Raw genomic sequence first — 144,179 nt, forward strand, 5'->3', positions numbered from 1 at the left:
CCCAAGTAAATTGCCTCCCCGTGAGATCAATCTCTCGCAAGTCTAGGCTTTCAATGATCGCATTAAACATGAAAGACCATCGGCCATCAAAATTGCCATTATTTTTCTCTTCTCGTCTTCTAATAATGTTAAAGTCACCACCAACGAGAATAGGTAAACTATCATCCCCACAAATCCTAACTAAATCTGCGAGGAAGTCCGGATTTAGCTCTGGCTGCGCTGCCCCATACACAGCTACTAAAGCCCACCTGAACCCGTCCGCTTTTGACCGCACATGGAACTTAACTGTAAACTCTCCCCAGAATACATCTAATACTTCCAGGGACTCGCAGTTGTCGCCGAGGAGTATCCCACCAGATCTTCCCCGAGGTGGCAGACAATGCCAATCAAAGTCAAGACCACCTGAGATCGTTCCAAGAAATTGCGAAGTGAAATTATCCCTACCAGTCTCAAGCAACGCAATAAAATCAAGTTTGTACTCCCGAGAAGCATCCACCAAAAACCTACGCTTAGCCAAGTCCCTAAGACCTCTGCTATTCCAAAAAATGCCTCTCATGAACCGTCATGAAATTTCTTCTTAAACTTAAGCCTAGCACTCCGACGCACCGCAGAAAGGCCATATACCTTTTTTTGCCGTTTACGCTTTGGTGCCTCAGGGAGGATCATACAGTCCGCAAGACTAGTATCCTCGCCGAGATCTATAGGTGAAGATAGAGTGGCCGCATGCCCCTCCTCTTCCAAAGTTTCCTCATGTAGAAGGTTCACAGGAACCAGATCCTCACATAAACCCTCCAACTCACACATACCCAACTCATTAATCTCTCTTTCTTGCATTGGTTTTACGGCAGCTAAATTTTTAAGCATATTCATTGCTCTATCTGTCTCTAAATCAAGAAGTTCATTGATAGAAGTAACTACTTTGCGATTGTTATTACCTAAAGAAATACCCATATTATCTGCCTTATGCATAATATCATTCTCAAAAAAGTGTAAAATAGAACAACTGGTATTTAAAGACGGACCTGTAGAAGACTCCGTGTCGCGGATCTTGGCCAACCGCATGGCACGCCCAAGCTGAAACTCATCCGCATCCGGCTGCCCCTGAATACGCCGGCTGGACCGCCTCCCACCCGACGCCGGATCAGGGATACCCCCAAAGGCCACCACCTATGGGATAGAATGTCCATCCCCTGACCGAAACGTGCCACTGGATCAGCCACCCCCTGCCTCGGTTCTTGAGTTGCTCGCACAGAAGGCGCCTCCACAGTCGTCACCTTCTGCGACAACTATGGATAAGTTGTGTCTCCCCGTGGATCCAGAGAGGAAGAAGGCCCAAACCCCGACACCACAACATTCCCCTCCTGCTGTCGTTGCGGTGAAGGAGTATCACGCCGATGCGAGTTGTCCGGAGCAGCCGCCGCAACGTTGGATAACTCCGCGAACTCCACCGACGAGGGAGGGATTGAGGCCGCCTGCCTGGAGTCGCTCCCCCTAGGTGACCTCGGCGCCGCCAAATCATCACCACCCTCAGAAAAAGAGAACCGAGCTGGAGATAGCGGAGGTAATTCCTGCTCAACAGGGTCATCTCTGTCCACCCGATCCCCCCACAGGCGCCCAGGTGCCGAGATCGCACCAAAGGACCCGAACCGAAGTCCTGCCGTATGCACCGACATGGGGGCGCGAGTCGTGCTCCCCAGAGTCGTAGGGGTAAGGTCCTCATCCTCCAGATCAACTCTGAGAGTCCCAGATGGTGTCACAGTCACGTCAAGCGCGTCATGACGAAGCCCCGCCATGGGCGCCGCAGAGGAGGTCTTGCCCACTGGGGCCTCAGACACCTGACCCTGCCCTCTGGAAGTAGCAGACTGGTTAACATGCTGATCATGGTCCCAAACATGTGAAAAATTGAGACCTGTTTACGGAGGTGTGTACATGCTTGGGGGCTACAGCAAGATTTATTTTTACCCGATACGGATGACAGCATGATCTTCGGATTGACCCTTCCTAGGCATGATTACTTGTATTCCACCTTTTTCAATATTTTGGAACTCAAATTTGGTTATGGCTGTGTGCATGTCAGTTATACAGAGATTGTGTAATGCTTAAACCTTTTACTCCCTCCATTCCACAATGTAGTGCTTCCTCTAACGTCGTGCTTCAACTTTGACCGTAAATTTAACTACCAAGACCGATTGCGGCGGGAGCAAAAATTATATCAGTGGATTCGTATTCGAAAGAAGTTTTCAATTATATAATTTTTTCTCCCGCCGCAGTTGGTCTCGTTGGTTAAATCTATGGTCAAAGTTGGACCTCGGGAAGCGCGGGCGCACTATATTTTGAAATGGAGGGAGTACATAACTAGCAAAAGAGTCCGTGCGTTGCAACGGGGGAGAAAACATAACACACGCTCTTAACTCAATAACCATCACTCAAGACCACAAATAGGTCCATCTTCTTTATTTTTGCGAGGCATCATATTTGTGTTGCCGCTTATCCTCCTTCTCACCCTCGCCGGCGATGGCCTCGGTGTTCACACAAAACAACAAAAAACGTGTGCTGAATATGGTTAATCCTAAGGCTTCTCTCTCTCCCTCTCTCCTCCCTCTCCCTCTCCCTCCCTCCCTCCCTCCCTCCCTCTCTCTCTCTCTCTCGCTCGCTCGCTCGCTCGCTCGCTTTCTCCCACTCTCGCGATGAGAGATCTGTTGTTTTCCCCTGTGACATTTTTCAGAGGTATGCATGTGTAGTTATCGATGTTTTCTTTTCCCTATATGGTTATAGTGGGGTGTTTATTTGCAATCTGGGTCGCCGCCGGTATGAAAAAAAGGGATCTTGCGCTATAAATTATAAGTTTGCTTCCATAACAATATTTAAAAATATTTAACAGGTAAAATTAACATCATCTTTAGATTCCACATATTTTTCTAATAAAATTTCATATATAATATGTTAAAATCGAAGTTACGGTTTAAAAGATAGATATAATTTAGAAAATCATTTTGTTTGACTCAAATATATTTCAAAATAATATTTAAAAATACTTAACAGATAAAAATTATCTCATATTCATATTCTACATATTTTTCTAATCAAATTTCATATATAACATGTTCAAATCTGAGTTACGGTTTAAAAGATATGGATGATTTAAAAAATATATTTGTTTGACTTAAATATGATCCGTGGATGAATTACCTAAAACATCAGGGGGGTTTCAAAAAATGTAAAACAACGGTTCGGGTGTGACTTAAATCCGGACGGCGGGTTGATTTCAAGAAAAGACAGGAACTTTTGTGTAAAATACAAAAATAACGATTTGTTTAACTTAAAACAGGATTGTGGGTTGAATTCTCTGAAATAGAAGAACTTTTCTGAAAAATGTCATGACAGACGAAAAAAAAAATCCAATTTACATTCTTTATTAAAAAAAGAAAGAAAAAAAAGTCAACACATGCCATCCCTGCATAGCCCAGATTGGAAAAACGGCAGCTCCGCTCGACGGGAGTTCCCATTGGACGCTCTTTACGTCCAAAAGCACGCAGACGCACAGAGGACAAGCGACTGGGCCGGCCCACTAGCAGCGAATGAAAGGAAAGCGCGACGTAAAAATGGTAGAAAAAAGCAAGACGATGCCAGGAATCGAACATGAGACTTACCGATCATGAACCAATGCCACTCCTGCCGTTGACTCCTTCTGCTTTACTAGAAACGTTAACTCTTTTAGTTCAACAAACTAAGCGCTACATTTAAAATAATCTTTACACGTTATCGAATCTTTTGGGAACGAAAATATTTAAATGCCAAATATTGTTTCGGGAACGAAAATATATTTTGGACTTTCAAACCGTTTTTATTCTGAATTTTTTTTGAAAACTGAATAAATTTCGAAATACTTAACATTTTTTTAATATGTGAATTTTTTGAAAATAGAACGTTTTTGAAATTCCAAACGAAATTTGGAAACACAAACATTTTTTGAAATCCGCAAAGAATTTTTTATATGCAAGCATATTTTGAATTTGTGAACATTTCTTTAAAAATGTTTTTTTTGCAAAGATGAACAATCTTTGAAATATTGGAACACATTCTGAAGTTCTAAACAATTTTTGAGACAATGAGAACAAAAATTAACATTCCGAACAATTTTTGAACCCCAGACTTTTGAAAACACGAACAACATGAATTTTTTTAAATGATAATATAAATTAACATTCTGAACAAAATTTCAGAACAAAAAGTTAGATTCTGAACAATTTTTGAAAACATGAACAAATTTTGGAAATTAGAACATATTTGAAATTTCTGTTTTTTCTAATTTTGTTTTTTTTTGAAAATGAGAACAAAATTTGAAATTTTAATATTTTTTGTATTTTGTACATTTTTGACAAAATTTGGAAACAAGAATATTTTCATACATTTTGAACAAAATTTTGAAATTTCTGGACACTTTTTGAAAAAGGGAAATAAACTTGAAAAAAAGAAAGAGAAAAAGGAAAAAATGGAAAAGAAAAATGAAAAAAGTAAAAGAAAGTCGGAAAACCCAAAAAATAAACAAAACAGGAAAAACCCCGGTTCAGGGAACCTTCTAGAAGGTTCCCAAATTTGTTTGAACGGCCTGTGTAAATCTGGAAGTGGACCGGCCCATGTTTGTAGCTCGCTCGGCTGCTCTGTGCGATTACCCGACACTTTGCCGCAGCGAGTGGCGAATAGGGTTTTCCCCTCTGGACTGCCTACCACGCTCACCACCTTCTCCTCCCGGCACCAACCACCGTCTCCCCCGCATGTCTTCTCCTGCAACAATGGCCCCGGTCGAGGTCGCCTTCCATGGTTGCAGCTCGCCTCGTGTGGTGGTTGCAGCAAAACAATGACCTGGTTTTAGCAAAAAAAAGGCATAATTCCAGCAAAACACAAAAACATGGTTCCGCAAAACAACGACAATCGTGAAGAAAAACACAGCTATAACAACACATATGTATGGTTTCACCAAAAAAAAACTCGTCAGTTTGAGCAAAACCAATGACCCATCGTCGCTGGATTGTAGAAAAAAATGGCTCACCGGGTATGATCATCTCCAAGATTTGTGCCTCTGCCATCGACCTCGGCCTGACGACTGCTCGGACATAGCTTGGTCTTGTTTTGTTGTTCCTTGGGGCGGCATGCGCGCTTGTTTACCCGACTCTTGTGGTCTGTACTTGGCCTGAGTGGCGGTTTACTTATTTGCTTTTAAAAAAGGAGGATCTACCCAGTGCTTTGCATCTACTATGCATGAAGCTATTTTATTAATTATTCATAAAGCACTTACAAGATACTGCATTAGTAAGCCTGAAGTCATCATTTTAACAACACCTGTCACTATTCTTATTCCCATGATAAAGGGGTGCCGAATGTCTGAACCCAATATCAAATAGACATCACACCAGCACGTAACATCTAGTGCTGGATGCCCCATTCAAGCCACAATGCCTGGACTGGGTTACACACCGGTCCGCCGCATTTTCAGTGGGCACCACATGCACACATTGCAAGGGTCGTCACCTCCTTCATCCACCGATCCATCCTCAGATCAGATACTGACACATCGACCTTGACAGGCCTCTCTACGATCGACGCCACCACGATGCCGGGCAGCGTCGTCCTCATGCACAAGTCCATCGTCATCCATCGGACGCCGAGTCTCCACTGCGCCACGCCGTCGAGATTCGCCGCCATCGATGTGTAGGATGAAGCATCGTTCCACCACCTACCGACGCCGAACCACCAAGCCGTCCACATGTCCGTCCAGCCGACGAATGTCTCTAAAGATGATGCCCCCACGGGGGTGATGACGAAGACGTCGCCATCATCCGATCTAGGAGGCCCCTCAACGCCTCCAACTAGCCTCCTCCAGATATGAGGTTTCCCCCAGGAACAATGGAGTGAGGGACGCCCCCACCATCGCCTCCAACGAGAAAAACAACACCACGGGCGCCATCAACGATGGTGGCATCCTCACCCACTTCAGCAGTTAGGCCACCAGCTCCTCCTTCACTTGACTCGTCGTCGGGAAGCCACCATGAGGCAACACCCACCAACCAGATCCCTTTGGATCAACGATGAAGACAGACAAAAATAGGGGAGGTCACATCGCTGCGTGACAGGCGCCATGGCCACACACACCGTCACAGCCACGCCTCCAAGCCGCGACGGAGGAACGCCCCGCCGCCGCCATCATCCCCCCGCATGGGCTTTGCCCAGCCGGGATCCGGCGGTGTCTGGAAGGGAGGCAGAGGGGAGGGGAGGCGGAGAAGAGGCGGAGGCGGACGAAAGGTTTACTTATTTGCTACTGCACATTGTTTGGTGGATGACTCACCGGTTGACTTTATTTATAAAGTCAGGCCCCTACCTTTCCTCTAAAATTCCAAGTGTCGAAACGAAAGCCTATGACCTCACAAGTGACTAGTTGTTTATGTTGATGTCAAAAGAAAGAATAGTATGTTGAACAAGTATTAAGATATAAACACTCAAATTTATTACACAATTTTTTTAAAATGATTTGAAAATTGCTCACCGCGCCTGCTGCATGGTACTACTTATTACACACACTAAAAGTTGTCAAAAAAATTATTACATGCTAAAAACCACTTCCAAACTATTACGGAAAAATAGAAGTAGCAGGGGAAAAATGTATATTTCGGAACGGGCATCAACCCATGTAGTTTTTCCTTAGTCCATCTGGGACTTGAGAGGCGTGAGCACGAACATCCTGGCCGCGTGCGGCGTCACGTTGAAGCTCATCTTGTCCGTGAACTTGGCGTCGAGCGTCTTGTGCTGCGGCAACAACAACAAAAAACCACGAAACGGTCAAGATGATTCATCCATGCCGTCTGTTTCTGTTTGCTTGCTGACGAGGAAAGGTAGAGACGTACCAGCCAGAGGTCCCTGGCGTCGACGGCCGTGCCGGCGGGGAGGCCGATGTCGTCCCAGTGCGCCGTGATCTGGGCCTCGTCCTTGGCGTGCCGGTTCAGCAGCAGCACCGCCGTCCTGTACCCCGTCAGCGGCGCAGCCCAGATCTGTTGCGTACCACATCACGGTTCAGTCACAGTTCTTGGTTTACGATGTGGGAAGTTCGGATTATCGGAGAGTGCAGTGCGGTGCAGCGTCTGTTACCTCGCTGCTCCCCTCCATCCTCACTTTCTTCCCCTGTACGCCGAGAGGATCTAAACCAAGAAACGCCACGGTCGATCAGTTCACCCTGCTGGCAATGCAAACGCGAGAGCGGGAGCCCGAACTGACAAGCGCAAGGGGATCTGAAGACCACCTTGGTTGACGGCGATCACCTCCTTGTTGGCGAGGATGTCGTAGGTGTCCTGCGACATGTGCCTCACGTCGCAGCCGATGATCAGAGGCGCCTACGCACATCCAGCAGAGACGGTTCGGGTACATTCAGAGAAGAAAAGAACGAGATAAAATACAGAGTATGTAGCCATGGGTGAGTCAGTGACTGACCTTTGAGATGGCCCAGATGCTGAAGTGCACGATGTACTCGTCGTTGGTCATCCCTCCGTTGCCCACCTCCAGCATGTCCGGGTCTGCATGCCACGCCACGTACCAGAGCGTCAAAACCAACCAAAAACAAGCCAAGATAAGACGAGTCCATCCATGAACTCGTAAGATGAGGAGTTTGTTCCAGGGACTGACTACTGACCGTTCCAGCCGCCGGGGCGCGCGTACTCGGCCCACACCTCGTTCTGGTCCGCCATCGACGTCATGCTGAAACACCAAACCATTCTCCTCTGAACAATCTGAATGACAGAGTTGCAGCAAGGGGAAACGGGCCAAGATATCAACCTGTTCCAGGTGTCCTCAATGTCGTTGGTGGTTCTCCAGCTGTTGCCGTAGGCCGCGCCCCACCGCGCCGGGTGCATGTCGCCCCTGCTCACCATCGCCGTCGCCGGCAAGGACAAGAGGACGAGAATGAGGAACTCGTCAAGAATACACAACTCGAATCAGCTACGCACTGTGCATATACACAACACGGTGGTGTTACCATTCGCAGAGGTTGAAGAAGATGGGTCGGCCGGCCTGCATCAGAGCCTTGCTCATGTCAGGGTACCTCTGCAGCGGCTTCGTGTCGCCGTTGTTGCAGTTGTCGTACTTGAGGTAGTCGACTCCCTGAAACCAGCAAGCAAATCCCATGGATGGAGTGAACAAAAACACATCAGAGATATGCACAAGTCTTGGAATCAATCGCTCACCCAGGAGGCAAAGGTCTTGGCGTCCTGCTCCTCGTGGCCGAGGGACCCAGGCTGAGCCTTGGCGCATGTCTTGTATCTTCACACAAAATTAAGATCAGAGAAGGGTAAATTACCGTCACAGCTTACTACGACGACAGTCACGGTAAATTACCCAGCATCGGAGTAGATGCCGAGCTTGAGCCCCTTGCTGTGGACGTAGTCTGCGAGTGCCTTTATCCCGTGCGGGAACGTCTTCTTGTTCGCCGCAAGATTGCCCTGCAGCAGCATAAACATGTGTGACAGATGATCATGTGCAGTCCAGAAGAGTGTTCAGACACTGGACACCGGGAGGGCAGATTTTGTACAAACCTTCGCATCACGTTCGGGTTCTGCCCAGCAATCATCTGCAGAGAAAAAAAAATCACACACACGAAGTTGGCTCAATCCACTTTGTCCACTTGTAATTAATCAATCGATTTCATCACGTAAAAATATTTCGTCCAACACAAACAGGGAAGCACACACAGACAAAAAAAAAAAAACGAGGGCGTATGAGAGAGTGGCAGCAACGCACCAAGATTGACGTATTTGTAGCCGGCAGCGGCGAGCCCGGTGGACACAAGCGCATCGGCTGCTCAAGTAGACATACATAGTACAAGAGAATAAAATAGTAAAAGAGTTTTTACCCCATGGGACAGTTCAACAGTATACTACTACTACTTTGTAAATAAGAAGCAAAGGGACTACGAGGTCAGCTGGTACCGGTCTCCCTGATGACAACCTCGCCGTTGCCGTCGCAGGCGAAGTGATTCCAGCTATTCCACCTGCCGAAGAGAGATAGAAAAAGGGATTCGATTTGATCAAGGATTATGCTAAGTTGCACTGCAGTTAAGCAGCGGCGAGCTTACCCCATGGGCGGCGTCGCGCCGAGGCCATTGGCCAGCATGCTCCGCCGGTGCGCCTCTCCCACGTGCACCACCCTGCACTCGCCCACGGCGGCGGCGGCGGCGCAGGCCAGCAGCAGCGCCGGTAGCCTGGTCCATGGCCGGCCACGATAACCTTCCATTGATCTCTCGCCGAGTCTCCCCCCGCCTGTTGACCTGGACGTAGCCGCCGATATACGTGTCTGGCCAGGAACAACGGGGCGGGAGGAATATTGTAGACCATTCTGGTGGAGCTCGTGTTTATATAACCACACTCCGGGTCAGTTATGAAGTCTATCTTAGATCAAAATTAGGGCGCTGTCCGGTTCACAAACCACATGATTCCAATTCCAATGAATGAGCCGGGCACGCATTTCAAAATTATATTTTGGACCAAAAGTTAGATTGACCATATGTGAATTATATATAACAATGTACTGCTCGTTGAATCCATATTTTAAAAGAAAATCAATGATATAATTTATAAATCACAGAAACACATTATTAGTACATTTGTGGTTTGATTTTAAATTGCATGCGTGTTTTCCTCCGTTCACGAATAAGTGTATTTCTAAATTTTGTCCCAAGTCAAACTTTTATAAATTTCACCTTTATAGAAAAAAATAGCAGCATTTATGGCACTAAATTTATATCAATATATCCGTTTTGAAATGTACTTTCATACTATAGCAATTTGATGTCATATATGTTACTAGTTTTTTCTATAAAGTTGGCCAAAATTTTAAAACTTTAACTTGAGACAAAACCTAGAAGTACACTTATTCACGGACGGAGGGAGTGTAAAGTTCTAGCAAAGAGTTAACGGCGTCTACACCCGGCACCTCAAATCCTCCTCGAACGCCGGTCACGAATTTTCGATTCAGTCGGGCGCCTCAAACGCCCGTACTGACCCCCCCCCTTATATCCAATTCAAATATGGGACAGATATGGGGCGCCCTTCCGCGCCTGTCACGTCGGATCCGATCCACGTTGGTCCAGCTGACTCCACATATATTTCTTTCCATCCGCTCCTCGGACCAAACTCTCGCCACTTCACTTCACTCCCCTACCCTACCCAAGCTCGTCTCCGGTGGATTCCGGCTGTCTCTGGCATGGCAGGCAGTGGATCCGAGTCCTTCACATCCAGACCCGTCGACCCTGAGCTCATCCTACGCGTCCCCGAGGAGAAGATGGGCGTCTGGCTTGCACTCTGCCGCTCCCGGGAGGAGGCCCGTGCACGACAGCGCTCGGACTCTTTCCGTCGGGTATCCATTGCGTCCGCCCAAATGGCGCATGGATCCGGCGCTAGGGCAGCCATCGCCGCTCCACCGGAGGCGGTGCAGTTCGTCTGGCGTCCAAACGCGATGGCGGACGCGCAACCCCGCCGTTGGCGCGCCGAGGCCATGGACGCACCATGGGCGTCATCCGACGCAATCATGGCGTGGTATGGCCGCCGTGCGTGGTAACGGGTGCGGGACGCGGCGGCAGCGCTCGCGGTAGTGGATGTCGGTGAGGCAGAGTCGCATTATTTGATACCCCGTACGGTGCACCACTCTGGGCGCCGCAACCGTGTCGTGGTGGATGTTGTCGGCTCGTCCCAGGACGGACCCATCATCGATCTGACGTCCACCGGCACCCAACGGGTTTCAGGCTCGTGTCCCATGCCTTACTCTACCTTGCCGGTGACCGGACCAACACTCTGGGGAGCGCAGCCTGCCGTTGTACATGGCTACGGCGACCGGGCGAGCTCCATTTAAAGATTGCGACGTTGCATGTAATAATATGGATTTTTGAGGTTTCTAATTTGAGGTATCCTGATGTGGATTGCATTACTTGAGACGTGACAAGTCAGTGTCCGCGGACGTGCCCTGGCATTTGAGGGGCCAGATTTGCTCATCGCGACTGTAGATGCTCTAAGAGTCATAGGCATATACGAATATGACAATACTATTACTTTAGACTCTGGTTCTACGTGACAAAAGACTAAGGGCATCTTCAACATGGACCCTTAAACTGCCCCAAACCTACTGGATCGTGCCGGTCGTGTTTTGCCAACCAACGCGGGCCTGCATCGGTCCGTCGATCGGTCCGGGCGCACTTTTTCCTACAAGCTTGAGACAAACTCAGGAGCGGGGGACTTTGTGGGCGTCCTAATTGCTGCCACACCCGCGTCTCACTAACCTGGCCTACCAAAAAACCTACCAGCCTCTCCCGCGCTTTTTATCAAATGCCCGCGTAGGTTGCCGCGCCGAATTCATGCCGGCCCAAAGCATGCAACGACCTGCTTTGATGCCGCACATCATGACCAGACATGAGGGCGGCGCTGACGGACGCGACCTCTCAGGCGTTGCCACTTCAATGCAGACGTCACGTCTCGAGAAACCAACTCCGGCTGCTGCTCCGCATTGGGGCGGGCTGACTATCACTTCGCTGGGCCTTGCTGCAGTTATTTAAGCCGTGCGCCAGTGATGCTTATCCGCACTTATTCGTCCTCTCGAAGCCTCTCCAACTCCATCGGCGAGGCTGAAGTCGTGGTTCTCCGTGCCGACAAGTGGGGGCGGTGGCGGTGGTAGTTCTGCGTCAGGTGGATCTTCTTGTTCTTGGAGGTAAATAGCAAGTTCTTTTTCATAGTTTGCCCTGCCATGAGCCCAAAGAAGAAATCACAGGTTGAACTCATTTATGGAAATGTTTCCACCATGATGCGGAGCATCCTACGGACATCACCATGGAAAAAGTCCGTTTGTTAAGTGACACGTGCGACATCAACTTCGTACTTAAGGTGAATCATCTCATTTCCACATGTTCACTTAATGCCTTTGAGGATGTTATCAAAGCTTCACGAATGACGAGGATGTTATCCTCATCATTCGTGAAGCTTTGATAACACCTACTTGACACTCCTCTTATGTGCGCACGTAGGTGTTATCAAAGCTTCATGAATGACGAGGATGAGTGCAAGCGCAAAGAAACGACTACGCCATCCGCGAAGGAAGCTTGGAAGCAGAGACAGAGCTGTGGAGCTACAACCACCAGACATCTGGTCCACTACCGAACGTCCGGTATCTAGTGTAGAGGAGCCAACCAGAAGGACAACAGCTGACGGACGCTACAATGGCCGGACGACCAACGAACCAACGTACGTCCAACAAGTTCCAATGGTCGGACGTCCGGTCTCCACCGGGAATCTGGCACCACATGTCCAGAGGCAAACTAACGGAAGTCCGACACGCATCGGACATCCGAACCCTCCCGAGGCACCGGACGTCCGGCATCTACCAAATCCGTTACCACGGCCCCGAGAAGAATGGACGGACATCCGGTCCTCGACAAACCACCAGACATTCGGTACCTGCCTATGCGCATGAGAGGGCCACGGGCCTTGTAAACCTTCTCCACTTACCCCTTCGAGGCTAGCACTATATTTACTCTTCCCCACCTCATTTCTAGGGCTAGTTAATAATATATTTCATATCATAGAGCTTAGCTCATGTATCTCCTCTTGTGTGATTCCTTTTAGGAGTAGATCCATGAGTGGATTCAAGGCCTCCTAGTGAGAAGAACCATCTATGCTTGCCAAGGCCCCTATGTGGGAAGATTCCTCCGTGAAATCCAAGACCCATCACTCCTAGAGATTTGGATGAACTGCCCATGTATTTTTCTTTCCCTTGTGGTTCTTGGATCTTGATGCACCTCTTCTATTGCTTCAACATGGTTTTTTCTCCCACCACACCTTTTCTTGTCAAACCGGTTCCCCCTTCCATCATGTCTCTTCATCGTTTTTTCCCTTCAATAGGTTTGTCCTACCACACCATATTTAACCGCACCTTCTCGTACGCCCTTCTATCACATTAATTTACTTACCTTAGGCATCAATTTCATAATTTAAGTACCATGCATGACACATCCTACATTCTTTATATTTTGGTAAGTTTAGATATTTTTTCCACACCTTTGATTGTGTATCGGTCACATGCATGATGGGATTAAGAGATCATGACCGGATCAATTAGAACGCCTGTGTTTTGAAAAGTTTGGATTTCCTAAAAACACGATTAGTATATCACATTCCTCTCTTTGACTTAGTCGAAGAAGCCAAGCTGCATATGCCCACAATGCGAGGGCAGTCGCGGCGGGCTCAACGTTGTATTTTTCATCTACTGTAATTATACTGAAAATTATTTGACACCATAGCAAACACACGGACAATTATCTCGTAATAATAGAAAAATACTCGCGGATGCAAGCAAGCAGTCACGAATCACCCAGATATGGCATTTTTTTCCATCTTTCGTATCTTGCAGCATCAACCACGCGGCTCCACTGTTTTCTCTTCCATGTATCCGGACGTGTTCGAGTTAGACTTGCATTGCAGTTGCATCCTCATACACAACACGTACTATATAGTCCACTCCACCCTCCCCTCCACGAAACTCGCAGAATTTAGAATTAGCTAGTCCATGGCTACGCCGGCGCCGATGCTCGGGGAGTCGCTGGCGCACGTAACCCGCACTGAAAGGTGGGTGATGGCCGTCTTCGCCTAGCTTTTTTGCCCTGTGGGGATGACCTCGTCACTGATATACGGCTGCATACACGAAATCTCTCCTTCCTTCTTCAGCAGCGTCCCATGGCGGCTGCCGCTGGTGCTCTCGTACGGCGCCTACATGTCGGTGCTATTCCTCATGGAGTCCTATGCGGAGTTGTTCCTGCCGCGCACGCCGGTGACCGTCATCGAGAAGCTCCGCCTCGTAGGAGGGTGGGGCGTGGGCATAGGGGTTCTCGGCCTGATGTTGTCCGCCGTCCTGGGTGCGGCGGTCGAGGACAGCCGTGTCTTGGCCGCATGCACCTGCCTCGTCGCTGTCTCCATCGCCGGGCTCGTGGTGTTCTGGGTGTTGCTTGCTCACATGTACGGATCATTGGAGTCTTCTACGGTACCAGCTGCAACAGCGCAACTTCCATGGGTGCCTATCTAAAAAAATTCTATGCTAGCAGGTGGTTCCTGTGATAGTCGTTGGATGGATGGATGGTAACTCACCCTCAGCCCATCAGGAATCAAATGTTGAATCTGACACTTTGGTGTCTCATAATATGGATTATCCTTTTGTTGGGAGGCGAAGTGTCCCAGTGCGCGTATGTGATGATCTCAGTGTGTGTTAACATTGTATTGAAACAAGGAAAAAGGTTTATCATTTTATTGATTAAGAAGAGGAGTTTGAATTGCAGACACCACCACAACGGCAAAATCTATCGAATTACTCCCGCGACATTGCATGACTAAGTGTTTGGCACCCGCAAAAACCCAAAGCGTTCTTCCTTAATAGCCCGAACAATCGGTGTTGCCCTGTTCCTAAAGACACGCGCATTTCTTTTTTGGGGATTTCCCATCCAACAAGGTGGATCAGGAAGAAAAGAGCCTTCCTCTGTTGTGCATGGTTGATGATCCCTTCCCACTAGGCCGTGAGGGCACGAAGTTATGCCAAGTTGTTGTGTCAGCCTGAATAGCCAAGAGAGCACTTCCTTCCAAATTCGTATTGCGAACACTTGCTTGCATAGAGGGAATAGATCACAGTTGGGCCACCCTCTACGTTGGAGTCTATCTGCCGTCCAAACACTATTTTGATAAATCAACCAACCTCTGTTTTGATAAATCAACCAAGCGAAAAATTTACACTTGGGCGGCGACCATTCCAGACCGTGTCTTGTAAATTCGAGCTGACAAGCCTAGCGAATTGGGATACGTAGGCTAACAATGCGGTGTAGCACTGTAGCTACCTCCATTAGAGAGCTTCCAAATGATAGAACCTTTGACTACGAGCTACTCCGGGCTGAATGCTGACATTAGCTATCATTTCGCAAAGCTTGGCGAATTGCTCGATGTGAACAAGTGTCAACCCTTGTTGCGTCTAAGATGGTTATGGCTTGAATGGGATAACCCCCAAAGAGCTTGGTATGGGTTGGGGACGCCTTGCAACAATTGGTGACGGTACGATGGCAAAATTTTAGGAATCATCATGGCTGCAGGGATGCAACAAAAAGACATTGCATCAATTTTCTTTTAGATTTCCCGCAGAAAAGGTTCCACGGTGGCCAAGGCCTTGAGGGATAGTTCTTGGCTGGTCTACATTGTAATCAGTATTTCTAAAAAAGATCAAATTACTCTATTATTCCGAAGCCAATAAAAAGTAAGTAGAACCTACAAAAATGGGGTTTTCTATTGATGCCTTGAATAACATATAGCTTACCTATAGACAAAAAATAAAAAATAATAAAAAAAGTAATTATGTTTCGGAACCAGGAAAAACCAGATTGCCGTGCCTTAGGAAGGATAGATATACTAATTCGGTATACTCAAAATACACCTTTGGTACAAAGTTGACAATCTCACAAAGATGAAATATCAGTAATTTTCTATTTACTGGTCGATCCCATCTTTCACGGAATCAATTCCTTTTTTGAATATACAAAAAATTTGGGAGTTCAGCATGTCTCGAAGCACGGGAGAACGTTATTTTGCTGATATTAGTATTCAATACTAGGTTATTCATAGCATTACTATACCTTCCCTATTCATTGCGGGTTAGTTATTTGTCAGTACGGGTTTAGCTTATGACGTGTTTGGAAGTCCTAGGCCAAACGAGTATTTCACGGAAAGCCGACAAGGAATTCCGTTAATAACCGACCGTTTTGATTCTTTAGAACAACTCGATGAATTTAGTAGATCATTTTAGGAGGCCCTCAATGACCATAGATCGAACCTATCCTATTTTTACAGTGTGATGACTGGCTATTCACGGACTAGCTGTACCTACTGTTTTTTTCTTGGGATCAATATCAACAATGCAGTTCATCCAATGATAAACCAAATTCCAACTATAGAACTATGGCACAATCAAACCTGAATGAACAAAATGTTGAATTGAATCGTACTAGTCTATACTGGGGTTTATTACTCATTTTTGTACTTGCTATTTTATTTTCCAATTACTTCTTCAATTGAGAGAAATAAAGAGACTAATAAGAATTCTCTTTTTTTCGAAAAGGGGGACTCCCTGGCCTCTGCATCGGAACGATGCATACGGCCACATTTATAGATAAATAAAGAGGTTCAACAAGGTCTTATAGTCTGAAAACAGAAAAACGACAAGCTCACAAAGAACCACAACGCCAAAAACAAATGGCCCAAAAGCCACAACCGGCTGGCAAAACAAAGATAGGTAAACTAATCGCCTATCCTATTACATGATCGCCATCCAAACCGGTTGAAGATATCCCATGCTACCATCTCTGAGGGATTCCTGGATTAGGGGGTCTCCGGACAGCTGGACTATATCTTTTGGCCGGACTGTTGGACTATGAAAATACAAGATTGAAGACTTCGTCCCGTGTCCGGATGGGACTCTCCTTGGCGTGGAAGGCAAGCTTGGCAATACAGATATGTAGATCTTCTTCCTTGTAACCGACTCTGTGTAACCCTAGCCACCTCCAGTGTCTATATAAACCGAAGGGTTTAGTCCGTAGGAGGACAACAATCATACCATAGGCTAGCTTCTAGGGTTTAGCCTCTATGATCTCATGGTAGATCAATTCTTGTAATAATCATATCATCAAGATCAATCAAGCAGGAAGTAGGGTATTACCTCCATCAAGAGGGCCCGAACCTGGGTAAACATCGTGTCCCCCGCCTCCTGTTACCATCCGCCTTAGACGCACAGTTCGGGACCCCCTACCCGAGATCCGCCGGTTTTGACACCAACAATCTCCCACCGGACAGATCCAGTAACCAAACGCTCTCTGGCCTCCGTCGGAGTGAATAATGACCACATACGGATCAACGTAGTAGCTTGGAATAAAACCTGCAAAAAAATGAATAGTTGTTGTTCTGTTAAAAGCCAAATCATTTCTGCAGTTCCAAATTGCCCATAACAACGCACATACTCCTACGCGAATGTGTCTAGCTGTTTCGGACTCTATCCCAACAAGCCACGTTCCAAATAACGTGCTGACCGAATTCAGAGGAGTAATGTTAAAGGCAATTTGCACCGTGCGCCACAAAACTCTCGCCAACGGGCAATCAAAGAAGAGGTGCTTGATAGTTTCGTCCCGGTCACAAAAACTACACCTAGTAGATCCTGTCCAGTTGTGCTTAATCAAATTATCCTTTGTTAAAATGACTAGTTTATGTACAAACCACATAAACACTTTAATTTTCAAAGGAACTTTGACTTTTCAAACATGTTTGGAAATAGGAATAGCACTAGAGTTAATGATGTCGATATACATCGACTTGACTGTGAACTCTCCAGACCTAGTAAGCTTCCAACACAATTGATCGGGCTGATGAGCTAGCTGAACCTCCATCAGTCTACTCACCAAATGAAGCCATGCTTCCCACCGGTCGCCAACAAGCACCCTCCTAAACTGAATTTTCAGGGGAATTGACTGCATAATCGTTGCAACAAGAGCATCACGTCGTTGAACAATACAATACAAGGACAGATACTGAAGCGCCAACGGCGTTTCACCAAGCCAAGTATCCTCCCAGAAGCGAGTGGTGTTTCCATTACCAACAATAAACTTTATTCTATTAAAGAAGGCAGCTTTGACTCTCACAAGCCCCTTCCAAAATGGCGAGTCAGTCGGTCTCACTATCACCTGGGACAAAGTCTTGGACTGCAGATATTTACTACGGAGAATCTGCGCCCACGTTGCCTCAGTCTCAACTGATAACTTATACAGCCACTTACTGAGAAGACATCTGTTCTTGACTTCAAGATTCTCAATACCAAGCCCCCCCTGGTCCTTTGGTCGACAGATGATATCCCATTTAGTGAGTTGGTATTTTCTCTTTAGTTCATCACTCTACCAGAAGAATCGGGATCAATAGAAGTCCAACCTTTTCCTAACCCCAACTGGTACTTCGAAGAAAGATAAGAGAAACATAGGCATACTCGTGAGCACCGAATTAATAAGAATCAATCGGCCTCCATATGACATGAGTTTGCCCTTCCAGCAACTCAGTTTCTTCTCAAACCGATCCTCGATGCACTTCCATTCTCGGTTTGTCAGCTTACGATGGTGAATGGGTATACCTAAGTAGGTGAAAGGTAGTGCCCCCAATTCGCATCCAAACAATTGCCTATAAGACTCTTGTTCCTCATTGGCTCTACCAAAATAGAACAACTCGGTTTTATGAAAGTTAATCTTCAATCCAGTCAATTGTTCATAAGCATAGCACTAGCTTCATATTTCTCGCTTTTGCCAAGTCATGCTCCATAAAGATGATTGTATCATCAGCATACTGCAGGATGGACACACCACGATCAACTAGATGAGGCACCAGGCCACCCACCTGACCGGCCTCCTTTGCCCTACCTATCAGGATTGCCAACATATCAACCACAATGTTGAACAGAATAGGAGACATTGGATCACCTTGTCGCAGGCCCTTATGTGTCTGGAAATAATGACCTATGTCATCATTCACTTCAATTCCAACACTCCCTTTTTGCGTGAAAGATTCTACCTGGCGTCGCCAAGCTTCATCAAAACCCTTCATGCGTAAGGCCTGTTGAAGGAAAGGCCATTTGACTTTATCGTACGCTTTCTCGAAATCAACCTTGAAAACAACACCATCAAGTTTTTTCGTGTGAATCTCATGGAGCGTTTCATGAAGAACCACAACCCCTTCTAGGATGTTCATGTCCGGCATGAAAGGAGTTTGAGTAGGCTACACCACAACATGTGCAATTTGTGTGAGCCTAATAGTCCCGACCTTGGTAAAATTTTTGAAACTAACATTAAGAAGACAGATGGGCCTGAATTGCTCGATTCGCACAGCCTCTGTTTTCTTAGGAAGCAGGGTTATCGTTCCAAACTTCAGTTGAAACAGTTGAAGCTGTCCAGAGAATAAATCATGGAACATCGGCAACAGATCCCCTTTAATGATATGCCAGCACTTCTTATAAAACTCAGCCGGAAATCCATCCGGGCCGGGAGCCTTATTATTTTTCATCTGCGATATGGCCTCAAACACCTCTTTCTCAGAAAAAGGAGCAACTAAAATATCAACAACAGTAAGTTGAGGCACATCCTCAATCCTAGACTCGTCCAGAGACACACAGTTATCCTCTGGAGGCCCAAACAACTGCTTGTAATACTCAGTAATGTATAATTTTAGGTTCTCCTGACCAAGAATCGTTCCTTCATCTTGTTCAAGCTAAAAGATCCTCTTCTTCCTGTGTTTGCCATTGGCGATCATGTGAAAGAATTGAGTGTTCGCGTCCCCCTGCACTACTCTTCGGACCTTGGCCCGCAATGCCCACTTTAATTCTTCTTCACGAAGAAGCTCTTTCAGCCTCATCTCTGCGTCAAGCTTGGCATGAAGCTCTGGGGCTGGCAGAACCGTGGTTTCTGCTTTTACATCTAGGGACTGAATAAGGGTAAGGAGCCGTTCCTTTTCGACCTTATAGATCCCGCTGAGATGCTTAGCCCACCCACGTAGAAAATTTCTCAAGTGCATAATCTTATTCTGCCAACGCTCAAGCGAAGTCCTACCTCCTACATCCTTAGCCCACTCTCTGGCTACGAGATCAAGGAAGCCTTCTCTTTCAAAACAAGCAAGTTTGAATGAAAATAAATTTTTGTTACCCAAGTGTGTGGCCTCACCAGAGTCAACAAATAAAGGCGTGTGGTCAGAAATACCACGAGAAAGTGCCTGAACTCTCACAAAGGGAAATTTCTATTCCCATTCGACACTAGCTAGTACACGATCCAACTTTTCAAACGTCGGATTTGGCATCGCGTTAGCCCAGGTGAACTTTCTTCCCGAAAGCTCTATCTCTCTCAGATCCAAGCTTTCGATGATAGTATTAAGCATGAACGACCATCTACCGTCAAAGTTATCATTGTTCTTCTCATCACGCCTTCTAATGATGTTAAAATCACCCCCACCAGGATTGGAAGCTGCTCAGAGCCGCAAATCCGAACTAGATCAGCCAAGAAATCAGGTTTGAGTTCGGGCTGTGCGGCACCATATACCGCCACAAGAGCCCAATTAAATCCATCAGCCTTTGACCGCACCCTAAACTTAACAGCAAAATCTCCCATGACCACACTTCGGACTTCGAGTGAATTGCATCTAACTCCGAGTAAGATCCTACCCGATCTTCCTCGCGGTGGCAGACAATGCCAGTCAAAATCAATACCGCCCGATAAAGTATTGAGAAATTATGGCGAAATTATCTCTACCGGTTTCCGACAATGCGATAAAGTCCAACCTATGCTCGATAGATGTCTCTGCAAGAAACCTTCTTTTAGCCAAGTCTTTGAGACCTCTGCTATTCCAAAAGATTCCTTTCATATCTCGTCATGGAATTTTTTTAGCCGTGCGGATCCTAGCACTCCTACGCACTGCGGACGTCGGGTAGATCTTCCGCTTCCATTTGTGTTTAGGAATGATCTTACTCTCCAGTCGGTCCTCACAACCAGGCTCGGGAGGTCTTACTACAACATTCTCAAAACTCTCATCCTCCTCCTCAGGCTCAGGGAGGGTAGGAGCAAGATCTGCACAAAAATTATCAAGCACCCTGACCCCCAAAGCATCAATATCAGAATCATTCATGGGTTTAACCGCTGCTAAGTTATGAATCATCTCTAAAGCACGCTCTACCTCTAAATCCAGGATATCATTAACGGAATTTGAAATTTCACTATCATTATTACCTAGTGAAATTCCTAAATGGTTTGCATTATTAACAATCTCATCAATAGAAAAACGCAAGATGGAATTTGAGGTATTAACCGACATACCAGTAGTGACCTCAATGTCACGAAGCTTGGCCGCCCTCATGGCGCACCGCTATTGTATGTCGTCAACCTCCGGATGGTCCTGGAGACGGCAGCTTAACCGTCGCCCCTCAGCAACCGGGTCTGGAATCCCGCCGAACGCAATCACCTCCTCCCGAGTGATCCTACCCGGGGTGGGGCCTCCATCTTCACCCCGAACACGCAGCCGGTCAGCCTCCAGCGACGGGCCAGCTGGACCGTCGGAAAATGGTGGGGGGCTCAACGGCACCGCCGACATCTGTCGCGCTCCATGGCAGAGAGACGACACCAAGCCGGTGGATGGGGGAGCATGGGCCACCTGCCCGATCTCCCCTCCCACCCCGGCCTGCCGGCTATAAGGACTCACCGGCGCCAGAGGAGGGCGGTCACCCTAGGTGCCGCAGGCGAAGAGGGCCCTGAGGCCACCTGCCCCGAGCCCCCTCCAGAAAGCAGAACTGCCGCCTGCAGCTCTGGCCTCGCGATAGGAGAAGAGGGTGCCGAGGCCACCTGCCCCGGACCCCCTCCCGAAGATAAAGCCTCCATCCCCAAATCCTCATCCACCGCGATAGGAGAAGAGGGCGCCGATGCCACCTGCCCCGAGCCCCCTTCATAAAACAGGACCACCACCTGTAGCTCCGTCATCGCGATCGGAGAAGCGGGAACCGAGACCACCATCCCCGGACCCCCTCCCGAGGGAAAGGCCTCCACCGCCAGACCCTTAATCCGAGGAGAATCAACAATGTGGGAAGGAGCCTCCTCCTCCTCTCCCCTGACCAAGATCGGCGAATCCCCAAGGACGGGACTCACAACATCCTCAAAATCCAAAGCAGGTAACGTGTGCTCAAAAACCTCGTCAGACTCCACCCGCTCACTCCAAAGTCTCGGAGGCGCAGAAGCATGCTCGAAAGACCCAAATCTCAGAGAAGTCGAAGGCACCAAAGAGGGTGGAACCGTCCCATCCCCGGTCGTCTGAGAAACGGACCCCGGTCCCTTGGACAACTCTCGTCCAGGATCATCGACTGGTGTCTCCTTAGCTCCCGCGCTGTCATCTCCCTCGTGCATATCAACATCAGTCCCTTTAGCCACCTCGGCGAACAGGCTATCATCCTCAAACTCAATCACTAGGCTGTAAATCTGGCCTCGATATGACCACTTGACCACATCAGGCACGAACTCAATGTCCAAAATACTAACCAGTAGACGAGCTACCCCGTGAGCTCTGGTAAAAGCCATATCCACTCGCTCAGGTTTCCCCACCATAATGCCCAAGCTAGCCACAACCCTAGCATCCTGCATAGGCTTCGAGGGAGCCCCGGAAAAACGCAACCAAGCCTGAGTAAGAGGCTTACCATGAGGCTCAACCTGCTTCTAGTCATGGAACTCGAGGATACCATCTGTACCCGGCACTTTGCACATCCCAAAACTCAACAGTCTCTGCAAATCCTCCACCGAAGGGAACTCAACCCTAAACACCTTTGCCTCGAGACTGACAAGCTCCCAATGGAAGCTCCCAACGTGAGTTCAGCACAGTACACTACATACATCATAAGAGACAGTGCCTGATCCCGCAAAAGCGGACATTCCCCCGAGTCATGTGCCGATTTGCCACAAGTATCACATAATTCCGCCACGCACTCAGCAATAAAATGGCCCTTCTCGCCACAATGATAGCATAACATTCTTTCCTTCTTGCGCGCCCACTTGGACGCCCTATCAGAATCAGCCCTGTCTGACGCCTCCACAGACACAGACCCCATGGTCTCATTCCCAGGTACCTCAACATTAGAGAGAGCCGTCACCACCTCCATAGCCTGACCGGACAACCCCGGCTCCTCGGCAGCCCCGCCAACGGCCGTCTGCTCAACAACAGCAGTCGGGGGAAGCTGTCGTGGACGATAGCGGCCACCTCGACCGCCTCGACCACCATGATGAGCACGGAAACCACCCCGGTGTCGATGTCCCGGGCCAGACGCCCCTTCAACAAAACCACCCGTAGGACCCATAGAAGGTCTCTCTACCGAACCATCGCTCTGCCAAGCATATCCCCGACCACCACCCGTGGATGAGGAGCCCCGGTGTTGACCATCTCCATATGCATTATAACCTTCATCGCCCCAATGACCCCGGGGCACACCCGTAGCATCTCCAACAACCATTGTTTGCGGCGATGCTGCCTACGTCAGCACCGGCGCCACCTGATTCTGCGATGGCCGGGCGACAAAGTGAGGCGGCCTCGCCCCGTACTAAGGCATCGTCGGTCGAGGCTGCAGGCCGGTTGCCGGGGGCGGCGGCCTTGGTCCATGGGCCATGCCACCTCTACCCACAGCAGCAATCGAGGCTGAGTTCGGCCCCGACGGACGAGGAGCGACGTTCACCCCACCCCGACCAGCCACCGGCTGCGGCACTGCAACCGGCACCGGAGGCCGAGCACCCGGGGTACCACCACCGCGCCCAACCGCGCCATGCGGCCTAGGGCCGGTTAACTCCGGGGCAGCCCGGCCGACGCCAGCACCCGACAGCGGGGCAGTCCCACCGCGGCCAGTTCCAGGCGGCGGACGGTTCCCACCGCGGCTAGCTCCCGGCAGCGGAGCGATCCCACAGCGGCCAGCACCACCCACCGCGAGACTTTTGCTAGATGGCGCAACAGACTGATACGTCTCCAACGTATCTATAATTTTTGATTGTTCCATGCTATTATATTATGTGTTTTGGATGTTTATGGGCTTTATTAAACACTTTTATATTATTTTTAGGACTAACCAATTGACCCAGAGCCCAGTGCCAGTTCCTGTTTTTCCCCTTGTTTCAGTATTTCGAAGAAAAGGAATATCAAACGGAGTCAAAACGGAATGAAACCTTTCGGAGAAGTTATTTTCGGAAGGAAAGCAACCCGGGAGACTTGGAGTCCACGTCAAGGAAGCTTCAAGGAAGCCACGAGGTAGGGGGCGGGCCCACCCCCCTTGGGCGCACTCTCCAGCCTCGTGGGGCCCTCGTGGCTCCCCTGACGCACTTCTTCCTCCTATATATCTCCATATACCCTAAAATGATCGGGGAGCACAATAGATTGGGAGTTTCGCCGCCAGAAGCGTCTGTAGCCACCGAAAACCAATCTAGACCCGTTCCGGCACCCTGCTGGAGGGGGCAATCCCTCTCCGGTGGCCATCTTCATCATCCCGGTGCTCTCCATGACGAGGAAGGAGTAGTTCTCCCTCGGGGCTGAGGGTATGTACCAGTAGCTATGTGTTTGATCTCTCTCTCTCTCTCGTGTTCTTGAGGTGGTACGATCTTGATGTATCGCGAGCTTTGCTATTATAGTTTGATCTTATGATGTTTCTCCCCCTCTACTCTCTTGTAATGGATTGAGTTTTCCCTTTGAAGTTATCTTATCGGATTGAGTCTTTAAGGATTTCAGAACACTTGATGTATGTCTTGCGTGGGATAACCGTGGTGACAATCGGTTATTCTATTGATCCACTTGATGTATGTTTTGGTGATCAACTTGCGGGTTCCGCCCATGAACCTATGCATAGGGGTTGTCACACGTTTTCGTCTTGACTCTCCGGTAGAAACTTTGGGGCACTCTTTGAAGTATTTTTTGTTGGTTTGAATAGATGAATCTGAGATTGTGTGATGCATATCGTATAATCATACCCGCGGATACTTGAGGTGACATTGGAGTATCTAGGTGACATTAGGGTTTTGATTGATTTGTGTCTTAAGGTGTTATTCTAGTATGAACTCTAGGACAGATTGAACGGAAAGAAAAGCTTCATGTTATTTTACTACGGACTCTTGAATAGATCGATCAGAAAGAATAACTTTGAGGTGGTTTCGTCCCCTACCATAATCTCTTCGTTTGTTCTCCGCTATTAGTGACTTTGGAGTGACTCTTTGTTGCATGTTGAGGGATAGTTATATGATCCAATTATGTTATTATTGTTGAGAGAACTTGCACTAGTGAAAGTATGAACCCTAGGACTTGTTTCAACTCATTGCAATACCGTTTGTGCTCACTTTTATCATTAGTTACCTTGCTGTTTTTATATTTTCAGATTACAAAAACTTTTATCTACTATCCATATACCACTTGTATCACAATCTCTTCGCCGAACTAGTGCACCTACACAATCTACCATTGTATTGGGTGTGTTGAGGACACAAGAGACTCTTTGTTATTTGGTTGCAGGGTTGCTTGAGAGAGACCATCTTCATCCTACGCCTCCTACGGATTGATAAACCTTAGGTGATTCACTTGAGGGAAATTTGCTACTGTCCTACAAACCTCTGCACTTGGAGGCCCAACAACGTCTACAAGAAGAAGGTAGTGTAGTAGACATCAAGCTCTTTTTTGGCGCCGTTGCCGGGGAGGTTAGCGCTTGAAGGTATATCTTTAGATCTTGCAATCGAATCTTTTTGTTTCTTGTTTTAGCACTAGTTTAGTTTATAAAAGAAAACTACAAAAAAATAAAAAATATGGTATTGAGTTTGCCTCATACGCTTCATCTTTTTAATATCTTCCGTGAGTATGATGGAAAGGAAAATTGTGCCAAAGTGTTAGAAGAAGAATGCATTAGAATGTTTGGAACTAAATATTTGAATGATGAGCATGATTGCAATGTTGTTAGTATGAATTCCTTGAATATCTACGATGCTAATGATATGCAAAGCCACAAGCTTGGGGAAGCTATGTTTGATGAAGATGATATTTTTTGTCCCCCAAGTTTTGATGAGCAAATTTATTATGATGAAAGCATGCCTCCTATCTATGATGATTAATGTGATGAAACGTATGCTTTAAAGAACAATGATAACCATGAAACTTGTCATCTTGATCTTAATTTTCAATCACATGATAGTTATTTTGTTGAGTTTGCTCCCACTATTATTCATGAGAAGAAATTTGCTTATGTGGAGAGTAGTAAATTTTCTATGCTTGTAGATCATGAAAAGAATGCTTTAGATGATGGTTATATTGTTTAATTCATTCATGATGCTACTTAAAATTATTATGATGGAGGAACATATGCTTGTAGGAATTGTAATAATATCAAGTTTCCTCTCTATGTGCTTAAAGTTTTGAAGTTATGCTTGTTTTGCCTTCCTATGCTAGTTGATTATTGTTCCCATAAGTTGTTTGCTCAAAAAAACCCTATGCATAGGAAGAGGGTTAGACTTAAATGTTCTAGTCATATTCTTCATGATGCTCTTTTTATGTTACAATTCTTATCTACTATATGAGCATCATTGAAATCATCATGCCTAGCTAGGGGCGTTAAACGATAGCGCTTGTTGGGAGGCAACCCAACTTTATTTTTGTTCCTTGCTTTTTGCTCCTGTTTAGTAATAAATAATTCATCTAGCCTCTGTTTAGATGTGGTTTTATGTTTTAATTAGTGTTTGTGCCAAGTAGAACCTTTGGGAAGACTTGGGTGAAGTCTTTATGATCATGCTGTAAAAAACAGAAACTTTAGCGCTCACGAGAATTGCTGCCATTTTTATTTGGAGAGTGTTATTTAGTTAATTCTTTTTGAATATGATTAATATACAAATTACTCAGGTCCAAAAAATTATTTTAGAATTTTATGAGTTCCATAAGTATACGTTTGATACAGATTACTACAGACTGTTCTGTTTTTGACAGATTCTGTTTTCTATGTGTTGTTTGCTTATTTTGATGAATCTATGAGTAGTATCGGAGGGTACGAACCATAGAGAAGTTGGAATACAGTAGATGTTACACCAATATGAATTTATAATGAGTTCATTACAGTACCTTATGATGGTGATTTACTTTCTTATACTAACGGAGCTTACGAGTTTTCTGTTAAGTTTTGTGTTGTGAAGTTTTCAAGTTTTCGGTAAAGATACGATGGACTATGGAATAAGGAGTGGAAAGAGCCTAAGATTGGGTATGCCCAAGGCACCCCAAGTTAATATTCAAGGACAACCAAAATCCTAAGCTTGGGGATGCCCCGGACGGCATCCCCTCCTTCGTCTTCGTTCATCGGTAACTTTACGTGGAGGTATATTTTTATTCACCACATGATATGTGTTTTGCTTGGAGCGTCATTTTATTTTCTTTTGTTTTGCTTGATGTTTAAATAAAGTACCAAGATCTGAAATTCTTAAATGTTATAGAGTCTTCACATAGTTGCATAATTATTCGACTACTCATTGATCTTCACTTATATCTTTCGGAGTAGTTTGTCATTTGCTCTAGTGCTTCAGTTATATCTTTTTAGAGCACGGTGGTGGTTTTATTTTGAAGAAATAATTTATCTCTCATGCTTCACTTATATTATTTTTAGAGTCTTTATAACAACATGGTAGTTTTCTTTGGTTATGAAACTAGTCCTAATATGATGGGCATCCAAGAGGGATATAATAAAAACTTTCATACAAGTGTATTGAATACTAAGAGAAGTTTGATACTTGATGATTGTTTTGAGATATGGAGATAGAGATATCAAAGTTTTGCTAGTTGGGTAGTTGTGAATTTGAGTAATACTTGTGTTGAAGTTTGCAAGTCCCGTAGCATGCACGTATGGTAAACGTTGTGTAACAAATTTGAAACATGAGGTGTTATTTGATTGTCTTCCTTATGAGTGGCGGTCGGGGACGAGCGATGGTCTTTTCCTACCAATCAACCCCCTAGGATCATGCGTGTAATGCTTGGTTTTTGATGACTTGTAGATTTTTGCAATAAGTATGTGAGTTCTTTATGACTAATGTTGAGTCCATGGATTATACCCACTCTTACCCTTCCATCATCGCTAGCCTCTTCGGTACCGTGCATTGCCCATTCTCACCTTGAGAGTTGGTGCAAACTTTGCTGGTGCATCCAAACCACGTGATATGATACGCTCTTTCACACATAAACCTCCATATCTACCTATTATGGCATTTCCATAGCCATTCTGAGATATATTGCCATGCAACTTTCCACCATTCCGTTTATCATGACATGTTCTTCATTTTCATATTGCATTGCATGATCATGTAGTTGACATCATATTTGTGGCAAAGCCACCGTTCATAATTCTTCCATACATGTCACTCTTGATTCATTGCACATCCCGGTACACTGCCGGAGGCATTCATATAGAGTCATACTTTGTTCTAGTATTGAGTTGTAATCTTTGAGTTGTAAATAAATAGAAGTGTGATGATCATCATTAATAGATCATTGTCCCAAAAAAGAAAAAAAAGGCCCAAAAAAGGTCAAAAAAGGAAAATAAAAGGGGCAATGCTACTATCCTTTTACCACATGAAAGTGCAACTATCCCTAGGTGGTTTGGGTAATTCATAACAACATATAGCTCATTGATCTAATGCTATTCCAAGATGATTATTTCAGTAAAGCTCAATGATTGGCATGGCATGGATGTGAAAGTGGAACCCTCGAAATGCTAAGGACAAAGGATTGGCTCAAGCTCAAAAGCTCAAGACTCTTCATTTTATATTTTAGTGATCCAAGATCACGTTGAGTCTTTAGGAAAAGCCAATACTATTAAGGAGGGATGAGGTGTTGCTTAATGAGCCTCTTGCTTCATGTGCTTAGTGATATGCTCCAAAACCCTCAACTACTTTCCCATATCCACATATGACCTAAACCCTAAGCCAAACTCGGTCCTACCGATTCTTCCTATCCGGCGCCACCGAGTTTCACTTGTCATTAGCCACTGCCAAACCCTAGCAATTCGGTTCTACCGATAAGGATCTCGGTCTCACCGAGATGGGGTTGAAAACTCTCTGTTTCCCTTTCGTAACTTTTCGGTCTTACCGAAAGAGCGAATCGGTCCCACCGAGATTGCAATGTAAACTCAGTGTTTCCCCTTTGTAACTTTTCGGTCTCACCGAGTTCCACTCGGTCTCACCGAAAGAGCAAATCGGTCCCACCGAGTTTGCCTGACCAACTCTCTGGTTAGCTAATTACCAAATTCGGTCTCACCGAGTTTGTGTAATCGGTCTCACCGAGATTACGTTATGCCCAAACCCTAACCATATCGGTCCTACCGAGTTGCATGTCAGTCCCACCGAAAATCACTAACGGTCACTAGGTTTACATTTTCGGTCCGACCGAGCTTATTGATTCGGTCCCACCGAGATTGGAAAACTGTGTAACGGTTGGATTTTGTGTGGAGGCTATATATACCCCTCCACCTCCTTCTCATTCAGTGAGAGAGCCATCAGAACACACACACCATTCCAACTCATATGTTTTGAGAGAGAACCACCTACTCATGTGTTGAGACCAAGACATTCCATTCCTACCATATGAATCTTGATCTCTAGCCTTCCCAAGTTTCTTTCCACTCAAATCCTCTTTCAACCAAATCCAAATCCTATGAGAGAGAGTTGAGTGTTGGGGAGACTATCATTTGAAGCACAAGAGCAAGGAGTTCATTACCTACACACCATTTGTTACTTCTTGGAGAGTGGTGTCTCCTAGATTGGCTAGGTGTCACTTGGGAGCCTTCGACAAGATTGTGGAGTTGAACCAAGGAGTTTGTAAGGGCAAGGAGATCGCCTACTTCGTGAAGATCTACCGCTAGTGAGGCAAGTCCTGTGTGGGCGATGGCCATGGTGGGATAGACAAGGTTGCTTCTTCGTGGACCCTTTGTGGGTGGTTGCTTCTTCGTGGACCCTTCGTGGGTGGAGCCCTGTGTGGACTCGCGCAACCGTTACCCTTGGGTGGAGCCCTATGTGGACTCGCGCAACCGTTACCCTTCGTGGGTTGAAGTCTCCATCAACGTGGATGTAGGATAGCACCACCTATCCGAACCACGGGAAAAACATCCGTGTCTCCAATTGCGTTTGAATCCTCCAAACCCTTCCCTTTACATTCTTGCAAGTTGCATGCTTTACTTTCCGCTGCCAATATACTCTTTGCATGCTTGCTTGAATCATGTGATGATTGCTTGACTTGTTCTAAATTAGCTAAAATCTGCCAAGAACTAAAATTGGGAAAAGGCTAAGTTTTTATTTGGTCAAGTAGTCTAATCACCCCCCCTCTAGACATACTTTCGATCCTACAAGTGGTATCAGAGCTTTGGTCTCCATTTGCTTTGATCTCCATAGCTTTTGGTGGTCATAGCCTTGGTTTCACAACCTAGGAGAGTATGGCGTCTAGCGAGGGAAATTACCACCGTAGAGGTCCCTACTTTGATGGTACTAATTTTGCTAGTTGGAAGCATAAAATGAAAATGCATATTCTTGGACATAACCCCGCCGTTTGGGCTATTGTGTGTGTTGGTTTGCAAGGTGACTTCTTTGATGGGAGAGAACCAAACCGTGAAGCTACCGCGGATGAGTTGAAGATGTTGCAATACAATGCTCAAGCTTGTGATATTCTCTTCAACGGATTGTGCCCCGAAGAATTCAACAAAATCAGCCGTCTTGAGAATGCGAAGGAAATTTGGGACACTTTGATTGATATGCACGAAGGTACCGACTCCGTCAAGGAATCCAAGTTGGATGTGCTTCAAAGCCAACTTGACAAGTTCAAGATGAAGGATGGTGAAGGTGTCGCTGAAATGTACTCTAGGCTTGCTCTCATCACAAATGAGATTGCCGGCTTAGGAAGTGAAGAGATGACCGATAAATTCATCATCAAGAAGATTCTAAGAGCCTTGGATGGAAAATATGATACCGTGTGCACATTGATCCAAATGATGCCCAATTACAAAGATCTCAAGCCAACGGAGGTGATTGGAAGAATTGTTGCTCATGAGATGTCACTTAAGGATAAAGAGGAACTTCACAACAAATCAAGTGGTGCCTATAAAGCCTCATGTGAAGCCCCTACATCATCAAGTGAGAAACAAGACTTCAATGAAGAATTGAGCTTAATGGTGAAGAACTTCAACAAGTTCTACAAGAGTAGAAGCAAAGATAGAAGCTCCAAGTCAAGGTCCTACAATGACAAAAGATCTTCTAGTCGAGAGCGAAACTGCTACAATTTTGGAAGACCCGGACACTATTCCAATGAGTGTACGGCTCCCTACAAGAGAAGAGAAGATTCTCCAAAAAGAAGAAGCAAAGGATCACCACCAAGAGAGAGAAGGAGTAGAGATGATCGTTATGAACGAAGATACTCACGGAGAAGCAAGGATTCGGAAAGGAAGGAAAAATCATCAAGGAGCTACACAAGACGAAGACATCAAGCTCATGTTGGTGAATGGGTATCCGGCTCCGACTCCGACAGCCACTCCGAGAGAAGTTATCACTCCGACTCCGAAGATACTCAAGATGAAGGTGTTGCCGGTCTAGCACTTGTGTCAACCAACTCCTACGACATATTTGACTCACCAAATGAAGGAATTGGAAGATGCTTCATGGCCAAAGGTCCTAAGGTAACACACCCCGAGTATGTTGATTTCAATAGTGATGAAGATGACTTGTTAGGTGATGATTTGCTTGTTGACAACTCTAGTGATGAATACTATGATGAAATGTCAATTAAACATGCTAATCAAGATAAAACGAATGACAATGATAAGGAGAAGATTGAGGCCCTAACTAAAGAACTAAACACTCTTAAGTTAGCTCATGAAACCATCTTCGAAGATCATCGAGAACTTTTAAGAGCTCATGAGAAATTACGCTTTGAAAAGCTCAATCTTGAGCAAGAGCATGAGTTCTTAAAAGCAATCAATGATGATCTCCGTAAGAAAAGTTCTTCTTACATTGCCAAGCGTTTACTCTTATCCACTTACATGCCTCAAGTCAAGTCTAACAAGAAAGATTCTTCCTCTAGTAGTAACAATGATCATGCTAAATCCAATGTTGTTACTTCTAGTAGCTCTCTTGATTCCACTAATGATTCTCTTAGCCAAGTTACACTTGAGCAAGAAAATAGCTTATTGAAGGGAATTATAGAGAAAGGAGTGTACAAAAGCCTTGCCGGGAGTAAGCAATTCGAGGAAATTGTGCGCAAGCAAGGAATGCACCGGAAGAATCAAGGTGTTGGTTTTGAACGAAAGTTCAATGCCAATGGAGTTGAGTGGGAAGAAGATAAATACCCCAAGACAAAGTTTGTCCCTCAACAAGAGAAGTATGCTTCTTTCAAGGGGACACAAGATCAAGATGATCTTCCACCACAAGACTACGAGCAAAAAGGGAAGGACAAGCTTCAAGAGGAAATTGATGCATTTGAAGAAGCTCCTAAGACCTTAGTCAAGTGGATTCCCAAGACTACTTCAAGTTCCACTTCATCAAGTACGACTACAACTCCAAGGATTCCCATCAAGATGATGTGGATCCAAAAGAAGAAGAACTAGAGAGTTCTTGAGGGTGACTCCGCCAACATACTTCACTCTTATCATTTTGGCAAGAACAAGTGCAATCAACTTCCACATCTTGCACTAGTTCAAGGAGTTACAAACCCTCTTGTTGGTAAGACAAGGGACAAGGTAACCTAAAAGTTTTCATGGACATCATCTTTTGTGTGCATCACTCTATGTCTATGGATATCCTTGCTTGTTGCTTGTGGGAGTAACCCATGTAGGTATTGAAAGTGCAATTCACTCAAATGGATAGCTCCAAGAGATCTACATCAACATTGAGCATCCACATCTTCAATATCTACATGAAGTCATCATCGACAAAACCCAAGGTTAGTTCATCCCTCTTAGGGGGGATATCACATCTAGGGGGAGCTTTACTCTAAGACTTGAGCTAAAGCAACTCTAAAGATGTGAACACAACAATGCTTTATGTAAAAGTGGTAACCCCACTCGAGCTTAAACGATGAGTATGACCTATGATCAAGTGTTCTCAGTTGACTCCCAAGTCAATATACTCATATATAGATGACCTAGTCATCGCAAATTGCTTGATAGATGCTAGAATTGGTTGTGCATGCCTTGTCACATATTTCATTTGCCATCTTATTGTGTGAGCATGCTGGTTGCATATTTTACTCATTCGAGGACATCCACTTGTTGTTTTGATTGTTTGGTTTTATCTTCTTTTGCCAAGTGGATGGACAAGAATGCCTAAGAACCTCCTCTAGCTATCTATGCTTTTCTCGTCTCAAACTCTATTCATGCTGCATCACAAAATTTGATCAAGTCAGATTCGAACCACTCTATGTGAGGAGCGCTCGGAGTCCCCGATTCGTCATAGACTTAAACTTCCAAAACCTCTTTATGATTCTCGGTCTGACCGATACTCCACTTTTGGTCCTACCGAGATCATTAAGTTGATCTAGGTTTTCGATCTCGGTGCAACCTATTTGAACCTTTCGGTCACACCGAGTTTCAGTAACTGCTTGCAGTTATGAATCTCGGTGCCACCGAGTTGTTCCACTCGGTCACACCGACAGGGTCGGGCTATATATAGTCACGGGCAAAATTTTGGAAATTTCTCCGAACCCCTTCGCCCGCGCGATAGCCTGCTCTGCCCTCGTGGTCTCCGGATCGTCTTCTCGCCGCCAGCCGCCTCCAGTCGCCGGTCTCTGTCGCCGTCAACGGGAATTCTGCCCCGCCGTTGCCGCCGTAGCAAGTCCCCGCCGAACTAGGGTATGGACTTGATCTTTGTGCTATTCCTCAATCTGATTCCTAGCACATTGTGATCATATTGATTCTAGCCACGTTTGATAAACTTCTATCCAGTCAAAACGCCCGTAGATTAGGTTTGATTCGAAAATTCTAGGTTTAGGTTTCCGCCGAAACCATCTCGGACCCACCGAGTTGAAAAACTCGGTCCCACCGATTTGGCTCTTGCCATTGCACAAGTGAGACTCGGTCTGACCGAGAATTACTTATCGGTGTGACCGATTTTTGAACTCAGTGAAACCCTAGCAGTCTCGGTGCCACCGAACTGTGACTCGGTCCTACCGAGTTCACTAGTTTAGGTTCCAAAACTTCTTCGGTATCACCGAGTTTGAAAATCGGTAGATCCGAGATGATTTCAGTGGGAAACTAAAACTAAGTTTTTGGATCATTATTTTTGCAAAAATCTCTGCATTTTGTGATGCTCATCTTTTCTATCTCATCTATAATCTATTCACAGGGTCAGCAGTCAGTTTGCAGCATGTCTGATCAAAGTGATAGCCAAAATATGTCAGAGCAGCAAGTGGTGATGAGTGAGGGCACTAGTCCCTCCAGTTCATCTGATGAAGGCAGCAGGAGCACTCCTAGAAATTTGCCAAGGGTGCCACGAGACAAAGGAAGAAGAGGACTTCAGATTCCGAAGATGAGGACTATGTGGCAGAGGAAGAGGCCACTTCCAAGAGAGTTGAGCTAGCTCAAGGCACTAAGCCAGGTCTGAAAATCAAGAGGCCAGCAGGCAGGCAGCCCATGTCAAAGGCAAGAGCCTCAACTGAGAAGCCCACTCCCCAAGAGCCAGTTGCAGCTGAGGGCAAGAAAAGAAAGGAAAGGGTGAAGAAGATTGTGGCTAGAGTGCTTGGCAAAGCTTCAATCATGGAAGAAGAAGAGGAAGAAGAGGTAGCTGCACCAACACCCAAGGCACCCAAGCTGATGGGTGATGCCATAAGGTCAGGGGCTACTGCATCTAAGCCCAAAGCTGCCTCCAAGCCAAAACCAAAGAGGAATACAAGGAGCATTCCTGCAGCTGAGAAGAACAAGGCCCCAGTGCCTGAGACTGTTGTTGAAGAAGAGGAAGAGAATGTCCTGAGAAAGCTAAAGCCCAAGATCCCAGACCACAACGATGCTCATCCTGTGGCTGAGGATATGAAGCTCAGAAGAGATTCAGGGCTGAGAAAGTGGAGAGAAGCAGACCCATATGCTTCAAGGAGAAGGACAGCAGTGGACTACAGGTTTCACACCAAGGAGCAACATGATTTCTATGAGACTGTTTTGCTAGATAAGAAGCCAATTGTCTGTGACATGAGATGGGTTGATTGGACATACATCAAGGAGAAGGAGGAACACTACCCAGGAGTATATGACATCTTTAATGCTTGTGGAGTAGCTGACTTTGTTGGGCAGAAGCTCACAAAGTGGAACGAGGAGCTTATCATGCATTTCTACTCCACGTCACACTTTTATCCAGATGGGAGGATCACATGGATGTCTGAGGGTACAAGGTACCAATCCACAGTTGCTGAGTGGGCACAGATCATAAATACCCCAGAGGAGCAAGATGATGACTTGGATATCTATGCCAAGAAGAAGATGGACCATAACTCCATGTCCAATATGTACAAGGAAATTCCCAATGAAGCTCTTGACACCTTCAAATTTGGGTCTGTGCATTACCTTCTGTCAGGACTGCCTACGATCAATTGGATACTAAGGCACACCTTAATGCCCAAGTCCGGAGATCACAAGATGATCAGAGGCCATGCTATCAACTTGCTACATGTGTTTGATGTGCCTCAGAAGTTCAAGGTGATGAGCCTCATAGTGGAAACAATCAAGAGGACTGTAGCAGATCAGAAGAGGAGCTGCGGATATGCCCCTCAGATTCAGGAGCTCATCAACTCCAAGATGGGCATGGGCATATATCTATTGGACAAGGAACACCTGCCCATCCATCCAGATTTTGAGAATAATGAAGTTGTGATGACTGAGAACGAGCCATCATCTGCCCAAGCATACGCAAAGAAGGAGAAGGTGAGGAAGGAGAAAGCTGCCAAGATGCCAACTCAAGAGGAGGCATCTGAGTATTTCTTGAAGACTAAACAAGAGCAGCTTGGTTACTTGATTGCATCCACGCTGAGGATTGAGCAAAGTCTGGCCACCCTCACTCAGAATCAGCAGAGCCTGGAGAGAATCATGGAACAGAAGTTCTATGACTTGGATGTCAAGGTAACGGAAGTTCAGTCTGTAGTGGAGCAGCTCCAGGAGGACATGCAGGAGAGGAGATGTAGGACTACCACTCATACCTTTGCCAGAGTGCCACGAGGCCCGAGGTCATCTGCCGTGCCAGTTGCTGACACAAGAGCCACCACCTCAGCACCATCCACAGCCTCAGTTCCACCAGCTCCAGCATCTACTTCAACTCCAACTCCAACGACTACTTCAGGATCTACCGAAGCCTTCGTCCTTGGAGTGATCCGGACTCCACCACCACCTGAAGATCAAGCCTGAGCGTCGATCTAGTGCTATGCATTTTCTAGGAACTTTTTGGTAACTTGTTGCCAAAGGGGGAGAAGATGTATAGATCATAGGCTTCGAGAGAGAGAGTGTTGCTTTTCTCTCTTGCTTTATTTGGTGGTTTTTCGAACTTGTTTGCTTTTGAGTGCTTGAGATACTACGTCATTATTTGTGAGACATTGATGATCATGTGTTTGATCATAAGCTACACTTAATGCTTGCTTAATGCTATTCATTATCTATCTTATGTGATCATTCATTATTCTTGGTGATGAGTGCATGTATTTCATTCTTATCATTTTAAGCACTCCACCAAGATGTATGTGACATGAAAGAGTAACCCATGACTCTAACTCTTTGTGCATTTGCATTCCAAAGCAAATTTTAAATATGCACAAATTTAGGGGGAGCTCTTACTTATCACATACTTCTCAAAGCGACGATATATTTCATGCTTATTATCATTTGTCGAAGCTTTGATCTATATGTTGTCATCAATTACCAAAAAGGGGGAGATTGAAAGTGCAACTATCCCTAGGTGGTTTTGGTAATTCATAACAACATATAGCTCATTGAGCTAATGCTATTCCAAGATGATTATTTCAGGAAAGCTCAATGATTGGCATGGCATGGATGTGAAAGTGGAACCCTCGAAATGCTAAGGACAAAGGATTGGCTCAAGCTCAAAAGCTCAAGACTCTTCATTTTATATTTTAGTGATCCAAGATCACATTGAGTCTTTAGGAAAAGCCAATACTATTAAGGAGGGATGAGGTGTTGCTTAATGAGCCTCTTGCTTCATGTGCTTAGTGATATGCTCCAAAACCCTCAACTACTTTCCCATATCCACATATGACCTAAACCCTAAGCCAAACTCGGTCCTACCGATTCTTCCTATCCGGCGCCACCGAGTTTCACTTGTCATTAGCCACTGCCAAACCCTAGCAATTCGGTTCTACCGATAAGGGTCTCGGTCTCACCGAGATGGGGTTGCAAACTCTCTGTTTCCCTTTTGTAACTTTTTGGTCTTACCGAAAGAGCGAATCGGTCCCACCGAGATTGCAATGTAAACTCAGTGTTTCCCCTTTGTAACTTTTCGGTCTCACCGAGTTCCACTCGGTCTCACCGAAAGAGCAAATCGGTCCCACCGAGTTTGCCTGACCAACTCTCTGGTTAGCTAATTACCAAATTCGGTCTCACCGAGTTTGTGTAATCGGTCTCACCGAGATTACGTTATGCCCAAACCCTAACCATATCGGTCCTACCGAGTTGCATGTCAGTCCCACCGAAAATCACTAATGGTCACTAGGTTTACATTTTCAGTCTGACCGAGCTTATTGATTCGGTCCCACCGAGATTGGAAAACTGTGTAACGGTTGGATTTTGTGTGGAGGCTATATATACCCCTCCACCTCCTTCTCATTCAATGAGAGAGCCATCAGAACACACACACCATTCCAACTCATATGTTCTGAGAGAGAACCACCTACTCATGTGTTGAGACCAATACATTCCATTCCTACCATATGAATCTTGATCTCTAGCCTTCCCAAGTTGCTTTCCACTCAAATCCTCTTTCAACCAAATCCAAATCCTATGAGAGAGAGTTGAGTGTTGGGGAGACTATCATTTGAAGCACAAGAGCAAGGAGTTCATCACCTACACACCATTTGTTACTTCTTGGAGAGTGGTGTCTCCTAGATTGGCTAGGTGTCACTTGGGAGCCTCCGACAAGATTGTGGAGTTGAACCAAGGAGTTTGTAAGGGCAAGGAGATCGCCTACTTCGTGAAGATCTACCGCTAGTGAGGCAAGTCCTGTGTGGGCGATGGCCATGGTGGGATAGACAAGGTTGCTTCTTCGTGGACCCTTTGTGGGTGGTTGCTTCTTCGTGGACCCTTCGTGGGTGAGCCCTGTGTGGACTCGCGCAACCGTTACCCTTGGGTGGAGCCATGTGTGGACTCGCGCAACCGTTACCCTTCGTGGGTTGAAGTCTCCATCAACGTGGATGTAGGATAGCACCACCTATCCGAACCACGGGAAAAACATCCGTGTCTCCAATTGCGTTTGAATCCTCCAAACCCTTCCCTTTACATTCTTGCAAGTTGCATGCTTTACTTTCCGCTGCCAGTATACTCTTTGCATGCTTGCTTGAATCATGTGATGATTGCTTGACTTGTTCTAAATTAGCTAAAATCTGCCAAGAACTAAAATTGGGAAAAGGCTAAGTTTTTATTTGGTCAAGTAGTCTAATCACCCCCCTCTAGACATACTTTCGATCCTACACCACACTTGTGCTTCAAAGTAGCACCATGATCTTCATGATAGTGAGTCTCTTATGTTGTCACTTTCATATACTAGTGGGAATTTTTCATTATAGAACTTGGATTGTATATTCCAACAATGGGCCTCCTCAAGTGCCCTAGGTCTTCGTGAGCAAGCAAGTTGGATGCACACCCACTTAGTTTCTTTTGTTGAGCTTTCATACATTTATAGCTCTAGTGCATCTGTTGCATGGCAATCCCTACTCCTTGCATTGACATCAATTGATGGGCATCTCCCTAGCCCATTGATTAGCCGCGTCGATGTGAGACTTTCTCCTTTTTGTCTTCTCCACATAACCCCCTCATTATATTCTATTCCACCCATAGTGCTATATCCATGGCTCACGCTCATGTATTGCGTGAAAGTTGAAAAAAAGTTTGAGATTACTAAAGTATGAAACAATTGATTGGCTTGTCATCGGTGTTGTGCATGATGAGATCATTCTTGTGTGACGAAAATGGAGCATGACCAAACTATATGATTTTGTAGGGATGAACTTTCTTTGGCCATGTTATTTTGAGAAGACATGATTTCTTAGTTAGTATGCTTGAAGTATTATTATTTTTATGTCAATATTAAAATTTTGTCTTGAATCTTATGGATCTGAACATTCATGTCAGAATGAAGAGAATTACTTAGAGAAATATGTTAGGTAGCATTCCACATAAAAAATTATGTTTTTATCATTTACCTACTCGAGGACGAGCAGGAATTAAGCTTGGGGATGCTGATATGTCTCCAACGTATCTATATTTTTTGATTGTTACATGCTATTATATTATGTGTTTTGGATGTTTATGGGCTTTATTAAACACTTTTATATTATTTTTGGGACTAACCTATTGACCCAGAGCCCAGTGCTAGTTCCTGTTTTCCCTTGTTTCGGTGTTTCGAAGAAAATGAATATCAAACGGAGTCAAAACGGAATGAAACCTTCTGGAGGAGTTATTTTTGGAAGGAAAGCAACCCAGGAGACTTGGAATCCACGTCAAGGAAGCTTCGAGGAAGCCACGAGGTAGGGGGCGCGCCCTCCACCCTCGTGGGCCCCTTGTGGCTCCCCTGACGCACTTCTTCCTCATATATATCTCCATATACCCTAAAACAATCGGGGAGCACAATAGATCGGGAGTTCTGCCGCCAGAAGCCTCCGTAGCCACCGAAAACCAATCTAGACCCGTTCCGGCACCCTACCGGAGGGGGCAATCCCTCTCCGGTGGCCATCTTCATCCTCCCGGTGCTCTCCATGACAAGGAGGGAGTAGTTCTCCCTCGGGGTTGAGGGTATGTACCAATAGCTATGTGTTTGATCTCTCTCTCTCTCTCTCTCTCGTGTTCTTGAGGTGGTACGATCTTGATGTATCGCGAGCTTTGCTATTATAGTTGGATCTTATGATGTTTCTCCCCCTCTACTCTCTTGTAATGGATTGAGTTTTCCCTTTAAAGTTCTCTTATCAGATTGAGTCTTTAAGGATTTGAGAACACTTGATGTATGTCTTACGTGGGATAACGGTGGTGACAATGGGTTATTCTATTGATTCACTTGATGTATGTTTTGGTGATCAACTTGCGGGTTCCGCCCATGAACCTATGCATAGGGGTTGGCACACGTTTTCGTCTTGACTCTCCAGTAGAAACTTTGGGCACTCTTTGAAGTACTTTGTGTTGGTTTGAATAGATGAATCTGAGATTGTGTGATGCATATCGTATAATCATACTCGCGGATACTTGAGGTGACATTGGAGTATCTAGGTGACATTAGGGTTTTGATTGATTTGTGTCTTAAGGTGTTATCACTACAAAAAAAGACACACCCGTGACATTTTGGGCCGAAGGAAAATTTTTTCTGTCATACATATGACACTTCTATGACGATAATTGTGACAAAACCCGGTATCATCATAGATGTGGTGGGCTCCTACTTCTATGACAAAAAATCATGATAGAAAATGGGCTTTTTGTCCTGGGCGGGCCGGAGAAGCAGCTGCATGACATTCTTTGGGCCATCCATGACGGAAAAAACCATGGTAGAAGCGAGGGGGAGGAAAATTTCGGGGAGTTCCCGGTTACGGTGGGAGGTCGAGGGCCGAGCAATGCGCGTTTCTCTCGTACACGTACACGCGTGTGTGTGAGGCATTGGCTCTAACTGAACCCGAGCGAGGCGTTGGGCTCTAACTGAACCCGAGCGATTGCACTGCAGGCTACGCGTTACTGACCCCGAGCGATCGATCGATGGCTGTTAACTGAACCCGATTGAGCGATTCCTTCGCTACTGCTGCTAACTAAAGCCGATCGATGCTGCCTCTGGATGAACAGTGAGCGTTGTGGGGGGGGGTGGATGAACAGTTCCCGGTGGGGGTGGATGAACAGGACCCCGTGGTGTTGCCTCTGGATGAACAGGACCCCGATCGACCGAGCCGGTTGGGGCTAGATGAACATGACCCCGTGGAGGGCTGGATGAACAGGACCACCCCGTGGAGGGCTGGATGAACAGGACCACCCCGTGGAGGGCTGGATGAACAGTAGACGGTGGAGGTCAGGATGAACAGTAGCCCGTGGAGGGGTGGTTGAACAGGAGCCTGTGGAGAGGGCTGGTTGAACAGTAGCCGGTGGAGTAGCGCGCGGTGGAGGCTGGATGAACAGGAGCCCGTGGATGAACAGTCGCAGGTGGAGGTTGGAGGAGGTCGACGGTGGATGAACAGTAGCTCGTGGCGGCTGGAGGGGGTCGACGGTGGAGATGAACAGTATCCCGTGGAGTCCCGTTTTGCGGTACGCCACACCCCTCCCGATGAACAGGACCCCCGTTTCGACCGTAGCGCTCCAACACAAGTCTGTTTCCTCCGTTTTGCGGTACGCCACACCCCCCGATCAACAGGACCCCCGTTTCGACTGTAGGAGGTCCGTTTCCTCCATTTTGCGGTACGCCAGACCCCTCCCGATCAACAGGACCCCGTTCCGAACGTAGGAGGTTCGTTTCCTCCGTTGTGCGGTACGCCAGGCCTCGTTTCCATCGCCTGTTCCGTCCAAGCCATCCCGATGAACACGACCACGCATTCCATTCCAACGCAGCCGGTTGGCTCCGACACGTTCCATTGCCTCCCGGTGAACACGACGCATTCCGTTGCCTCCCGATGAACATGACGCATTCCGTTGCCTCCCCATGAACACGAAGCATTCCGTTGCCTCCCCATGAACACGACGATGACGCTGTTTCTCCGTTCTGACCCAGCCATGTACACGAGCCCTCGTCGTACGTATGCGCGAGTAGGCGTTCGAGACCCCGCCCGTATGTACACATACATGGCCGTATTTTCTTTCTTGCACCCTGGCCGCTGTACGTACGTGTACATACTACGTGCGCGCCTCTACTACGACACGTGCGTGCCTCTACATCGACTAGTATGTACGTACACGTTCGCGACCACAATGACAACGCTACGTACGCTTCGACCAGGTGGGTCCCGACTGTCAGGCACTTCCTTGCCTGCGAAGATGTAGCTGGTGGGTCCTAGCAGTCAGGGGGCGAATCGTTTTTTTTGCCCGGACGCACTTCCTTGCGTGCGAAGATGTAGCTGGTGGGTCCCAGTAGTCAGGAGGAAACGTTTTTTCCGCGAAATACAGTGGCCCGTTCGGTGGGTTCCAGCTGTCAGGTGGAGGAATCGTTATTTTCCGCGTAATAAGGAGGCACTTCCTTGCTGCGGTCGTGGATCCAGCTGTTAGCCTCTCCACGTACAGTCCACGTCCGATGGAAGTCGTTCCTTGACAACGTTGACCACGCCACGCCGAGAGCACCAGGGCGGTGGACGACGTTGAGGCCTAGAAAGGGGACGACACGGAGGCAGGGAAGACTCGACAGTTGTTTCCCACGCGGAGGGGAGTACGACTGTATGAGGGTTTACTGGTTCGTCTGCCATCGTTGGAGAATAACAGCAGGTGTGGTTGAGTAGAGGGATGGCTAGGCCAGCGATGGGAGTACGGTCGGGCGGTGAGGCCCGCGCGGCAGCACAACTGGCCGCGAGGAGGAGGGAGCAGGCAGTCCCGCCGACGCTTGTTTGAGCGGCTAGAGCAGGAAGAATAGAGATTGAAGAAGCACGACGACCATTGGATGGACATCCAATAGTCAGTGCTTGTGCGTCAACCTTCTTTTTAGGAAAGCCTCAAATCTGTGGAAAACAGCATACAACCCATCTGCCATTATTTCTAATAATTTACAGCCCATTTGCTAATTCTTAAGGTTTTTTTTGGAGCCCATATTTTTTTGTTAGCATTACAACCCATATTGTGACAACGGTTAAAAAATTACACGAAATTTTGCATATTCCGGTGCGGTCCGAACTGTTTTTAATCCCGAAATTTTGACTCACATTCAAACTGATTTTAAAAATAAATGTATATCAATATAAAATCCAACAAATTATCCACGCATAAAAATTAATGTAATTTAAAATCTTGAAATGAAAAAAAGATATTTGAAACTAATTGCCGCTTTGATGTGTTTTAAAAATGTACAACCCATTTCTCATTACTGATGGGCCATTTTCTCGTCCAGCCGAATGAAAGCTCTCCTCGTCTTGAAAGATTTGCAGCCCAACAGGTCTGACAAAGCGACTTACTTGGCAAATCACAAAAAAACTGGGTTGTGGCCGTGGACCTAGCTGTCAGCCTCTCCACGTACAGTACTCTTCCGATGGAAGTCGTTCCTTGACCACGTTGACCACGCCGTGCGGAGAGCACCATGGCGGTGGACGACGGCGAGGCCTAGGAAGGGGACGACGCGGCAGTGGAAGCCCGCGTGGAGAGGACTACGAGGGTTCACTGGTTCGGCTGCGGTGTGAGGCTGCCGTCGCCGCAGGGCCTGGCCAGCGGTGGGAATAGTAGGGGGCGGTGAGGCCTCTGCGGCAGCACAACCGGCCACGGGAGGCAGGAGCATGCAGCACGACCGGTGCTGCTTTGGGCGGCTGGAGCAAGAAGACCAGAGGTTGAAGAAGCACTACGGCTGTTGGATGGACATCGTACGGTCACTGGAGCTAGAATCGTTCATATTGACTAAGTTGACAAAGCCCTTCGTCCCCGTCAACTTAGTAGGCCCACAAGTCAGCCTCCCAGCAAGGTGGGTCCCAGCTAGCCGGGGGAGTATTCATTTTTTGTGCGTAATAAGGAGGCACTTCCGGTGGGTCCGAGCTGACAGCGGGGGGGGGGACGTTTTTTTTGCGAAATACGGTGGCCCGTCCGATGGGTCCCAGCAGTCAGGGGGAAAAGATCTTTTTTTGCAAAATACTGGTGGCCCGTCCGGTGGATCCCCGCTGTCAGGTGGAGGGATAATTATTTTGCACGTAATAAGGAGGCACTTCCTTGCTGCGGCCATGGACCTAGCTGTCAGCCTCTACACGTACAGTCCATGTCCGATGGAAGCCGTTCCTTGACCATGTTGACCACGCCGCGCCGAGAGCACCAGGGCAGTGGACGACGGCGAGGCCTAGGAAGGGGACGACGCGGAGCCAGGGAAGACGCGGCAGTGGATGCCCACGCGTAGAGGAGTACGAGGGTTCACTGGTTCGCTGCGGTGTGAGGCTGCCATCGCCGCAGAATAACAGGGGGTGTGGGTGAGTAGAGGGATGGCCTGGCCAGCGGTGGGAGTAGTAGGGGGTGGTGAGGCCTCCGCCGCATCGCAGCCACCCACGGGAGGCAGGAGCACGAGGCACGACCGGCGCTGGTTTGGGCGGCTGGAGCAAGAAAACCAGAGGTTGAAGAAGCACTACGGCCGTTGGATGGACATCGTACGGTCACTTGAGCTAGAATCGTGCATATTGACTAAGTTGACAAAGCCCTCTGTCCCCGTCAACTTAGTAGGCCCACAAGTCAGCCTGCCATTAAGGTGGGTCCCAGCTAGCATGGGGGTATTCATTTTTTGTGCGTAATAAGGAGGCACTTCCGGCGGGTCCGAGCTGACAGCAGGGGGAACATTTTTTTCGCGAAATACGGTGGCCCGTCGGGTGGGTCCCAGCAGTCAGGGGTAAACGTTTTTTTCGCGATATACTGGTGGGCGTCCGGTGGGTCCCTACTGTGAGGTGGAGGAATAATTATTTTCCGCGTAATAAGGAGGCACTTCCTTGCGGCTGCCGTGGACCCAGCTGTCAGCCTCTCCACGTACAATATTCTTCCGATGGAATTCGGTCGTTGACCATATTGACCACGCCGCGCCGACAGCACCACGGCGGTGAACGACAGCGAGGCCTAGGAAGGGGACAACGCGGAGCCGGGGAAGACGCGACAGTGGATGCCCATGCGGAGAGGAGTACGAGGGTTCACTGGTTCGGCTGCGCTGCTGTCGCCGCAGAATAATAGGGGGTGTGGGTGAGTGGAGTGGAGGGATGGACTGGCCAGTGGTGGGAGTAGTATGGGGGCGGTGAGGCCTCCGTGGCAGCACAGCCGGCCACGGGAGGCAGGAGCAGGCGGCACGACCGGCGCTGCTTTGGGCGGCTGGAGCAAGAAGACCAGAGGTTGAAGAAGCACTACGGCCGTTGGATGGACATCGTACGATCAGTCGAGCTAGAATCGTGCATATTGACTAAGTTGACAAAGCCCTTCGTCCCCGTCAACTTAGTAGGCCCACTATACTGGGTCCCAGCTAGCAGGGGGAGTATTCATTTTTTTGTGCGTAATAAGGAGGCACTTCCTTGCGTGCGAAGATATAGCTGGTGGGTCCGAGCTGTCAGCGGTGGTAACGTTTTTTTCGCGAAATATAGAGGCCGTTTTGGTGGGTCCCAGATGTCAGGTGGAGGAAACCATTATTTTGCGCGTAATAAGGAGTCATTTCCTTGCGTGCGGCCGTGGACCCAGCTGTCAGCCTCTCCACGTACAGTCCACTTCAGATGCATGTCGGTCATTGACGATGCTGACCACGCCACGCCGAGAGCACTAGGGCGGTGGACAACGGCGAGGCCTAGGAAGGGAACGACACGGAGGCAGGGAAGACTCGGCCGTTGTTTTTGTTTCCCACACGGAGGGGAGTACGACTTTACGAGGGTTTACTGGTTCGTCTGCCGTCGCCGGAGAATAACAGCAGGTGTGGGTGAGTAGAGGGATGGCTAGGCCAGTGATGGGAGTACGGTGGGGTGGTGAGGCCTGCGTGGCAGCACAGCCGGCCGCGGGGAGGAGGGAGCACGCAGTCCCACCGACGCTTGTTTGAGCGGCTGGAGCAGGAAGAGCAGAGATTGAAGAAGCACGACGGCTGTTGGATGGACATCCAACAGTATACAGGCCATCTGTGGAAAGCCTCAAATCTGTGGAAAACAACATACAACCCATCTGCCATTATTTCAAATAATTTACAGCCCATTTGCTAATTCTTATGGGTTTTTTGGAGCCCATATTGTTTATGTTAGCATTACAGCCCATATTGTGGCCACGGTTAAAAAAATTATACGAAATTTTGCATATGTCGGTGCGGTCTGAACTGTTTTTAATCCCGAAATTTTGAGTCACATTCAGACTGATTTTAAAAATAAATGTATATCAATATAAAATCCAATAAATTGTCCACGCATAAAAATCAATGCAATTTAAAATCTTGAAATGAAAAAAAGATATTTGAAAATAATTGCCGGTTTGATGTGCTTTAAAAATGTACAGCCCATTTCTCATTACTGATAGGCCATTTTCTCGGCTAGCCGAATGAAGCTCTCCTCGTCTTGAAAGATTTGCAGCCCAGCAGGCCTGATAAAGCGACTTACTTGACAAATCACAAAAGAACTGGGCTAGCCATTTTCAGAAAGAAAAAAAACTACTGGGCTGGTCTGTGGTAAACATAAAAGAAAAGGCTGTCTAGACAGGCCAGAGTGTCCCGCACAGCCTAGTTGACACCCTGCTTCCGTCTCAAAAACAAATTAGATAAATGCCACCCCAATTATGGCGATTCATAAAAATGCCACTGCAATTTCCAAACTTTTAAAAATGCCACTGCAATTTTTGCAAACTTTGAAAAACGCCACTACAGTTTGCAAACTTTGAAAAACGTCACTCCAGACTTCGAAAAATGCCACCAGAAATGGCATGAAATGGCATTTTTCAAAGTTTGGAAATTGCAGTGGCATTTCTCGGATACACCAGATTTGGAGTGGCATTTATCAAATTAACCCAAAACAAAAATAACTGGGCGAGCTGCTGGGTCCCTGGTATCAGCCGCTCGTTGTGCAATTCTCTCGTTTATTGACTATGTTGACAATGGCATGGGACCCAGATGTCAGAAATCCACTAGGAGGAGCCATTTTTTATTGGCTTGAAATAAGGAGGCACTTGCTTGCGTACTGCCATGACCTTGGCGGGTCCTTGCTGTCATCCTCTCCACGTACAGTACCAGTTAGTCGTGCTTCAAAACTGATCGGCACGCCATTAAAAAAATAAAGGTCAATAACTAATGCGGCACCTCGGGCCAACGCGGCCAGATCGAATTTTGCACGAGAAATTACACACCATATTTCATTGACATGTGGTCCCGTTCCAACATATCAGTGAGACGATGGCGAGTAGTAGGAGGATTTCCGAACGGACGTGTAGGCCGGGGCGCCTCTTCGTGAACCGTGGCAAACTCGCAACCGTCCACCGACTCTTCGCCTTTCCCTCTCGATTTGGCTACTGTCGCACGCTCTTCCTCTCCCTCCTCCATTTTCCTTCAGCCCTTCACCCTTTCTTCTGCCATTGTTCGATCGTCTTCTCCATGGAGGGAACAGGCCGGAAACGACCCTGTTATTCTTGCCCCAATTTGAAAGATGACGTGGTGGAGGAACTCATTGATCGGTGCGACGTCATCACCTCGAATAGCATGGCAGGTTCGTTCAAGCCCATTCTCGACTCAACTAATAACATCATTACAAAGAACCCAAGAGTCAAGGAGCGGTTTGATCTCCCCTATCTTCTTCGCCGTGACCCTGATGACTGGCGCCGGCACGACGGAGGCCTTGCCCTGTGCCAGTTGATGCCGCTTGATAATGATACGTATGATATTAAGATGCCATCGCTCGAGGGCAAGGCTTGTGCGGGCGCAAATGGAGATTGGGTTGTTTACATTGGGTCCAACTTCGAGTGGGAACTTGTGAATGTGTACACTCGTCACCGGGTTCCACTTCCAAAAATCTCAGCACACTGCCCAGAGGTTGAGCACACCGGTAATGTACGCACGTTCAAATACGATCATGGTGACTGTCTTCTACGGAAGATAGCAATTTTTCGAGTTCCCAACCGCTCTTGGAATTACAACAACTATCAAGTTGTTCCTATCTTCGACAAGCTTGCTGCCGTCCTTCGTGGTTCGACTCAATGGATATTGCTCAAAAATCATTTTCTGTACACGGATGAGTACTGTGATGCAATTCAATACGAGGGCCTTGTGTTTGCTGCCACCACTCGTGGCACTATTTTTGCATGGCATCCTAGTAGTTTCGGTACGTATGTCTTCCACCATAATTATAATTGTTTCATCCACATGCATGCGGGTTAGCAAGTTTCCCTTTACTAATTAACCTTCTTCTTGTGTTTCCAAGGTCTTGTGAACATCCCACCACCTATACTTGAAATTTTTTATAACCAAGGGGGAGATGACGATGGTGATGATCACGAGCATGGGGACGAGCAACGCCGATATACTCTGTGGCGCCTGGCAACTAATTCCAATGGATCACCTCTTTTGTGTGTATACAACCCACTGATGATGTTACTGGTAAGGAAGCAGGTGTCTCCCATGGTCGCACTCTCCGGACCTATTCCAACACCCGTTGCATGGTATTCGGGATGGATACTAGTGTGCTAGCGCCAACTCCTTCTCCCTGGCACAGAATTGATAGTCTTGGAGAAAACTCGCTCTTCCTTGGACAAAACTATCCGATGATGGTGAAAGGCGACCCAACTGCTGTTGACGCATTTATGAGAAGCAACTGTGTCTATACCTCGGACATTTGGGTGGTTCCCTACCCTCGTACTGATATAGTAGGCCGCTTCAGCCTGGATGATCGATCTTGCGTTGGTCTCCAGATCGACAACAGATGGCCCGTCCCAGAGAATCAGTTGTGGTTCAAAGCAAGCGTTTCCAATGCCGCGGAATGGTTGAGTTGAAGTTCATTTCATGGCTTGTTATTTGTTGTGTGGTGAAAACTTTATTATTTATAATGTATCCTCGTTGTCGATGTGGGTTGATGACCTGTTGTATGTAATAAAATGATATGCCTGTGATAAACTTACTAAATTTATGAATGGCTTTCGAGTCGCTTCTCTAAATTTGTACTAGCTTCACATGCTTCGCGCATCGGGCGGGTGTTTTTACTGTAGCCATATGTTAATGTGTTCGTTGTACATAATCAGCACCTCGAATCCTCGATACTAGTATACTATATACTAGTAGGAGTAAGTAGTAGGAGTAGTAGGGTGGCATGGGCCAGAACAAGCATTCACGTCCAGGAGTACGGCACACGCCGCCACCACCACGACATCCATATGACACCATATTATTTCTTGGAGTCCGTGCTAGAGCAATCTCTTCAACCTCATCGTTTCTCTAACTTCAGCCATCGCGCGACGAGCGAGGTGGGGGTTTGCCGATAGTCGGTTTCCTTAACTGCGGTCCCACTTGTAAGGCCAACTCCAACGCACGACCCCAAATGCACCTCCGTTTTGCACGAACTCCAACGATAATTTTGACTAGAAAAGCAAGACTAAAGAAAACAAGAACCACAAGAATACATTTTACTACTCCTATAAGTTGGATTAGTGCCTTCTTGATGCTTTCATTGTTGATCTACGGAGGCTCGATCTTGCGTGCTTCTTTCTTCTTCGAGTGTAAAGAAGTAGACGTTGCTTCCTCGCATCTAGTCTCATGTCTAGCCTCTATTCTAGTAGGAGTATCAACAAGTGCACTAATCTCATCCGATAGCAGAACCGAAGATTTGGTCGGGTTCTTCCTCCTTTTGCCGACACGTGGGACATCCAGCATCCAGGTCGTGTCATGAAAGAAAATAGAGTGGTAGTTAAAGCCATGAGATGTGCATCTTGGGTTAAACTGTAAAGAGAATCTCACTACTCTTGAGTAACTCCAAAAGCGGCCACCGAAGATCTTTATTGGATTTGTTTTTCATCACCAGCACGTTGTGGTGAAAGATGTGCAGGTTCAGTGGGTCCTCTTGCGTTTTCACTGACATGTGGGGCCGCATGTGAGCAAACAGACGATGGGCTCCGTGCGTCCGCTGGCTGGCTGAGAAGAGAGATAGAGGAGGGCTGAGCACGGACTGCAGGAAATTTGTTCTACGTACCTCAATATAGGCTCGATATAGTGGGGTGGCATGTACCATAACTCAGTAGCATTCACGTCTAGCAGTACGGCACACGCCACCCACACGAGTCCCATCCGACACCAATTTTCTTGGAGTCCATGCTACATCCATCTCTTCTCCCTCATGTTTTCTCATCCATCGCGCGGTGGGCGGGGTGGGGGTTTGCCGATAGTCGGTTTGCTCAACTGCGGTCCCACTTGTAAGTGAAAATGCAACACCGCACGCATTCCCGCTTGAGCGGCATGCCGGACCAACCGTGTGGGGGTGCAACGCGAACACGACATGATTTTCCTTTTGAACTCGTAACTTGTAAAATTTGGTTCTGCTCCATGGCGCGGCCGATAGATAGAAAATAACGATTTTGCCTAGAGTAATGAGAAGTTTGGTTCTGGCACCGTTCATGCATGGAGTACGTACGAAAATTATGAAGTTGATGCGAAAGGTAAGATAATTACTATAGTATCATATACTACTACATGGATTTGACGGAAAGATAAAAATACATACGGATCCATCAACGTTCAACGACATCCTCACGCCCTAGTGCGTCGGGTCACCAACCGACGTGTGAGAGCAGCGGCGTTGGCGGCGAGCTCAACGTGCTTCTGAACAGTGCCGTCCAAGGTTGCCCTGCGCTCCAAGAAGACCAGCGTCCTATCGTCCTCCTCTTGAATGTAGTAGTCCTTGTGGACGATTTGCGCGTAGACGTGGGTGATTATGTCGATGGTGTCTTGCTGCGCCAGGCGCTGCGCGGCAAGCCCTCGAGGTGGACATTCTCCGGCGCGACGGCGGGCAGTCGCAGGGCCACCAGTGCATCGAAGAGGTTGTTACCATAGTGGCCGTTGAGGGTGGCGGGCATCGCAGAGCCTGGGCGTGTCGGCTGGAGGCTTACGTCAAAGTCGTCCCCAAGCTTCTTGACGACGGTGAACTTGTCGAGGAAACCGATGAGGACCTCGTCGAACAAGGAGACGAAGCTGTCGTCCAAGCGGCCCCTCGCCCTGGAGGCCTCAAGCAATACTACCTGGAGACGTTCCTCGGTGCCAGTGGGCATGGTAGTACTCCTAAATCTAGACAGTGGTGCTACTAGTACTAGTAGTAGTACTACCAATGTAGTAGTAGGAGTACTAGCACTGTACTACCCGTTGGTCAAATTATTACGTACTGCTCCTCACAGTGAAGTGACAAGACCCTGCGCCGAAGATGACACCTGAGTATAGGCGCCATGTTCGGCATACCATAGTCAGCCTCACCATCTGCAGTCACTATCATCATGGCTGTAGAGCTAGCCTGCTTACAACTAGCCCTGTTCGACATAATTTCCCGTGCGTAGATGCCCGTGCATTGCACGGAACACCAAGATTGGGGGTGGACGGCTCCGACAGCGGCTATCGCGCCAGATTTTTCCACGGCCTTCTACTCCTAAATTGTGAGAGACAAGGAGTTGTTTGTAAATAGGGAACAAGTGCGGGCATCTTTTTGCAAAAATGGAGAAGCTTGGTTTGTATGTGTCAGATCTAGATCCGACGACTATTGGTGAAAGATGGGAGGCACAACATCATCACCAACTCAGGACCTGTTTGATTCGCAGGATTTTGAAAACGCAGGAATAGGACACAGCAATATTACAAGTTTCAAACTGATATTACAAATGTTAGGAGTAATGCTGCACCTACGAAGAGGGAATTACTAGGAAGTTTACGTAAGAACTTTCATTACTTTAGGTGGATGCAACATTATCGTACAAACTAAAATCCACCGCCCTGACAAGTCACTAATGGGCAAATAAGTTTTCGAGTCTCTGGCCACTTGATGTTTCAAAAACAAATTCAGCTTCTGCGGAGAAATGAGCTCCACCGTGTACCCACGTGGGTGTGGCTGGGCACGAAGCGTGAGTACGTGCACGGTGCACCTATTCTCTTCTTGTATATGTACACCACCTACGTGGGGTTGTGTGAGAGAGATACAAACCTAGAGACATATAGTGTGTGGGTTCTTGAGAGTTTTTTGGGGGGGGGGGGTCAATCAAAAAATTTAACATATGCAATGTGTGTGAAATAGAGTCCTAGATATAACATATATATAGAGAGGGCGATCCACAAGAAGAGAGTGGAGGTATCATCGGCTTGAGGTGTCCCATAGAATCGAAGAGAGGGATGATGTGTGTGTGTGTGTGTGCGCGCGATCGATAAAGAGTGCCATCGAATTTGTATGTGCCCACATCAAAGATATAGAGTGGCTGGCCTACTGGAACGTGAGATGGGACATGTGCAGTTTGTCTCTGTGGCATGGATACCTACCTGCAGCACTCGACTATCGGTGTGTGGTGGGGGAAGAGGGAGGCCCAATTAACTATAGAGGTACAATGGCTGGTATATGTATGGAGGAGGAGAGAGGCCTACCTCATGTATTAAGGAGATCGATCTGCCTCATGTATTAAGGGAGATCGATCGGCATCCATGCATATGTGCAGGAGATGAATAAGGTTGGGAGAGAGACAGAGCTAGAGTGTTGGAGGGGGTGGTAGTGGAGTTGCTTCTAACAAATGGTGGGATAGGCTTGCTAGACAAACGGAGGGCACGCCCACAATATCAATAAGAGAGGAGATGGCTGCTTGTTGTCTGTGCACGTGCGTGTGAGAGACGGGTCAGGAGGCATGCACGAATGATGAGGGGGGACGATGTGGCTGTGGTAAGCAGACGTAACTACATAGGAAGATCAATCACCCTTTGTAAGATAAAGGAGAGACATAACTTGTGAGGTACGTCGATCGATGGGGGGTAGTTAAAGTCGATCTAGGTATATGTTGGGAGATTGATCGGTATACATGCATGTGTGTGTTAGAAGCAAATGAGGCACGAGGAGAAGGATAGAGAGAGAGGGATGCATGTAGGAGGTGGTACGAGAGGCATACTATATCGAGGGGGAGGAGTGTGTGAGTACGAGAACGATGAAAAGAGTGGTGGGAGTGAGGCATGGACGGTGACAAGAGAAGAGGGGAAGCTTGTGTTTGTGCTAGGCACACCTGGCTAGAGAGGCATATCGATCGATGTGTGCCATAGAGAAGGAGCTGGGGGGCCTACACACACCGTGGGTGAATGACCTAAAGTGAAAAGACGAATTTGCGCGATGGAGCTAGAGAATGCTGAGGGAGGGTGAGAGGGATGCGGGCTTGTGCATGCACAAGAGAAAGTTAGCGCTAGCTACAAAGATAAGAGGGTTGCGTGGGTGTAAAAGACGAATAGAGATCATATATACTTCATTATAAAAAACGAATTCGGATATTTGAAGAATTTATCATAGTGTTTCAAACCGACGGATGTGTGAATATATATAACGGTGATACACATGGTGTGGTTATGAACATGGTATACTACATTTAATATGTTTTATCTCTACTCTTATAAAAAACGGAGTTGTTGATGATGGTGTGCCTGCCATCCTGCATTATAGGCCGTCTGATTTATATCTGGCGGATAGCAAGGAAACTATGATGGTTGAAGTTAGCAACAATCATGATTGTAGATTCTTATTGAAATAGAGACACGAATTCAAATTTAGTTCGAATTGCAGCGGTAGTATAGACATTTGGAATGCACTAAAATGTTGGTATGAGTAGGTTACATGCATTATATAGCAAGCGAAAAAATTTAATCGGACATAACATGGATTCATACTCCCTCCTTCCATCTATATAGGGCGTAATGAGATTTTTAAGACCGCCTTTGACTATTGACAAGATTAATAGTACATGACATGCACAATGTGAAAATTATATCATTGAAAGAACCTTTCACAGACGAATTTAACGGTGTGCTTTGTGTAAGTTGCATGCCATATATCATTGCTCTAATATTTGGTCAAAGTTAGCATCGAAAAACGCATTAGGCCCTATATAGATGGAAGGAGGGAGTAGCTTTGAATAGCATTTGTATAGTAAAACGGGGCAAGATTCTCTCTTTGTGTGGTGTGAATAGTTCTATTTTTTTCGTTTTCTTTTTGGTTGAGGGAAGTGCGAATTAATTTGGTACGTACAAGTACAATATTACTACACGTTAGGCTTGTCCCTAAAATTCAACCCGCGTCTTGTTATATCCCGAAAATTCAGATATCGTGCTCCCAAAACTGGCGCCTTCACAACCCGCGCCTTGCTATCCCGAAATTACAACGCGCGCGAAAACTCCCTCTAGCTGCCAAATCCCGACACACGAAATCCCCCTTCTAACCCTGAGCCGAAAGGGCCGCTAGTTCAAATCGGTGGGGGGTACTTTTGTAACACACCCTACATTTTGGACAAGCGCGTTCCTAAGTCATGCTTCATCCCCTCCCATCGCCCCTTTTCGCCATTCGAAATCCCAGGCCACCATAACCTCTCCGCTCCAGCCGCGAAACCCCACCCTCCTCCGTCCGCCACGTCACCGCTGCCCAGCCGGAGCCTCTTCCCCGATGACGTCGTCTAGTGCAACAGCTCGACGTCCCTCGTCCACCTCCCCGGATGAGGATCCGTCGTCCATCTCGCCGTCCTGCCGGTTCAGCCGCCCCGTCCTCCACCTCCAAGGAGCTGCTCCGACGATCGCCTCGTCTATTGCGGCTGCTCCATCCCCACAGCGCCACCTTAACCTGCTCCACCGGAACCGCAGCATCCTCACCGACTCCTCGAACAAAGCCGAGGCCTACTCGGCGCCACCAAAGAGGTTGTACACTCATCGCATCGCACCTTCTCCTTAACTCGACCTCCCGGCGCCGACGGTGCTCCATCCCGCACCCCCATGGAGCGGCTACCTTGAAGCCGGCGCCGCGGGCGACATCTCCACGACGGCTCTCCCCCAGTGCAAGGCCCCTTCGGCGGCGGCGTCCATACCAGCCGGATCTACTGCTGCTACTCCGGCTCTCGCTCGATCACTCGCTCGCCCAGCTGCTGCCGCTGCTCTCCCCCTCGCTCGTGCTGCTGCTCTGCTCCGATTAAGCCACACTTCAGTCGACTGAATCGACTTTTGGGTCAGTCAATTTTCAGGGGTTGGGGGGCTCGCCGGAGTTAAGGAAGAACCACCCGCAGCGGGGACGGGGGCTCGCCGGAGAGGTACCCCACTATCTATCTTAGGGTTCAGGGTCGGGGCGGGGGGCCTAGAGGGCTAGCTGGGGCGGCGATGGCGAGTTGTTTCGGGGCGGCGAGGCGGTGCTGGGGCCGGTGGTTCGGCCAGTGGTAGTTGGCGGCTCAGGGGGTGCAGGTTGAAGATGAACTGCGGGCCCTCCCTAAACTACATGTCAAGTGCCTCTCTGCTACCATTGCGTTCAGTTTCGACAGTAGCATTCAGATTCCACAGTAAATTTCAGTTTCGATAGTTAAGTTCAGAGTCAACAGTTTTTACCTCACCTATTGTAGTCAGGTGGTTTTTGGTGATGTTAATTTTACATCCATTTTACATCATCTATTGGAGATGCTATTAGAATCCCACTTGAGATTGACGATGTCTGTCTTGTGCTGCTTCAGCCTTGACGTCTTACGGCTCACCGGAGCTGCTCCAACGACAGAACGATCTGTCACAACAGAGCAGTGCCCTGGACGCCGTCTACAGATTCCTCAGATCTTCCTCCACACCTCCGACAGCCACCTCTGCCTCAACTGCTTCAGCGACCAACCCAATGATGCTGAGGTCGACACGGCTACGACAAAGAGGTTGTACACTTATTGCATCACTTATTACTATACATTCACGTCGATCCATTAGGGATATTTTGGTTCAACGGAAAAACATCAATCCACTGGTTGTTACCATCACTCTAAATTTCTGCATGCTCTCCTTACATAATCTCACCATATTTTTTCGTATGCATGTCAGATATTGTACACAGTCATGCTGAACATGTAGAGAAAAAGAGAAGAGTTTTGCGCGGCAATACAATGTCATGCAGACATCGCTCCATGGTGGGTTCAATGGAAAACCCTCCCCACCCCTCTCCAGATTGTAATCCAGAGGAAGATATCTGTTCTGAGGCGGATTCGGACGCTGCTGACCACTCCTATTTACCCCCCAAGGTGTTTGCTCTACCTTGGCATGATGATGTTAGTCATATCATGCATATGTTGCCTTGCAGTGCCTACTTTTGACATCATATATGTCATCTGCTTAGTTTAGACATGTTCTGTAATGCCACCTGTTTAGTTTCTATATCATATATGGGAATTATGCAGTCTCATGTCTTTTAGCCAGCCATAATATATGTGAAATGTGCAATGCCATCCTGTTTAACCAGACATCATATATTTGAATGATATCTTGCCCATCCTTTTCTTTATTACATTTCCATTTGTCGACAATGTTTGTACATTAAACTGCTCTTCCTGTGAATCAGCCATTTGGGTGGGAGATGGAAAAATCTGAAGTGAAAACAAGGCCTTCAGAGCAGACATTGCTACCTGTCGAAGTAGATCTCTTATTGGGTCCCGATAGCTCCTCAGAGATGGATTCAGAGACAGATGACCAGTCCTATTCCCCCACTGAGGTGTATGCTCTAACTTGGCACGGTTATACTGCTCATATCATGCATACGGTGTCTTGCATTGCATAGTTTAGACATCATATACACAATATTCAACACCATGTTCTTAGTTCAAACATCATATCGAATGCCCTCTGTTTAGCATATAAATCACATATGTGAATTAAATGACACGATCCTGATTACTTAGATAACATGTAGGTGAATTATGTCATGCGATCCTGTTTAGTTATTCATCATATATTTGAATTATGTTATGCTATGCTATCCAGTTTAGATAGACATCATATATGTGAAATTATGTCATGCTATCCGTTTTAGTTAAAAAATATACATGTCAACTATTTCATGCCCTCTTTTTTCCACACTATCTATTGCATCTGTCTCTCATACAATGTCTGTACATTCAACTATGTTTCCTGTTTATCAGCCATTTGAATTGGAGCGGGTGATGCCAGTATCTAGCGGACTAAAAACACGGTCTTCAAATAAAACAGTGCTACCTCTTGGTGGAGATAGCACCCCGGTTGTACATGCACAAGAACCAGCCCTACCACACATAACCCAAACTCTTGTAGATTGTACCCCTACTACGATGGACAGAGAACCAGCTTCACCCAATCTAACCCCAACCCCAGCCGATAGTAACCCAGTTCCTGTTGACACAACACCATCTCCACCATAGAGCTCCCAAACAAGAGCAGTTAGTAAGGCAGCTCCAGTGCCCAAAGGGCCAGTACTATCACGGTGAACCCCAACTCCACCAGTTAGTACGCTTATTCCTGTGGAGGAAGCACAACCAGCTAGTCATAGTTTAGCATCTATCGCATTTGATGTTGTTAAATCGTATGTGCGTATCTTCCCATCTTAGAAATATTATATTGAAGATGAAGGAAAATGCCAGTTGCAGGTGTTTGTCCAGGAGTTATGTGTAAGTAATGTTATTCATGGCAATTACTTTGCTTCGTCCCATACATCCTACCTCCATGATGGTTATAATACAACAAATTTTCCCATTTTTCTCTATAGAGAAGGACCGATTTGGAAACTCAGGATGAGGTAACCTGTGCTAATACCTCTTCTATCTTCAAGAATGCTTGGTGGCAGTACCGGAATTACCTGAAGAAAACGTACTTCACCGGCAAAGAAACTCATCAAATTCCCTTACGTTCTCATGAGACACATTTACTGGACGATGACTGGGAACACCTTGTTTTGTACTGGTCCCGAACCAAGAATGTGGTAAGGTCTATGAGCTCATTTTCTATTTTTAAGTATTATATTCTTGCGTCTTACTGTACTCTGTTCATGTAGAACAAGTGCCTAAACCTGAAGAACAACTGTTCTAATTTAAGATTCCGTTGCTACCATAGGACATAGATATATGTTTGTTTGATGCTTTTATTATGTACTAGTACTTGGCAATAGAAGACTTGATAGTTTAATCCTGTCCACCTTACTAATGAACTGGTTCACCGAAATGAGTTTCATATACTAGTACATGCTAAACTTGTTATGTGTCTGCTTGTTTCTTCTTTTAGAATGCTGACAGAATATTGGGGAAGAGTGCCTTATTAAGAAACAGTAAAGGAAGTAATGTAGATAAGGTTCAGGATAGTGACACATCCTATCTTGGTTTAGTGTTGGAGTTACTGGCCACTACCGCTTGCACAAGCTATTCAAACTCACTGTTTGAATCAGTTTGGTTTCTTGAGTCTCAACTACAAGCTGAAAGACATCGATCAGCTGTGCTGCGACAAGAAGCGGAAGGACTGCGGAAGTCCCTGGATCATTCAGATGCATACTTTCTGGTGCAACAGCAAGCGTTGGAGGATTTTAGCGCCAAACAGGACAAAGCTAATCAGCTTGCTAAGCTTATTGCCAGCATGGTGGATACCCAGGATAACGTTTCTTGAGCTCTTCTTAAGTTGTTTCAGTTATGCTCTTGTTTTGCTGCCGCGTTTATTTGCACTGGTGGCCAATTTTGACGGCCAGTGTATATGATATGCTGCTTTTTTCCCTATATTTGCACTGGTGGCGAACTTTGATGCCCAGTGGATGTAATATGTGTAATAGCCGTGATAGCCTAGCGTTAGTTGCTTGCTTATTTATTTCCTTGTTGTCTTGTTTATTTGTTTGCTTGTAGTCATTGCAGTTCTTTTTCCGCGGTTAACTAGTGGCTGCAATAACCTATTTTTTAAAACTAGGCCACAATAACCATGGGATAATATTTACTGTAGTGACACTGGGCCTCCTACGGGCCGTAGAAACAGTGGGCCTTCTACGGGCTGTAGAAACAGTAGGCCTTCTACGGGCCGTAGAAACAACGGGCCTTCTACGGGCCGTATCATCAATGGGCCTTATACGGACCGTATGATCGATTGGCCAAACATGGGCCAATAACAGGCCGCATTATGGCCGTAAACGGGCTAGAGTTGGAATCGTCCATTCATGGGCCGACCGTAACGGGCCATCGTTAATAGGCCATATTTGATGACGCTGTGAAAATGGCCCAACGTATTAACGGACCACAAACGGGCCGACTGTAACCATGGGCTGAATTTGGCCCACAAGCAGAAAATGATAGTAACGGGCCGTAAGTAAACGAATGCTGGAAATGAGCCCAAGAATAAATGGGCTATGAGAAGGCCGAAAGATAACATGGGCTGGAAACGGCCCAACGGAATAACGGGCCGTTAATGGGTATAAAGTGATACACTGTTCATTACGGGCCAGTTTCACCACGGGCCGTTAATGGGTGTAAAGTGATACACTGTTCATTACGGGCCAGTTTCACCACGGGCCGTTAATAGGCCAAGAGTTACATAGGGACTCATATGGGCCAAAAGACGTCATGGGCCATACATGGGCCAGAAGTGAAAACGGGCTGGAATCATATTGGATGGCCTAGATGACGCTACTGGGCCTAATTCGGATAGGGCGTAACGGGCCTTGGGTTAGCGGGCTGTAAATGGGCTATATGCGAACAGGCCATTAACAAGCTTTCCATGGGCCGGCCCGCCACCTTTTGACCAAGTCAAACGAGCCGGCCTTTTCACAGGAATGGGCCTCTGTTGGGCCGTGCCACGTGTCGACGTATCATAGGCGCCTATCTGACCCACTGACGAGCTGACACGTGTTTCGTCTGGCCAATAAGAATTTTACACGTGGAAATTTCCCATTGGTCGGGGCTGTTAACGGGTTATCGGATCCAAAACCCGACCCGATAGCTTAACGACGTTCCGTTACGGTGGATGCCACGTGTCGGTCACCCTTGACGAAAGCACTTCTGTGACGCGCGATTTATCGTCATGGAAGTGGACACTTCCGTGATGATAATTTTGGTAATGTCATGGAACACTTCTACGACAGCACATGTATGACTATCTTGATTCTGTCATAAATTTGTCATGGATGTACATGCATGACAAAAAAGCGACCTACTGTGACAAACACGTATCATCACGGAAGTGTATTTTTTGTAGTGTATTCTAGTACGAACTCTAGGACAGATTGAACAGAAAGAAAAGCTTCATGTTATTTTACTACGGACTCTTGAATAGATCGATCAGAAAGAATAACTTTGTGGTGGTTTCGTGCCCTACCATAATCTCTTCGTTTGTTCTCCGCTATTAGTGACTTTGGAGTGACTCTTTGTTGCATGTTGAGGGATAGTTATATGATCCAATTATGCTATTATTGTTGAGAGAATTTGCACTAGTGAAAGTATGAACCCTATGCCTTGTTTCAACGCATTGCAATACCGTTTGTGCTCACTTTTATCATTAATTACCTTGCTGTTTTTATATTTTCAGATTACAAAAACGATTATCTACTATCCATATACCACTTGTATCACCATCTCTTCGCCGAACTAGTGCACCTATACAATCTACCATTGTATTGGGTGTGTTGGGGACACAAGAGACTCTTTGTTATTTGGTTACAGGGTTGCTTGAGAGAGACCATCTTCATCCTACGCCTCCTACGGATTGATAAACCTTAGGTCATCCACTTGAGGGAAATTTGCTACTGTCCTACAAACCTCTACACTTGGAGGCCCAACAACGTCTACAAGAAGAAGGTTGTGTAGTAGACATCACAGACCCTCGGCCAGCCATGGCCACGAGGGGAGGGATGCGCCTAGCACGCCCAGCACCACGCTCGCGGAACCCCGGCCTGCCGCGTCGAGGAACCATAGCCCGAGACGACGGCAGAAACACTTGAGCGATCGTGCATGGGCCGACACAGCGAAGAGGTGTAGGGATCGGGTTAGACTGGGCCACATACCCAGCTAACCCCGGCCCAACTACACTCTGGCCCAGCTCACTCAGAACCGTCCCATCCCCTCGCGCACCCAGCTCACAGCCTAGGAGGCGATTCAAATGGTGCGCCCGCACCGCCGAGATCGCAATCGCTTGCCCAGCCGGTAATGGCGCCGCAGCCGCCGCCGGCGTCCGGGAAGCGACAGCCCGACGCACAAATTTCTTTTTCCTCTTAACTGTAATCCAAGATTCCCGCCTAATCAAATCGAAAAGAGTAAGATTTGGAAGACTTACCTTCAGGAGGGGACCCTTCCACGGTCTGATTGTCGTCGCCGCCGTTCTCCGGTGAACTACGCGACAGATCATCTCTTTCTTCTCTCTCGCGTGCAGCCCAATTCTAGCCGGATCATCAGGTGGCAGAACACTGTCGATCATCGTAGCCACCTCATCTTCGTCGTACCCTGAATTAAAAAACTCACAGATCAGATCACACGGAGTCGGTGATGGTGGAGAAGCCGCCGGGATCCCATCGTCGTCGCCGTCTGCATCCTCCTCATCGGAATCTACAAGGGCCCAAAACCGGCCTCCGATACGCCGGCGATCACCGGCGGCTAGGGGCGTCGTAGCCGCGGTCACACCCACTTTCGCCCGCCCGGTCGCCCGCGAGGTGTCCATCCGTTCCATCCGCCTGTCATGTGGTTGGTCGTCTACAACATCCGTACAATAAGAATTCTCTTATACCATTTGGAAGGATACCATCCTTATAACTACCCTTGACTGTTTTTGTCTCTAGCATGACAAATTGATAAAACGTGGAGGAAAGTAGGGGAAATGGCCGATACTACTGGAAGAATTCCTCTTTGGCTGATAGGTACTCTAGCCGGTATTGTTGTGATTGGTTTAGTAGGTGTTTTCTTTTATGGTTCATATTCTGGATTGGGTTCTGATACGTCCCCGTCGTATCTATAATTTTTGATTGTTCCATGCCAATATTATTCAACTTTCATATACTTTTGGCAACTTTTTATACTATTTTTGGGACTAACATATTGATCCAGTGCCCAGTGCCTATTCCTGTTTGTTGCATGTTTTTTGTTTTACAGAATATCCATATCAAACGGAGTCCAAACGGGATAAAAACTGACGGAGATTTTTTTGGAATATATATAATTTTCGGGAAGAAAAATCCACGTGAGACGGTGGCCACGAGGCAGGGGGCGCGCCCCTGACCCTCGTGGGCCACTCGTAAGGCGGTTGATTCCCCTCTTTCGCCGCAAGAAAGCTAATATCCGGATAGAGATCGTGTCAAAATTTCAGCCTAATCGGAGTTACGGATCTCCGGGAATATAAGAAACGATGAAAGGGAAGAATCTTAGAACGCAGAAACAGAGAGAGACAGAGAGACGAATCCAATCTTGGAGGGGCTCTCGCCCCTCCCGTGCCATGGAGGCCATGGACCAGAGGGGAAACCCTTCTCCCATCTAGGGAGGAGGTCAAGGAAGAAGAAGAAGGAGGGGGGCTCTCTCCCCCTCGCTTCCGGTGGCACCGGAGTGCCACAGGGGGCCATCATCATCACCGCGATCTACACCAAAACCTCCGCCATCTTCACCAACATATCCATCACCTTCCCCCCTCTATCTATAGCGGTCCACTCTCCCGCAACCCACTGCACCCTCTACTTGAACATGGTGCTTTATGCTTCATATTATTATCCAATGATGTGTTGCCATCCTATGATGTCTGAGTAGATTTTCGTTGTCCTATCGGTGGTTGATGAATTGCTATGATTTATTTAATTTGCTTGGGGTTATGTTGCAGTCCTTTGGTGCCCATCATATGATTGTGCGCGTGGATCACACCCTAGGGTTAGTTGTATGTTGATAGGACTATGTATTGGAGGGCAAGAGTGACAGAAGCTTCAACATAGCATAGAAATTGATGCATACGGGATTGTAGGGGGACCAATATACCTTAATGCTATGGTTGGGTTTTACCTTAATGAACATTAGTAGTTGCGGATGATTGCTAATAGTTCCAATCATAAGTGCATAGAATTCCAAGTCAGGGATGACATGCTAGCAGTGGCCTCTCCCACATAATACTTGCTATCGGTCTAGTAAAGTAGTCAATTGCTTAGGGGCAATTTCGCAACTCCTACCACCACTTTTCCACACTCGCTATATTTACTTTATTGTTTCTTTATCTAAACTGCCCCTACTTTTTATTTACGTACTCTTTATTATCTTGCAAACCTATCAAACAACACCTACAAAGTACTTCTAGTTTCATACTTGTTCTAGGTAAAGCGAACATCAAGCGTGCGTAGAGTTGTATCGGTGGTCGATAGAACTTGAGGGAATATTAGTTCTACCTTTAGCTCCTCGTTGGGTTTGACATTCTTACTTATCGAAAACTGTTGTGATCCCCTATACTTGTGGGTTATCAAGACCTTTTTCTGGCGCCGTTGCCGGGGAGCAATAGCGTGGGGTGAATATTCTCGTGTGTGCTTGTTTGCTTTATCACTAAGTAATTTTTATTTGCTTTTCTTAGTTGCTCTCTATCTTTAGTTATGGATATGGAACACGAAATACCAAAACAATTAGGTGTACTTGCTACTCATGGAGATGGGGAACCTCCTAAAACCCTCGATGCTGGTTATGTGAAAAATATTATGTACTACTTTAATAATCCTGAGAAAACCCCATTCAATTATGTAATGGGAGTAACGTTGGATCAACGTGAATACTTTAGGGATTACCTCTTGACACAAAAGGGAAACTATTATGGGATCAATTTCATATATTGAATTGGTATGCTAGGCAACTATGCTTGAGATATGATTATACTTGTTGCTCTAAGGTGAAGGCTCCACACCTTCCCTTTTCATGTGAATTTAATGATAATTAAACCTTAGCTTCTTATGCTAATGGTATATATGATTACTATGATGTAGAACAAATAGAAGAATTTGTTGCTTTTAAGGGTGCTTACGAAATTGAATCTTTGTTTGAAAAGCATGAAGCTTATGATGATGATGTTTATAGGCCTGAAAATTTAGCTATCTTAAAATATTGCTATGATAATTATGAATACAATTCCTATATTAATGCGCTTATTGAGAAAGTCTCCGCTGTCCAAGAAGAGACTAATATTTTGCAGGAGTCTATGGAAGAAGAAATTGATGAAACTGTGAGCTCATTGGATGAAAAAGATGATGAGGAGAGTGAAGAACAAAAGGAGGAAGAGCGGATTAGCTACCCGTGCCCACCTTCTAATGAGAGTAACTCTTCAACTCATACATTGTTTAATTTCCCTTCGTACTTACCGAAGGATGATTGCTATGATGATTGTTATGATCCCGTTGATTCTCTTGAAATATCCCTTTTTGATGATGCTTGTGGCCAAGATGCCAATATGAATTATGCTTATGGAGATGAACTTCCTATAGTTCCTTATGTTAAACATGAAATTGTTGCTATTGCACCCACACATGATAGTCCTATTATCTTTTGAATTCTCCCGACTACACTATATCGGAGAAGTTTTCCCTTATTAAGGATTATATTGATGGGTTGCCTTTTACCGTTGCACATGATGATTTTGATAGATATAATATGCATGTGCTTGCTGCTCCTACTTGCAATTATTATGAGAGATGAACTACATCTCTGCCTCTTTATGTTTCCAATACAACAAAATTGCAAGAAACTGTTTATACTATGCATTGGCCTTTACTTTGTGTGCATGAATTGTTCTTTTATGACATGTCGATGCATAGGAAGAGAGTTAGACTTCGTTGTTACATGATATATGTTACTTTGTGCTCACTACTAAATTACAAATCATTGTTAATTAAAATTGGCTTTGATATACCTTGGGATCCGGGTGGATCCATTACTTGAGCACTATATGCCTAGCTTAATGGCTTTAAAGAAAGCGCTGCCAGGGAGACAACCCGGAAGTTTTAGAGAGTCATTTATTTATGTTGTGTGCTTTTATATAGTTTAAAAACAACAAAAATAAAGAGGGGAACCCAAAACTTTTTCAAAAAGGAAAGCGAAAGTGAGAAAGACAAGCATTGTTGAAGTGGGAGCTATAGCCTTGAACTTCGTTCATGCACACAGAGACTTTGTGAATCTTGATTACAGAAAATTTTCAATAAAAATAATTATCCCCTTGTACAATTCCTTGTATTATAAAAATAATGTGCCAAGGTTTGCCTTTAGGATGTTTACATTTGCTTGATGGTTTGTACGGTGCAGGACAGAAACTTTGGCTGTAGTGCGCGATTTTACATTTTTTGCTGGAATGTCAAATGATTCTGATTCTTTTTGCAATGTCATCCTATAAAAATTGTTTATTTTTCTAATTTTGGTAGAATTTTTCAAGTATCAGAAGTATGGCGAATGTTCAGATTATTACAGACTGTTCTGTTTTAGACAGATTCTGATTTTGATGCATAGTTTGCTTGTTTTGATGAAACTATCGATTCATATCAGTGGTTAAGCCATGAAAAAGTTATATTACAGTAGACACAATGCAAAAATAAAATATGAATTGGTTTGCAGCAGTACTTAGAGTAGTGATTTGCTTTATTATACTAACGGATCTTACCGAGTTTTCTGTTGAAGTTTTGTGTGGATGAAGTGTTCGATGATCGAGAAGGTCTCGATGTGAGAAGAAGGAAGAGAGGAAAGAGCTCAAGCTTGGGGATGCCCGAGGCACCCCAAGTAAATATTAAAGGAGACTCAAGCGTCTAAGCTTGGGGATGCCCCGGAAGGCATCCTGAGGGAGTCCTAGATTAGGGGGTCTCCGGACAGCCGGACTATATCCTTTGGCCGGACTGTTAGACTATGAAGATACAAGATTGAAGACTTCGTCTCGTGTCCGGATGGTACTCTACTTGGCGTGGAAGGCAAGCTAGGCAATACGGATATGTACATCTCGTCCTTTGTAACCGACCTTGTGTAACCCTAGCCCCCCCCGGTGTCTATATAAACTGGAGGGTTTTAGTCCGTAGGACATGATACAATCATACCACAGGCTAGCTTCTAGGGTTTAGCCTCTCTGATCTCGTGGTAGATCTACTCTTGTACTACCCATATCATCAATATTAATCAAGCAGGACGTAGGGTTTTTCCTCCATCAAGAGGGCCCGAAGCTGGGTAAAACATCGTGTTCCCTGCTTCCTGTTACCATCCGCCTTAGACGCACAGTTCGGGACCCCCTACCCGAGATCCACCGGTTTTGACACCGACATTGGTGCTTTCATTGAGAGTTCCTCTGTGTCGTCGCTGTTAGGCTTAATGGCTCCTACTATCATCAATAGCGATGCAGTCCAGGGTGAGACTTTTCTCCCCGGATAGATCTTTGTGTTCGGCGGCTTCGCACTGCATGCCAACTCGCTTGGCCATCTGGAGCAGACCGAAAGTTACGCCCCTGGCCACCAGGTCAGGTTTGGAAGCTTAAACTACACGGCCGATATCCGCGGAGACTTGATCTTCGACGGATTTGAGCCCCTGCCTGGTGCGTCACGCGGTCACGATGAGTACGATTTAGCTCTGCCATCGGATAGTGTTCAAGAAATCACACCGGCAGCCGCTCCGACCCTTAATTCGGAGCCAGTAGCGCCTCCCATGGACGGGTGGATAGACCTCGCCACAGAGGTCGCATCTCCAACGACGATCGAGCCGAATATCGATCTTACCCTTCACAAGAGCCGTGTTGTTAAACTGTCGGATACTTCTCCGGCCACGGACTCCGAACCGCCTGCGCCCGTTCCTATCGAATCCGGTTGGGCACCGATCATGGAGTTTACCTCCGCGGATATCTTTCAGCACTCGCCCTTCGGTGACATACTGAATTCATTAAAGTCTCTCTCCTTATCAGGACAGCCCTGGCCGAAATATGTCCGGCAGGATTGGGATGCGGATGATGAAGAAATTCGCCGCCCACCCACCACCCACTTAGTAGCCACTGTCGATGAATTAACCGACATGCTCGACTCCGACTCCGAAGACATCCACGGTATGGACGACGATGCAGGAGACGAACAGGATCCACTGCCCACAGGGCACTGGACGTCCACTTCATCACATGACGTATACATGGTGGACACACCAAAAGAAGACGACGACGAGGAACGGAAGGACGCAACGAAGGGTTGTCCCCTCGAGAAGCAGTCAAAGCGGCGATGTAAGCGCCATTCCAAATCCCGCCTTGGCAGAAACAACAATCATATAGACCCAGCGTTAGAGTAGGGTGAACCATCGCCGGACCACGGCAACACGGAGAATCAAACCGAACAACCCGAATCTATCAAAGATAATAGTCCGGACAACATCACACCAGACAGACACCCGGAGCAACAGAATGCCCATCAAAGGCTCGCTGCCACCATGAGGAGTCTAAAAAAGCAGAAGCAAAGGCTCAAGGCTGCGCAAGACACACTCAGAATTAGATGGAGTAAAGTGCTCAACACAGCAGCGAAGTACGGCGGTAATCACCCCACCAAGAGCTACCTGAAGCGGAAGTTGCTGCCTGAATTCGATGAGGACGCCTTAGATCCCCCACAACCAAAAATTAAAACGGCCATCTGGCTGGATAGACGACCTCACGGCCAACATAGAGCGACAAACAACGCCGCACGTAAGCCAATACGCGATCCACGCGAGGGCTCGCATCAAAAGGACGGCGCAACCAGATCCATCTATGGACCACGCAAGCGCGCTCCAGCATACGATGCAACATCCGAACAACGCGGTACACCCAGATACAGGGGTGCCGCACACCCCCTATGTTTCACCGACGAGGTGTTGGACCATCAATTTCCAGAGGGATTCAAACCCGTAAACATAGAGGCATACGACGGAACAACAGACCCAGGGGTCTAGATTGAGGACTATATCCTCCATATCCATATGGCTCAAGGAGATGATCTCCACGCCATTAAGTATTTACCCCTCAAACTCAAAGGGCCAGCTCGGCACTGGCTTAAAAGCCTCCCGGAAGCTCCATTGGAAGCTGGGAAGAGCTCGAAGATGCTTTTCGGGCAAATTTTCAAGGGACTTATGTCCGACCTCCGGACACGGACGATTTGAGTCATATAACTCAACAGCCCGGAGAGTCAGCCCGAAAGCTTTGGAACAGGTTTCTTACTAAAAAGAACCAAATAGTCGACTGTCCGGACGCCGAAGCCTTGGCAGCTTTTAAGCATAGCGTCCGCGACGAATGGCTTGCCAGACACCTCGGCCAAGAAAAGCCGAGAACAATGGCAGCATTAACAAGCCTCATGCCCCGATTTTACGCGGGCGAGGACAGCTGGCTAGCCAGATGCAGCACCAGCGACCCAAGTACATCCAAAGTTAGAGATGGAAATGGGAAATCACGACGCAGCAAAAAGAATACGTGTCGGAATAAAGAAGACAGCCCGAAGAGCACGGCAGTAAACGCCGGATTCAGAAGCTCTCGGCCAGGTCAGCAAAAGCCGCCCTCTAAAGGCAGCAAAGACGAACTGTCCAGCTTAAACAAAATTCTGGACCAAATATGTCAGATCCATTGCACCCCTGGTAAACCCGCTAATCATACCCACAGAGAATGTTGGGTCTTCAAGCAATCCGGCAAGCTCAACGCCGTACACAAGGAGGAGGATGCGCCAAGCGAAGACGAGGATGAGCCTCTCAAGCAAGACACTGGGGAACAAAAGAAATTTCCACCAGAAGTCAAAATAGTGGACGTGTTACACGTGATCAAGGGGAGAAACAAAGCGGCACTCCCAGAGAAATATGCCCAAGGGCCTATCACCGCGGAGTCCTGCCACTGGTCGTCTCAACCGATCATTTTCGACCATCGGGATTACCCAGCAAGTATCCGGCGTGCAGGATGGGCTACCTTGGTATTAGACCCAATGATTGACGGATACCATTTCACACGAGTCCTGATGGACGGTGGCAGCAGTCTAAACCTGATATATCAGGACACAATCCGCAAAATGGGGATAGACCCAACGAAAATTTGCCACATCAATACTACCTTTAAAGGAGTAACGCCAGGCCCAGGGGCTCATTGCACGGGCTCCCTTCTACTAGAGGTTATATTCGGCTTCCCCGATAACTTCCGTAGCGAAAATTTAACATTCCACATTGCTCCGTTCCAAAGTGGCTATCAAGCACTACTTGGACGCGAAGCTTTCGATCGCTTTAATGCAATACCGCATTACGCTTCCCTCACTCTTAAGATGCCCGGTCCATGTGGCATCATTACAGTGAATGGAAATATTGAGCGATCCTTGCGCGTCGAAGAGAGTGCGATTGCCTTGGCAGCCGCACACTAAAAACGGCCTCACCAACTAAAGCACTTGATAGGTCGTAAAGACCACGAACACGGTTAGACGAGTCTGGCGCAGCTATATGTAATTCACACAGGTTTGATAGGCCACACCCCTATTACAAATACAAGGGGCTCAACGCGCACAGACAAGTGGCATTTTTTACTCATCTTGAATTGTACATGGTTTATTTAAACCTACCTTTTTGCACGACAACTTTTCACCTAAGTTTCTCTCTTTTACAGATGACCATCGTGCTACACCCGTCCAGGATACGGCACAACGGAGATACAGGCGCAGACGTGTAGTAGGGACCCGTTCCAAGGATTCTTTTTAGATTAAGACCCTACGTAAACCTTTTTTACTGTCTCTTGTTCATACACATCCCTCGGATTCTTAGTACAATTGAGAAGGATGCTGGCGTCTTGGCATGTGGCCACGTCAGAATAATGCATGTACCTGGACACTAGGGGCTTCTTACAAAGGGCACTGTTTAGGCCCGGTTTACACCATAAAGACCGAATACCTCAGGGAGTGTTCGGCGTCGCGAGTTTGGTCTTATATGCATCAGCTCCGAATCATGTCTTTGGTCAAATGTTGGATTTGCCCGGCTCCTGTGTTTTGCTGCCTTACGTTCCGTTCCATCGGCTAAGGCGGCACCAGGAGAACTGCTGCGATTGTGCTCTGGTTCATCCGGACGAGCACCTCAGTAGAGAAAGCCGAAAACTGACTGTCATGATACAGCATGAGACTGGTCAACCACTCGATGACCTATCGGAATGTTAGAATTCCTCCGCCTTAACGAAGGGCCATTTCCTGGCCAGGCATGTACGCACCCCGAATTCAGATGAGTGCGGAGCCACCAGGGGCTATATAGTAGCCCCACTGTCAAACTCCTATGGCTAAGTGAAAGTTTTAAAGCATTATAGTCCGGTTTCCTAGTTCGCTGTGCCATCACCTTCTTATTAGGACCAATACGTTGGATTAAGTGTGAATACGCGTCTTCTGTGAACACCCCCGCATTATATGCGTGGGGGCTGAAGCCAACGACTGCAATCTTTCAGGTTATACGCATGTATACATAAACGGCCGCACAGGAAGCATCATATTACTTTTAGGCAAAAGTATAAATACAACCAAAATAAATTTCATAAAAACATTGTGTTTACAATGGGAATACATGTCACTCAAACATAATATTCTTCAAGAACTGGGCCTCTATCAAACGAGCGCCCTCGAGAACTTCTTCGAAATAGTGCTCGGCAGCCACTCGGCCTATGGCCGAACCCTGCGCCGCAATAGTGGTAGCATCCATCTCCGCCCAGTATGCTTTGACACGGGCAAGGGCCATCCGCGAGCCCTCTATACACGTCGACCTCTTCATCGCATTGATGCGTGGCACCGCTCCAAGCAACTGCTGCACTAAGCTGAAATAGCTGTTCGGCTTCGGTTTTTTTGGCCACAGATGATCTACGACGGACCTCATAGCGAGTCCGGACAACCTGTTGAGTTCGGCCCATTCGGCTAGCTAATCAGTCAATGGAAGAGGACGCTCTGGAATGTTAAACTGCGACCAGAACAGCTTGTCCACTTCACGATCTGTTTGATCTTGGAAGTATTCGGCCGCATCGACAGCGCTCGCCGCCAAGTCCATATATGCGTCTGCCGAACTCCACAGCCGATCCAGAGGGGCATACCGCGGATCTCCGAACTTCCTCCGCAGCAAAAAGGGCTTCCCAGGCGCAATATCCCCGGCTTCACGCAGCTCTTCCTTATTTGCCCTCATAGCAGAGCGGGTGTCTTTGGTCGGCACCGCGGCCTTTTCAAGGTTCGTCGCCTTTGCTCGGTTTTCTTCTTCAAGGAGCTGGCAGCGGTTGGCAGTGTCTTTTAACTTTACAGCCATCTTGGCCATTTTATCTTTTCTCTCGCAATGAGCAGCCTTTTGGGCTCTTAACTCTTCGGCCGCCTTTAAAGCGGCCGCATTACTAATTCTTGCTTGTTCCTTGGCTCGGGCAAGTTCCGCCCGAAGGGTCTCCACGGTGGCAGCTCCATCTGCAGTCACAACATATTAAAGATACTGGCGTTGTGCTGCTCTTACTATATGACATTCACCAGAAAACATTACTTACCCTGTGCCTCGTCAAGCCGCTTGTTAACAAGCTCGATGTCGGCATCTGCCGCATCCAGTTGCCGCTTTAGCTCGGCAAACTCATTAGTCCGGCTAGCCACCGGAGCCTCCACCACCTGCACATAAAGGCGGTTTGGTTATTACCTGGGACTACGATCCTCTGTTTGCCACCGTTCTCGACGACAACCAGAGTCTCAGGGGCTACTATCTACACAGGGCACACCTAAAAATGTGTGGTACTATCAAAAAGTATATCATTTCACGTACCTCAAAGCCCGTCAGTAGACTCATAAAGGCTTCATGCAATCCGCTTTCGGCGGACGAAATTCTTTCCATCACTGTACCCATCAACGTACGGTGTTCTTCTAAGATGGCCGCTCGCTCCAACAGATCCCTCAGTACGTCCGACCGCATACCAGACGGTGCCGGACTCTTTTGTTTGATCTCTTCAAGAGCCGGACGCTGGGGACTTCGGGTGACTATAGGATTATCTTCTGGCCTCACCGGATCCGGCGAGGCCCTCGGTGACGACACTTCAAGTTTGCCCACTTCTTGAGCGGGGGAGTCCGGGGGAGGCGTTTCGCTCTCCATCATCTCCGGAAGAAGATCCCCCGAAGACAAGCTCTCCTGAGAAGGGCTAAGATCCGAACTGCAAGATAAACACTTCGGTTATTTTCCTCAGAGGTAAGGTAGTATATCTCCACTATTAAAGTATTTTTTGATTACTTACAGCTCGTTGGAGGGCTGATCCTCGCGCGGACTTTGTGCGGCAAAAACACCCTCCAAGGCAGGAACCTCTGGTGGAGACTTCTTCTCCCGTTTGGAAGCCTCGGTTTCCGGATCTTCAGAGGCAGTCCTCTTCCTTTCCCGAAGCGAGAGAAGGTTAGATTCTTCCCCTTGGTTATCCTCCTTCACGGAGGCGCTCATTCCCTCGGTTGGAATTGGTAGCGATGGGGGCCCGCTTTCGACCTCATTATTCCCCCCTTTATCTTCCTTTGAGGGCTCCGGGCAAGGTGCTAGCTCGAGCATCTTTTCCAGTACCGGATTCTCCAAACCCTCAGGAAGGGGGGCCGAACACTGAATCATCTTCGCCCTTGTTAGCCAGTCCTGGTCAAAGAGCGATTTCTCAGAATGACATCATGGTAAATGAAAGACGGTGTGTTCGGCTAAAGGATTACTTACTTGGTCGGCGGTACGGTTGCTGCTCAGGCCCACGTCCTCGATAGTATCCGGACACTCTATTTGGGGTCAGAAGAATGATTTGTACATCTCCTCATGCGTGCGCGAACCTTCTGGGTTGAACTCCCACATGCGGAGGGGCCGACATTTGCAAGGCCGGACTCGACGAACCAGCATGACTTGCACCACCGTAACCAGACTGAAATCTCCTTCGAAGAGATCTTGAATGCGGCTCTGCAGTATAGGCACGTCCTTGGCTGGACCCCAGCTCAGCCCTCTGCTAATCCATGACATTAGTTGTGGTGGAGGGCCCGAGCGGAAAGCAGGGGCAGCCACCCACTTGGCGCTTCTGGGAGTTGTGATGTAAAACCACTCCCGTTTCCATAATCCAGACACCTCTAGAAAGGAACCCTTTGGCCATGAAGCTCCAGCGATCTTGCTTATTAATGCACCTCCGCACGCTGCGTGCTGCCCCTCGACCATCTTCGGCTTCACGTCGAAGGTCTTGAGCCATAGGCCGAAGTGAGGGGTAATGCGGAGGAAGGCCTCACATACGACAATAAATGCCGAGATGTGGAGAAAGGAGTCCGGGGCTAGATCGTGAAAATCTAGCCCGTAATAGAACATCAAACCCCTAACGAAGGGATCCAGAGTGAGGCCTAGACCTCGGAGGAAGTGGGAGATGAACACAACGTTCTCGTTGGGTTCAGGAGTAGGGACGACCTGCCCTCGGGCAAGCAGCCGATGCGAAACCTCGACGGTCAGGTATCTGGCCTCCCTCAACTTCTTGATATCCTCTTCCGTAACAGAGGAGGGCATCCACCGGCCTTGAAGTCTAGATTTGGACATAGTTGAAGGTCCGAAGCACCTGACCGGGCTTTGGGTGTTAGAACTCGAGGCGGGGGAAGTATTCTATTGAGCACGGGAAGGAAAAAAGTAAAAGCCTTGTCCCTTTATAAAGAGGGTGAATATCAAGCGACCTCTCCGTAGCCGTTTGGGACTTGCCTATAATCTAGGAGTCCTAGAAACGGTTGGGTTACCCACGACCGTATTGATGAGAATCCCGTAATTAGGGGAACACGATCTCTGCTTTGACAAGACGTGTCAAGAAACCGCCTCGCATTATGTGTGGATCTGGTTAAGGAAAAACAGTTTGAATAATCACCGAGCCATGGCATGATTTCATGTTGACAAAACGTGTCAGCAGATTAAAATTTGTGGAAATATTATTCTCTCTACGGTGGTATGTGGAACTTATTTTGCAGGGTTGGACACTATCCTTGTATTCAAACTCTTCTGTGATATGTTCGGAGGAGGAACCCGCCTTGCAATGCCGAAGACAATACTGCGCGCCGGACTCATCGTCATTGAAGCCTGGTTCAGGGGCTACTGAGGGAGTCCTGGATTAGGGGGTCTCCGGATAGCCGGACTATATCCTTTGGCCGGACTGTTAGACTATGAAGATACAAGATTGAAGACTTCATCTCGTGTCCGGATGGGACTCTACTTGGCGTGGAAGGCAAGCTAGGCAATACGGATATGTACATCTCGTCCTTTGTAACCGACCTTGTGTAACCCTAGCCCCCCCGGTGTCTATATAAACCGGAGGGTTTTAATCCGTAGGACAAGATACAATCATACCATAGGCTAGCTTCTAGGGTTTAGCCTCTCTGATCTCGTGGTAGATCTACTCTTGTACTACCCATATCATCAATATTAATCAAGCAGGACGTAGGGTTTTACCTCCATCAAGAGGGCCCGAACCTGGGTAAAACATCGTGTTCCCTGCTTCCTGTTACCATCCGCCTTAGACGCATAGTCCGGGACCCCCTACCCGAGATCCGCCGGTTTTGGCACCGACACATCCCCTCTTTCTTCAACAAGTATCGGCATGTTTTCGGATTCGTTTCGTTCATGCGATATGTGCAATCTTGGAGCGTCTTTTGCATTTAGTTTTCATTTTCCTTTTACGCACCATGCTGGTATGAGATAGTCCTTGGTTGATTTATAGAATGCTCTATGCACTTCACTTATATCTTTTGAGTATGGCTTTATAGAATGCTTCATGTGCTTCACTTATATCATTTAAAGTTTGGATTGCCTGTTTCTCTTTACATAGACATCCGCCATTTGTAGAATGCTCTTTTGCTTCACTTATATTTGTTAGAGCATGGGCATATCTTTTATAGAAAGAATTAAACTCTCTTGCTTCACTTATATCTGTTTAGAGAGATGACAGAAATTGGTCATTCACATGGTTAGTCATAAAATCCTACATAAAGCTTGTAGATCACTGAATATGATATGTTTGATTCCTTGCAATAGTTTTGCGGTATAAAGATGGTGATATTAGAGTCATGCTAGTGGGTAGTTGTGGATTAGTAGAAATACTTGTGTTGAGGTTTGTGATTCCCGTAGCATGCACGTATGGTGAACCGTTATGTAACGAAGTTGGAGCATGAGGTATTTATTGATTGTCTTCCTTATGAGTAGCGGTCGGTGCGAGCGATGGTCTTTTCCTACCAATCTATCCCCCTAGGGGCATGCGTAGTAGTACTTTGCTTCAAGGGCTAATAAACTTTTGCAATAAGTATGTGAGTTCTTTATGACTAATGTTGAGTCCATGGATTATACACACTCTCACCCTTCCACCATTGCTAGCCTCTCTAGTACCGCGCAACTTTCGCCGGTACCATAAACCTTCCATATACCTTCATCAAAACATCCACCATACCTACCTGTCATGGCATTTCCATAGCCATTCCGAGATATATTGCCATGCAACTTCCATCATCATCACATACATGACTTGAGCATTCATTGTCATATTGCTTTGCATGATCGTAAGATAGCTAGCATGATGTTTTCATGGCTTGTCCGTTTTTTGATGTCATTGCTACGCTGGATCATTGCACATCCCGGTACACCTCCGGAGGCATTCATATAGAGTTGTAATATTGAGTTGTAAGTAAATAAAAGTGTGACGATCATCATTATTAGAACATTGTCCCATGTGAGGTTATCAAAATAAAAGTGGCCAAAGAAGCCCCCCAGAAAAGAGAGAGGCCAAAGAATCCTACAAAAAAAGAAGAAAAAAATGAGAGAAAAAGAGAGAAGGGGCAATGTTACTATCCTTTCACCACACTTGTCCTTCAAAGTAGCACCATGTTCTTCATATAGAGAGTCTCTTGAGTTATCACTTTCATATACTAGTGGGAATTTTCATTATAGAACTTGGCTTGTATATTCCAACGATGGGCTTCCTCAAATGCCCTAGGTCTTCATGAGCAAGCAGGTTGGATGCACACCCACTTAGTTTCAGTTTGAGCTTTCATATACTTATAGCTCTAGTGCATCCGTTGCATGGCAATCCCTACTCACTCACATTGATATCTATTGATGGGCATCTCCATAGCCTGTTGATACGCCTAGTTGATGTGAGACTATCTTCTCCTTTTTGTCTTCTCCACAACAACCATTCTATTCCACCTATAGTGCTATGTCCATGGCTCACGTTCATGTATTGCGTGAAAGTTGAAAAGGTTTGAGAATGTCAAAAGTATGAAACAATTGCTCGGCTTGTCATCGGGGTTGTGCATGATGTGAGTATTTTGTGTGGTGAAGATGGAGCATAGCCAGACTATATGATTTTGTAGGGATAAATTTCTTTGGCCATGTTATTTTGAAAAGACATGATTGCTTTACTAGTAGGCTTGAAGTATTATTGTTTTTATGTCAAATGATAGACTATTGCTTTGAATCACTCGTGTCTTAATATTCATGCCATGATTAGACATATGATCAAGATTATGCTAGGTAGCATTCCACATAAAAAATTATCTTTTTTATCATTAACCTACTCAAGGACGAGTAGGAATTAAGCTTGGGGATGCTGATACGTCTTCGTCGTATCTATAATTTTTTATTGTTCCATGCCAATATTATTCAACTTTCATATACTTTTGGCAACTTTTTATACTATTTTTGGGACTAACATATTGATCCAGTGCCCAGTGCCAGTTCCTGTTTGTTGCATGTTTTTTGTTTCGCAGAATATCCATATCAAATGGAGTCCAAACGGGATAAAAACTGACGGAGATTTTTTTGGAATATTTATGATTTTTGGGAATAAAAATCCACGCCAGACGGTGCCCGAGGTGGCCACGAGGCAGGGGGGCATGCCTGCCCCCCTGGGTGCACCCCTGACCCTCGTGGGCCACCTGTCAGGCGGTTGATGCCCTTCTTTCGCCGCAAGAAAGCTATATTCCGGATAGAGATCGTGTCAAAATTTCAGCCCAATCGGAGTTACGGATCTTCGGGAATATAAGAAACGGTGAAAGGGAAGAATCTGAGAATGCAGAAACAGAGAGAGACAGAGAGACAGATCCAATCTCGGAGGGGCTCTCGCCCCTCCCGTGCCATGGAGGCCATGGACCAGAGGGGAAACCCTTCTCCCATCTAGGGAGGAGGTCAAGGAAGAAGAAAGAGGGGGGCTCTCTCCCCCTCGCTTCCGGTGGCACCGGAGTGCCACCGGGGGCCATCATCATCACCGCGATCTACACCAACACCTCCGCCATCTTCACCAACATCTCCATCACCTTCCCCCCTCTATCTACAGCGGTCCACTCTCCCGCAACCCGCTGCACCCTCTACTTGAACATGGTGCTTTATGCTTCATATTATTATCCAATGATGTGTTGCCATCCTATGATGTCTGAGTAGATTTTCGTTGTCCTATCGGTGGTTGATGAATTGCTATGATTGATTTAATTTGCTTTGGTTATGTTGTTGTCCTTAGGTGCCCATCATATGATTGCGCGCGTGGATCACACCCCAGCGCTAGTTGTATGTTGATAGGACTATGTATTGGAGGGCAAGAGTGACAGAAGCTTCAACCTAGCATAGAAATTGATGCATACAGGATTGAAGGGGGACCAATATACCTTAATGCTATGGTTGGGTTTTACCTTAATGAACATTAGTAGTTGCGGATGCTTGCTAATAGTTCCAATCATGAGTGCATAGAATTCCAAGTCAGGGATGACATGCTAGCAGTGGCCTCTCCAACATAATACTTCCTATCGGTCTAGTAAAGTAGTCAATTGCTTAGGGGCAATTTCGCAACTCCTACCACCACTTTTCCACACTCGCTATATTTACTTTATTGTTTCTTTATCTAAACAGCCCCTACTTTTTATTTACGTACTCTTTATTATCTTGCAAACCTATCCAACAACACCTACAAAGTACCTCTAGTTTCATACTTGTTCTAGGTAAAGCGAACGTCAAGCATGCGTAGAGTTGTATCGATGGTCGATGGAACTTGAGGGAATATTTGTTCTACCTTTAGCTCCTTATTGGGTTCGACATTCTTACTTATCGAAAACTGTTGCGATCCCCTATACTTGTGGGTTATCAGGTTCATCTCTATAGTAATCGGAGGGACCAGATTGTAAACATGAAAAAGTAGGAGCTTAGCGGGTCCTTACCCTCCTTTATCTGATTAGAGCAGAAAGGACCCGCGGAATTTTTACTCTTATAACGCGAATTGAATCTATTCGATTCACTCTTATGAAGCAACAAGAAAAAGAGATTACTCGAGGATCCAATATCTTATTCCACGAAGGAAGTATCCTGAAAATCCTTGATTTAGTTTTGAGTAATAAACTAATAAAACCTTAATCAAAACTATTCAACTAGCCTAAAAATAAAAGTAAACTTCAATGGAAGAGTTTACCTTCTTTTTGCAAAATTTCTGTAAATTTGAAGTTGAACTTAATTAAACAAGCCAAGCAATATGCTCACAATTACAAGAAATTTGTCCCCCGCCATATTTTCTCATTTGTTCATCGAAATGCATTTGTGTGTTCCGTGTTGGGCTAGGTCCAAGCCAATATTTACTTTTGCCATGGGCTTGAACTAAAAATCGAGACTGATTTAACGTCATAGAGAGGGTCGTAAACAACAAGAGATAAAATTTTACTAGATGTCTCGTTGCGCCAAATGGCGCAAAAACTAATTCAAGCAAAGAACTAAAAACAAATGTTTGCTTAACGTAAGAAAGCAACATACTAGATCAATAGTAGATTCAAATAGTTGAGTCCGCAATTAGAAGATCTAAGTAGCAGTACACTTAGGTGACACAGTAAAAATGTAGCCAAGACATGATAACATAGAGCACTGTGTGTAGGAGCAGTTCTTAGGAATAATGGTCAGCTGTGGCACTGTATGAGGCTATCATTAGAATTGAACATAAATTAATGTTAAATAGTTTTTGAAATCCCTGTGTTTTCTGACCGACAATACAAGATATGTTTGTACCATGATTCTATTCCAACAAGTTAAATAACTTGGCAATTAATGACACATCGGTATCGTCCACATCCATTTGATATGGTTGGCACTTAGCATTCACCTAAGATAAGGCCAACTCCAACTGACTGACGCAAACGAATGTGGATTTTGTCCGTTTTTTGTTCGTTTGGATCGACTGTAGGGCGGCTTCCGCATCGGTCCCTGCGATTCTTGGTAGCGTGCCCAACCGGCAACCCGATTTGGTCTGCCTAGCAGTTTTATTTGATATGATTGACACTTGGCATTCACCTAAGGTAATCACTGTTGTTTAACAGACACTAGTAGAATGTCCGTACATTCCCACGTGCTAACAAAAATTATATAGAGAGATAGTATCGGTCAAATAAACTGCAATTTAACACGTGGACGGTGCATGCGAATTTTGATTGTATTGCTACGAATACTTCTAATAGTACCCCCTTTCCTACTTATTAGGCCCACACATGTCCCTAGATTGATGCTTTCATGAACGCAATACAAGTTATATTTTACAAAATTTATACCATTAGAAACTACTAATGTTCTATTTTTTAATGATACAACTTTTATGATGTACAATTCATATTATAGTAGTAAAATACCGACCTAGAGATATTGCGACACCTGTAAGGAGGTAGTACTTTCCTGTCCCATATTATGCATGTTGGGGAACGTAGTATTTCAAAAAAATTACCTACGATCACGCAAGATCTATCTAGGAGATGCATAGCAACGAGAGGGGGGAGTGTGTCTACGTACTCTAATAGACCGAAAGCGGGAGTGTTTAGTAACGCGGTTGATGTAGTCGAACGTCTTCGCGATCCAACCGATCAAGTACCGGACGCACGACACCTCTGCGATCTGCACACGTTCAGCTCGCTGACATCCCTCGAACTCTTGATCCAGTTGAGGCCGAGGGAGAGTTTCGTCAGCACGACGGCGTGGTGAAGGTGATGATGAAGTTACCGACGCAGGGCTTCACCTAAGCACTAAGATAATATGACCGAGGTGTAAAATTGTGGAGGGGGCACCGCACATGGCTAAAGATTAACTTGTGTGTCTATGGGGTGCCCCCCTCCCCCGTATATAAAGGATGGGATGAGGAGGCCGACCGGCCCTAGGAGGCGCGCCCAAGGGGGGAGTCCTACTCCAAGTAGGAATCGACTCCTCCCTTGCCTAGTCCAAGTAGGACAAGAAGGAAGGAGAGGGAGAGGGAGAGGGAAAGAGGGGTCGCGCCCCCCTCCCCTAGTCCTATTCGGACTCCCCTTGGGGGGGGGCGCCACCTCCTGGCTGCTGCCCTCTCTCTCTCTCCAAAGGCCCACTAAGGCCCATTACTTCCCCGAGGGGTTCTGGTAACCCTTCCGGCACTATGGTTTTATCCGAAACTATCCGGAACACTTACCGTGTTCGAATAACATGGTCCAATATATCAATATTTATGTCTCGACCATTTTGAGACTCCTCGTCATGTCCGTGATCTCATCCGGGACTCCGAACAACCTTCGGTGCATCAAATCATCGTCGAACGTTAAGCATGCGGACCCTACAAGTTCGAGAACTATGTAGACATGACCGAGACACATCTCCGGTCAATAACCAATAGCGGAACCTGGATGCTCATATTGGTTCGTACATATTCTATGAAGATCTTTATCGGTCAAACCGCATAACAACATACGTTGTTCCCTTTGTCATCGGTATGTTACTTGCCCGAGATTCAATCGTCGTTATCATCATACCTAGTTCAATCTTGTTACCGACAAGTCTCTTTACTCGTTTCGCAATGCATCATCCCGCAACTAACTCATAAGTCACTTTGCTTGCAAGGCTTATAGTTATGAGCATTACCGAGAGGGCCCGGAGATACCTCTCTGAAACATGGAGTGACAAATCCTATTCTCGATATATGCCAACTCAACAAACACCATCGGAGGCACCTGTAGAGCATCTTTATAATCACCCAGTTACGTTGTGACGTTTGATAACACACTAAGTGTTCCTCCGGTATTCGGGAGTTGCATAATCTCATAGTCATAGGAACATGTATAAGTTATGAAGAAAGCAATAGCAATAAACTAAACGATCATAGTGCTAAGCTAACGGATGGGTCTTGTCCATCACATCATTATCTAATGATGTGATCCCGTTCATCAAATGACAACACATGTCTATGGCTAGGAAACTTAACCATCTTCGATTAACGAGCTAGTCAAGTAGAGGCATACTAGGGACACTCTGTTTGTCTATGTATTCACACATGTACTAAGTTTCCGGTTAATACAATTCTAGCATGAATAATAAACATTTATTATGATATAAGGAAATATAAATAGCAACTTTATTATTGCATCTAGGGCATATTTCCTTCAGTCTCCCACTTGCACTAGAGTCAATAATCTAGATTATATAGTAATGATTCTAACACCCATGGAATCTTGGTGTTGATCATGTTTTTCTCATGAGAGAGGCTTAGTCAATGGGTCTGCAACATTCAGATCCATATGTATCTTGCAAATCTCTATGTCTCCCTCCTTGACTTGATTGCGGATGGAATTGAAGCGTCTCTTGATGTGCTTGGTTCTTTTGTAAAATATGGATTCCTTTGCCAAGGCAATTACACCAGTATTGTCACAAAAGATTTTCATTGGACACGATGCACTAGGTATTACACCTAGATCGGATATGAACTCCTTCATCCGGACTCCTTCATTTGCTGCTTCCGAAGTAGCTATGTATTCCGCTTCACACATACATCCCGCCACGACACTCTACTTAGAACTGCACCAACTGACAGCTCCACCATTCAATAAAAATATGTATTCGGTTTGTGACTTAGAGTCATCCGAATCAGTGTCAAAGCTTGCATCGATGTAACCATTTATGACGAGCTCTTTGTCACCTCCATAAACGAGAAACATATTGCTACCTCTTGAGCACTGCGTTGGTTTTCCCCGAAGAGGAAGGGATGATGCAACAAAGTAGCGTAAGTATTTCCCTCAGTTTTTGAGAACCAAGGTATCAATCCAGTAGGAGGCTAGCGCGAGTCCCTCATACCTGCACAAAACAAATAAATCCTTGCAACCAACGCGAATAGGGGTTGTCAATCCCTACACGGCCACTTACAAGAGTGAGATCTGATAGATATGATAAGATAATATTTTTGGTATTTTTGTGATAAAGATGAAAAGTAAAATAAAGGCAAAGTAAAAGAGCAAAGTAAATAACTAAGTAGTAGGGGATTAATATGATAAAGATAGACCCAGGGGCCATAGGTTTCACTAGTGGCTTCTCTTGAGAGCATAAGTATTCTACGGTGGGTGAACAAATTACTGTTGAGCAATTGACAGAATTGAGCATAGTTATGAGAATATCTAGATATGATCATGTATATAGGCATCACGTCCGAGATAAGTAGACCGACTCCTGCCTGCATCTACTACTATTACTCCACTCATCGACCACTATCCAGCATGCATCTAGAGTATTAAGTTAAAAACAGAGTAACGCCTTAAGCAAGATGACATGATGTAGAGGGATTGACTCATGCAATATGATGAAAACCCCATCTTGTTATCCTCGATGGCAACAATACAATACGTGCCTTGCTGCCCCTACTGTCACTGGGAAAGGACACCGCAAGATTGAACCCAAAGCTAAGCACTTCTCCCATTGCAAGAAAGATCAATCTAGTAGGCCAAACCAAACTGATAATTCGAAGAGACTTGCAAAGATAACCAATCATACATAAAAGAATTCAGAGAAGATTCAAATATTATTCATAGATAGACTTGATCATAAACCAACAATTCATCGGTCTCAACAAACACACTGCAAAAAAGAAGATTACATCAAATAGTTCTCCACAAGAGAGGGGGAGAACATTGTATTGAGATCCAAAAAGAGAGAAGAAGCCATCTAGCTAATAACTATGGACCCGTAGGTCTGAGGTAAACTACTCACTCTTCATCGGAGAGGCTATGGCGTTGATGTAGAAGCCCTCCGTGATTGATGCCCCCTCCGGCGGAGCTCCGAAACAGGCCCCAAGATGGGATCTTGTGGATACAAAAAGTTGCAGTGGTGGAATTAGGTTTTCGGCTCCGTATCTGATCGTTTGGGGGTACGTAGGTATATATAGGAGGAAGGAGTACGTCGGTGGAGCAACAGGGGCCCACGAGGGTGGAGGGCGCGCCTGGGGGGGGGGGGGGGTAGGCGCGCCCCCTACCTCGTGGCCTCCTCTTTTGTGTCTTGACGTAGGGTACAAGTCTCCCGGGTCTTGCTTGTTGAGAAAATCATATTCCCGAAGGTTTCATTCTGTTTGGACTCCGTTTGATATTCCTTTTCTTCGAAACCCTAAAACAGGCAAAAAACAACAATTCTAGGCTGGGCCTCCGGTTAATAGGTTAGTCCCAAAAATAATATAAAAGTGGATAATAAATCCCAATAATGTCCAAAACAGTAGATAATATAGCATGGAGAAATCGAAAATTATAGATACGTTGGAGACGTATCAAGCATCCCCAAGCTTAATTCCTGCTCGTCCTCGAGTAGGTAAATGATAAAAACAGAATTTTTGATGCGGAGTGCTACTTGGCATAATTTTAATGTAATTCTTCTTAATTGTGGTATGAATATTCAGATCCAAAAGATTCAAGACAAAAGTTTAATATTGACATAAAAATAATAATACTTCAAGCATACTAACAAAGCAATTATGTCTTCTCAAAATAACATGGCCAAAGAAAGTTATCCCTACAAAATCATATAGTCTGGCTATGCTCCATCTTCACCACACAAAATATTTAAATCATGCACAACCCCGATGACAAGCCAAGCAATTGTTTCATACTTTTGACATTCTCAAAACTTTTTCAATTTTCACGCAATAGATGAGCGCGAGCCATGGACATAGCACTATAGATGGAATAGAACGGTGGTTGTGGAGAAGACAAAAAGGGGAAGATAGTCTCACATCAACTACGCGTATGAACGGGCTATGGAGATGCCCATTAATAGATATCAATGTGAGTGAGTAAGGATTGCCAGGCAACGGATGCACTAGAGTTATAAGTGTATGAAATCTCAAAAAGAAACTAAGTGGGTGTGCATCCAACTTGCTTGCTCATGAAGACCTAGGGAGATTTGAGGAAGCCCATCATTGGAATATACAAGCCAAGTTATATATTGAAAAATTCCCACTAGTATATGAAAGTGATAACATGAGAGACTCTCTACTATGAATATCATGGTGCTACTTTGAAGCACAAGTGTGGTAAAAGGATAGTAACATTGTCCCTTCTCTCTTTTTCTCTCATTTTTTTTATTTGGGACTTTTCTCCTTTTTTATGGCCTCTTTTCCCTTTTTTTATTTTTCCTCCAGAGTCTCATCTCGACTTGTGGGGGAATCATAGTCTCCAGCATCCTTTCCTCACTGGGACAATGCTCTAATAATGATGATCATCACACTTTTATTTTTCTTACAACTCAACAATTACAACTCGATACTTAGAACAAGATATGACTCTATATGAATGCCTCCGGCGGTGTACCGGGATATGCAATGAATCAAGAGTGACACGTATGAGAGGATTATGAATGGTGGCTTTGCCACAAATACGATGTCAACTACATGATCATGCTAAGCAATATGACAATGATGGAGTGTGTCATAATAAACGGAACGGTGGAAAGTTGCATGGCAATATATCTCGGAATGGCTATGGAAATGCCATAATAGGTAGGTATGCTGGCTGTTTTGAGGAAGGTATATGGTGGATGTATGATACCGGCGAAAGGTGCACGGTATTAGAGAGGCTAGCAAAGGTGGAAGGGTGAGAGTGCGTATAATCCATGGACTCAACATTAGTCATAAAGAACTCATATACTTATTGCAAACATCTACAGGTTATCAAAGCAAAGTATTACGCGCATGCTCCTAGGGGGATAGATTGGTAGGAAAAGACCATCGCTCATCCCCGACCGCCACTCATAAGGAAGACAATCAAAAAATAAATCATGCTCCGACTTCATCACATAACGGTTCACCATACATGCATGCTACGGGAATCACAAACTTTAACACAAGTATTTCTCAAATTCACAACTACTCAACTAGCAAAACTTTAATATCACCATCTTCATATCTCAAAACAATTATCAAGCATCGAACTTCTCATAGTATTCAACACACTCATAAGAAAGTTTCATTATTAATCTTGTATACCAAGCATATTAGGATTTTAAGCAAATTACCATGCTATTTAAGACTCTCAAAATAATCTAAGTGAAGCATGAGAGATCAATAGTTTCTATAAAACAAATCCACCACCGTGCTCTAAAAGATATAAGTGAAGCACTAGAGCAAAACTATATAACTCAAAAGATATAAGCGAAGCACATAGAGTATTCTAACAAATTCCAAATCAAGTATGGCTCTCTCGAAAGTTGTGTACAGCAAGGATGATTGTGTTAAACTAACAAATAAAGACTTAAATCATACAAGACGCTCCAAGCAAAACACATATCATGTGGCGAATAAAAATATAGCTCCAAGTAAAGTTACCGGTAGAAGTAGACGAAAGAGGGGATGCCTTCCGGGGAATCCCCGAGCTTTGGCTTTTAGGTGTCCTTAGATTATCTTGGGGGTTCCATGGGCTTCCCCAAGCTTAGTCTCTTTCCACTCCTTGTTCCATAATCCATCAAATCTTACCCAAAACTTGAAAACTTCACAACACAAAACTTAAAGTAGAGAATCTCATGAGCTCCGTTAGCGATAGAAAATAAAAGACCACTTCAAGGTACTGTAATGAACTTATTATTTATTTATGTTGGTGTTATACCTACTGTATTCCAACTTCTCTATGGTTCATAAACTATTTTACTAGCCATAGATTCATCAAAATAAGCAAACAACACACGAAAAACAGAATCTGTCAAAAACAGAACAGTATGTAGTAATCTGTAACTAGCGCAAGATCTGGAACACCAAAAATTGTAAAATAAATTTCTGGACGTGAGGAATTTAAATATTAATCATCTGCAAAAATAATTAACTAAATAGCCTTTTCAAATAAAAATGGCAGCAGTTCTCGTGAGCACTAAAGTTTCTGTGTTTTACATCAAGTGTAACAAGACTTTCCCCAAGTCTTCCCAACGGTTCTACTTGGCACAAACACTAATTAAACACAAAAAAACACAACCAAGACAGAGGCTAGATAAATTATTTATTACTAAACAGGAGCAAAAAGCAAGGAATAAAAATAAAATTGGGTTGCCTCCCAACAAGCGCTATCGTTTAACGCCCCTAGCTAGGCATAACAAGCAAGGATAGATCTAGGTATTGTCATCTTTGGTAGGCAATCCATAAGTGGCTCTCATAATAGATTCATAAGGTAATTTAATTTTCTTTCTAGGAAAGTGTTCCATGCCTTTACTTAATGGAAATTGGAATCTAATATTTCCTTCCTTCATATCAATAATTGCACCAATCGTTCTAAGGAAAGGTCTACCAAGAATAATAGGACATGAAGGATTGCAATCTATGTAAAGAACAATAAAATCTACCGGTACATAATTCCTATTTGCAACAATAAGAACATCATTAATTCTTCCCATAGGTTTCTTAATAGTGGAATCCGCAAGGTGCAAGTTTAAAGAGCAATCATCAAAATCACGGAAACCTAACAAATCACACAAAGTCTTTGGAATCGTGGAAACACTAGCACCCAAATCACATAAAGCATAGCATTCATGATCTTTAATTTTAATTTTAATAGCTGGTCCCACTCATCATAAAGCTTTCTAGGTATAGAAACTTCCAATTCAAGTTTTTCTTCATAAGATTGCATCAAGGCATCAACGATATGTTTAGTAAATGCTTTATTTTGAATATAAGCACGAGGAGAATTTAGCACGGATTGTAACAAGGAAATACAATCAATCAAAGAGCAATTTTCATAGTTAAATTCCTTGAAATCCATAATAGTGGGTTTAGAAACATCTAGGGTTTTAATTTCTTCAATCCCACTTTTATCAATTTTAGCATCAAGATAAAAAAAATTGAATTCTTGGAACGCCTTCTAGGTAAAGGTGGATCATATAAAGTCCCATCATTATCAAGATTCATATTGAAAAACAAAGATTTAATAGGGGACACATCAATAACTTTTAGATCTTCATCTTTATTTTCATAGGAACTAGAAGAACACGCTCTTATAAAGGCATCTTTCTTAGCACGCATCCTAGCGGTTCTTTCTTTGCACTCATCAATGGAAATTATCATGGCTTTGAGAGACTCATTGACATCATGCTTAGGTGGAATAGATCTAAGTTTCAAAGAATCAACATCAAGAGTAATTCTATCAATGTTCCTAGCCAAATCATCAATCTTAAGCAAATTTTCTTCAATCAAAGCATTGAAATTCTTTTTCGAAGTAATAAATTCTTTAATATTAGATTCAAAATCAGAGGGCATATTATTATAATTTCCATAATAATTGTTGTATGAATTACCATAATTATTAGAGGGATTACTAGGATAAGGCCTAGGGTTGAAATTTCCTCTATACGCGTTGTTACCAAAATTGCTCCTACCAAAAAAATTCACATCCATAGATTCATTATTATTCTCAATCAAAGTAGACAAGGGAATATCATTAGGATCAGAAGAAACACTCTTATTAGCAAATAATTTCATAAGTTCATCCATCTTTCCACTCAAAACATTAATTTCTTCTATCGCATGCACCTTTTTATTAGTAGATCTTTCAGTATGCCATTGAGAATAATTAACCATAATATTATCTAGGAGTTTAGTAGATTCTCCTAAAGTGATTTCCATAAAAGTGCCTCCCGCGGCCGAATCTAAAAGATTTCTAGAAGCAAAATTCAATCTGGCATAAAAAATTTCTATAATCATCCACAAATTTAAACCATGAGTAGGGTAATTACGTATCATTAGTTTCATTCTCTCTCAAGCTTGTGCAACATGTTCATGATCAAGTTGCTTAAAATTCATAATATCGTTGCTAAGAGAGATGATCTTAGCGGGAGGAAAATACTTAGAGATAAAAGCATCTTTGCACTTATTCCATGAATCAATACTATTTTTAGGCAAAGACGAAAACCAAGCTTTAGCACGTTCTCTAAGCGAAAAAGGAAATAGCTTCAATTTAACAATATCATTATCCACATCTTTCTTATTTTGCATGTCACACAAATCAACGAAGCTATTTAGATGGGTAGCGGCATCTTCACTAGGAAGGCCGGAAAACGGATCTTTCATGACAAGATTAAGCAAAGCAGTATTAATTTCACAAGATTCAGCATCGGTAAGAGGAGCAATCGGAGTGCTAATAAAATCATTGTTGTTGGTATTGGTGAAGTCACATAATTTAGTATTATCTTGATCCATCGTGACAAGCAAGCAACTAACACACAAGCAAACAATAAAATGACAAGCAAGCGGGCCAAAAGAGGCAAATAGAGAAAGAGAGGGAGGATAGAGAGAGAGGGCGAATAAAATGGCAAGGGTGAAGTGGGGGAGAGGAAAACGAGAGGCAAATGGAAAATAATGTATTGCGGGAGATAAGGTTATGTGATGGGTACTTGGTATGTTGACTTTTGCGTAGACCTCTCCGAAAATGGCACCAGAAATCCTTCTTGCTACCTCTTGAGCACTGCGTTGGTTTTCCCCGAAGAGGAAGGGATGATGCAGCAAAGTAGCGTAAGTATTTCCCTCAGTTTTTGAGAACCAATGTATCAATCCAGTAGGAGGCTACGCGCAAGTCCCTCGTACCTGCACAAAACAACTAAATCCTCGCAACCAACGGGAATAGGGGTTGTCAATCCCTACACGGCCACTTACGAGAGTAAGATCTGATAGATATGATAAGATAATATTTTTGGTATTTTTGTGATAAAGATGCAAAGTAAAATAAAGGCAAAGTAAAAAAGAAAAGTAAATAACTAAGTAGTAGGAGATTAATATGATAAAGATAGACCCGGGGGCCATAGGTTTCACTAGTGGCTTCTCTCGAGAGCATAAGTATTCTACGGTGGGTGAACAAACTACTGTTGAGCAATTGACAGAATTGAGCATAGTTATGAGAATATCTAGGTATGATCATGTATATAGGCATCACGTCCGAGACAAGTAGACCGACTCCTGCCTGCATCTACTACTATTACTCCACTCATCGACCGATATCCAGCATGCATCTAGAGTATTAAGTTAAAAATAGAGTAACGCCTTAAGCAAGATGACATGATGTAGAGGGATGGACTCATGCAATATGATGAAAACCCCATCTTGTTATCCTCGATGGCAACAATACAATACGTGCCTTGCTACCCCTACTGTCACTGGGAAAGGACACCGCAAGATTGAACCCAAAGCTAAGCACTTCTCCCATTGCAAGAAAGATCAATCTAGTAGGCCAAACCAAACTGATAATTTGAAGAGACTTGCAAAGATAACCAATCATACATAAAATAATTCAGAGAAGATTCAAATATTATTCATAGATAGACTTGATCATAAACCCATAATTCATCGGTCTCAACAAACACACCGTAAAAAAGAAGATTACATCGAATAGTTCTCCACATGAGAGGGGGAGAACATTGTATTGAGATCCAAAAGGAGAGAAGAAGCCATCTAGCTAATAGCTATGGACCCGTAGGTCTGAGGTAAACTACTCACACTTCATCGGAGAGGCTATGGTGTTGATGTAGAAGCCATTCGCTATCGATGCCCCCTCCGGCGGAGCTCCAGAACAGGCCCCAAGATGGGATCTTGTGGATACAGAAAGTTGTGGCGGTGGAATTAGGTTTTTGGCTCCGTATCTGATCGTTTGGGGGTACGTAGGTATATATAGGAGGAAGGATTACGTCGGCGGAGCAACAGGGGGCCCACGAGGGTGGAGGGCGCGCCTGGGGGGGGGGGGGGTAGGCGCGCCCCCTACCTCGTGGCCTCCTCTTTTGTGTCTTGACGTAGGGTCCAAGTCTCCCGGGTCTTGTTTGTTGAGAAAATCACGTTCCCGAAGGTTTCATTCCGTTTGGACTCCGTTTGATATTCCTTTTCTTCGAAACCCTAAAACAGGCAAAAAACAACAATTCTGGGCTGGGCCTCCGGTTAATAGGTTAGTCCCAAAAATATTATAAAGTGGATAAGAAAGCCCAATAATGTCCAAAACAGTAGATAATATAGCATGGAGCAATCAAAAATTATAGATACGTTGGAGACATATCACATATCCTTAGTCCTTTTCAAGTATTTCAGGATGTTCTTGACCGTTGTCCAGTGATCCACTCTAGATTACTTCGGTACCTCCCTGCTAAACTAATAGCAAGGCACACATCAGGTCTCGTACACAACATTGCATACATGATATAACCTATGGCTGAGGCATAGGGAATGACATAGGTGTCACTCATCCAATGGGCGAGACGCGCCTATGATATGTTGACACGTGGACCGGCCCATCAAGTTTAAATGGGCCGGCCTAACTGAAGGCCCACAAGATTTTGTGGACCATAATGGGCCGGCCCAGCTAAAGGCCCATGAGATTTTGCGGACCATAATGGGTTGGCCCAGCTAAAGGCCCACAAGATTTTGCGGGCCATAATGGGCCGGCCCAGGTAAAGGCCCACAAGATTTTTGTGTGTCATAATGGCCGGCCCAGGTAAAGGCCCACAAGATTCTTGCGGATCATAATGGGCCGGCCTAGCTAAAGGCCCACGAGATTTCGCCGACATTAATGGGCCGGCCCAGCTGTAGGCCCACAAGATTTTGAGGACCCTAGTAGGCCGGACCATTAACTGGCTGCCATGTTTTGGGCCAAATGCCGGCCCATATTTGATTCGGTCCATTAATGGCCTGCCACGCTCCGGCCCTAATAGTGGCCCATATGAGATCCGGCCTGTTAAAAGCCTACCACATTCTGGGCCAAATTACGGCCCAGATCAGGTCCGGCCCTTTAAGAGGCTTTAGGCTCAATTATGGACCATATCAGATTTAGCTCGTCAACTGGACACTATGCTTTTGGGCCCACTTGCTAAAGGCCCACTTAGTAATTTGGCCTGATATTAGTTTTGGGGCTCGTTTAACATTTCGGCCCTATATTAATTTCGGCCTGTTAAAAGCCCATCATATAGTTGGGCCTAACTACGGCCCGGTTTGCAACCGGCCTGCTCGCAACCGATATCTAATTGGGCCAAACAAGGAGCGAGACAATTTTGGCCTGTTAAAAGCCCGTGATTTGATTCGCACAATCATGGGCCGGGGTTCATTTCGGGCTGCTGCCGGCCCGTGAGTTGTTCGGCACGTTTCAGGCCCAACCTACATCATGATTGCATGACGGCCTGATTATGTACCGTAATTTTACGGTTTGGCCGGTTTACTGCGAAGACAGTATATATACAGTAAAATAACTGTAGCATCGTGAATAAGAAAAAACCTAGACTATACAATAAAGAAATTACGGCATATTACATCCACTGGGCATCAAAGTTCGCCACTATGATAATAAAGCACAAGCAGACAACAGATTACATACACTAGGCATCAAAGATCGCCACCAGTGCAAATAAACGCGCCGACAAAATAATATACAAAATCGACAGGACTTCAATAGAGTTCAAGAAAGGTTAGCCCTGCTGGGGAGCTGCAGCGCAAGCAGCTGAGCAAGATGATGAGACTGCACTTGTTCAACACTTCTATCTTCCTCACTCTGAAAGATAAACAAGAAGACAGATGACAGGTTTTGCACATAAAAGTATCAGTGCTGACAATTCATCACATTTCTTACTGACAAATAAAGTGACACAGTTTAAAATTGCATTAACACAATATGGTATTGTTCAGGTCAAGACATGGTAGGAAATGACATTGTGAAGGAGTTGGCAGCTTCACGACACCACTGGATTACAGATCAAGAACTCATAAGTATCAATGGTTAGTGTGTTGTCAATTTATACCATTTCAGATTGGCAAATAAAGAGACGGTTTAAATAATAGTAGAATGATATGACATTGTTCATAGTTAAGAAATTGCAGAATATGACATTGTGCTGTAGTGGGTAGGTTCACCACACCACTGGATTACATATGAAGAACAGAAGCATACATGCAGTGCAAAAGAAGATTACTTGCTCTGTATAGTTTAATTTACATGGTATGAAGAAGGAACTTGGTTGTACAACTGAAAACTTAAACTGAGAAAGGACAAACTTTTTTTATGAACTACATAATAAACTTTAAACAAGCAATCTGATGCAAACACCAAAAAAAACAGTTGTTGCAGTCATGCCTAACCAAATATATACAACAAAGTTTGAAGGCTTGAGATGGACAAACCTACATTATTGGTGAATACAGGCTCTATAAAGGCCTTATCCATGCTGATGGGGGGGGGGGACAATTCAAGAAGTTTACCACAGAATCTTCTTCAAAAGCATTGCCTTTATTCTACATTTTGTTAAGAGTAAATATAGATGTGATAATATACGAAAAAATGGAGAATATTTAAGATAAGATGAAGAGTGATGCTACATAACCAAGTAGCAATAAATGTAAGTGCAGTGATACAGGCAAAAGGTACAGCCAAGAGCAATGCACAGCTAAACTTCTTCATTACCAACCTTATGGTAAGAGTAAATATAGATCTGATGCGTAGAAAATGGAGGGCAAAGGAAAATAAGCTGCAGAGTGATGGTACATGAACAACTACCTGTCATTATAAGTACACTGATAAAGGACAGCATGTACTTACAAGAACAATGCAGAGCTAAAAAACATTGACATTGGATGTATTCTACACTAATGTAACCATTCATACAGATCAGATAATTTGGAGCGAACAATTGATAAGCAAGCTATCATGCATACTGCTCTCATATAATGAACCAGGTATGTATGCAAGTACAGTGATATAGGAGAACAGGTACTAACAAGAGCAAAGCAGCGGGTAGCATATTTGCGATATCCTGTCATTCTTATCAAACCGGAATTCTTCTTCGAGCAGATTTCCTGCAAAAAAGATCCGTAAGGCACATGCGGAAAAGTAGAAGTTCAAATTGTCATGTGATTTCATAGACAGTACCTCATCCTAGGAACGAGACCAGTGCATAACAAGGTTTTTCCATTCAATGTCTTCTAAATTTAGCACATGATACTTCACCAGAGATTCGTTTATAGACTTGTCATCAAAGTGTGATTTCCTCAGGTAACACCAATACTGTTGCAATGCTTCCTTGAAAAGCACAAGCAAGCTTTGCTCGTCATGACTATCCAGATTGACCCTCGCCTAGTTACAACAATGTAATGTAAATCATTGATGTGTTCAATCAGCAGAAAACAGGAAAATAATAACCATGAATAATAGCACTTACATGTAAGTTGGACAGGAAGATGTGAAAATGGTGTTTGTCTTCACAATAATGTTCCCATGATGGGAATATATGCACGTAGTCCCTAACAACATTAAAAGCATTTTCTTCTAAACTGGGAATAAATGGAATGGGGTTCCAATCTGCAGGAATTGGCCGTCTCTGCAGTTGGGATAGGTCTTCGGCCGGTGGACTTGCTGTACTTTTTGTTGGAGTGGGATTTTTCTGTGGTACACCTGGTGCTATGGTAAATGAAATCGTTATACCTTTTGCTGGAGTGCAGGTCCTGTGTGGTGGGGCTAGTGGTGTGGCCAGTGAAGTATGGGTACAGTCTGCTGGAGTTGGTCCTACGTTTTGTATCATTGGTTGTACAGCCAGTATAAGTGGGGTGCTGTCTGATTTCTCTGGCACCACCACGTTTTTCAAGGACTTTGCTGGTGCTCCTTTAGGTTCGGCAATCACGCTCTTCCTTTTTGATGTCTAGTGCACAAGAACAACATTTGAGTGGAAAAACATGGTATGATGATAGATGGAATATGTATTGATAATGGATGGGCATGGCATCTCGACATATATGATGAGTAAACTAAGCAGATGGCGGTGCAACAAAGTAGAAGAAATGCAAGACAACATATGCAAGATAACCGCAATCAATAAAACATTGCCAAATTAGAACAGGCACCTTGATGGGTGAACAGGATAGGCCATCTGCCTTTGACTCCTCGAGGTTAGAATAGTCATTAGGATCATATTCTGAACAAGAATCAACAGGTGGGGAGCGTATGAGTTTCATTGCATCCAGAATGGCACTCAATGCCTTGGTGCCAATTTTGTAAGTCATTGCAGTGTTTAGCTTCAAGAGTGGACTGCTGCTAGTGCGACCCAAAGCAGCTACACAGATCATAGTGTAGATATAACGGAAAAACCTTAAACATCAAAGTAAAATCGGCAAAGTGGAACTTGCTGGAATATATGTGCTAGTATTGCCGGTACGGCTAGAAAGGCTTCGGATACCAGCTCTCTTCAAGTGAAGGTGCGGTACTGTTAATATCAGTGTAACTCTCAAAGGCGACACAGCTCCCCGCATTTCCTTGCTATTCTTATAGGATTCAAGTGGGCAGGCCACTACATATCCTATTCCTATATTTACAAGATCCTACGAATCAAAGAGGCTCAAAGTGTCCATCACAACCGACCGTATAGACCACTACACTGCAAATGTCCCTGCTCATCTTCAGTACAAGGAACATACTATACTACTATCATACTCCCTCCGTTCCAAAATATAAGTCTTGGTAGAGATTTCCACTATGGATCACATACAGATGTATCCAGATACATTTTAGAGTGTAGATTCACTCATTTTGCTCCATATGTAGTCCATGGTGGAATCTATACAAAGACTTGTATTTAGGAACGGAGAGAGTACATATTAAAGAAGAACAGAAGAGGAACATGGTAAAGAAGAGCAAGCAGATTTTGGATAATAAAATGTTGGTTGCGCAGTGCCCACACATGATGAACCAGAGCGCATTAAGAATGCAACTCCCAGCTGTCTCTTGACCATTTCAGGCGGTTGGATGAAGATCCTATGTCTCCTAATCCTTCTTCTTCCTCGTCTCTGATTCTTCCCATACAATACACCGCAGGGCCGCCGGCCGGACCACCGGCACCCACCGGCTGTGTTCCTCTGGCACCCCCACCCCCACCCCCGCCCCAACCCCCACCCGCGTCGAGTTTTCTTTGTTCGGCGAGGCCCCACAACCACCCGAGCCCCTTCGATCACACCGGCGAACTCCGGCGAGCTCTGAAAAATCGACTGACCCAATTTTGAAATTTAGTCTACTGGGATTTAACTAGTGTGGAATATAGAAGGGGAAAACCATAAGCATTGGGAGTATAGTGTTGAGCGTGCCATGGCGGATCTGAAGGTGCAAACCGGACAAAGGCAACTTCACAACCAAGACAAGAAATCAGAGTAAAGCAGTGGAGATCTATTTTCTTGCTGCGATAAATAAGTTGAGCAGATACGAAAGAGTACCGCCTCTGGTGCGGCGCCATGTACGTATCTGCTGAGAATTTGACGGTGTTGCGGTAGCGATGACTGTCGGCGGCGTGGAATCAGATCTAGGAGGGTAGACGGTGGCGGCGGGGCGCGTTGGACTACACGGTCGTAGGAGCGGCGCCGACAAGGTGGACGACGGCGGGGATGAAGCGAGAGGACGGGATGCAAGGATCCCGTTCCAAGCCGTGGATGAGAGAGGTCGATCTCTTGTAATGGACGGTGGCGTCGGGGTATCATCTCCGGCTTGGTGGAGGAGGACGGCGGTGGATGGGGTGGCGGACGGAGGAGGGTGGGGTGGAGAGGGTGTTTTGGCGCCCACGGAGTACGAATGGAGAAAAGGGAGGTAGAGAGGAAGGGGGGAACCATGTATTCAGGGCACGCTTGTCTCAAATGCGAGGAAATTTACAAACTTAGCCCCCGTTTCAAATTTCTACTACATCACAGCAATATTAGTCGGTTGGGGATAGGACGGTAATCTCGCATACACCGAATATTTGCCGACGAGAGTCTGTTTTTGGCGCCCACCGTGTATGAATATGAATCATGGAGGGAGTCGATTTCGGCCGAGGACACACTGTTTTTTGGCTCCCACCATGTATGAATCCGGGTGAGAGGCGGTTACGTCACGTTTGGGTGAAATTACAAAACTACCCCTATCGAAACCTATAGAAATCCAGCAGATAGGCTTTGTGTGGCAGGGATAGGCAGTAGTGATTTCCATCTCGCAGATTTTGGTTTGGGCTGTTACTGCGACTTTCCCTACTTCGTTCAAATTTTGCAGAGTGCACGTTTACCGTGCCAACTCAATTCGAATCCCGTTTGTATTCTATTTTTTTCGGGCGGGATCCATTTTCAGTTGGAATTACATTCTATATACATCATTTTTTATATATACTTTCAAAAGCACAACACCATTTATACATAAATATGGTTTACAAATGGCATGATCTCAGATTCATAAGGTTGTATCCATCAATTTGGATTTTCAAATATTTGAAACCACTTTATGTTGAAATCCAATGTATGCATTCATCGCTAACTGTCTCCATTTAATGTGTGTTTCATACGGGTTTTTTTACTTCTCAAACATGTATAATGTGTTTCACACACGCAACATATAGTGTAATCCTGTTTAGACATTAATTGCATATAAACCATGCATTGTTTGTAATTGAAGAATCTATGGATCACCAATATTGATAAACTATATAACATTACACGTGTGCCCAAATTCAAATGAATATGCATGTTTGATACACCAATTTGCGTTATGATATTATCGATGTCTTGATCTCCAGTTTAAATATTTGAATCCCCTTTAATCCAGATATTCGTCTCATATAGCTATCACTCATGCTTATATAGGACTATCTCTCTGGACCTATACGCGTTCATCATCTCTCAGGTATCTCTCGTGCTACCTGTATGTCGACAATGATCTTTTATCTTCGTAACACACTGACGGTACTCTCTCCCTCAACCTTCATCACGCTATCTCTCTCTAAGTATATCTCGCTCCCTGCTATGTGTCTCTAACTATGATTCTCCATGTGGAATCTCTTTCTCTCACACAAACACAAAACTTTGTCTCCCGGGGTCTCATTTTTCTCTACTATTCCCATGTGTGCCACTCGTACACCCCTCATACAGAGATGTCTTTCGCTCCTTAGATATGAGAACCTACGACTCTTCCTCTTCAATATCTCTTTCTCACACACAAACACAAACTCTGTCTCCCAGAGTCTCATATTTCTCCATTGTTCTCTCGTATGTCGCTCACACACACCCTCTCTCCCTAGAGATATCTTGCGTTCCCTCGTATGTCTCTCTAGCTATCACTCTCGTTGTGAAATATCTTTCTCTCTCGCGGACACAAAACTCCGTCTCTCTAGAACTCGTTTCTCTCTGATATCTATTTGTATGTGACTCACATGCACCCTCTCTCTATCTCTCTCACATCCACACACATAACCCAGCCTTCTGATCTACTCGACTCCTATCTCTAACGCACACTAGCTAGCATCTTTATCTTTCTATTTATCTGTTTCTCCATCAACCTTCTTTCTCGCCCTCACTCTTGATTCCTATCACGCACACTACATATGTTTCTCTCTACATGAGGTCAAGTGCCCTCTCACACACATATATAACTTCACCCTTTGAACCACCCGACGGTCATCTCCAACACCCAAACTAGCGGATGTCCCTCTAGATAGCATCTCCATCTCTGTATCTATCTGTAGTTTCTCCGTCAACATTTCTTTCTCGCACGCAGTCTTGCTTCCTATCACCCACACTATATATGTATCTCCATACATATGCATTTATAGGTTGGTCTCTTTTGCACAATCATTGCGCCTCGCTCCCTCTGCTCGCCATAGATGCATGCTCCATCCCACGCCACTATCTCTTAAAGACAAAAACACATGCTCAATTGTCGGGCCTTCTTCCCTGCATTCTCACATGCATGCATATTGTCATACCGATCCGTCTCTCCCATGTCGTTGATCTTATGACTTATGTCTTCTTTCTTTTATCTCGATCATGCGCGCGCACACACACACACATCCCACGTATACATGTATACCTCTCACACATGCACGTTCAAGGTCTCTATGTCTCCATACGTAGTTAATTACCCTCAATCCTAATGCCACATCGAATCGTTCTCCTCTTTTGTGCACATAACTTCCGCCTGGATGGGTAAAACACACACTCACACTTAACAATCTCCTTCTAGCTAACCCCCCCCCCCCCCCGCCTCTCACTCTTCCCCTATATCCCCGAAACCAATAAGACCATCCTTTGTTTAATTCCCGCCTACATGCACCATCGATATATAGTAGTCTTCCTCGGTGTCTCTCGAACAAACACGTTCTCTCGATGTCGACTCCTTTCACGCGCACACACCTTCTCTTCCCTCTCTAGGGCATTTTCTCTCTCGCACCCCATCGTTGGTGGCCTCTGCCATACACATCACCTCTCTATGATGAAGCCATGCACACTTAAATTACATCCGCCACAGAGGACCCCGCGACACACACACACACACACGCACACACACGCGCGCGCGCACCCCCTCCCCACGCACACACTAAGACTCCATCTCTCTCTCTCACACACACACACAAACACACACACACACGCACGCACGCATGCATGCCCCCCCCCCCCACACACTAAGACTCCATCTCTCTCTCTCTCTCTCACACACACACTAAGACTCCATCTCACACACACATGCTCTAGGCGGAGCATTTGTTTCTACCACCCTTCATCCAACCTTACCCATATGATAAACAATCACCTTTATTTACTTGCATAACATGGACAAATTCCACTTTACTTTAGTAGTCAGCAAATTTATCATATGTACCCTTATAAAAAACGAGTTGGCGGTGATGGTGTGCCTGCTATCTTGTAATACAGACCGTATGATCTATATCTGAGGATAGAAAGCAAACTATGACAATTTTACAAAAGATACCTGCACCTCTCTCCACATCATTATCTCCCGCAACCTCATTGCTCAGCAATTAAAAAAGGAATAAGTCTCTGGAACAATCTAGCATGCATGGTGGCCGCTGCCACCTGCCGGCGCCGTCCATCCCCATGCCTCCGCCCATTCCGACCACCAGTCACCACCACGCTCCACTCCTCCTCGCCTTATCTCTCATCTTTCATTTTTTCGATGACATTCTCGAGATACTAGTTTTCCGATAAAATTCTCGAGATATCATTAGTTTTTACACATGGGATTACTCCTGCATGGGTCAATCACAACAGGTGTTTTGTAAAAAATGCATATTGATGTTCACTGCAATGCACGAGAATCTTGCTTGTAATTATATAACGCAAATCACAAGTAGGAAGTGACATTTTTTGACACAACCACGTTAACATGGCCACGTAAATCACTACCTAAAGTAAATACCATTATACTTATATCCCGATGCAAAAGGTTGAGTACATGTCCGAAGAGTAGAGTCGCACACACGCACTCTGTCTCTCAGAATCTCTCTCTCTCACACACACACTAGTTACGTGACGCCCACTTAAGCAGACACGTATGTTACAATTTGTTCACCCGCGGGTACACATGATGCTGCGCATATATTTAAGCCGAAAGGCGAACCCAAACAGTAGCTGCATTCATTCCCCTCCTGCCGCCTCTTCTCCGGTCACCGTCGCCCGGTAGCCATGGGTCGGCCGAAGGTAACAACATACGCCATACTCCCGCTGGAGCCGTGCTTTAATATGGAAATTTTAGTGGTCATGCATGCATATTTTTGTGCTAGCACTCCTATATAAGGGTTGACCGGTCGCCTCCCGCGGACGTGCGCGGGCGGTGGAAGAGGAAGGAGAAGGGAAGCGGGCCGTGGAGTAACATTTTTTACCACAATTTCTTAGGAAACTGAGTGCAATAATTGAGTAGTTTTGCAAACTACCAGTACTACACCTAAAACGGTTCAAAACCTATACTCCCTTGCCAGCGCGCGCTTCCCGTGTGAAACGGTCAGCGTCGCCCTGGAGCGTCAGTGCCGCATTAATGCCCGGCCAGAGCGGAGGCGACCTCTCAATGGTGCCGGCTTTTAAGTGGCGCGACGGCCGAGAGAGCGCCGCTTCCCGGTGCACGCGACTGCTCCGCGTCGAGACTGGCCATACGCCCTGTTTGGGTCCATGGGTTAGAGTTAGTTTGAGCTAGTTGGGGCTCAAATAGCCCTAAAGTATCCAAGCATGAGGGTTTAAATTGGAGCAAGTTGCACCGAACCCACCAAAAAAACTATCCCACCCAAGAGGTGCTAACTGGAGATAGTTCTCATTGGACCACTGAAAAATCACTTTTCTCTCTCCATGAAGTGCATTTATTGTCAATCTAACCATGTCACCCAAACACCTCTTTGGCTACAGTTAGTTCAGGGTTAGTCATGAGTTAGTCTAACCTCTAGCTAAGTTAGAGTATCAAACAGGAGCAGTATAGGACATGCAAGTTGCTCAAAGCATACAGGCAAATTCGTACGTGAAAGGATTTTTTTATTTTTGAAAACGGAACGCGAAAGGAATTTTTTTATAATGCTCTTGGCATGTCGCTAACATGTGATAGTTAACCGACCTTAATAGATGGCAGAAACGCCAGCCCGCCGCACTTTGATAGAGACGAGGAGGGAGAAGCGATACGGGCTGCTGGATTACTAGAGATAGGTGTCGCACGGAAGCCAAGATATATGGTGATAGCGTGGGTTAGCCATGTACTAGTATGATGTAACTACACTGGGCTGCCGTGTTTCGTACTCTTCCAGTCCACTGTGGAGATGATTGGTTAATTTTATATCACTAAATAATATTAAATATTATGAGTGCAGATGCTCCACCAAGAGGTTCCTTGCTCCTTCTCGGTCGTCTGGAATCTATGTTCTTCCACTATTTTTTTTACGTGAGCTTTGTTCATCCTTTTGCCAACACGCGAGACATCTAGCATCAAGGTGCACGTGTTATGCAAGGATCGTTCCATCTATATGAAGAACACGTGGGACTGGAACTACGAGACGGACATGTACCCAGGAGTGGACGTACGAACCTGAGTAATGTAGCACAGTGAGTGAAGTAGAAAGGCACAAATGGTATGAACATGCGTGGCATATAGGGTGTGTTTGGTTGCGTTCTTGTCTCAGCATAGTTGTTCCCTCTTCATCCATGCTCAACTCAACACCCCTCTTCATGCATGCTCTCTTCATGCATGCTTCTAGTGTATTTGTGCTAAACTAGTGTGGACTCATGCACCCTCCATACACTCTACCAAACACCCAAAAGTAGGTAGAGAAGGGAACTCTTGGGAGGCATTTGTCTCTTACTACGTACTACCGCTAAATGTTGTACGTGCAATGCACGGTGATGTTATGGAGTACGTGCCTAAGTACTCTACTACTACTATATTAGTTGGAGGCACATATTAACTTTTATATTTGTTTACGTGTATGCCTTGAGACCTTCCAACTAGACGTGTCTTTCTCTCCAGGTCGCACTCTGTATCGTTCATACCACTAAGTACTACTACGTGTGGTCTCCGACCCAGAAGTGGAAGAAGTGGAGACGCTCTACCACGCTGTTTTTTACGCTGGGCTCTACCACGCTATTCATGTCCCACTCCTTTCGCTGACATGTGGGACATCCAGCATGTGTTGTGCTTGGCACCCTTCGTCGTAAGAGTTGAAACGCTAGCATTCATCAGAAATAAAAAATAATTATAAATCGGCAGTGATACTATTTTTTGCGAACCAATCAGTAGTGATACTATACCACGCGGTTTCCTTGCTCCTCGATATCGGAAAGAATACTTCCATTCGCCAACATGTGGGACGTCGACCATCCTGGTCCACTTGCCATGCACGCAGAACTCCAAGGGAGAGTCACCCAGGTCATCGCACCGCAGTAACAATGACTAATGCACCGTCAAATCACACGCCCACTTCCCACTTTGAAGTTGCTCGGACGAAGGAACCATCATGACTTCGTTGAATTCGGCTTCTTGAAGAAAACTACTGTACCAACAGTACTGCTAGCTACAGTATTTACTCCAACAGAGGCCTCCTTTCGTTCATAGGATAGGAATATGAAAATCATAGGAAGTGAGATGACATGCATCTCAATTCCTATAGAGAAAGAGATGCCATTTGATGCTTAGGATAGGAATTTTTCCATTTAGTCTAGGCTAATGTACTAGTAATTTGCTCTAAAAACTACAATAGTAACTAATAGTACTGGTACATGCTCGTACTCAGACACACACACACACACACTAACTACTAGTACTACTACTTCTCACATGCTGGCCAGACGCCGTCGTTCTCCTTCCCGGCTTTGTCGGCGACACCCCACTGTGCTTGGATCTCCGCCGACCTCTCCGCAGCAGCGCGTGCATCCTTTTCTTTCTTGCGGTGGTGGGCCTCTCTTTTCTTGAGTGCTTTCTGACTTTTCCGCTCCCTCTGTGCGGCTTTGGCCGCCTCTTGCTCTACCGCCCATTCGGCCTTGGCATCTTAAAATTCCTCCCACATAGTTGTGAGGTCACGAGCGGCGATGAACTCGGCATGGCGGGATGCCATCGCTTCCCTACCATTTTGTGTGCGGTCGTGGGCGGCGAGGAACTTGGCGCGGCAGGATGCCATCGCTGGCTTACCGGTTAGTGTGCGGCGCGGTGGCATGAACGACGCTTGGTGAGAGCTCTGGGGTGGAGTGGCTGGACAATCGTATAGTGCATTGGTTTGTCAAGAGCTCAAGGACAGAAGATGAAACAAATTTGGATTTCCCTTCAATCCTGGTCATTTATTACCGAGTAAAATGCATTGGCGGTCATCGAACTTGTCTTGATAGCTCACTTTGACCATTGTATACGAGATATGGTGATTATACGGTCACTGGCTCAGCGTATAGCTCCGTATTTGTCTGGTTGACCAGTCAAATAGTCCGCATGCGCCTCATCAGCTCGTGTTCTTTATCTATCTACGCGGGCCTACCTATCAATGGAGAAAGAAATACTGTAAAAACCAAAATTATGCGTATGTGGGGAATCAAACCACGGACTCGTCGCTGCAACGCACCCTCGTCAGCCAAATGAAAATGAAATACTTCGCGTCAGACACTCACGCTCATGCTGTCAAAGCATGCTAATGCATGCACGTCGCCCTCTAAATCAAAGTCTTGCTCATGGCGCAACGCAAACGGCGAGCCCATCACCTGCGCGCCCCGGCGGTGCCTGACATTACTGTTTAGACGTTTGATGGAGGCCTACGCGAACGCCGAGCATGTATTCACCTGGCTCAACACCAACGGTCATACTCGGACCGCCTTGCTTATGTATATCGTCCATCACAACGACAATCTATAAAACAGCCTAAGCTAGAGAGGGTACTATGGTAGTATGGTATGGAGTATGTACTATCGTGAGCGACTGATCTTAGTGCCACTGCATGCTGAAACCCCTTGCATCGCTAGCGCACGCTTCCTGCCTGAAACGGTCACCGTCTCTCTAGAATGTCAATGCCGCATTCACTGGACTGAACTGCAGGTGCAATTGGTGTGTCACTGACATGCGGGCCAGATGCCCGTTGGGCCCACATGTCAGTAACCCAAACGCATCTGCAGTTAAGTCACTGAACCAGCGTCCGCATTCACGCCCGACGAACCTACTCCGGCGCCAGTTGTCCGTCGTCTGGCGCGGCTCATTGCCATTCGCCCGCTATATTAACTTGAGCCCCAGCTCCCAGCCATAGCCAAAGACCCACACTTATTCTCCTCCGGTCCCTTCCTTCTGTCGGCACCACTTCAACCATGGCCTACTGGCGCTCCGAAGCTCTCTTGGACGTACTGTCACAGGAGCAGACGAGGGACATCGGCGGCTCCGCTCCGGGCGCGCTCCAGAGCTCTCTTCGACGTATTGTCGCAGGAGCAAACGAAGGAGATCGCCGCCACCCCTCAGCCGCCCTCCGCCGCCACGACCACGAAGCCGGCGCGCGTGCGCGGGCGTAGCCGGCAGCGAGGAAGAGTAGTACACGGTAGGTCACCACCGCTCTGGTCCCGGGAAGGCCACCGCTACTCCACTCAGTCGACGCCAAGCTTGGTGGGGTAAACATCGGTGGCTGATTAGCCGCTTGACGGCGACGTGGAGGCGGAAATCTTCATAACCTTGTGCTCCGGAGGAGGAGGTTATCGAGGCGGATGAGGAGGAGGCAAAGGCAATGGCCGGCTTTCTCGGGTTCATGGCCGGACATGGTGGTCGGGCGCCGGCGATCATTTAGATTAGGTTTACAGTAGGTTTTAGTACGGTTTGTGCGAAATATGTAATGAATTTCGTCCAGTTTGTAGGAAAAGTTTTCGAAATGTAATGAATTTCATGCGGTTAATTTGAAATTTTCTTTATTTGCATGAATTTTGTCCGGTTAGTTCATACAGTTGTCGAAAGGTATGCGGGCAGCATCGGATGGCATCCATCAGTGTCCTCGGACAGATGCCGGTGTAAATTTGTGGGCCAGCGCTGGAGATTCCCTAACTTTCATGCTATAATCGCTAACAATCCTCCATTATTTGGCAGGGAACAGTTATCCCTCGATCAAAATCAGATCCGCGGTGTTTCGCACTCCTCCCGCATAAGAGTGTAAACTCTTGCTTACATAAAAATGGAGCAAGTGGACAGCACTGTAGCATGTCATATCACTCGAACTAGCCCGCCTAACGAGTGGGAAAGCACCGCCCTCGTCATTTTGTTCTGGGTTTCTATCGATCGATTGCGCGAAAATGTTACGCTTCGCAAGTTCTAAAGGAAAAGGCGGCACACTTACGACTCATACGCATCGCAACCCCGACAGTCCGGCTCGCACGCCGCTCACCAGAGGGGACACACGTTGTCTTGCAATTTCACTGACATGTGGGACCGTAATTGAATAAACCGTCGATAGACGAAATCTAATCGCTCGGCGGGCGTCGGCTGAGAAGAGAGAAACAGGAGAGGGAGAAGAGATCGCCCGCCCGCCACGCATGTTCTCCAAGAAATATATGGTGATAATGTGAGGTGGGCCATGCTGGAGTCCGGACCGCTTGCAGAGCCCGCTCTCACCGCCCTGGCCCCTCAAGACGCTAGCTGCACGCCGCATGCATGCGTAGCAAGTAGTACTCCTTATGTGGAGGAGAGAGAGGCATTGACAAAGTCAAGGAGTGGGCTCTGCAAGAGCCCGTCTCTACACGTGCTCCTAGGTATAAAGAAATAATTCTAAAAAAGGCATAAAAAACAATTGTGTCTTAAAAAAAGAAAGGTAAAAAACATTTGAGATGAAATAGATAGAGAGAAAGTGAGAAAAAGCTGTAACCTGGGCATTACATGAGGAAGGAGGGAGTGGTGCACATGCCAAGTTCACTGGGCTGCCATGTTTCACACTCCTCCGTCGTAACAGTGGAGACAATAGCTTTCATCAAAAATAAACAATGAGTACTCGTTGCTCGTCCTCTATATCGGAAAGAATACTTTCATTCGCCGACATGTGGAACGTCGACCATCCTGGTCCACCTGCCATGCACAAAATTATCCTGGTCTACCCCAGTCGTATTGCAGGCCCAACCTTTCCCACTATAAGTTGTTCGGACGAAGGAACCATCATGACTTCGTTGAATTCCGCTTCTTCAAGAAAACTTACTGTACCCGCAATACTGCTACCACACGCGAAGACTGGACGACACTGTACCACGTCATATCACTGAAACCCACTAGGCCAAACTAGCCCGCCTAGGTCATCTATTTTGGAATGGAGGGAGTACGTCTCTGCACTACTATGATTTTGTGTTGCACGTTCTCTGTACTTTTGCTACGATTTTCCTACCCTATGAACCAAATGAGGCCTGAATGTATGTCGACTATTGTCTGATCGATCGCCAAGCCTACAATTTTAGGAGCTAGGGCTATTGGTCGATCGACGAGGGATAAGTATAAGCGTACCACGAGCTCATCAGCCCCAATGTTTCTCTTTGGTGAGTGTTTTGCAAGTACTATAGCTCGCACAGTAGCTAGCCTACTAATACCAAGAATCATCAAACAAGCCCTGCTGATATGATAAACAGTTCAAACTTACATCTAAGCATGCCATATATTACATCAAAAGCTGGTGAGGATACATCTGTTTCCATAACTCGGAGAGGGTTCGCATGATTCATCGCATGATTCACTATCAAGCAAAAGTAGCAAGATCCGCCCACACAAGACAGTGCACTAGCCCTAAGATGGTTTGATAACACGCATCGTTCTGGTAATTAAACACAGGGCAATGCATACTACCCTGAAGGATTAGCGCGACCAACTATTTCTTGTCATTGATCTCTCGGGCAATGACCACAGCACCGACAGCGGCATGGGAATCGATTTCTGGGGCGATGTCCACAGGACTGACTGCAACATCGGAATCGATCTCTTGGGCGATGTCCACAGGATGGACAGCGGCATCAGAGTCGATCTCCGGGGCGATGCCAACTGGACGGGCCACGACATCGGAATCATCAAGGACGTCCACCGGCACCTGCACAACCCTAACATATTAGCAAGCACATTGCAAATAATAAAAAACCACAACTATGGTAATAAGCCATTATTTTTTACCTTGTGCAGCTCACCAGGGGATCTCATCCCTCCGGGGGCCATCTCCTCGTCGTCGATGGGGGCCATCACCTTGCCAGGGGAATACTGCTTCTCAACGGCGACTATCTCCTCAAACTCGGTCTTGAGCCTCACATAGGTGGCAATCAGAGTTCCTGGGGTAGGCACGGTGGGGCCCTTGCTGTTCTTCCAACTTCCTTTGAGGAGTTCGTCCGCCAACGTCCTCAACTCTTTGGCCAGTGCTTGTTTCTTGGAGTTCTTCGTCTCCATGGGTTGGCCCGCCAACATGGTCAACTCGTTGGTCGGTGCTTGCTTCCTAGAGATCGCTGTCTCTAGTGGGTTGTCCGTCGGCAACTCTTTGCCTAGTGCTCCAGGATCCATCAATGAACTGACAAACAAAAAGCAATCGAAAGGAAACCACAATCGCAATGAAAACGGGAAAAGAATAGGATGTGAGAATCGGTCGGTGCTTCCCAAAAAGAAGATTCTTGGAATGAAAATATAGCAGCATAACTGATTCGCCCACCTTTCCTTCGTCGGTACAGAAGAAAAATGGCAGAAGTGAGTAGCCTGGAGTGAGGTTTTCTTCAAGAAAGGGAAGAAAGGGCTTGACCGAGCGTTCCAGTGAAATGATGGTTGCTTCGTCCAGTCCAACTTGGAGGCCACCTTACCACTGCTAGTAAAGATGTGGGTTTTGTGATATGACGGGTCATAACGGCCACACCGGGGTTACAGGTGAGTCTTGACTATAGCACCTCGCTGTGATTTGGTGGATGGCATGCGGGCTCGGATGCTTTGAAATGTCCCGCGTGTAGATAGAGCGGCTAGTCATATAGGAGTGCTCAATATTGTGCACCGCGACCAAGGCGGAGAGGAAAACGAGAGAACTATGTAATTAATGCATGAGTTTAATTAGGGTAGTTTTGTAAAGTACGAGATACATTCCTCCAATCGCAAAATGCCTTGGTTCATGAGATTTGAGCCCTATAAACCGGAGGGGAGGGAGTACTGCACACGGTGTAGTCTAGTCACTTGTTGAAATCTCTAGAAAGGCAAATACTCCTTTCCGGTTTACAGGGCTATACTACTCCCTCCGTCTAGGTGTGTACGTCATCTTACGAAAACCAAATAGTCCCAAAACACTTAGGCATGGTGCAGTAACTTCTACCTTGTTTCTTGTTTCTTGACATATCAACCAATAAGAGATGAGAGGTGTGCATGCTTTTAATGACTTGTAATGGCTAGTTCATTGCATGCAATGCTATTAATTAGCAAATAAACATTGGTGACCCCAGGAGGAAACGGTGCTAAGCGTGTGGACCTATGCATAATGAGTATCAACCAATGGATAATGGAGTTTAATTGTTAAACAATAGCAATTTTGTCTCATGCAAGAGCCTGGCTAGTACTCCAAGGAACTGCACCACGCAAGCATTCGCAACTGCCACGTTTGGGTTGTGCTTGGTTCTTCGCCTCTTCGAGAAGACGAACAATGATGTTACTCCTACTTCTACAGTATTGAATCCACTGCTACATGTCCGTCCACCTCGTGCGGGAGGGATAGCGTGTAGCGAAAGCTTCTACTTACTGCTCCTGCCTTTGCGTCTATGACAGGTGGGCCCAACAGGTGGTTGGCCCTCCTGTCATGCAGCAAAAGGCAGGTACAGTTAAGGCACCGGAGCTCAGTCCGCGAGGGAGAGGGCGTTGTAGTAATCAAATTTGTTGGTCTTGTACGTGTTGGTGCGACACATCAAATAACTGCACTCGATGTAAGTCTTTTTACACATTTCAAATGGGCTACTTCGTATGTAGGAGTAGACATATTCTGCTTCGTATGTAGTCACTTGTTGCAATCTCTAAAAAGACTTATATTTGGAAACGGAGGGAGTACAACGCATGCATGCATCCCGTGACTTTCCTTTTGATACTTGCATGTGTTGATTTGATGCACCTTGCCAAATTTTGACTAAATTTAACTAACCAAATTTTCATGCATGTCACAAAAAATTACGGGGCTGTTTGGATTGTGACTATGTTTGTCTTATGTTGCCACATTATTTTTCCCACACTTGCCATACTTGCCTAACCTGAGTTACTCAAATTGTTAGACACACTTTGGCTTGCCTAAGGGAATCTTGCCACAATTTTTGTGTCTATGACATGTGGGGTTCACTGTTAATAAAAGAATTCTTGTCTTAGGTGTGGCTAATAAAAAATACTTATATTTAGGAACGGAGGGAGTAGAAAATATAAATAATAATGCATGTTGGGGCAACCCACGTTTCTGCTAATTTTAGCCTTGGTCTTGTTCACAATTTTTACGAGGGGGTGGTTGTTCATTTAATGGAGGGACTTGTAGTACCAGACTTGAATGATACAAAGTGCGACCTAGCACACCATAACACCACTTGGAACAAGCGGGTAGCTATATCAAAAAACAATCAACAACTAAAAAACCGCGACCTGGCATGTAGTAGTACACAATTTTAAACGATTGTTTTGATGGAGTGAAAAAGGAAAACTACCCCACTACATATATATAGGCCGGAGCCTCTGCGCTTTCTTGCTAGGGTTGCTCTATTCACACACTCTCATCCTCTCCAGATCTAAACAAGATAGGGGTAGTAACAATGTCTTTCTCCCTTCAAAAAACACTGGCTTTCTATCCTCACCACTGGTTATAGATCCGGACGTATCCCCCTCCGCCGGTGAAGGGGAGGAGGGGCAGCGTTTAGGCCGTGTCGACAGCGAGGGAGGAGACCCACTGCTGGCCGCACCGTTATCTCTAGCCGAGGGCCGGCACGGGAGGTCCTCCGATCCCTTCGTCGTTGCCTGTGGGCGGATCCGACCTCCCGCCGCCCACCTATCCACATCCCAACGACCTTCAGGTGTATCTTCGTTCAAAACCGCCTTAGCTCTACTTCCCCAGCTCGCTGCGTCGCTGCATGTGCATCATTTTCTAGCTCTCAGCCCCTCTCGGTTGGATGGTCCAATGTCACATATTTATTTCTTCTATTGTTAGAGGTAAAGCTATTTCATGGAGTCGAATCTTGTAGTACTTGGTTCAAACAAGAAATAAAGTGGGGGTGGGGGAATTTAGTATGTACATCGGATTTGGTACAAACAGGAAGGAAAGGGGGTGAAAGTAGTACAGACTGGTCATCCAACCGGTCTCTTGGTCGAAAAGGGAAATATAGGGGTAACGTTGTACATAGTGGTATGAACAGGACTAGATTTGCTATCCACACATAGGAGTAGGTGGCTAGAGTGAACAAAAATGGGACCAACCTAGATATGTTTCTTGGATGTTTGTTTCTCGGGGTAACAAACTATGAATCACCACTTTATGCCCCTGTTTACGTACATGGTGTTGGATTGCTGGTGCACCCACTGTTCTTAATCTAATGTCCCTGGTAAAAACGAAGCCATGCCACTGTTATAAGCCATGACAAGTTTAGCCAAATGTTTTTGCCTGTAATTGTTTGAGACTCTGACTGTTTCCTCTGTGCCTTTTTGCGCAAACAGGGATATCCAATTCACCTGGTTGCTGTTGTGACCTTTTGGTGCACTGCACAAAACTCTTCTTAAAAGAAGTGACTTTTGTGTTGTTTAACTAGAATGTCAGAATGGAACAGTTGGTTCATTTTGGTGGAACTGCACAAAGGGAGATTTGTGTTCCAATCCTCATCATCCATATTTGCGCCATAACCTTCCTTTAGGTAAGAATGATATTTAATGCATGTGTTCATCTCTATTTTCCAACTGCCATGAGAAAATAATGATTTTTTTTACTAGTACACTTGTACTCCCTCACTAACAAAAACAATTCTGAATTAGAAGGCCAATCATGTACTTGGTTTCACCAACTGGTGAGGAGAAAGAGAAACAGAGCATGAAGAGGAGGAAGAAGAAGAATAAACAGTGCCAAGGCGATCTGGTCGAAGCCAGAGGCCTCAGTCAAGGCCATTCAAGGGCTCCAGTAATGACTACCTTACATGTGAGACGATCCGCCAGGGAGCCCTTCCACTTCTGCTGTCTCACTTAATTAATTAGGAGTACTTAAGTACCACTAATTTATTACTGCCTACTTTTCCTGTTGGAGTTAAACAAATCTTTAGTAGGACCATATGCTGAATCATGTACGTGTGTATGTTTGTCTATGGAGGTGAATCATGTGGTGGAGCAGGGAGGGAATATTATTAGTCATGACAAAATAGTGCTATTGTTTTGCATGTCAATTTATTGCCATTGGTTCAATGAGGCAATGTTTTGTGTATTGTCCATCATGAATTTGATGCTACTATTTGAGTAATATGCTAATGTCTTCCTATCCTTTCTCACTAAGCTAATGAAGGTTTCACCTTGTTCCTACTTGTGCAAACAGGGATCATGTTTTGACAATCATACATTTTAGTGGAACTACACAAGACAATACAATGAACTGTATCCCAGCCAGTGCTTTAACTCTACTAGAAGTTCTTGATAATCTTTCGATATAATCTCAGCACTGGTAAATGATAACCCACAAGTATAGGGGATCGCAACAGTTTTCGAGGGTAGAGTATTCAACCCAAATTTATTGATTCGACACAAGGGGAGCCAAAGAATATTCTCAAGTACTAGCAGCTGAGTTGCCAATTCAACCACACCTGGAAACTTAATATCTGCAACAAAGTATTTAGTAGCAAAGTAATATGATAGTAGTGATAACGGTAGCAAAAGGTAACAGTAGAAAAAGCAATGTTTTTTGGTATTTTGTAGTATTGATAGCAATTGCAACAGAAAAGTAAATAAGCGAAGACAATATATGGAAAGCTCGTAGGCAATGGATTGGTGATGGAGAATTATGCCGGATGCGGTTCATCATGTAACAGTCATAACCTAGGGTGACACAGAACTAGCTCCAGTTCATTGATATAATGTAGGCATGTATTCCGAACATAGTCATACGTGCTTATGGAAAATAACTTGGATGACATCTTTTGTCCTACCCTCCCGTGGCAGCGGGGTCCTTACGGAAACTAAGGGATATTAAGGCCTCCTTTTAATAGAGAACCGGAACAAAGCATTAACACATAGTGAATACATGAACTCCTCAAACTACGGTCATCACCGGTAAGTATCCCGATTATTGTCACTTCGGGGTTAACAGATCATAACACATAATAGGTGACTATAGACTTGCAAGATAGGATCAAGAACACTCATATATTGATGAAAACATAATAGGTTCAGATCTTAAATCATGGCACTCGGGCCCTAGTGACAAGCATTAAGCATAGCAAAGTCATAGCAACATCAATCTCAGAACATAGTGGACACTAGGGATCAAACCCTAACAAAACTAACTCGATTACATGATAGATCCCATCCAACCCATCACTGTCCAGCAAGCCTACGATGGAATTACTCACGCACGGCGGTGAGCATCATGAAATTGGTGATGGAGGATGGTTGATGATGACGATGGCGACGGATTCCCCTCTCCGGAGCCCCGAATGGACTCAACATCAACCCTCCCGAGAGGTTTTAGGGTTTGGCAGCGGCTCCGTATCGTAAAACGCGATGATTTCTTCTCTCTGATTTTTTCTCATCGTAACTCAATATATGGATGTGGAGTTGGAGTTGGAGAGGCAACAGGGGGCCCACGAGGTAGGGGGGCGCGCCCCCACCCTCATGGCAAGACGGTGGGCCCCTGGCCTTCATCTTTGGCAGGTATTTTTCTTATTTTATGAAAAGTGTCTTCGTGAAGTTTCAGGTCATTCCGAGAACGTTTGCTCCTGCACATAAATAACACCATGGTAATTCTGCTAGAAATAGCGTCAGTCCGGGTTAGTTCCATTCAAATCATGCAAGTTAGAGTCCAAAACAAGGGCAAAAGTGTTTGGAAAAGTAGATACGTTGGAGACGTATCAGTAAACAAGAGTGATTTCAACCATACATTTGAAGTGCACAAAAATATATACTATTGTGTGATTCCAGTGAGTGCTTTATCATCTCTTATGGGACTACATGAATAAGCTTTTTTTTCTCAGGTTAGTACGGGCCTAAGGCCTTCATCCATATTAGTTTGTTGTCATCTCTATTTGTATCGTGCTACTGTCATGAGAAACTCCTTTATCTTTGCACGTTAAAGTTTTGCAACCTATGATAAATGGCAATGCTTTGAGTGTTGAGTTGAGCTAATTGGCATTGATTAAATAAACTAATACCTCTCTTTAATCAAGACTACTATGTTGCTAACTTTACCCATTAAGATAATGAGGGTGCTTCTATTTGTTAGTGTATGTTTCTTCAACTAGTCCCACTATTACAGTAATCTCACTCTCTCAATATATGTGCCAACAGGGATGCTCGATTTTGGTGGAATTGCACAAAAACTTTCGGTGCTTCATTGCCTTGACAGCTTCCGTCATTTCCTGTCAGTCGCTAATCTCTGCATACTTTCTTCCTTTTCTGTCAGTCGCTTGGCTTATCTCGGCTTCCAGTCAAAGGAAATAGTAATTGATATGCTACCTCACATAGGTTCGTACTAGTCTTTATCCTGATTATTGTGCCTGTCACATGTATTGGTAATTTGGTATTGTGCTACTGTTTTCCGATTTCATAAAGGAGTAATTTGGAGCCTGAACTCGCACACAAATCATTACATCGGGTGATTTCAGTAGAACTGCACAAAATGATCAGATGGACAGGTACTTATGTTGCTGCTATGTACTCCAAAGTTTACTCAAACAAGCATCGATGTTGACAAGAAGTGCCTATATTCATTCGAGTATCAACCGGCGTCAACCAATTGTCAAACTCCAAGTATTAGGAGAGTGAACGCCAAAAATATTGCTTGGTGCATAGCCCAGAAAAACGCAGTCCAGTCTTTGGTCCCAACTTGTGCCTTTTGGTTATCGGCACATATGGTAGCGAACTATATGGCATGGAGTATAAAGATTCCAGACAAGTTGGTTGACACGTATATTCATCTGGCACTTAATCAGTCTGCACGCCAAGGATGCTCCATTCCAGTTGAACTGCACAAAATATTTGGGTGGTTCATTTTCTCAACCGCCTCCTTTCTCGTCTGCAATGTATAATTTTGGCGAGATACAGGACCAAGATGAGCCAGTAAACTAGTTGGATGAAAGTAGTGGCCAAGTTGCTCAAACCTCCCTAGGCACGAGGCCACTATTTGAGGATAAACCTACAAGCAAAGTTTAGATTGTCTGTGCTACCTCTTATGTACTCGAAAGTTTACTCGTACAAGAACTAATTTTAGCAAGAAGTACCTCTGATTGAACACCATTTACCAGTCTGTACCCAAGGTAATTAAAGTTCGTCCATGGATCATATTGGCTGTGATCTCAATCATTTGGATGCATAAACATACTGAACATGTGTATATCTGAATCTTTTTGTGAATTATGTATGAATATTGTCGTGTGATCTATCAATCATTTGGATGCATAGATATGCTGAGCTTGTGTATATATGAATCTTTTGAGTTGTTGATAGTGAATGTTGGCTATGAATATGAACGTGTCCTGTGAACCTGAGTTTGATATGAATGTTTACCTTTTCTGTTGTATTTGTGTGTGAACTTGTTAGTATGCCTACTGTGGGGTATAAAACGCAGGTCTCTTATAAAAGTAATGATGTGTCCAATTTATGTTTTCCCTTCTACCACATTATATATACTAGCATAAGGGCCCGTGCGTTGCATCGGGAAAAAATATGGCACACACTTACGTTCTATTCTTCTTTACCGGGTCTATCATTACATGTGCTCCGGTGTAATAACATCATAAATTACCAAACTGCCTTAGGAGTTTTTGTCTCAAGCACCACAGTGAGAATGATTGACAATATGAGCATCACCATCCTGAAGAAAGTTGTTGCTGTTATGACCGGCATGGCCAAGAGGATATATGATGCGCACTGACATCCAACAACAACATTTCTCATGGTTTCTGTTTTTTTTCCTGAACCAGTGCTATATTTGATTATTTGGCACAAAAAAGTTGTAATTCTTTCACTCCAACTACGGCCAACATGGCTCGTCATTCTTCCAAAAGATGTCCCTTATGATATTTTTTCAGAAAAAAGTAGTGCATAATCTCCTTGCTGTCGTCTAACTGAAGGAAACTGAATGTGAAAATTTAAGTGTATATAGACTGACCCACTCGGAGTGCATACAAAAATATTTTTATCCAAGTCGTCAGGGATAATCAGCAGAGAAACACGAAGTCGGCTGACGACCGCCGAGCATGGCCAGGCCCATCTCGCTCTCGTGGCTGCCGTGGTAGCTCCCGGGCCTCTCCGTGGCTCCTCCACTCCGAGTCCACAGCCCGACCTCAGCATTCCGCCTCCATCCTCCTCCGCCCTCTGTCCCGCGTGCTCCTCCACACCTCCCTCTCCAAGCCGACGGATCCGACATTCCCCTCGCTGGATCTGGTCCACCACGAGGCTCAAGCCACCCTGCCGCCGCGCTCGTGTCCATGTCGTGCGTGGTGTAGAGGTGGCCAACGTGTGGAACAGGCTGCGTCGCAGGCATCTGCATGTTGCGCCTCCGCTTCCTCACCCCGGCGAGCGTCGGACTGAACAGCTTCGCGCCGGACTGCAGTTTTGTTGTACAATTTCCCTTCGTTCTCTTTCTGTGTTTGTTGATTCAAGAGGCTCGTTGTTGATATGCAATTTTCCAGGTATATAAACTGGTAAACTTTCATGTAAGTAATCGAGGTGGGATTACTCTGAGTACTGATAACCCACAAGTATAGGGGATCGCAACAGCTTTTGAGGGTAGAGTATTCAACCCAAATTTATTGATTCGGCACAAGGGGGGCCAAAGAATATTCTCAAGTATTAGCACCTGAGTTGTCAATTCAACCACACCTGGAAACTTAGTATCTGCAGCAAAGTGTTTAGTAGCAAAGTAATATGATAGTGATGGTAACGGTAACAAAAGAGTAACGAAAGCAAAGTAATGTTTTTGGTATTTTGTAGTGGTTGTAACAATAGCAACAGGAAAGTAAATAAGCGTAAACCAATATATGGAAAGCTCGTAGGCATCAGATCAGTGATGGATAATTACGTTGGATGTAGTTTCATCATGTAACAGTCATAACATAGGGTTACACAGAACTAGCTCCAATTCATTAATGTAATGTAGGCATGTATTCCGAATATAGTCATACGTGCTTGTGGAAAAGAACTTTCATGACATCTTTTGTCCTACCCTCCCGTGGCTGCGGGGTCCTAATGGAAACTAAGGGATATTAAGGCCTCCTTTTAATAGAGAACCGGAACAAAGCATTAGCACATAGTGAATACATGAACTCCTCAAACTACGGTCATCACCGGTAAGTATCCCGATTATTGTCACTTCGGGGTTAATGGATCATAACACATAATTGGTGACTATAGACTTGCAAGATAGGATCAAGAACTCTCATATATTGATGAAAACATAATAGGTTCAGATCTGAAATCATGGCACTCGGGCCCTAGTGACAAGCATTAAGCATAGCAAAGTCATAGCAACATCAATCTCAGAACATAGTGGATACTAGGGATCAAACCCTAACAAAACTAACTCGATTACATGACAAATCTCATCCAACCCATCACCGTCCAGCAAGCCTACGATGGAGTTACTCACGCACGGCGGTGAGCATCATGAAATTGGTGATGGAGGATGGTTGATGATGACGACGGCGACGAATTGCCCTCTCCGGAGCCCCGAACGGACTCCAAATCAGCCCTCCCGAGAGGTTTTAGGGCTTGGCGGCAGCTCCGTATCGTAAAATGCGATGAATTCTTCTCTCCCGTTTTTTCTCCCCAAAAGCAGATATATAGAGTTGGAGTTGGAGTCGGGAGGTCTCTAGGGGGGCCATGAGGTAGGGGGCGCGCCCTAGGGGGACGCCCCCACCCTTGTGTACAGGGTGTGGGCCCCCTGGTCTTCATCTTTGGCGAGGATTTTTTATTAATTATTGTAAGATATTCCATGGAGTTTCAGGTCATTCCGAGAACTTTTGTTTTCTGCACATAAAACAACATCATGGCAGTTCTGCTGAAAACAGCGTCAGTCCTGGTTAGTTCCATTCAAATCATACAAGTTAGAGTCCAAAACAAGGGCAAAAGTGTTTGTAAAAGTAGATACGACGGAGACATATCAACTCCCCCAAGCTTAAACCCTTGCTTGTCCTCAACCAATTCAGTTGACAAACTGAAAGAAATAAAGAAAAACTTTTACAAACTCTGTTTGCTCTTGTTGTTGTAAATATGTCAAGCTAGCATTCAAGTTTTCAGCAAAGATTATAACTAACCATATTTGCAATAATTCTCAGGTCTCATGATTACCCATATCAATAGCATAATCAACTAGCAAGCCATAATAATAAATCTCGGATGACAACACTTTTTCAAAACAATCATAATATGATATAACAAGATGGTATCTCGCTAGCCCTTTCTAAGACCGCAAAACATAAATGCAGAGCACCTTTAAAGATCAAGGACTGACTAGACATTGTAATTCATGGTAAAAGAGATCCAATCATAGTCACACCCAATATAAATTAACAGTGATGAATGCAAATGACAGATGCGCTCTCCAGCTAGTGCTTTTAATAAGAGGGTGATGACTCAACATAAAAGTAAATAGATAGGCCCTTCACAGAGGGAAGCAGGGTTTTGTAGAGGTGCCAGAGCTCGGTTTTAAAATAGAGATAATTAACATTTTTAGCGGTATACTTTCATTGTCAACATAACAACCAAGAGATGACGATATCTTCCATGCTACACACATTATAGGCGGTTCCCAAACAGAATGGTAAAGTTTATACTCCCTCTCCACCAAGAAACATCAATCCATGGCTTGCTCGAAACAACGAGTGCCTCCAACTAACAACAGTCCCAGGGGGAGTTTTGTTTTGCAATTATTTTGATTTAGTTTGCATAAAGCATGGGACTGGGCATCCCGGTGACCAGCCATTTTCTCGTGAGTGAGGAGCGGAGTCCACTCCTCTTGAGAATAACCCACCTAGCATGGAAGATACAGACAACCCTAGTTGATACATGAGATATTCGAGCATACAAAACAGGATGATTATTTGAAGGTTTAGAGTTTGGCACATACAAATTTACTTGGAACGGCAGGTAGATACCGCATATTGGAAGGTATGGTGGACTCATCTGGAATAACTTTTGGGTTTAAGGGATTGGATGCACAAGCAGTATTCCTGCTTAGTACAGGTGAAGGCTAGCAAAAGACTGGGAAGCGACCAACTAGAGAGCGACAACAGCCATGTACATGCATTAAAATTAATAAACATTGGATGCAAGCATGAGTAGGATATAATCCACCATGAACATAAATATCGTGAAGGCTATGTTGATTTGTTTCAACTACATGCGTGAACATGTGCCAAGTCAAGTCACTTAAATCATTCAAAGGAGGATACCACCCCATCATACCACATCATAACCATCTCAATAGCATGTTGGCACGCAAGGTAAACCATTATAACTCATAGCTAATCAAGCATGGCACAAGCAACTATGATCTCTAATTGTCATTGCAAACATGTTTATTCATAATAAGCTGAATCAAGAACGATGAACTCATCACATTTACAAAAACAAAAGAGGTCGACTTCATACCAGCTTTTCTCCTCTCAGTCAGTCCATCATATATCATCATAATTGCCTTTCACTTGCACGACCGAACGATGTGAATAATAATAAGAGTGCATGTGCATTGGACTAAGCTGGAATCTGCGAGCATTCAATAAACTGGAGAAGACAAAGCAATATGGGCTCTTGGTTAAATCAACAATAAAGCATATAAGAGCCACTTCAACAATTTAATCATGGTCCTCTCCTACTGACCCTCAAAGAAAAGAAAAGAAATAAAACTATTTACACGGGAAAGCTCCCAACAAGCAAAAGAAGAACGGGAAATATTTTTGGGTTTTCTTTTTAATTATTACTGCAGCAAGAAAAGTAAACTACTACTATTTTTTTTTGGTTTTTCTTAAGGTTTATCAAACACACAAGAAGAAAGCATAAAAGGAAATAAACTAGCATGGATGATACAATGAAAAAGTATGAACACCGACATCTAGCAATGAGTGTGTGTGAACATAAATGTAATGTCGGTGAGAAATTCGTACTCCCCCAAGCTTAGGCTTTTGGCCTAAGTTGGTCTATGGCCACGGCTGGCCTGGCTGATATCCATAATAATAGTTGTTGGGGTCGTACTGTGATGAAGAAGACTCTGATTGCCATTGGCTGACAGCCATCTCCGGATCCCAAGAATAAACAGACTGTCGTGGAGGCTCCTCTTGTGGTTCCGGTTCCGGGGCTGGTGCAGGGTTCGGGTAGGCGTGAATAGCCGCCAACGAACAAGGTACGTGCCTACAGTCAAATCAAACAAAGAAGGAGCAGGCAAGGTAATAGTCTCAGGATGATGTTTATTAAAGAACAATTGATATTTAAGCTCTCCTTCCCTATTCTTAACAATAAAATCATGTGCTACCATACTTTTATAATATAAATAAACACGAGGCAGCACCTTTTCTTCCTTCTCATAATGCCTAATAGGTATGTTAAAATGTGCAGCGATGCGTGAAGCATAAATGCCTCCAAAGATGGGACCCTTAGTACGGTTCATACTTAACCGTCTAGCAATAATGCCGCCCATACTAAAAGAGTTATCACCGTATAAGCCATGGTGCAAAATGATAATATCAGGGATACTCAGGTTTCCACAGTTTCCGCAACCAATTAAGCAACGACTAGCAAATAATGCAAAATAACGTAAAATAGGAAAATGTATGCTAGTGATTCGTGCATCGGAAACCTTCCTTGTCTCCCCTACAGTGATAGTGTGAATAAATCCCTCTACATCATCACGATGTGGTTCTTCTGTCTTGCCCCCAAAAAGGACTAAACAAATCCGACAGAAATCATAAAGTGACATCTCCTTATGCTCATCATATACATGAAATTCCACCATAGGTGGTGAGTTCTTAGAATGAAAATGAAAGTTTTGCACAAAGGTATTTGTGAGCAAGAGATACTGATCGCATTGGTCGTGGAGGAAAGCGGTAAGGCCTGTAGTCTGAGCCAACTCATGAAAATCTTCATAAATCCCGGCTGCTCTTAAGAAATCCTCGGAAGGCCATTCACACGCCCGAACCTCCGCGGTGCGAGGCAAATTATGTTAGGGAACGTAGCAGAAATTCAAAATTTTCCTACGTGTCACCAAGATCTATCTATGGAGAAACTAGCAACGAGGGGAAGGAGAGTGCATCTACATACCCTTGTAGATCGCTATGCGGAAGCGTTCAAGTGAACGGGGTTGATGGAGTCGTTCTCGTCGTGATTCAAATCACCGATGATCCTAGTGCCGAACGGACGGCACCTCCGCGTTCAACACACGTACAGCTCGGAGACGTCTCCCACGCCTTGATCCAGCAAGGGGAGAGGGAGAGGTTGATGAAGATCCAGCAACACGACGGCGTGGTGGTGCATGCAGGGCGTCACAGTAGCAGGGCTTCGCCTATACTACGAGAGAGAGACGTAACGGGGAGAGAGGGAGGCGCCAGGGGCTGGTGTATGAAGTTCCTCCTCTCCCCCACTATATATAGGAGGGCCAAGGGGGGGTGGTGCGCCAGCCTAGGAGATCCAATCTCCTAGGTGCGGCGGCCAGGGGAGGTTTCCCTCCCCCCCAAGGCACTTAGGGGTGCCTTCCACTAGTGGGACTCCTCCCATATGGAAACCCTAGGCGCATGGGCCTATAGGGGCTGGTGCCCTTGGCCCATCTAGGCCAAGGCGCACCCCCTACAGCCCATGTGGCCCCCCGGGACAGGTGGCCCCACCCGCTGGGCCCCCCGGGACCCCTCTGGTGGTCCCGGTACAATACCGATAACCCCGAAACTTGTCCCGATGGCCGAAACAGCACTTCCTATATATAATTCTTTACCTCCGGACCATTCCGGAACTCCTCGTGATGTCCGGGATCTCATCCGGGACTCCGAACAACATTCGGGTTACTGCATATACATATCTTCACAACCCTAGCGTCACCGAACCTTAAGTGTGTAGACCCTACGGGTTCGGGAGACATGCAGACATGACCGAGATGTTCTCTGGTCAATAACCAATAGCGGGATCTGGATACCCATGATGGCTCCCACATGTTCCACGATGATCTCATCGGATGAACCATGATGTCAAGGACTTAATCAATCCCGTATACAATTCCCTTTGTCTAGCGGTATGTTACTTGCCCGAGATTCGATCGTCGGTATCCAATACCCAGTTCAATCTCGTTACCGGCAAGTCTCTTTACTCGTTCCGTAACACATCATCCCGTGATCAACTCCTTGGTCACATTGCGCATATGATGATGTCCTACCGAGTGGGCCCAGAGATACCTCTCCGCTTACACGGAGTGACAAATCCCAGTCTCGATTCGTGCCAACCCAACAGATACTTTCGGAGATACCTGTAATGCACCTTTATAGTCACCCAGTTACGTTGTGACGTTTGATACACCCAAAGCATTCCTACGGTATCCGGGAGTTGCACAATCTCATGGTCTAAGGAAATGATACTTGACATTAGAAAAGCTTTAGCATACGAACTACACGATCTAGTGCTATGCTTAGGATTGGGTCTTGTCCATCACATCATTCTCCTAATGATGTGATCCCGTTATCAACGGCATTCAATGTCCTTGGTCAGGAAACCGTAACCATCTATTGATCAACGAGCTAGTCAACTAGAGGCTTACTAGGGACATGGTGTTGTCTATGTATCCACACATGTATCTGAGTTTCCTATCAATACAATTATAGCATGGATAATAAACGATTATCATGAACAAGGAAATATAATAATAATCAATTTATTATTGCCTCTAGGGCATATTTCCAACAGTCTCCCACTTGCACTAGAGTCAATAATCTAGTTCACATCGCCATGTGATTAACACTCACAGGTCACATCGCCATGTAACCAACATCCAAAGAGTTTACTAGAGTCAATAATCTAATTCACATCACTATGTGATTAACACTCAATGAGTTCTGGGTTTGATCATGTTGCTTATGAGAGAGGTTTTAGTCAACGGGTCTGAACCTTTCAGATCTGTGTGTGCTTTACAAATCTCTATGTCATCTCCTAGATGTAGCTACAACGTTCTATTTGGAGCTAATCCAAATAACTGTTCTACTTGGAGCTATTCTAAATTGTTGCTCCATTATATGTATCCGGTATCTCTACTCAGAGCTATCCGGATAGGTGTTAAGCTTGCATCGACGTAACTCTTTACGACGAACTCTTTTACCACCTCCATAATCGAGAAAATTCCTTAGTCCACTAGTTACTAAGGATAACTTTGACCGCTGTCCCGTGATCCACTCTTGGATCACTCTTGTACCCCTTGACTGACTCATGGCAAGGCACACTTTAGGTGCGGTACACAGCATAGCATACTGTAGAGCCTACGTCTTAAGCATAGGGGACGACCTTCGTCCTATCTCTCTATTCTGCCGTGGTCGAGCTTTAAGTCTTAACTTCATACCTTACAACTCAGGCAAGAACTCCTTCTTTGACTGATCTATCTTGAACACTTTCAAGATCATGTCATGGTATGTGCTCATTTTGAAAGTACTATTAAGCGTTTTGATCTATCCTTATAGATCTTGATGCTCAATGTTCAAGTAGCTTAATCCAGGCTTTCCATTGAAAAACACTTTCCAAATAACCCTATATGCTTTCCAGAAATTCTATGTCATTTCTGATCAACAATATGTCAACAACATATACTAATCAGAAATTCTATAGTGCTCCCACTCACTTCTTTGGAAATACAAGTTTCTCATAAACTTTGTATAAACCCAAAATCTTTGATCATCTCATCAAAGTGTACATTCCAACTCCGAGATGCTCACTCCAGTCCTCAGAAGGATTGCTGGAGCTTTGCATACTTATTAGCATCTTTCAGGATTGACAAAACCTTCCGGTTGTATCACATACAACCTTTCCTCAAAAATCGTCGAGGAAACAATGTTTTGACATCCTATCTGCAAGATTTCATAAATAATGCAGTAATCGCTAATATAATTCCAACAGACTCTTAGCATCGCTACGAGTGAGGAAGTCTCACCGTAGTCAACTCCTTGAACTTGTCGGAAAACATCTTAACGACAAGTCGAGCTTTCTTAACGGTGATACTTACCATCATTGTTCGTCTTCCTTTTAAAATCCATATGTACCTAACAGCCTTACAACCATCAAGTAGTACTTCCAAAGTCTACACTTTGTTTTCATATATGGATCCTCTCTCGGATTATATGGCCTCAAGCCATTTATTGGAATCCGGGCCCACCATCGCTTCTCCATAGCTTGTAGGCTCATTGTTGTCTAGCAACATGACTTTCAAGACAGGATTACGTACCACTCTGAAGTAGTACGCATCCTTGTCATCCTACGAGGTTTGGGAGTGACTTGATCCGAAGTCTCATGATCAATATCATAAGCTTCCACTTCAATTGGTGTAGGTGCCACAGGAACAACTCTTTGTGCCCTGCTATACACTAGTTGAAGTAACGGTTCAATAACCTCATCAAGTCTCCACCATCCTCCCACTCAATTCTTTCGAGAGAAACTTTTCCTCGAGAAAGGACCCGATTCTAGAAACAATCCCTTATTGCTTTTGGATCTGAGACAGGAGGTATACCCAACTGTTTTGGGTGTCCTATGAAGATGCATTTATCCGCTTTGGGTTCGAGCTTATCAGCCTGAAACTTTTTCACATAAGCGTCGCAGTCCCAAACTTTTAAGAAATGACAGCTTAGGTTTCTTTAAACCATAGTTCATACGGTGTCATCTCATCGGAATTACGTGGTGCCCTATTTAAAGTGAATGTGGTTGTCTCTAATGCCTAACCCATAAACTATTGTGGTAATTTGATAAGAGACATCATGGTATGCATCATATCCAATAGGGTGCAGTTATGATGTTCGGACACACCATCACACTATGGTGTTCCAGGCTGTATTAGTTGTGAAACGATTTCCACAATGTCTTAATTTTGTGCCAAACTCGTAATTCAGACATTCATCTCTATGATCATATCATAGATCTTTTATCCTCTTGTCACGACGATCTTTCAACTTCACACTGAAATTACTTGAACCTTTCAATAATTCAGACTCGTGATTCATCAAGTAAATGTGCTCAACATCTACTCAAATCATCTGTGAAGAAAGAACATAACGATATCCACTACATGCCTCAGCACTCATTGGACTGCACACATGAAAATGTATTACTTCCAACAATTTGCTTTCTAGTTCCATTTTACTGAAACCGAGGCTTTCAGTCATCTTGCCCATGTGGTATGATTTGCATGCCTCAAGTGATTCAAAATCAAGCGAGTACAAAATGGTCCATTTGCATGGAGTTTCTTCATGCATATACACCAATAGACATGGTTCGCATGTCTCAAACTTTTCAAAAACGAGTGAGCCCAAAGATCCATCAACATGGAGCTTCTTCATGCGTTTTATACCGATATGACTTACGTGGCAGTGCCACAAGTAGGTGGTACTATCATTACTATCTTTTGGCATGAACATGTGTATCACTACGATCGAGATTCAATAAACCATTCATTTTAGGTGTAAGACCATTGAAGGTATTATTCAAATAAACAGAGTAACCATTATTCTCCTTAAATGAATAACCGTATTGCGATAGACATAATCCAATCATGTCTATGCTCAACGCAAACACCAATCTCGATGGTAGAGGCAGCGTGCGATGCTTGATCATATCAACATTGAGAACACTTCCAACGCATATTGTCAGCTCACCTTTAGCTAGTCTCCGTTTATTCCCTAGCTTTTATTTCGAGTTACTAACACTTAGCAACCGAACCGGTATCTAATACCCTGGTGCTACTAGGAGTACTAGTAAAGTACACATCAACACAATGTATATCCAATATCCTTCTATCGACCTTGCCAGCCTTCTCATCTACCAAGTATCTAGGGTAATTCTGCTCCAGTGGCTGTTCCCCTTATTACAGAAGCACTTAGTCTCGGGTTTGGGTTCAACCTTGGGTTTCTTCACTAGAGCAGCAGCTGAATTGCCGTTTCATGAAGTATCCCTTCTTGCCCTTTCCCTTCTTGAAACTAGTGGTTTCATCAACCATCAACAATTGATGCTCCTGCTTGATTTCTACTTTCGTGGTGTCAAACATCGCGAATATCTCAAGGATCATCAAATATGTCCCTGATACATTATAGTTCATCACGAAGCTCTAGCAGCTTGGTGGTAATGACTTCGGAGAAACATCACTATCTCATCTGGAAGATCAACTCCCACTCGATTCAAATGATTGTTGTACTCAGACAATCTGAGCACAAGCTCAACAATTGAGCTTTTCTCCCTTAGTTTGCAGGCTAAGAAAATCGTCGGAGGTCTTATACCTCTTGACGTGGGTACGAGCCTGAAATCCCAATTTCAGCCCTCAAAACATCTCATATGTTTCATGACGTTTCAAAACGTCTTCGGTGCCTCAACTCTAAACCGTTTAACTGAACTATCACGTAGTTATCAAAGCGTGTATGTCAGATGTTCACAACATCCACAGACAACGTTCGAGGTTCAGCACACTGAGCGGTGCATTAAGGACATAAGCCTTCTAAGAAGCATTGAGGACAATCCTCAGTTTACGGACCTAGTCTGCATAATTGCTACTATCAACTTTCAACTAATTTTTTTTTCTCTAGGAACATATCTAAACAGTAGAACTAAAGCGTGAGATATGACATAATTTGCAAAATCCTTTTGACTATGTTCAGGATAATTAAGTTCATCTTATGAACTCCCACTTAGATAGACATCCCTCTAGTCATCTAAGTGATTACATGATCCGAGTCAACTAGGCTGTGTCCGATCATCACGTGAGACGGACTAGTCATCATCGGTGAACATCTTCATGTTGATCGTATCTTCTATACGACTCATGCTCGACCTTTCGGTCTTCTGTGTTCCGAGGCCATGTCTGTACATGCTAGGCTCGTCAAGTTAACCCTAAGTGTTTTTGCTGTGTAAAACTGTCTTACACCCGTTGTATGTGAACGTAAGGATCTATCACACCCGATCATCACGGCGTGCTTCGAAACGACGAACTGTAGCAACGGTGCACAGTTAGGGGAGAACACTTCTTGAAATTTTAATGAGGGATCATCTTATTTACTACCGTCGTTTTAAGCAAATAAGATGTATAAAAAAGATAAACATCACATGTAATCAAATAATAGTGACATGATATGGCCAATATCATGTAGCTCCTTTGATCTCCATCTTGGGGCTCCATGATCATCTTGTCACCGGTATGACACCATGATCTCCATCATCATGATCTCCATCATTGTGTCTTCTTGAAGTTGTCTCGTCATCGACATGCAAGTTGTGATTCCCTTGACAAGAACATGATCAATCTCATACATCACATATATCATTCATCACATCCTTTTGGCCATATCACATCACATAGCATACCCTGCAAAAACAAGTTAGACGTCCTCTAATTGTTGTTTGCATGTTTTACGTGGCTGCTATGGGTTTCTAGCAAGAACGTTTCTTACCTACGCAAAACCACAACGTGATATGCCAATTGCTATTTACCCTTCATAAGGACCCTTTTCATCGAATCCGATCCGACTAAAGTGGGAGAGACAGACACCCGCTAGCCACCTTATGCAACTAGTGCATATTTGTCGGTGGAACCGGTCTCACGTAAGAGTACGTGTAAAGTTGGTCCCGGCCGCTTCATCCCACGATGCCGCCGAATCAAGATAAGACTAGTAACGGCAAGAATATTGAACAAAATCAACGCCCACAACTACTTTGTGTTCTACTCGTGCATAGAATCTACGCATAGACCTAGCTCATGATGCCACTGTTGGGGAACGTAGCAGAAATTCAAAATTTTCCTACGTGTCACCAAGATCTATCTATGGAGAAACTAGCAACGAGGGGAAGGAGAGTGCATCTACATACCCTTGTAGATCGCTATGCGGAAGCGTTCAAGTGAACGGGGTTGATGGAGTCGTTCTCGTCGTGATTCAAATCACCGATGATCCTAGTGCCGAACGGACGGCACCTCCGCGTTCAACACACGTACAGCCCGGAGACGTCTCCCACGCCTTGATCCAGCAAGGGGAGAGGGAGAGGTTGATGAAGATCCAGCAACACGACGGCGTGGTGGTGCATGCAGGGCGTCACAGTAGCAGGGCTTCGCCTATACTACGAGAGAGAGACGTAACGGGGAGAGAGGGAGGCGCCAGGGGCTGGTGTATGAAGTTCCTCCTCTCCCCCACTATATATAGGAGGGCCAAGGGGGGGTGGTGCGCCAGCCTAGGAGATCCAATCTCCTAGGTGCGGCGGCCAGGGGAGGTTTCCCTCCCCCCGAGGCACTTAGGGGTGCCTTCCACTAGTGGGACTCCTCCCATATGGAAACCCTAGGCGCATGGGCCTATAGGGGCTGGTGCCCTTGGCCCATCTAGGCCAAGGCGCACCCCCTACAGCCCATGTGGCCCCCGGGACAGGTGGCCCCACCCGCTGGGCCCCCCGGGACCCCTCCGGTGGTCCCGGTACAATACCGATAACCCCGAAACTTGTCCCGATGGCCGAAACAGCACTTCCTATATATAATTCTTTACCTCCGAACCATTCCGGAACTCCTCGTGACGTCCGGGATCTCATCCGGGACTCCGAACAACATTCGGGTTACTGCATATACATATCTTCACAACCCTAGCGTCACCGAACCTTAAGTGTGTAGACCCTACGGGTTCGGGAGACATGCAGACATGACCGAGACGTTCTCTGGTCAATAACCAACAGCGGGATCTGGATACCCATGATGGCTCCCACATGTTCCACGATGATCTCATCGGATGAACCACGATGTCAAGGACTTAATCAATCCCGTATACAATTCCCTTTGTCTAGCGGTATGTTACTTGCCCGAGATTCGATCGTCGGTATCCAATACCCAGTTCAATCTCGTTACTGGCAAGTCTCTTTACTCGTTCTGTAACACATCATCCCGTGATCAACTCCTTGGTCACATTGCGCATATGATGATGTCCTACCGAGTGGGCCCAGAGATACCTCTCCTCTTACACGGAGTGACAAATCTCAGTCTCGATTCGTGCCAACCCAACAGATACTTTCGGAGATACCTATAATGCACCTTTATAGTCACCCAGTAACGTTGTGACGTTTGATACACCCAAAGCATTCCTACGGTATCCGAGAGTTGCACAATCTCATGGTCTAAGGAAATGATACTTGACATTAGAAAAGCTTTAGCATACGAACTACACGATCTAGTGCTATGCTTAGGATTGGGTCTTGTCCATCACATTATTCTCCTAATGATGTGATCCCGTTATCAACGACATTCAATGTCCATGGTCAGGAAACCGTAACCATCTATTGATCAATGAGCTAGTCAACTAGAGGCTTACTAGGGACATGGTGTTGTCTATGTATCCACACATGTATCTGAGTTTCCTATCAATACAATTATAGCATGGATAATAAACGATTATCATGAACAAGGAAATATAATAATAATCAATTTATTATTGCCTCTAGGGCATATTTCCAACAAATTATACTTAGGCTTCGGTGCCTTATCCTTTGAGCTTTGGCTCGATGAGCCCCTCAAAAGTCTCCTCATCATTTTCTGAAAAAATCTGAAATTTTTAGTAACTTCAAAATAAAAGTAAACCAAACTCCTACAAGTGCCTAGAGCCTATATCATGCATCAAAACTACTTTTGACCATATAAATTTGACATGCAAGCTCAAGAACAGGGTCACCTAAGCAGCAAAAATTTGCAATGAATAAAGCACTAGAACAAAAACTAATTGGACCAATGGAGGAGTCACATACCAAGGAACAATCTCCCGAAGCAGTTTTGTGAGAGGTGCTTTGAGCAAGGAGAACGAAAATGGCAGCAAACAGGGCCGGAACTTGTGATTGAGTTGGTTTTTCATGTTTGCGGTAGGAAGAAGAAGAGGATGGGTGCAGAAATAAGTGGAGGAGGGCCACCGTGGGCCCACGAGGCAGGGGGGCGCGCCCAGGGGGGTAGGGTGTGCCCTCCACCCTCATGACCAGGTGGCAGCTCCCCCCGCGGTAATTTTTGCACCATAAATCCTCAAATATTCCCGAAAAAATCATATCAAATTGGCATGTCATTCTGAGGACTTTTATTTTCGGGACATTTTTATATTGCACAGATAAATCAGGAAACAGACAGAAAAAATATTATTTTTACTTTATTTCAACTAAATAACGGAAAGTATAGAGAGGGTACAGAAGGTTGTGCTTCTAGTTTCATCCATCTCATGCTCGTCAAAAGGAATCCACTAACAAGGTTGATCAAGTCTTGTTAACAAACTCATTCCGATTAACATGAAACCAAAGAAATTTCGAATAACACTAGGTTACCTCAACGGGGATATGCACATCCCCAATAATAAGTATATCATATTTCTTCTTGACAGTAGGAAGAGGAAATTCAAAACCTTCAAATATAATCGATGGAATTTTTCCGATAGAATTGATACTATGAACTTGAGGTTGTTTCCTCAGAAAATGTATCGTATGCTCATTACCATTAACATGAAAAGTGGCATTGCCTTTGTTGCAATCAATAACAGCCCCTGCAGTATTAAGAAAAGGTCTTCCAAGAATAATAGACATACTATCGTCCTCGGGAATATCAAGAATAACAAAGTCCGTTAAAATAGTAACGTTTGCAACCACAACAGGCACATCCTCACAAATACCGACAGGTATAGCAGTTGATTTATCAGCCATTTACAAAGATATTTTAGTAGGTGTCAACTTATTCAAGTCAAGTCTACAATATAAAGAGAGAGGCATAACACTAACACCGGCTCCAAGATCACATAAAGCAGTTTTAACATAGTTTCTTTTAATGGAGCATGGTATAGTAGGTACTCCTGGATCTCCAAGTTTCTTTGGTATTTCACCCTTAAAAGTATAATTAGCAAGCATGGTGGAAATTTCAGCTTCTGGTATCTTTCTTTTATTTGTAACAATATCTTTCATGTACTTAGCATAAGGATTCATTTTGAGCATATTAGTCAATCGCATACGCAAAAAGATAGGTCTAATCGTTTCAGCAAAGCACTCAAAATCCTCATCATCCTTTTTCTTGGATGGTTTGGGAGGAAAAGGCATGGGTTTCTGAACCCAAGGCTCTCTTTCTTTACCATGTTTCCTAGCAACAAAGTCTTTCTTATCATAACGTTGATTCTTTGATTGTGGGTTATCAAGATCAACAGCAGGTTCAATTTCTACATCATTATCATTACTAGGTTGAGCATCATTATGAACATCATCATTAACATTTTCATTAGGTTCATGTTCATTGCCAGATTGTGTTTCGGCATCAGACATAGATATACCATTTGGATTATCAGGTGGTTCAACAATAGGTTCACTAGAAGTTTGCACAGTTCTATCATTTTTCTTTTTCTTCCTTTTAGAAGAACTAGGTGCATCAATTTTATTTCTTTGAGAATCTTGCTCAATTCTCTTAGAGTGGCCTTCAGGATACAAAGGTTCCTGAGTCATTCTACCAGTTCTAGTAGCCACTTTAACAGCATAATTATTTTTCTTACTATTCATCTCATTGAGCAATTCCTTTTGAGCTTTAAGTACTTGTTCTACTTGAGTGGTAACCATAGAAGCATGTTTGCTAACAAGTTTAAGTTCACCTCTAATATTAGCCATATAATCACTCAAATATTTAATCATATCAGCATCTTGTTTTAATTGTCTACCAAAATAAGCACTGAAGTCTTCTTGCTTAAACATAAAATTATCACACTCATCCAAGCATTGACTAGCAATTTTAGGAGGAGGGATTTCAGCTTTATCATATCTATAGAGAGAATTTACCTTTACTACCTTTGTTGGGTTGTCGAGGTCTGGAGGTTCTTCAATAAAAAAAGGATTAAGATCATATGTTTATTCAATAGGCGGTAAATTAAGACCATGTATTTCTTCAATAGGAGGTAAATTCTTAACATCTTCAGCTTTAATACCTTTTTCTTTCATAGATTTCTTTGCCTCTTGCATATCTTCGGGACTGAGAAATAGAACACCTCTCTTCTTCGGAGTTGGTTTAGGAATAGGATGATTAATTGGAGCAGGAGCTGGCTCAGGAGGCGCCAAATTATTTTCATTTGTCAACATATTATTCAATAAGATTTCAGCTTCATCCGGTGATCTTTCCCTGAAAAGAGAACCAGCACAACTATCCAGGTAATCTCTAGAAGCATCGGTTAGTCCATTATAAAAGATATCAAGTATTTCATTTTTCTTAAGAGGATGATCACGCAAAGCATTAAGTAACTTGAGAAGCCTCCCCCAAGCTTGTGGGAGACTCTCTTCTTTAATTTGCACAAAGTTGTATATTTCCTTTAAAGCAGCTTGTTTCTTATGAGCAGGGAAATATTTAGCAGAGAACTAGTAAATCATATCCTGGGGGCTACGCACACAACCAGGATCAAGAGAATTAAACCATATCTTAGCATCACCCTTTAATGAGACCGGAAATATTTTAAGGATATAAAAGTAGCGAGATCTCTTATCATTAGTGAACAGGGTGGCTATATCATTTAATTTAGTAAGATGTGCCACAACAGTTTCAGATTCATAGCCATGAAAAGGATCAGATTCAACTAAAGTAATTATATCAGGATCAACAGAGAATTCATAATCCTTATCAGTAACAAAGATAGGTGAAGTAGCAAAAGCAGGGTCAGGTTTCATCCTAGCATTTAGAGATTACTTATTCCATTTAGCTAATAACTTTTTGAGTTCATATCTATCTTTGCAAGCTAAAATAGCTAAAGAAGCTTCTTGATCAAATAAATAACCTTCAGGAATAACAACTGATTCTTCATCATCACTTTCATCATCATAATCAGATTCAATATTTTCAATCTCTCTAGCCCTAGCAAGTCGTTCCTCGAGAAAATCACCAAGTGGCACAATAGTATCAAGCATAGAAGTAGTTTCATCATAAGTATCATGTATAGCAGAAGTAGCATCATTAATAACATGCGACATATCAGAACGAATAGCAGAAGCAGGTTTAGGTGTCGCAAGCTTACTCAAAACAGAAGGTGAATCAAGTGCAGAGCTAGATGGCAGTTCCTTACCTACCCTCGTAGTTGAGGGATAAATTGTTGTCTTAGCGTCTTTCAAGTTCTTCATAGTGTCCAGCAGATATAAATCCCAAGTGACTCAAAGAATAGAGCTATGCTCCCCGGCAACGGCGCCAGAAATTAGTCTTGATAACCCACAAGTATAGGGGATCGCAACAGCTTTCGAGGGTAGAGTATTCAACCCAAATTTATTGATTCGACACAAGGGGAGCCAAAGAATATTCTCAAGTATTAGCAGCTGGGTTGTCAATTCAACCACACCTGGAAACTTAGTATGTGCAGCAACGTGTTTAGTAGCAAAGTAATATGATAGTGATGGTAATGGTAACAAAAGAGTAACAAAAGCAAAGTAATGTTTTTGGTATTTTGTAGTGGTTGTAACAATAGCAACGGGAAAGTAAATAAGCGTAAACCAATATATGGAAATCTCGAAGGCATCGGATCAGTGATGGATAATTACGCCGGATGTGGTTTCATCATGTAACAGTCATAACATAGGGTGACACAAAACTAGCTCCAATTCATCAATGTAATGTAGGCATGTATTCCGAATATAGTCATACGTGCTTATGGAAAAGAACTTGCATGACATCTTTTGTCCTGCCCTCCCGTGGCAGCGGGGTCCTAATGGAAACTAAGGGATATTAAGGCCTCCTTTTAATAGAGAACCGGAACAAAGCATTAACACATAGTGAATACATGAACTCCTCAAACTACGGTCATCATCGGTAAGTATCCCGATTATTGTCACTTCGGGGTTAACGGATCATAACACATAATAGGTGACTATAGACTTGCAAGATAGGATCAAGAACTCTCATATATTGATGAAAACATAATAGGTTCATATCTGAAATCATGGCACTCGGGCCCTAGTGACAAGCATTAAGCATAGCAAAGTCATAGCAACATCAATCTCAGAACATAGTGGATACTAGGGATCAAACCCTAACAAAACTAACTCGATTACATGATAAATCTCATCCAACCCATCACCGTCCAGCAAGCCTACGATGGAATTACTCACGCACGGCGGTGAGCATCATGAAATTGGTGATGGAGGATGGTTGATGATGACGACGGCGACGAATCCCCCTCTCCGGAGCCCCGAACGGATTCCAGATCAGCCCTCCCGAGAGGTTTTAGGGCTTGGCGGCGGCTCCGTATCGCAAAACACGATGAATTCTTCTCTCCTGTTTTTTCTCCCCGAAAGCAGATATACAGAGTTGGAGTTGGAGTTGGAGTCGGGAGGTCTCCAGGGGGCCCACGAGGTAGGGGGCGCGCCCTAGGGGGGGCGCGCCCCCCACCCTCGTGGACAGGGTGTTGGCCCCCTAGTCTTCATCTTTGGCGAGGATTTTTTATTATTTATTGTAAGATAATTCGTGGAGTTTCAGGTCATTTCGAGAAATTTTGTTTTCTGCACATAAAACAACATCATGGAAGTTCTGCTGAAAACAACGCCAGTCCGGGTTAGTTCCATCCAAATCATACAAGTTAGATTCCAAAACAAGGGCAAAAGTGTTTGGAAAAGTAGATACGACGGAGACGTAATAAGTACATGTGGGAAAATCAGGTAAGGCACAGATACAGAAGCGTGCATGCAGGCCGAAACATGCGTGCAGGCCCAATAAGAGAACGTGGACGTGGACCAATTGGATGGACAAAGTTTTTAGTACCGCCTCGCAGCAATTGGATGGACCGTTGATCAAAACTAACGGAAAAAAAACTGAAAGCGTAAATTCACGGAAAGAAGCGTATTGTGACGGTGAACCCAAAGAGTCAATCCGTGCTTTATTATTAGGGAAAGATTTATATAATTACTATTATCATATATTTTATAGAGACTTATATATACATTATAAAAACATCCCACGTGTTATTAACTTATAGAAGTAAATGTTTAACGGAAGTTGGCAAGGAAAATCCTGGTTGTTTTTGACTCACAGCCAAGGAAAATCCTGGTGATTACGTACAAAAGGTTGCGAAGATTTTAAGGACCAATTTAATAATAATGCACTCATTTTTATTTTGAGCAATAAATCGCTAATTTCTTAATTATATATATATAATGTGCCTCTCCGGTTTATTCTTTGATATTAATTGCTCCTTCTAACATAACATTATATATATAACGAGCCCACCTAATACGTGTATTTCAAGGAAGTGCAAATGGGCTGGGATTTCTTAGAAAATATAAATGGGCCTGATTGACGCGAAATTATTTGTTCACCCAGCCCAGCAAACGGATTGTACATTTAGAAAACATGGGTTAAATATATGCCACATTTTTGTAGGCTGACATGCGGGCCAATAGGTCGAAGCCTACGCAGGGCGTTGTCAACTTGGTCAACAAATGATTGTGTCATCCACAGCCATTGGATTTATATCCAACGGCTGACATGCACCTTCAATCTCTCGTCTTCTTCCTCCAGTGTCGCCGGGACTGCCTGGTCCGGCCTCCGGCGGCTAGCGGCTCTGCTTAGCAGGCATCGCTGCGAAGCGCTACCCCATCGCCGGCCAGGCTATCCCTCCACCCCTCGACACCTCCTGTTATTCTCCATAGACTACAGCCCCACGCCGCAACAGAACCAGTTATAACCCTTATCCTCCTCTCAATCTGCGACTCCACTGCAACGTTTTCCTATCTCCGAGTCGTTCCCGTCCGGGGCCTCGCCATTGTCCACTACCTCATTGCGTTCGGTACGGCATGCAGACTATACGTGGAGAGCCTGACGGCTGGGACCCACGAGGTCCATGGTCGTACGCAAGGAAAGTTCCTCCTTATTAAGCTGAAAAAAATGTTTCCTGCACCTGACAGCTGGGACCCACCGGCTGTATCTTCGCACGGAAGGAAGTGCATCCTTGTTTTGTGAAAAAAATTATTCATCCCGTTGACAGCTGGGACCCGTCAGATTTGGTGAATGACTTGTGGGCTTACTAAGCGGACGTGTACGCACGGCTTTGTCAACTTAATCAACAAATGATTCTAGCAGCTGGACCGTTGGATGTTAATCCAACAGCCGTGCTCCTTCTTCAACCTCTGTTCTTGCTCCTGTCTCCCGTGGGCGGCACCGCGGCTGTGCTGCTGCGCACCCAAACCAGTGAAGTTTCCCACTCCTCTCCATCTGCGACTCCACTGCCCCGTCTTCCCCATCTCCGGGTCCTTCCAGTCTGGGTGCACTCGGCACGGTGTGGTCAACGTGGTCAACAACCGAGAGTCATCGGAAGATGATTGTATGTGAGAGGCTGACAGTGGGGACGCACCACGCCCATGGACGCATGCATGCAACGGAACGCGGCGAGGTCAATGTGGTAAAGGAACGACTTCCATCGGAAGTATACTGTACGTGGAGAGTCTCAGCTGGGTCCACGGCTGTAGCTAGTAAGTGCCTCCTTATTACGCGGAAAATAATGATTCCTCCAACTGACAGCAGGGACCCACAGGACGGGACACCGTATTTTGTGAAAAAAATGTTTGCCCCCTGACTGCTGGGACCCACCTGACGGGCCATCGTATTTCGCGAAAAAAATGTTCCCCCCGCTGTCAGCTCAGACCCACCGGAAGTGCCTCCTTATTACGCACAAAAAAATGAATACTCCCCCGGCTACCTGGGGCCCACCTTGGTGGGAGGCTGACTTGTGGGCCTACTAAGTTGACGGGGACGAAGGGCTTTGTCAACTTAGTCAATATGAACGATTCTAGCTCCAGTGACCATACGATGTCCATCCAACGGCCGTAGTGCTTCTTCAACCTCTGGTCTTCTTGCTCCAGCAGCCCAAAGCAGCGCCGGTCGTGTCGCATGCTCCTGCCTCCCGTGGCCGGCTGTGCTGCCGCGGAGGCCTCACCGCCCCCTACTATTCCCACTGCTGGCTAGGCCCTGCGGCGACGGCAGCCTCACACCGCAGTCGAACCAGTGAACCATCGTACTCCTCTCCGCGCGGGATTCCACTGCCGCGTCTTCCCCGGCTCCGCGTCGTCCCCTTCCTAGGCCTCGCCGTCGTCCACCGCCGTGGTGCTCTTCATGCGGCGTGGTCAACGTGGTCAAGGAACGACTTCCATCGGAAGAGTACTGTACGTGGAGAGGCTGACAGCTGGGTCCACGGCCACAGCCCAGTTTTTTTGTGATTTGCCAAGTAAGTCGCTTTGTCAGGCCTATTGGGCTGCAAATCTTTCAAGATGAGGAGAGCTTTCATTCGGCTGGCCGAGAAAATGGCCCATCAGTAATGAGAAATGGGTTGTACATTTTTAAAACACATCAAATCGGCAATTAGTTTCAAATATCTTTTTTTCATTTCGAGGTTTTAAATTACATTAATTTTTATGCGTGGAGAATTTTTTGGATTTCATATTGATATACATTTATTTTTAAAATTATTTTGAATGTGAGTCAAAATTTCGGGATTAAAAATAGTTCGGACCGCACCGAAATATGCAAAATTTCGTATAATTTTTTAACTGTGGCCACAATATGGGCTGTAATGCTAACAAAAAGAATATGGGCTCCAAAAAAACCTTAAGAATTAGCAAATGGGCTGTAAATTATTAGAAATAATGGCAGATGGGATGTATGCTGTTTTCCACAGATTTGAGGCTTTCCTAAAAAAAGGTTGATGCACAAGCAGTGACTGTTGGATGTCCATCGAACGGTCATCGTGCTTCTTCAATCTCTGCTCTTCCTGCTCCAGCCGCACAAACAAGCGCCGGTGGGACTGCCTGCTCCCTCCTCCCCGTGGCCGGCTGTGCTGCCGTGCAGGCCTCACCGCCCCATCGTACTCCCATCGCTGGCCTAGGCATCCCTCTACTCACCCACACCTGCTGTTATTCTCCGGCAACGGCAGACAAACCAGTAAACCCTCGTACAGTCGTACTCCCCTCCGCATGGGAAACAACTGCCGAGTCTTCCCTGCCTCCATGTCATTCCCTTCCTAGGCCTCGCCGTCGTCCACCGCCCTGGTGCTCTCGGTGCGGCCTGGTCAACGTGGTCAACAACCGACATGCATCTGAAGTGGACTATACGTGGAGAGGCCGACAGCTGGGTCCACGGCCGCACGCAAGGAAATGCCTCCTTATTACGCGGAAAATAATGATTCCTCCACCTGACATCAGGGACCCACCGAAAGGGCCTCTGTATTTCGTGAAAAAAAATGTTACTCCCGCTGACATCTCGGACCCACCGGTTATATCTTCGCACGCAAGGAAGTGCCTCCTTATTATGCACAAACAAAATGAATACTCCCCCTGTTAGCTGGGACCCAGTATAGTGGCAGGCTGACTTGTGGGCTACTAAGTTGATGGGGACAGAGGGCTTTGTCAACTTAGTCAATATGCACGATTCTAGCTCTAGTGACCGTACGATGTCCATCCAACGGCCGCAGTGCTTCTTCAACCTCTGGTCTTTTTGCTCCAGCCGCCCAAACCAGCGCCGGCCGTGCGTCGTGCTCCTGCCTCCCATGGCCGGCTGCGATGCGGCGGAGGCCTCACCGCCCCCTACTAATCTCACCGCTGGCCAGGTCATCCCTCTACTCACCCACACCCCCTGTTATTATGCGGCGACGGCAGCCTCACACTGCAGCGAACCAGTGAACCCTCGTACTCCTCTACGCGTGGGCATCCACTGCCGTGTCTTCCCCGGCTCCGCGTCGTCCCCTTCCTAGGCCTCGCCGTCGTCCACCGCCCTGGTGCTCTCGGCGCGGCGTGGTAAACGTGGTCAAGGACGGTTTCCATCGAACGTGGACTGTACGTGGAGAGGCCGACAGCTGGGTCCACGGCCGCAGCAAGGAAGTGCCTCCTTATTACATGCAAAATAATTATTCCTCCACCTGACAGCGGGGATCCACTGGACGGGCCACCGTATTTCGCGAAAAAAAACGTTTTCCCCTAACTGCTGGGACCCACCAGCTACATCTTCGCACGCAAGGAAGTGCGTCCGGGCAAAAAAACGATTCGCCCCCCTAACTGCTGGGACCCACCAGCTACATCTTCGCACGCAAGGAAGTGCGTCCGGGCAAAAAAAACGATTCGCCCCCCTGACTGCTGGGACCCACCAGCTACATCTTCGCAGGCAAGGAAGTGCCTGACAGTCGGGACCCACCTGGTCGAAGCGTACGTAGCATTGTCATTCTGGTCACGAACGTGTACGTACATATATACTGGTGGATGTAGAGGCGCGCACGTGACGTAATAGAGGCGCGTACGTGTCGTAGTAGAGGCGTGCATGTAGCATGTACACGTACGTACAGCGGCCAGGGTGCAAGAAAGAAAATACGGCCACGTATGTGTACATACGGGCGGGGTCTCGAACACCTACTCGTGCATACGTACGGCCAGGGCTCGTGTACATGGTTAGGTCGGAACGGAGAAACAGCGTCGTCGTCGTGTTCATGGGGAGGAAATGGAATGCATCGTGTTCATGGGAAGGCAACGGAATGCGTCTTGTTCATCGGGAGGCAATGGAATGCGTGGGAGCCAACCGGCTGGGTCGGAACGGAATGCGTGGTCCTGTTCATCGGGAGGGCTTGGACGGAACAGGCGATGGAAACGAGGCCTGGCGTACCGCACAATGGAGGAAACGGACCTCCTACGTTCGGAACGGGGTCCTGTTGATCGGGAGGGGTCTGGCGTACCGCAAAACGGAGGAAATGGACCTCCTACGGTTGAAACGGGGGTCCTGTTGATCGGGAGGGGTGTGGCGTACCGCAAAACGGACGAAACGGACTTGTGTTGGAGCGCTACGGTCGAAACGGGGCTCCTGTTCATCAGGAGGGGTGTGGCGTACCGCAAAACGGGACTCCACGGGATATTGTTCATCTCCACCGTCGACCTCCTCCAGCCTCCACGGGCTACAGTCGACCTCCTCTAGCCTCCACGGGCTGTTGTTCATCCAACCTCCACTGCGCGCTACTCCACCGGCTACTGTTCAACCACCCCTCCACGGGCACCCCTCCACCGTCTAGTGTTCATCCAGCCCTCCACACCACAGGGTCCTGTTCAACCACCCCTCCACGGACACCCCTCCACCGTCTACTGTTCATCCATCCCTCCACCACACCACGGGGTCCTGTTCATCCAGAGGCAACGCCACCGCTCACTGTTCATCCACCCCCCACTTGCAACGCTCACTGCTCATCCCAGAGGCGGCATCGATCGTCTTCAGTTAGCAGCAGTAGCGAAGGAATCGCTCGATCAGGTTCAGTTAACATCCATCGATCGATCGCTCGGGTTCAGTAACGCATAGCCTGCAGTGCAATCGCTCGGGTTCAGTTAGAGCCCAACGCCTCGCTCGGGTTTAGTTAGAGCCAACGCCTCGCACACACGCCCGTACGTGTATGAGAGAAACGCGCATCGCTCGGCCCCCGACCTCCCACCGTAACCGGGAACTCCCCAAAATTTTCCTCCCCCTCGCTTCTACCACGGTTTTTTCCGTCATGGACGGCCCAAAGAATGTCATGCAGCAGCGTCTCCGGCCCGCCCAGGATAAAAAGCCCATTTTCTGTCATGATTTTTTGTCATAGAAGTAGGATCCCACCACATCTATGATGATACCGGGTTTTGTCACAATTATCGTCATAGAAGTGTCATATGTATGACAGAAAAAAAAATTCGTTCGGCCCAAAATGTCACGGATGTGTCTTTTTTTGTAGTGTAGATACCGTATATAGGTAGATATAGTGGACTCATGTGGAATAACTTTGGGGTTTAAGGAGTTTGGATGCACAAGCAGTATTCCCGCTTAGTACAGGTGAAGGCTAGCAAAAGACTGGGGAGCGACCAGCTAGAGAGCGACAACAGTCATGAACATGCATTAAAATTAATCAACACCGAATGCAAGCATGAGTAGGATATAATCCACCATGAACATAAATATCGTGAAGGCTATGTTGATTTTGTTTCAACTACATGCGTGAACATGCGCCAAGTCAAGTCACTTAAATAATTCAGAGGAGGATACCACCCTATCATACCACATCATAACTATCTCAATAGCATGTTGGCACGCAAGGTAAACCATTATAACTCATAGCTAATCAATCATGGCACAAGAAACTATGATCTCTAATTGTCATTGCAAACATGTTTATTCATAATAGGCTGAATCAGGAATGATGAACTAATCATATTTACAAAAACAAAAGAGGTTGAGTTCATACCAGCTTTTCTCATCTCAGCCAGTCCATCATATATCATCATAATTGCCTTTCAGTTGCACGACCGAACGATGTGAATAATAATAATAGTGCACGTGCATTGGACTAAGCTGGAATCTGCAGTCATTCAATAAACAGGAGAATACAAGGCAATATGGGCTCTTTTATCAGATCAACAATAATGCATATAAGAGCCACTTCAACAATTTAATTATGGTCTTCTCCTATCGACCCCCAAAGAAAAGAAAAGAAATAAAACTATTTACACGTGAAAGCTCCCAACAAGCAAAAGAAGAACAGGAAATATTTTTGGGTTTTCTTTTTAATTACTACTACAAGCATGGAAGGTAAATTAACTAAAAGCTACAACTAATGTTTTTGGTTTTTCTTAAGGTTTATTAAACACACAAGAAGAAAACATAAAAAGGGAATTAAACTAGCATGGATGATACAATGAAAAAGTATGAGCACCGACATCTAGCAATGAGTGTGTGAACATAAATGTAATGTCGGTGGGAAATACGTACTCCCCCAAGCTTAGGCTTTTGGCCTAAGTTGGTCTATGGCCACGGCTGGCCTCGCGGATATCCATAATAATAGTTGGGGTCGTACTGCGATGCAGCAGCTATCGCCTGCTGAGCTGCAGCGTGGCGACGAGCGGCCACCTCTCTCCTCTTGTACTCATCTGCCTCCTCTCTGGTAATAGTATATCCTCCTCTTGCCTGATAATCAAAGAAGGTAAGAGCAGGGAGAGTAATACGGACAGCACGACATCTATCAAAGATTAGTCGATACTGGAGAGGTGATTCGTTCCTCTTGACAAACTGGTGGTGAACCATAGCATTAAAATCTAGATAAGCAGGAGGTAATTCAATATCATCTTCGCGTATGGCTATACCAAGAAAATTAGCTATGCAGATTGCATAAATTCCACCAAAGAAATCTCCATTAAGTCTATTAAGATGCAACCTACGTGCAACAATGGCTCCCAAATTATATGATTTGTCTCCTGACACAGCACTCCTAAGAATACTGAGATCGGGGACACACATGTGACATGCCTCATCTTTACCATTTATGCATCTACCTATGAAGAGAGCAAAATAATGTATAGCAGGAAAGTGGATGCTCCCTATGGTAGCTTGTGTAATATCTCTAGATTCTCCCATAGTTATGCTAGCAAGAAAATCTCTAAATTCAGATTTGCGAGGATCCCTTATACTACCCCATTGTGGAAGTTTGTATGCAGTGGTAAAATCCTCTAAGTCCATAGTGTAAGATTTATCATAAAGATCAAACATGACAGTTGGAGAATTACGTGAAGTTGAAAATTCAAACCTCCTCACAAAGGTACTGGTGAGGTTGTGGTACTGGCTGCACTTCTCTTCTTCGAAGCTCACTAGATCAACGTTATGCAAATATGCGTTGAATTCTTCCTTAATTCCCGCTCGATCCATAAAGTTCTCAGAAGGCCACTCACAAGGACGCACTGGAGCGTCCTTGGTGGCTCTTCATCAGCATCACGCATTGCAAGCCTGGGTCCTTGCTTCCTTGAAGAACCACCTTGGAACATTTTCCTAAGCATTTTTCCTTCTCTGAAAAATTCTGAATTTTTTTAGTAACTTCAAAATAAAAGTAAACAAACTCAATAATATTGATAGCAACTACTCCTACAAGTGCCTAGAGCCTATATCATGCATCAAAACTACTTGGAACCATATAAATTTGACATGCAAGCTCAAGAACAGGGTCACCTAGGCAGCAAAAATTTGCAATGAATAAAGCACTAGAACAAAAACTAATTGGACCAATGGAGGAGTCACTTACCAAGGAACAATCTCCCCAAGCAGTTTTGGGAGAGGTGCTTTGAGCAAGGAGATCGAAAATGGCAGTAAAACGAGCTTGGGCTCGGGTTTGAGCTGGTTATTCGTGTTTGGGGGAGGAAGATGAAGTGTGTGGGTGCAGGAATGAGTGGAGGAGGGCCACCATGGGCCCACGAGGCAGGGTGCGCGTCCTCCACCCTCGTGGGCAGGTGGTTGACCCCCCTGGTGTGTTCTCAGTTCCATAAATCCTCAAATATTCTAGAAAAAATCATATTTAAATTTCAGGGCATTTGGAGAACTTTTATTTTCGAGATATTTTTATATTGCACGGATAACCAGATAACAGACAGAAAAATATTTATTTTTATTTTATTTAATATAAATAACATAAAGTAAAAGTGGGTACAGAAGGTTGTGCCTTCTAGTTTCATCCATCTCATGATCATCAAAAGGAATACACTAACTGTTGGAAATATGCCCTAGAGGCAATAATAAAAGGATTATTATTATATTTCCTTGTTCATGATAATTGTCTTTTATTCATGCTATAATTGTGTTATCCGGAAATCGTAATACATGTGTGAATACATAGACACCAACATGTCCCTAGTAAGCCTCTAGTTGACTAGCTCGTTGATCAACAGATAGTCATGGTTTCCTGACTATGGACATTGGATGTCATTGATAACGAGATCACATCATTAGGAGAATGATGTGATGGACAAGACCCAATCCTAAACATAGCACAAGATCGTATAGTTCGTTTGCTAGAGTTTTTCCAATGTGAAGTATCTTTTCCTTAGACCATGAGATCGTGTAACTCCCGGATACCGTAGGAGTGCTGTGGGTGTACCAAACGTCACAACGTAACTGGGTGACTATAAAGGTATACTACGGGTATCTCCGAAAGTGTTTGTTGGGTTGACACGGATCAAGACTGGGATTTGTCACTCCGTATGACGGAGAGGTATCTCTGGGCCCACTCGGTAATGCATCATCATAATGAGCTCAAAGTGACCAAGTGTCTGGTCACGGGATCATGCATTACGGTACGAGTAAAGTGACTTGCCGGTAACGAGATTGAACGAGGTATTGGGATACCGACGATCGAATCTCGGGCAAGTAACATACCGATTGACAAAGGGAATTGTATACGGGGTTGCTTGAATCCTCGACATCGTGGTTCATCCGATGAGATCTCGAGGAGCATGTGGGAGCCAACATGGGTATCCAGATCCCGCTGTTGGTTATTGACCGGAGAGTCGTCTCGGTCATGTCTACATGTCTCCCGAACCCGTAGGGTCTACACACTTAAGGTTCGGTGACGCTAGGGTTGTATGGATATGAGTATGCAGTAATCCGAAAGTTGTTCGGAGTCCCAGATGAGATCCCAAACGTCATGAAGAGTTCCGGAATGGTCCGGAGGTGAAGAATTATATATAGGAAGTGCAGTTTCGGCCATCGGGAGAGTTTCGAGGGTCAATGGTATTGTACTGGGACCACCGGAAGGGTCCCGGGGGTCCACCGGGTGGGGCCACCCATCCCGGAGGGCCCCATGGGCTGAAGTGGGGAGGGAACCAGCCCATAATGGGCTGGTGCGCCCCCTCCTTGGGCCCCCCATGCGCCTAGGGTTGGGAACCCTAGGGGAGGGGGCGCCTCCACTTGCCTTGGGGGGCACTCCTCCCCCTTGGCCGCCGCCCCCCCTAGGAGATCCCATCTCCTAGGGCCGGCACACCCCCCTAGGGGGCCTATATAAAGGAGGGGGGAGGGAGGGCAGCCGCACCTTGAAGTCTTGGCGCCTCCCTCTCCCCTGCTACACCTCTCCCTCTCGCAGAAGAACGGCGAAGCCCTGCTGCGGTGACTGCTGCATCCACCACCACGCCGTCGTGCTGCTGGATCTTCATCAACCTCTCCTTCCCCCTTGCTGGATCAAGAAGGAGGAGACGTCACGCTGACCGTATGTGTGTTGAATGCGGAGGTGCCGTCCGTTCGGCGCTAGGATCTCCGGTGATTTGGATCACGACGAGTACGACTCCCTCATCCCCGTTCTTTGAACGCTTCTGCTCGCGATCTGCAAAGGTATGTAGATGCATCCGATCACTCGTTGCTAGATGAACTCATAGATGGATCTTGGTGAAAACGTAGGAATTTTTTTTGCTTTCTGCAACGTTCCCCAACAGTGGCATCATGAGCTAGGTCTATGCATAGTTCTCTTTGCACGAGTAGAACACAATTTGTTGTGGGCGTAGATGTTGTCAACTTTCTTGCCGCTACTAGTCTTATTTTGCTTCAACGGTATTGTGGGATGAAGCGGCTTGGACCAACCTTACACGTACGCTTACGTGAGACCGGTTCCATCGACTGACATGCACTAGTTGCATAAGGTGGCTGGCGGGTGTCTGTCTCTCCCACTTTAGTTGGAGCGGATTTGATGAAAAGGGTCCTTATGAAGGGTAAATAGAAGTTGACAAATCACGTTTTGGCTTTAACGTAGGTAAGAAAACGTTCTTGCTAGAACCCTCTTGCAGCCACGTAAAACTTGCAACAACAATTAGAGGACGTCTAACTTGTTTTTGCAGCAAGTGTTCTGTGATGTGATATGGCCAAAGTTGTGATGAATGATGAATGATATATATGTGATGTATGAGATCATGTTCTTGTAATAGGAATCACGACTTGCATGTCGATGAGTATGACAACCGGCAGGAGCCATAGGAGTTGTCTTTATTTTTTGTATGACCTGCGTGTCATTGAGAAACGCCATGTAAATTACTTTACTTTATTGCTAAACGTGTTAGCCATAGTAGTAGAAGTAATAGTTGGCGAGCAACTTCATGGAGACACGATGATGGAGATCATGGTTTCATGCCGGTGACAAGATGATCATGGAGCCCCAAGATGGAGATCAAAGGAAGCTATATGATACTGGCCATATCATGTCACTATTATTTGAT

The 144,179-nt window shown here is 45.5% G+C and overlaps 1 protein-coding gene across 2 annotated transcripts; it reads right to left on the reverse strand.

The window, feature by feature from the left end:
- Positions 1-6,466: 6,466 nt before the first annotated feature.
- LOC125506939 (alpha-galactosidase-like) lies at positions 6,467-9,372 on the reverse strand. Of its 2 annotated transcripts, XM_048671650.2 has the most exons (14): positions 9,116-9,372; positions 8,970-9,031; positions 8,782-8,838; positions 8,577-8,611; positions 8,380-8,483; positions 8,229-8,304; positions 8,021-8,145; positions 7,822-7,905; positions 7,679-7,743; positions 7,480-7,562; positions 7,292-7,382; positions 7,141-7,190; positions 6,900-7,043; positions 6,467-6,801 (listed from the first exon to the last, which is right to left on the reverse strand). In XM_048671650.2, exons 1-14 carry the CDS (start codon positions 9,271-9,273, stop codon positions 6,697-6,699), a joined length of 1,239 nt encoding a protein of 412 aa, XP_048527607.1. In that variant the 5' UTR covers positions 9,274-9,372; the 3' UTR covers positions 6,467-6,696. The 2 variants fall into 2 exon arrangements, with proteins under 2 accessions (XP_048527607.1, XP_087375507.1); XM_087519381.1 differs by having other exon boundaries at positions 7,679-7,905.
- Between the last annotated feature and the right edge of the window lie 134,807 nt (positions 9,373-144,179).

This window comes from Triticum urartu, chromosome 1A (genome assembly GCF_056163025.1).
Source record: "Triticum urartu cultivar PI428250 chromosome 1A, HENAU_Tu73, whole genome shotgun sequence".
NCBI lineage: Eukaryota > Viridiplantae > Streptophyta > Magnoliopsida > Poales > Poaceae > Triticum > Triticum urartu.

Excerpts from the sequence above, each read along its gene's own strand:
- LOC125506939 (XM_087519381.1), bottom strand. The coding sequence starts at position 9,273 with ATGGAAGGTTATCGTGGCCGGCCATGGACCAGGCTACCGGCGCTGCTG. Across the intron at positions 9,032-9,115 it reads GGCGCGACGCCGCCCATGGG|GTGGAATAGCTGGAATCACT; the intron begins GTAAGCTCGCCG and ends TCTCTTCGGCAG. Across the intron at positions 8,305-8,379 it reads GGCATCTACTCCGATGCTGG|ATACAAGACATGCGCCAAGG; the intron begins GTAATTTACCGT and ends TTTTGTGTGAAG.